This window comes from Cibotium barometz, chromosome 24 (assembly GCF_041138505.1).
Source record: "Cibotium barometz isolate CiBa-2024 chromosome 24, ASM4113850v1, whole genome shotgun sequence".
Lineage (NCBI taxonomy): Eukaryota > Viridiplantae > Streptophyta > Polypodiopsida > Cyatheales > Cibotiaceae > Cibotium > Cibotium barometz.
Window position 1 is genome coordinate 5,503,943 of NC_141069.1, and position 144,179 is coordinate 5,648,121.

The window sequence follows — 144,179 nt, forward strand, 5'->3', positions numbered from 1 at the left end:
AAATTTAAATTTTTCAATGATGTAATCTCTCTTTCTCTCTCAAGTCTCTCTCTCTCTCTCAGCTGTCTTTCTCACCCTCTCATATGCATATACTTATCAAGGACATGCAGTAGCTAGCAAAAACTAGTATGCATGATTCACCATCAATCATGAACAATGAAGTTGGCACAATGCTTGCTCGTGCCTTTGTTGCCATGAAGCATGGCATCGCATCCTGCTCATGTCACAGATGTAGTTGTGAAGATAGATAGGAAAAAATCTTACCAATGACGTATATGTTGCACATAGGTACTTTGTAATATATGATTTCAACAGTAGAATGAAGAAAGTTTGACCATTTTGATGTATGATGTGTATATTTTGTGGACTTCGGTTTAGTAGGGAGACATTGGATGTAGTTATTACTCCATGTCTCCATACCTACCATATGCTGTGTGCAGCAGTTCATTCCTCCAACAGTCTTCATTGTCATGCAAGCACCATTCTGTGGGGGAAGAAGAAAATGTACCTCAAGAATGGGTGGCTAGCATGGGATTCAGTCAAGTGGAAGGTGATCACTTATTTAATTAACACTTAGAAGTAGTACTATTTGTCATATTTTAGTAATACTATGCAACAACTAATTGAGAGAAGTACCAAGATACTACTAAATAGCACATTATGAGTATTATCTACTACTACATGACTGCAATCTATTGAATGGCGTTGCATTAGTACTATTTAGTACTCATAAGATTACATGTCACTATGTAGTACCCTGTAGTCATGTACTATGTATTAGTACTCTATAGTCATGTACTACGTGACTACAGGGTACTACATATAGTACCTTGTAGTCATGTACTACGTGACTACAAGGTACTACATATAGTACCTTGTAGTCATACACTCATAGTATTAAATAAGACTCCATGAGTACTATTATATAGTATATGATTGCAAGGTACTATATGTACTAATTAGTATTATATGAGTACTATCAAGCACTACACGACTATAGGGTCTCAAGGGTACTACTATGTAGTACCTTGTAGTCATATAGTACTGAATATGTCTACTAAATAGTACTATTTAATAGCATGTACTACATTGTAGTCATATACTCATAGTATTAAATAGGACTCTACTGTTACATAGTATATGACTACAAGGTACTATATGTACTATTTAGTACTATATGAGTACAACATAGCTATAGGTTACTACATAGTACTATTCAGAACAACATGACTATAGGGTACTACTATGTAGTACCTTGTAGTCATATAGTATTGAATATGTTTACTAAATAGTATGTACTACTTTGTAGTCATATTACCATAGTATTAAATAGGAATATATGAGTACTATTACATAGTATATGACTATAGGATACGATACATATTAATCAGTATTGTATGAGTACTATTCCACACTATGACTACATGGTACTATGTAGTTCCTTGTAGTTATGTAGTACTGAATATGAGTACTAAATAGTTTTATTTAGTACTATATAGCCATATACTACTGAATAAGTGTACTAATTAGTACTATTGAGACTCCACATAGGTCTCCAAGAATTATGGGTGCTCCACCACCAGACTGTACCTGATGAAGGTGATAGATGATTTCATTTTTTCCATTCATAATAAAACATATGTAAATAGTGTTGTAGGACTGTACTAAGACTTGTTCTTGCTTTTTGGCATAGTAAAAATTGAATCGAAGGAAAAGAAGGTGTGGTCTGCAAAGAAGACCGCTACAAATATGAAGGAACGGGGATCTGCAAAGAAGAGCAATGCTATCCAATTGCTATACTAGAGCAAGAACAAGAAGGAAAAGTACAAGAATAATGAAGAAAAAGAGGACATAGGGTCCAAGAAAGGTATTTTCTTCCACATGCCATGGTGTATTCTTATATAATATGTTGCATGACACATTTTCTATATGCCGAGATACAATACCTGAGCCACGGATGGAAACGGAGAGCAAGGAAGAGATCGACTCGTCTAATGCAAATGGTAATGAAGAAAGGGTACAACTAATTATAGATCATTTTGTGGAAGGTTCTCTGCTCTTGTGCAGGAACATGAGACCAATACTGAAGCTGCTACTACTGAAGATCATGAAATTATACTCAGCACTTAGACAATGAGATGATATAGGAGACCTGTAATACTAATGCTCCTGCTCAGCATCAGGAGACAACATTGCCCTTGGACACTCATATGCCGCAAGGGGCACAAATATTTGAGATGTTTAGTGAAGAAGTAAACAAGAGTGTTGAAGTCAGCAAAAAGGGTGTTGCTGATTCTTGTGTGAAAGAGGGTGATGTATACGAAGAGGAGTAACAAAATGATGCGAGAACAAGGGTGCTGAAGAGACATTCGACAAAGGTGCTAAAGCCCCACCCCGACAAGCTCCACATTATTTGAGGCTTTGTAAAACCCCCACACCTGCACGAAGGACAAGATCCAAAGCAAAATGATTTCTTGCACCTTGTACTTTCTGAAATATCAAACTAGTATATAGAATTTGGTGGCCCTTTTTTGATATTGCATTTTGTAAATTTTTCCCTTCGGCTAGCTCCACATTATTTGAGACTTGTAAAACCTCCACACCTACATGGAGGACAAGATCCAAAGCAAAATGATTTCTTACACCTTGTACTTTCTGAAATATCAGACTGGTATCTCAAAATTAATAGAATTTGATGGCCCTTTTTATGATATTGCATTTTGTTTTTTTTTATGCAAAGGGTTTTAAGGCACCATGTTGCACCCCATACAGGTAGAGCAAATTGTCCCAAGACCATCCCTTGGCTTGAACTCGCAATCTCCCCATACTCATCCACACGTTTAAACAGTTGCTTAACCTGCTACTAGTTCATTTTTTAATTTTGTACAAGTACATTGTTGTGTGCAACCTTGTCTACAGGTCTTGTACAATTAGGGAGGCTGAGGAAAAAGTTGATAATTCTTGACTTAAATGGCGGGTTGTTGAAGCGTTAGTACAAGTTGGTACCACATTGGCATAAAGGAAAAGTGCATCAAGTAGGGTAGCATGTTGTGTCATTAAGACCTGGCCTAATACAGTTTTTGAGTGTTTTGAATTGGCGCTTCGAGTTGGTGATGTGGAGCAATGTCATCGAGAAGAACTTGTGGCATCTTATCAAGTTTATTGAGGATCAAATGGCATGGGTAGGAAAACTGTGTAGATTTCAAATTTTACTTTTCAGATTCTTGGGCTTTTGTTTTCTACAGACTGCCTGTCACATCGATTATGTTGCGTTGCTATAGTTGTTGCTAAATAATCTGTCTCGACTAGTGTTCTACAAGGAGTGGCGAGTCATCTCTCATGGCCACCCTCTTGTTGAGAATGCTAGAACATAGAATCATGCATCAATGTATTGACCATGTATTCAGTTAGAGTGATGAGGTTGTTGAGTCATCTTTGCAAAAGGATGATGCATCAAGTCCCTTAGGATTATTGAGAATGCCAGGACATAAGATTATGCATCAATGAATTGATGATGTATTAGATCAAAGTGATGAGGTTGTTGATTCATCTTCACAAAAGGATGATGCATCATGCAAGAATGACTTTATTGAATCCTCCTTGCTTGGGTTGGACAGTATGAAGGATGTACATGATGGTATGGGGATCATGTAGATGCACACCATGACATGCCGCCCTCTCATGAGGCTTTGCATGATGTAAATCATGATGTATTTGGACATAATCCCTTGCAAGGTGCTCATGTTTCACACATGTATGCAGAGACTATGCAAACTTTTGGATATTGGAAAGGCAATGGACTTTATTCCAATATCCAAAAGTTTGCATAGTCTCTGCATACATGTTTTACACATGTATGCAGAGACTATGCAAACTTTTGGATATTGGAAAGGCAATGGACTTTATTCCAAGGATTATTTCCTCCTTGGTATTATGAGAGGCATGCACAGATATCAACCAAGTGTTTTCTTTGGTCCAAGGTCAAAACCACATCTTTACCATGAGGATTGTATCATGGAATGTGCAAGGCCTTGGGGGCTTCCCATCGGCCCACAATAGGCACCTCGTGAAGGACCAGCTTCATCCTACTATGACAGGTGGAACTATGGATGTGCTCTTATTGTAGGAGCACAAATTGGATAGGCATCAATGTGGTGAAACTAGCAAAGATTCTTTATGGCTACACTTATTGGTCCTCGATAAATGGGACAAAAGGCGGTGTATGCATTTTAGTTGCAAGTAGCGTTACTTATGCCTCATGTTACTTGCTAGACCGCATGAGATTATGGTAATGCATAAGGGTCATAAATTGGGCATCTTGAATATTTATGAGAGGTGAGGTGGTGGACTTTTGGGAAACCATCAGCATCACAAAGCTCCTCCCCTTGATAGTTGGAAGAAATTTCAACATGGTTGAACCAACCTCCAACAAAAAGGGCGGGTGTGAGGGTAGAACACACCCCTTGGAGAGAGGGAGAGATTTACGATCTCCTTCTATGGTAACGATTTTTGGAAAGAGGATGACATCTAGAGGAGGCTTAACTCTTTATCTTACTCTTGGCATAACCACAAAAGCGAGGATGGATGTATCTTTGCACATATTAGATATGTGGTTACTGGGACCAGATAAGGGAGGCACCATTCTTATCATGCCTGGCACCACCAAGTCAAATCATTATCTAGTTGTTTTGTGCTCAAGGAGTGGAGACTGAGATGGCATCCTCCCTGACTCTCTATCTAGGTGTAAAGATTTCACATGAGGTCAAAGAGACCTGGAGGTCATGTGATGATCTCCACCCTCGTCGATAGAGTTACATTGGTCCTGGAGAGGACCAGCCAGTATTATCACAGTGTTGCTTTGACCAAGAAATGACAAGCCTTGAACAATGAGAGAGCTATCAAGCATAGGATTGTTGTGCTTCAAAAGGAACATGAGAAGCATTCACAATCTCCTTGGACCCCATTCCTCTTGTCTACAATTAGAGTAGAGCTTCAAATGGCCATGGATAGGCACATTGAGTTCTCATTTCATGCTAATGAGACCTTTTGGTTACAAATGGGTGGTCGTTGCAATAAACACTTCTCAACACACAAGTCTACCTATAGTAGGGAATGTGTGAAATACTTGCACAGAATCACATGGAGAGATTCAAACTAAGCCAGATAAAGTGAGGAGTATTGCATCTAAATTTTTTTATCATATATTGCTTTCTACAAAGCCCCCCTCTCTGCAGAGAGATGTTGCACAACAAAAAGTTTGGGAAAGCATGCCCATACTTATCACAAACGATAAGTGTTCTTCATTGGAACCCCCCTTCTCGAAGAATGAGTTGAGACATGCATTACATGCTCTTTCAAAAGAAAAATGCCCAAGGATAATGGTTGCTAACGCCTTTCCGTACAACATAGCTTAGCATATCTACCCTCTCCATATGATGGTGCACAAGCACTTCTATATACATATCACTTCGATGCACATATCCTATATTTGCCATAGGATACTTGGGTAACATTGAGCTTCATATATATCTTTTCATGGCAGTTGTGCATATGGAATAGCCCTACATTTTACTGTTTATAGAGAGCATGGGTGAGGGAGATGTCACTTTCCCTCAAGCCCAAGTTGTGGAGTCCATCTTGTGTTCCTTAGATTAGTGAGTTGAGCTTATCTCCTCCTTATTCTCTTAGAAGGATGCGGTGTGTTTCCGCGTTTTCTTTAGCCATTTGGAAACCTTACGTCCGAAGATTGGTTTCCTAATGGCTTCATCCAATTCAGTGCCAGAGTCATCGTCAATTGATATGCAAACATGTTCGTCAAGTGTTGATAACAGTGGACTCGTCATTCTCTTATTGGTGATCTCACTTATTCCTTGAAATACTTCCACAACATATTTCATTGCTACTTTCACCATCACATCTATCATTGCCAATAGATGCATCTAATTCTCACCAAAATCATCCAAGGGAAGAGATGCATATAACTTATCTTCTTCTTTCCTTTCCCCTGTTTTACCAACCTAGAAATGGGACGCATGTGACTTGAAGATTTTGGCAATGACAGAGGATTGAAAGCTCGGATTCAATAGTTTAGTGGGGGGCGTGAGGGATGACTAGCCAGACTTGAAAAACTAGGGTCGAAAGCTTATCCATCGCCGTGTTAAAATTCATGATGTTGCCGCTCCTTTTGAGCATGAGGAAAGCAGGCTTTGACCGAACTTCGCCCACAAAGCATTTCTTTGCCACACTCGTTTTCTAAGTCTACATGTTTGAATGCTGACCTTAAGGAAGAAGTCTACATAGAGCAACCATCATGCTTTAAGGTTAAGGGATGAGCATAAACCGAAAGTTTCTTCATGGTATCCAACAGGCACCATGGTCATGGTATACAAACATACCTTTCGAAAGACCAGAAATTCAACAACAGTGATGTTGATCCAAGTCTTCATGTGCATTCAAAAGATGGCCTTGCAATCATTATGTTGTGTTTTGATGATTCGATTCTCTCTCACAACGATAAACCCCGTATAGATGCTCTCAAATAAGCTCTATCCCCTCACCAATCTAAGAAATCTTACAAATTTTCTTAGCATCAAAGTGTTGCAGATTAAAAATTTGGATTTTCTTCAACCAAAGTATGCAAAAGAGTTGCTTGAGATGTTTCATATGCAGGGCAGTAAGCCCATTTCCACTCCAATGGAAGGGGTAAAGTTGGAGCTTCTAGAGCATGAGCCAAATATAGATTCTGATCCATCTTTTGATGACTGGTCTGCCCACCCTCTGCCGAGTCCAGTTGTAGGTCCCACGAGTGCAAAGAAGCATTAGGGTGGCTCTAGACAGTTTTGGTGCGACCCGATCAAGCAGGGAGATGTGATTGGTGCATTTGCACCCACCTGTCATGTCTCCAGCAATCCCTGCATGTCTATGAATTTGCATGTTAACGGGTGGTGCATGGCAGCCACCTCTCATGGGGTGCAATGGGCCTCTAAAGAAGTGTGTATTTGTTGTGCCCACAGATCCCACAGCACACCACTAGGAATTAACCCTCCACTCCCATGCTGATGGGCGGTAAACCATGTGTGAATCGGCCCTAAATGGTTGTCATTCCCTACACGTCAAAGACTGCATAATCGCATGTGTATCTAAATGACCACACATCTAAACTGATTAAGCCAATGCAGATTTTAGCGAGACTTAAAAGTATTCTCCACATGATTAATTGGCATCCTTGAAGTGGTGAACTTGATTTGCATCAGCTGCTATACCTCCCTGTTTCTTGTTAAGCATATGAGCCTTGTGACCTGGCTACTCTCTTTACATTCATTCATGTTTGATTCCAAATGCAGGATTTCCTGTGGAAATTGTAAGCCGTGGCCAGCTTCTATGAGTGTCCAAACAAGGGCCATTCCTTTGCCTCCTCTACACCAACTCCTCAGCTGTTTGCACCGTAATTTCCTGCCACAACCTAAAGCAAATGCACCTGCGTCCTTCTCATGCTCACTCCAACTCTCACAAAGCGTCCTCTTGCACCATAATTTTTCCACCTTGGCTGCCAACTACTCTAGAACAGCAACAGCATAGATGTTTGACATCATGCAGCACCCTCCTTAGGGTGCAAATTCACTGCATAATCGAATCTGTCGTACTTGTGTCTCACCCAACGTATGCAAACATTCCACTTGTCGCCTCATAGCTGCCTGCATTAAAATCACACAAAGAAATATACATATGTAATTGTGTATTTATTTTTAAAAATGATGATATGATGATTGATAATATTGAACTTAACAATATAAAACATCAATGAGGTGATAGCTCAAGTGGTAGAGATGTTTGTCTAGGACCAAGAGGTCCTACATTCAAAACCCCACATAGTGCTTCCTCGGCGGCATCGGCAAGCAGATAAAAAGTGCCTACCGGCGGCGAAAAAATGGTAACTACAAGAGGATCTTGGCCTAAGGCCAGTCAAAACAAAAAATCAATAAGCTCATGAATTATATACCTACACAGATCCATACGCATTTTCTAAATTTTATATATTCCATGATTTCTTGAATTTTGTTTGTCAAATGTAGCATTTCCTTAATGAAGGTAGCAATGACTAAGAGTCTTTCCTTCTCTCAATCCTTGTGAAAGAAGAGAGTCCATGTTATCTCCGTGCCCAAACATGTGAGAATATTGCACATGAATAGGGGCATATGCAGGGCATTCCAACACAGTATGTTGCTTCGTCTCTCATAAGACCCTAAACCAAAAGCCACAACTGTGCGGATGGCTTATTGTGGTACTGGCTCTACCTCTGTCAGCTCTCAACAAGACACAGATTTTGTGTGTGTGTGTGTGTGTGTGTGAATACGCAACAAGATCTTCAGAGATTAATGGAGGCTTTGGAACTTTTTGGTCTGGCTGCTAGTTTGAAAGTGAATTTCTGTAAGTCTACCTTGCTTGCGCTTAACGTACAGCAATGGCATCATGTATTGTGGCCCGGTGGAATACCTCCTGGTGGACATATCGTTCGTCATTTGGGTTACCCTTTGGGTTGGCAGCTGTCATCTTCACAAATGATTCAATGGGTTATGCTAAAATTGAATCGCAAAATTGATTATTGGCAGCTTTCCACTTGGCCTCTTCATGTACGTCTCAGGATAGTGCAGGCTATTGTAATGGCTTACATACAGTTCTTTCTTCCATTGATTATGTGGAGGAAAGCTGATATAGATCGTTTATGTCTCTGGCAATGGCAATTGTGTGGAAAACTCAACATCGTAAAAAGAGTCTTCGTCTTTTGTCAATGCCAAAGATGTGTTCTCCAAAGATACATGGTGGCTTGAACATATTGAATATTCATTTTCATGTGCTTGCTCGTAAATCCACTTTGCTGTTGGAATTTGTACAACAACGCCAGCCATGGGCTATTATGTTGGGTCATATGTGTATATCTATGTCTTCACCTGCTTTTGGAAAGTGGACTGTTACGTATTGGGATGCAATTTTCAGCCATTTCGATGGAAAAATTGTCGGCTGCCCTCTTTCATCTAAGTTAGTTTTCGCCTGGAAACAGGTTACGCAGTATCTTTTTTGGAATCCGAGGCTTAATGCGCAATCTTCTTCGCTTCGCCTTGAGAGTATTCATTGGTCAAAGGCTTTTGATGTACCCTTGGCTCTACGTGAGCCTAGGAAGGCATATTTCCTTTCAAAGAAAGGAGTTTATCTTATTGATGATGTTTTGGATGCTGGTGGCCATGTGCTTTCTTTTGTGGTTGCCGCCAGAAAATTTGGTCTGGGGATGCATTATAGATCAATCTGGCATTTATTCAAGAGCTTCTTGCTCCTTTTGAACCAATTGCAGATTTGGATCGTTCTGATCGTTTGGTTGATTGGAGCCTTAGAAGAGAACAACCTAAACGAGGCCTTTTACCAATGGCTAAACTTTCGGGTCATTCGATATATCAGCTCTTGTTGCCTGCCTCTTGGGTTCAAGAACATGCGAATCAGATTTGGCATCTTCATAAAAGTCAGGCTTGGTGGAAACAGCGGCTTCATTCTCTTTGGAAATGCAGTCTTCCTTTGAAAAGTAAACTTTTTTTATGGAGATGCTTGATTGGAGTCTTGCCAATCCGCCTTTTCTTGGCTAGGCGACTTTTGGCACCTTCAACTTGTCATAGTTGTGGTGCTTCTCAAGAGACAGTCTTTCATCTTTTGTGGATTTGTCCTCTGACTAGGACTTTATTGGATCGGATTGCTGCACGTTTGAGAGCCCGCTTCCGACAGGCACCCTTTGGGAAATACTTTTGGATCTTCGGTCTTCTCCCTTCACCCCTTAGATCCTATAAAGTCTTCTTTGATTGGGTTCGCTACTGGGCTTTATGGACTACCTGGCAGTCTCGCAACAGGATAGTTTTTGCTGGGCCTCATTTGGATGCTTACTCATTCTTCCGTTCCTCTCTTCAGCAATCTTTATATGACTGTCTCTCTCTTCATGAGATTGACTCATCTCTGTATGCTCTTTTTACAAATTGTTTTTAGATGTTTAACTATGTTCACACTGAACATAGTGAACACTCTAGTAGTCTCCCTTGTATATGGTCTTTTTGGTGGGTTTTCCTCGTTTTGAGGTTTCCCACCTGTAATTAATGACATGAAGCTTTACAAAAAGAAAAAAGAAAAAAGTGTGTGTGTGTGTGTGTGTGTGTGTGTGTGTGTGTGAGAGAGAGAGAGAGAGAGAGAGAGAGAGAAGATATAATGGGGAGTTCTCAATATTTCTTTAATGATACCACAATAGTACTTCCACTAAATATACATTTTTATATATTTTTTAAACCACCAACATTTTTTCTCAGTATTATGTTGTTTTCTAAGCAAATATTACAAACAGCTAAGACTTCTCTCCTTTTACAAAAGCAGCCCAAAAACCAACAGATTGTTTCCTAGCTAAGAAATCGATTCTATCTTATTTATTCACTAGCTATGAGAGCAAACTCTACTTCGGATACACAAGAAGCAAAGGAGAACATCTTGCACCACATATGTACCGGACATATTGAGAGATGTATTCAAAGTCATGAAATGAGCAGACAATCAACATTGAGCTGTTTTCCACTACCTTCCATTGAACAGTTAAGCCTTATTGCAATCAACAACATGTGCAGTTGTGTCCCTTCTCTCATTGGTTTTCAGTTTGACCTCCAAAGATGAAAGCTATCAACAAATAGAGAAAAAAACAAAGCAAGATCAACCAGTCCATGTATGCTTCCACACACGCGCACACCCCTTCACCCCGCAGACTCCCAACTCACCACCTCTTGGGTACGGTCAGGGCATGAGCTACCTATATGCGGTTCTAAAATAGTGAAAATATATCATTATCAAAGTGTTCGAGAATGTGAGATATTGGCACTCTATACCTCTTCCATTACAGAGTCAAAGTCCCAAAGCATGTCAGCTTCAAATACCTGAAATCTCAAATTAATGCTAATAATATTTCTCCATAAGCTTGATTGAGATCACCAGAATACACATGGAAATGAAAAATTTGTTCAAAAATTGAGAATTAATATTGAGAGAAACATAGAACCTCTGAAGCTGGTGAAAGAATAGATGTCAATGGTCTAAGGTCTATGCCACCTTCCTGCCAAAACATCATAATAAGAAAAGACAAGATAGCATGTGATGATAAACGTATCTAAGGTCTATGCCACCTTCCTGCCAAAACGTCATAATAAGAAAAGACAAGATAGCATGTGATGATAAACCTATCTCTTACTTTGTCAAATAACATCTAGCCCTCCAACCTCAGCTCAACCCAAGGGTCTGAAAACTCCAGTCAAATGGCCTCTCACCACCATTCAATGTCCGTTTCTCATCAGTATATCAGCGTCATTTAGTACACAAAAACAAGGTCAAGCAGCCAGCCTCTAAGCCTTGCTTACAAAGTGCATATGCTAAATTTGTCCGGTCCTGGCAATATTATTCAACAAAGTTAACCATGTTGAGAGTGTTCAACTTACAAAAAGGTAAGGGAGCGCTGGACGTTTTTTGCTGTCCAACTCTTCAATTGTTGGACATTTGTGCAAATTATTTTTCTGTGGTGAACTAACCTGCACCATGATGTGGGATTAGTGGCATACTTACTTCACCAACTTTCAAACTAATAGAAGAAACGTTTCTCTTATATGACACCAAGAGTTTCAAAGTATAGTATCAAATATAAATTTTTTGCCTCATCGAGAACAGCATCATGGCGATCTTCCAACACAAGCACACCTCTGCATTCTATATGTGAGATTGGACACATAAGAAACATAATCACAATCATTGTGGATGATGGGCTTACGAAATTCCTTGTACATTGTCTTGTTTTATTGATATGCATGTTAATACATATTATCACATTGTGGTGCCATAACCCATGTTATAGTAGGTGCAAAATCCCATCCTTTTACATGCTAACAAACCATGTTATGATATCATAAGTCAAGGCTAACCTGTCTTTACTGATTTGGTATTTTTGAGTGCCGGCTGTCCTAGTCTGCTTTAATCTCATCAAACACTTTGAAAATCAGGTAGAATGTTTTTTCTTGTTTTTGTGACTACTGAGCTTTTATGTTGGTTTTCTTGTAAGTTGTAGTTAAGATAAGATTTATCAACATCACCTAATACCGCCTTTGTCACATGACATCAACGAGCCGAATCCAAGACTGGATGAAGAACTCCACATTTTCAAAGAATTCTGCAAGTTGTATATCCATCAAAAGTTTACATTATTTCCCAAGCTTGACAAGAACAGAAGTGTGACCTTTGATGTTACTCACAATGCCTCAAACCATCAACTCCATCATGCAGAGCATAGACTATGTGCTATGCCTGATCAAAGGAGTTTGAGATGACCCACTTAGGCTTACTCCACTTCTTCTTGGATTGGACATTTGACAGACCCAGAGGGGGTTCTTTGTCTTTTAGCAACGGTATGTTCATGAGTTGCTTGAGGCCTTTGGGATGAAGAACTGCAAGCCTATTACTTCACCGATGGACCTAAACATGAAGCTTACAGTGAATGATCCTTGTGAGCAGGTTGATGCCTCTTTGTATCGGAAGCTTATTGGTTCATTGATTTGGTTGCTGAACACCAGATTGGACTTGAGCTTTCCTGTGGGGTTGTTGAGCTCATTCATGCAGACACCTTTGAAGACTCATTGGGACGTAGGATTGCGGATCTTGCGGTATCTATAGGGTACGAAGGATCTTGGACTCTTCTATGACACTAGAGGGGGAACGACGGATGGAGTCCGACTCCAAGGCTAGAGTGACTCAGATTGGGGAGGAGATCCAAACACGAGGAGATTTACATAAGGCTATGGTTTTACCCTCGGCTCAGGAGCTATTTCATGGAGCAACAAGAGGCAACCAACTATTGCCTTGTCGTCTACAGAGGCAGAGTACCAGGCTACTTGTGGTGTTGCTTGCAAGGTTGTGTGGCTGCGGAGGTTACTTGACAAGATTGGGTTTCCACAGAAGGAGCCCACGGTCATCCAGTGCGATAACCAGAGTTGTATCACTATTGTTCAAAACCCGGTCTTCCATGCCCACACCAAGCACATAAAGATACAATATCACTTTGTTCGTGAGAAGATTTTGGCTAGTGACATCTTGCTTGTTTATTGTTCGGCGGAGGACAATGCGACAGACCTCTTCACGAAGTCTCTACCTCGGGCTATGCTCAGGCAGCACTCCACCTCGCTAGGGTTGGTTCCACATCCAAGAGCTAAGAGAGGGTGTTGGCAGTCATCTCCTGTCTGTACATTACACACTAGGACCTCTGTTGTGGGTGTGCCCGCCCAGTTAGGTGTATCTCCATTTTTTTCCTATTTTTCATGTATATTTCCCTATTTTTGTGTGGACATGGAGCTGTTGTGCTCCATCAGGATCCTCCTATGTCATTACAGAGGACATGCCACAGGAGGAGGAGACAGGAGCCTCGCCATACACTTGTCTGTCAGAGGAGATTATGCATTATTCTACACTAGGGGAAGTATTTCTTACGGGCGACTTCAATGCCCACACACAGAGCAGACAGTGTGAGGTGTATGACTATGATGACATGGAGATCCTCCACCCTGTGGATCCAGAGGAGAGAGGGGCTAGTCGGGCATCAGAGGACACTGGACCAGACAGAGGACATTATGGGGACCACTTACTAGAGTTGGGAGCCAGGTTTCGTCTCGTTATTTATAACGGGATGCTACAGTGGCCGGGATCAGGAGGGCTGACATGCTTCCCACATGGGGGTCATACACGGACCGGAGGTACGGTGGTAGACTGCATTATGGGGTCTTTGAAGGCATCACAGCTTGTCACCTCATTCTCCATTCCACCTCGTCCTATTGGGGCAGATCATACATACTTGGCATTTTCACTAGCCGGATCACCAGTATCACCAGCCCCCCACATACCGATGCCACACACTACCATCTACTTCACACATGACATGGCAGACATATACACTAGCAGAGTAGAGGATGGGCTCCTACTCATGGATCCCCTCGCACCTATGGATACCATTACAGCCCAGCTGGCATCACTCCTACACACGGCTGCATTACAAAGCTTCCCACATCGTGTACACTCAGGAGAGCCTGCGAGATCTGGGACTATGCCCCAGAACAGATGGTATGATGACGAGTGCAGAGCCCTATACTCACGGCTCCGCATACAAAGAGCCTTGGGAGCCATCACAGAGCAGGAGTCGAGGAGAGAGATGAGGAGACTTACTCGCCGCAAAAGGCGGGCCTTCGCAGAGATACAGGAGCTAGAGATCTTTCATTTCTTCATGAGTAGAGATAGCCCTATCTCATGGCGGCACTTCAAAGAGCCCCGGACACCGACACCTATTGCAGACCCACAGACATGGCACACATATGCAAAGGGCCTATACCACGCCCCACAGTAGCCACCTAAACCTCAGCCACAGGAGCCTCGACCTACCACAGCTAGCTTCTTTACCCACTCGATGGTACAGGAAGCTATCCACCGCCTACAGCATGGATGGGCCGCCGACCATATGGGCTTGTAGGGTGAGCATCTCATATATGCAGTAGATTCTTTGGCTCCTTTTCTTGCACACCTGTTTAACACGGCACTAGCAGAGGGTTTGCCTGCGGAGTGGACGATGCACACCATTGTGTCGATTCACAAAACAGGGGATATGCTCGATCCGAGCAACTACAGGACGGTTATGGTTCCACGTGCTGGCCAAACTCTATGGTGCAGTGTTGGAGCAAGAGCTTAGCTTATATGCTGAGCGAGCAGGTTTACGCTCATCAGGGCAGGCAGGCTTCAGGAGAGCTTTCTCTACCACTGACCATGTATTCACTTTGAGATGTATGATTGATCAGGCCAGAGTGAGGAAGAGAAAGCTCTATTGCTGCTTTGTGGATTTCCGCAAGGCATTTGACACAGTACCACGAGAGAGGCTCTTTCAGCGCCTGCAGTCTCTTGGCATACCAGCAGATATGACATGGGGCATCTATGCATTATATGAGCAGGTTTTTGGGCGAGTCAGATGTCCAGGAGGTATGTCCGAGACTATTGCTAGCACCATTGGTGTGAAGCAAGGATGCCCACTTTCCCCCACGCTATTTGGGTTATACATTGATGAGGTGGCTGACTTCATTACACGGGGAGGCGGAGATGGAGTTGATTTAGCAGGTACCTCAGTACATATTATGCTTTATGCTAATGATATTGTATTACTGTCTGAGTCTCCAGGTGGTCTACAGCAGCATCTACATGCACTCGATGATTTCTGCACACAGAGGGGTCTTACTGTGAACCTTGGAAAAACCAAGGTTATGGTCTTTCATACATCGAGACAGGGCAGGAGTCAGCTGACATTCACTCTCGCACGACGCCAGGTGGAGGTGGTGACATCATACGTGTACCTAGGGGTTACCTTCTCTGCAGCAGCCACACGCTTCACCATGGGTTCAGCAGCCAGAGTGACACGGGGATATGCAGCATTGGCTATGCTAGAGAGACAGTGCCACCAGGCTCATTTTCAGGAGCCTGGGACGAAGGGGTGGCTATTTGACACATTAGTGGAGCAACGGTATGGGCGCCAGGCCTTGCTACCCATTGGTGGACACAGATAGAGAGACCACAGGCCCTCATGATGGCACGCATGATACGCAGCAAACCGTCAGTACCTCATGACATTATCCGGCCTCCTATGATGGTAGAGGGCATATTCCAAACTATATGCCTGCTAGACAGATTCAGAGAGAGGCCACAGGACAGATTGTCATACAGAGCTTTTGAGGCATCTAGACAGCTGGCTGAGGCAGGAGACAGAGGGTCACACAACTCTCACAGCATGGCCTAGACATGGATCATCTACCACCATTCCAGTATGACAGGGATGCACCACATATCCGTCTCTCTCATAGTGAGAGGAACAAAGTATTGAGACAGGATCTATGGCAGCTCTATACACGAGAGACATGGATATCGCCTACACAGCCTCTTCCACCGAAGATGCTATACTACAGAGATCACTTCATGAGTATTACTGATGATGGATTTATAGAGAGGCCTAGATACATGGAGGGTTTTTTACCACACGGCTCCCGAGTGGCTATTGGTCAGCTTAGAGTTTCATCACACCGATTGGAGATTGAGACTGGCAGAGCAGCACGGATCCACCGAGAGGAGAGGGTATGCAGATTGTGCAGAGAGGAGGTGGAGAGTGAGGAGCATTATGTATGCAGATGCAGAGCATATACAGCCATCAGAGAGAAATATCCCATTTTATTCAGAGAGCCACATTCCCTACACCAGATCTTTGAGGCAACAGACCAGTGCATACTGGGGAGATTTATTCTAGACATACAGCGCCACAGAGAGACATCATTACAGGCTCAGACAGCTCCAGAGGGGGGACGACAGACACAGATTACAACATTTTTTCAGAGATCCATCCCACTCCCAGCCCCTTCACGGCAGGGAATTACTCTCCAGAGAGCAGAGACACTCAGAGCCCGCAGGAGACAGAGGACACCTGGCTTTCAGACACCACGCCTATCCCAGAGAGAGATGACAGAGATCAGAGCTCAGTTTCACAAAGAGGGTGCGGAGCGACTGGCTCGCTTCAGAGCACACCCAGGCATGTTCTTCAGGGAGCTGTGGACACCCCCTTCATTGATGTATACCATTTTATACCCCCAGTATGGTACAGGATGGAGCTAGCTAGGTTGCATATCATGATTGTATACTCCATGCATATAGCTTTGCATTCTCCTAGTAGTAGAGCCCCATCCCCTTCACCACTCGTTGTACTTATTGCACACCCAGATTCAGCTTTTTAGTTTAGTACTTTTTCATTTTGTTGGGATGACAGAGGATACCCCATACAGGTACACCGATTTGTCTCATAGGCCGAGTTCGGTCTTTTGGAAGACGTTAATAAAATCTCTCTCTCTCTCTCTCTCTCTCTCTCTCTCTCTCTCTCTCTCTCTCTCTTCTGTGTTTTGCTCTCTACAGCATTTCCATTGTGCATTCTAACAGGATCTTCTCGGTACATCTTCAAATTTGCATCCTTTTCTTGAAGCTCTTGACGAAGCTGCCTCGTCAAAGAGTTATGATGGTCAAGTTGTGCATCGATGATCCTGATGTATTGTTCCACCATGTGCTCGAGAGTTTCAATCCTCTCCTTGTGTTCCTCGCAATTGTGGACCCTGTCCATAGCCATAGGATCGTCTCCCTAGATAGTTTAGGCAAGAGGCTGCGCTTTGATATATACCATCATAAGGTCAGAAAAATATGAACTTACGAATTGAGAGATTTAAGAAAGAAATAATAGTGAAGAAAGACAAAGACAAAACAAAGCATTTGAAAGATAAAAAATAAATAAACTAACAAACCTAGCTACTAAGGAGAGGAAATCAAAAGATAATATCAAACGAAGACTTTTAATTAAGACATTAACAAAAACAAAAAAACAAACAAAACAAACAAACAAAAACAAACAAACAAAAAAATAAATAAATAAACTAAACAAAACAATAAACAAAAGACCCAAAAAAACAAAACAAAAAAACAAAAACAAAAACAAAAACAAGAAAACAAGAAAACAAAACAATAAACAATAAACAAGAGGCTGCGCTTTGATACCAATGAAACCAATCCAGACCTATGTTGACAAACCCTGGAACACTCGGGACACCGACACACAGCACAGTACTGAAATAAATTTCAGGGCGTAGCGGAGCAACACCAAAGAGAACACAACACTGAGCCGGAATGGCCAGCCCCCCGTAGGAATTGTTTTATTCCAATGAGAGCTGCCCGGCCTGCTGTACCACTGTACGGCCAGCGCAAGGGGGAGAGGAGGAGCTGCCTGGCCTGTTGTACCACTGTATGACCAGCTCAAGGGAGAGAAGAGGAGCGGACTGTACGGCCAGCGAACAGAGAAGAGAGAATCAAACTGTTGTCTGCCTGCGCTTAGGAGAGAGAAGGATATCTGTTGCAGCTCGCCAAGTACCCTCAAGCGCATGCCCTCAAATCTACTCTTGTTCCTTATTTATGGAGTCGACCAGCCAAAAATAGCCTCCATGCTTTTCTCTTTTTGGCCAAAAGGGATTGTGCTTTTCCCTTTGTGCCAAAAGTGGCTTGGCTGCAAAAAATATTAATTTTTATGCTTTTTCCCAAGCTTGATGGCCAAGTTTGCTTAAGGTGCATCCTTCTGTCCACATATACATGCCCAATAATAATAAATCCAGCCCGTCTTTAATGATGTGTGAACACACCATCTTGTAACGTCATAAATCATGTTATATGCTAAAAATCACATGCTGCTTTTGCTCAGAAGCCATCTTTTAGGCCAAACTTTGCCAGTAAGTGCTCCAGCTTTCTTCTATGGAAAATCCCCGTTCGCACCTTGGTTCTAGATAGTGTGTGAAACACTGTTCAAGACTGGTGAGGGGACCAAATTGGTGACAGCAAGATTGCCATATTTATGGTAGCCACAAAATTATGGGAGGAAGTAAGAGGGTATATCATATATAGGGTAGATTGATGTGGTGGGCTAACCTGAAAGTTAGCGTCCTTCAAGTGGGAGTCTGGTTGTGTCAAAGTAGGATTGGGAAGGAATTGATCACTCTTAACTTAATCTTATGTCTAAAGGGGGTCTTGTATGGTGTGTATATGGGGGTATGGAATGCTAGGATCCGCTACATGCAGGGTTTCTGGATACATCTATATTCCTATTTGGTGGATTTCTAGACTGAGGGGAAGCGGGAGCTAATTTGAGAAATCAATTATAGGAAGGAAGGAAGAATGAGACGGTGGATTGCAGATGATCGGATGTTATGATGTTGCTTGCATTTGCAACTATGATTGGGTCTATGTGTTTTGGGTAAAGCGGTTATGCTTTGCTAGATGTGAGGTAAAGCTTCTTTGCTTTGCAGAGATGGTTCTGATGGATCTGGCGTGCGCACATATATTTTGTAGAGATCCAAATTCAAACTAGATTTTGCTCATATTGAAATCAATAGGTTTCTCGAATAGATAGATTTCAATTTGTATGCCGAAAGAGATTGCTAGCAACCTTAGAAAATCTGTCGGAAGACTTGCAAGATAAGGAGTAATGGATTGTACAACGTAGATGGGGTATGTTCTAGTGGTATGGGACGCTAGGATGTATCGCATGTGTGGGTTTACAGGGTTCCTTCAACGAGGCAAAGGTTTTAGCTTCTGATAAGATAGTTATCCAGAACTCAGGATTGTTGCATGCCTAGTTCATGGGGTGAGTGCCCTAGCCTCTGACATGACAGATATCCAGATTATTGGTTTTTATTATGGCTGATATCCAGGGCTGTGTAGCAAGGTCTTGATTGGTATGGTTATTCTAGATCGACCTGGTTCTACTAGAGCATAGTTGCATTCCGTACCTCTACTCATCCGATGAGTACCTTCAATACTTTCCGTACCACTCCATACAAAATATGAGATCTTCGTACCAAATATGAGGTTCAATGTACAACACTTATTTGGCCCATTTTTTAACTATTTTAGTCATTGGTCATTGCTCAGTAGTTAATAGATTAGTTTTCATTTCAGTATCACAATTGTCTTTCATGCTATTTTTGTATGGATGCTAGATATCTTCGCAGATATTCCCATTACCCGTAAACCCACGGAAGTGAGAATGGGAAAAGGAAAACGAAATTCTACAACTTGGATGGCTCGTGTGGTGACGGGATAGATCTCATCCGAAACGGATGGTGTGAGTTTGTCAAATGCTTGAGAAGCTGCAACATTAGCAGCGCATAGACCACGTGTGTCAACCAAGTTTGTTCAATGGTCGTAATTGCAGTGTAAGGAGAAGAACTGCCCGCAATCACACACAATATAGTCAAAAACGTGAACTTACTTAAAGTACTTATCTTGATGCATACTTTACGTACACGTACCATACCGCACCGTACCCAAAGTACTCAACCACTATGTAGTAGAGTGTTGATGTTGGCAAATTGCGCATACACCTTAATAACCTTGAAACAGTAACCTGAGTTGGAACTTGAAGTTTCTGGATACTTCAAGGATTAGAGTTCGATTGAGATAGGTTCCTAGTCATGATGATTGTTCTCAACTGTCACGATTGTGACTAACTCTCTTAATCTCTCCTTAATTACTCCTTAATCCCTTATTAACTGAAAGGACACCTATAAAGGGTCACACCCTTACACATGGGTCACTATCAAAGAGCATGTCTATTCATTAAAAGACACACCCCTAAGTCCAAAGGACATAACCATTGATTCAAGAGCCACACCCCTTCCCAGGGACTTTCGGCCTCTATTTAAGAAAGGCCTCTGTCTCAATGCAAACAACTCAGAATTCTTGCAATATTTGTCTTATGTTCATTAATTAAGCCTTAATCATGTTAATAAAGCTATAAAAGCTTTAGAGTGGTATCAGAGCAAACTTTTTCCGCCTTGTGTTATGCCCAAACCCTAACCCTAATCCTAAAATCGGTCCTAATCCTAACCCTAAAATCAGCCCGCCCAAACCCTAAAATTGGGTGTAGCAAGTGTTGAATGGAAGAGCAAGAGAGAATGCCCCATCAAATTCAGCCCCCAACTCCCAATTTTTATTCATTAAGTTTGGGCCAGCCATATACAGGACACTCTTGAATAAAGGCAAGACAAACAAAAACAGCCTTCAATCAGGACTTACCTCTTCAGCAAGCACCCCTTCATGGACAGGCACCCTTCCCATGAAGGGTCGCATCCCTTCGTGGATCCCTCCCTAGTCGGCCTGCAGATGAGAAACGCACCCCTTCGTGGAAGTTTCTGCTGTTGAGAAGCGCCGTTTGACTGCTGATTTTACATTATTACTTACCCGTTGAGAAGCATCGTTTTATTACCAAACGGGTTTTAACTTATGACCCTTAGGCTTTAATGCCACATTTACACACATTACCCCCCCAAAAAAAAAAAAAACTCACCTTACGGATCCCTACGAATCGGCGCCACCTATTGGCCGTTTGCAGCCTGCGATTGCCGTACGTCTCCAGCGCGCCGTGTTGAAGCCGCCTCTCTTCATTGAACTTGGCCTTCTTCATTGTTTGCTACCTGCTATCTACTCCAGTGCCTAGACCAGCCACTTGCAGTTGTGGATTTTTGTCGGCTTGTGGACCACCCTATCCTTGGTGCTTCTTCTCCACCAACAATATTTATTATGGCAACCTCCTTCAGGTGTGATTTTTCCATTTTCTTGGGCATAAAAATTTCACGTAATGTAACATATCAGAAACCCGCCATTTCATTCTTTTGCGGGCTCTCCACTCCTCCGGGGCCAATATCACTTTTTACAGGTTCAAAAGCACCTCTCAGATCACGTGGACACACATTACTCTCTTCTCCAACGGCTTATGGCAGAGGAAACCTATGATTTCAGTTATTTACAGGATACACCCTCTCAGTCCATAGTGCCCTCTCCTACCCGTGTTTCTCCACCAGTCTCGGCCCCTATTCCAGTGAGTGTGCACCCCTTTTTCCAGCCCACTCATTACCGTATTTAGATAGCCACACCGACTTCTCACCTCCGAGAATTCGACGTGTGGGTGATCCGTGTTCGTACTTCTGCACAGGATCTGGATCATTAGTATTTTATACTCAGGCGTCATCCTTATCTGGGCGCTATCCTCCCCGAGTGTAGCATCATTTTTCACGAATATTGCACCTATTCTGAGGACGTTTATCCATCTTCATTCACGGTGCGCCCCTCTACACCAGAATATACACCCTTGACATCAGTAGCTGCCCCTGTACCTTCTTCTCCAGTAGCAGACTCTCGTGCGAGCCCAATCCCAGAGGATCGCCCTTACTATACTGGATGGTCTATAGCCGCTTCACCAGTGCGTAGCCTCTCCTCTCAGGATTTCCAGATGCCGCACCCTCCAGCCAATGGTTCTTACTAGAGCCCAGCGGCATCATCAACAGCGAAAACCCCTAGAGACTCGTCACCCTCAAGCCTCTACATCAACATCTTCTCTCATGGCATAACCTGTTGACATACCAGCCCCTCCGGAATGGCAGCCAGCTTTGCAACAACTTCAGCAGCAGTTCCAACAGCAACTCCAAGAGTCTATGGCATCCTTGGCTTCGCAGATCCAGCAGCTCCACACGGATCACCACTCCTACACGAGTTCTGTACCAGCAGCACATGTTTCAGCAACAGTACCAGCAGATGCAGACGTCATTCCTTCCGAGGTAGAAGGCGACGACCTTAAAACTCTTTATCGTCTTTTACAAGCCAGTAAAACAAAGAAATTGGAAATTAAACCCCCTAACTCTTATGGTGGTCAACGCAATAAGCGCATCTTAGACCAATGGCTCTACAAACTGCGGTTATACTTTGAAACCATGACCCTTTCTGATTCCAAAAAGGTGATTTTTGCGGTATCCCTCCTCAAAGACATTGCTTTTTTGTGGTGGCAACGACGACACCACGCCGGAAAATTGGTTACAACGTGGAAAAAATTCGAGCGGGTCCTCCGTAAGCAATTCATACCTGCCAATGCGGATTTCCAAGCCCGTACTCGCTTACGCCATTTGGACCAAACTGGTTCCTTGGCCTCTTATATCTCCCAGTTCACCAACTTGATACTGGAGATTGACTTTGTCCCCAACTGACGAACTTCATGCCTTCGTTGAAGGTCTTAACCCCACACTGCATGCCGATGTTCAGAAATATAACCCTGTCGATCTTGCCGATGCCATACGATACGCCGAGCGCGTTGCAGACATTAATTCTCGAAATTTGGCTTCTTCCAGTCCAGCTAATGCCTTTCAGAAAGCCAATGGATCTCGTATGAACCGAGATAGTCGCAGAGAATCTTTGGCACTTCTACCTCCTAGCCTAATCCCCAATGGAATAATTCTCAACACCCTCGCCGATCAAAAGGATCGTTCTCTTTTCGGTCCCGACGTTCTCAATCCTTCCAACCATGCAGTTCAGATCGTGGACGGGACCAAGGACGTGGCCAATCTCGCAATCCTCGTCCTTCCACTGTTCCTTCTAGACGAGATCAACAAAAGACAGGATTGTGCACGATTTGTAATGGACCTCATCGTTGGTTTGAGTGTCCCAAAAGACCAACCCATCGACAGAATTCTAATGTTGAACCCTCCACTTCCGAGGAGAAACACCTAGTTGCTGACAAAGGAAAGCGTGCAGTTAATCACCATGCTATTGCACATGCTTCAGTGATTACCGCTTGTCACAAACCCCTATATTCTAGGGACATGCGGATGCGTGTCAGGCCTAGAAACATGCGGATGCATGTATGTATTATACCTGGGCATGTGTATGGATCATATGAGTGGATGCATATGACTCCAAGGACATGGCAGGACATTTGTGGACTTTCGGGCGGTGCCCGTGTGGATTCCGGCCATGCACACATGGTGTGTTATGATGGCAGGCGGAATATTTTCAAGTACAAGAATGATGATAGGTGGTTCTCCAAGTTTACATGTGCACAATGCATAAATGATCCATGCCATAACTTTATTTTACTTTGTGTAACATTGTCTTGCTGCTTGGACAATGCTTGTTATTTTGGCTTGTGAAGCCTGAGGGACCGGGGACGCCCGGGCACCTTGTGGACACGTGTGTGCACTCCTGTTTGGGCCTAAAACTGTGGGCTTATGGGTTTTGCAGGTGGTAAGTGCGTCCACACTCAATTTACAGCTTACTTCATTTACCACTAAGGTTTATTGGTTTGCAGGTCCACACTCATTAATAAGTGGCCGGACAACTTATAATGCGTTCGCATTTGGTTGGACCAAAATTAATGAAGTCCGGACAGCTTATGGCCATTTCCCATTTGGTTGGACCTAAACTTATACAAACAGGACAAATGGAGCACTATGGGCTGGACACCTACCTGGACACCTTATGAGGACACATGTCAGCCAGTATGTGTACCCACCAAGCCCCTTAGGTGACACTGGAAAAAGGCGTCTCCCTCAAGAGGCCCTCTTGGGCTGTTTTATTCATTATTCAACATATTGGAGAGCTGGTTGGAGCTTTGGGAGTTGCTACAGGGCTGGTTGCTTGCTTCCCGGACTCACACAAGCTTGGACAACGATCCCCACACTCTTCTAAAGGGCTGGTTGGTAAATTTCAGACCTGCAATTTCTGGTTATTGCGAGTTTTGGGCTGGTTACAGGTGTCCAAAGTCAACTTGGACAGTACAGGACAGCTCTAGGGACCTCCACAGGGCTGTAGGACCCTTTACAGGTCGATTTCTCGCGACAGAAAGTTGCTGTTTTGGACTGGTTATTGCACAAAACAGGCCGGACAGCAATGGAATATGTGAGCATGGATGTGTCTCAAGGATTCCTGGTATAGCAGGTGCTTAGGGCAAGCATTGGGGACATTTGCTCGTGGAGAACACAGGTTTCTGGATCAGTTTCTCGCGTGGAAACACGGCCTAAAGATCCATTTACATCTGGTGGTGCAGGGCGGAGTACCTGTGAGGATTGTGATACTCTTGTGCAGGGCGGATGTACCTGTGAAGAGGCTTGTGTAGGGCGGATTTACCTACAGATTCTCTTGTTTGAAATGTATTCATTCAAAATGTATTTGGAAGAATCAGGTGCAGGCTGGTGGTGAATCCCCAGGCACCCGTAATCTTGTACTTTGCAGACTCTTTTGGTAATATAACCTAAAGGGGGGGGGTCAGCCTATCACCGGCCCCTTTATGTGGTGTACTGTCATTTTCAGCTTTGTGGTTGTAATGCTCAAGTGTTAAGTGCTCAGAATCTTGTTCACATTTATACGATTCCAATACACGCGTCCGCCTCCCGTTACATTGGTATCAGAGCTCAGTTTTTCCCCTCATTGGAAAACGGTCCGAGGCTTGGAATCATAAGTGGTGACCTGATTTGAGTGTCATGGACAGCCACATTTCTGACAGTGTGGAGAACACACAGGACCGTGAATTTCATGGTACAAGGGATGCAAGAGATGCTGCAGGCAATGATGTCTATGGAGATGCAGGTACTCATGACACTATGCATTCTTATTTGGAATCTTTGAGGCGTCAAGTGCGACGCTATAGGGCTGAAACCGAAGAGCTTAGGTCATTGAAAAATGACCCGGATGTACAAAGGGTGTTGGCTGCGAAGGCAAAGGCCTCGGTCCATGAAGTCACTTTTGAAGCAATTGCAAAGGAAATGGATGTTGAGAAACCCCGAGAGCTTGCACTTGCATACCTAACAGGGCCTAAAGATCCATTTACATCTGGTGGTGCAGGGCGGAGTACCTGTGAGGATTGTGATACTCTTGTGCAGGGCGGATGTACCTGTGAAGAGGCTTGTGTAGGGCGGATGTACCTACAGATTCTCTTGTTTGAAATGTATTCATTCAAAATGTATTTGGAAGAATCAGGTGCAGGCTGGTGGTGAATCCCCAGGCACCCGTAATCTTGTACTTTGCAGACACTTTTGGTAATATAACCTAAAGGGGGGGGGTCAGCCTATCATCGGCCCCTTTATGTGGCGTACTGTCATTTTCAGCTTTGTGGTTGTAATGCTCAAGTGTTATGTGCTGAGAATCTTGTTCACATTTATACAATTCCAATACACGCGTCCGCCTCCCGTTACATTGGTATCAGAGCTCAGTTTTTCCCCTCATTGGAAAACGGTCCGAGGCTTGGAATCATAAGTGGTGACCTAATTTGAGTGTCATGGACAACCACATTTCTGACAGTGTGGAGAACACACAGGACCGTGAATTTCATGGTACAAGGGATGCAAGAGATGCTGCAAGCAATGATGTCTATGGAGATGCAGGTACTCATGACTCTATGCATTCTTATTTGGAATCTTTGAGGCGTCAAGTGCGACGCTATAGGGCTGAAACCGAAGAGCTTAGGTCATTGAAAAATGACCCGGATGTACAAAGGGTGTTGGCTGCGAAGGCAAAGGCCTCGGTCCATGAAGTCACTTTTGAAGCAATTGCAAAGGAAATGGATGTTGAGAAACCCCGAGAGCTTGCACTTGCATACCTAATGGTTAAGGGTGATGTATACACCGAAGCAGATGGTAGATTGGCTTTCAAGAAGCCACCCCTCATGGCTGCCCGTGGTGGTGCACATGATGCACAACAAGCACGAAGAGCACAACAAGTGCCAAATGCTGAAAGGACAAGAGTCCCTGGTGCTAGGCTTGATGCAGGTCAAGAGAAGAGTAAGGATGAGGGATCCTCTACTCATTCCCGCTTTGCTCCAAGAAGACATCCGTTCTCGTGTTGAGCTTTCCACTCATTTGGAGAGTGTGGCTCAAGAGAGAACGAAGAGGGATCGTGAATCTTCATCACGGCATCATCATCATGCAGATGAACAGGATGTACATAGGGATGCATATAGAAGGAAGAAGCCTCGAGAGTTCAAGTCCGGTGACAAGGATGTAAAGTTTGAAAACTTTCAGCGACGGATGGACTCTACCAAAGCACTTGCTTTCATTAGACAGTTTGAGATAGCTTTTTGCAATGAAGACTTTTCGGAAAAGTCTATGCTCAGGCATGTGGGAAATTGGAATGCATCTCAAGGATACGGCAAGTGATTGATGGCTTGTAAAAATACTTGATGGAAGTGCTGCCCCAACTTGGTCTTCTTTCAAAATTCAGTTTTATGATCAATTCTTACCACCAAACTTTGCAAAGGATGTACGCAACGAGTGGGGCTGTCCCAAGATGAGGGAGAGTCCGTTGCTTCATACATAGCAAAGTTTTGGAAGTCCTTCTCAAGGTTACTCCCTTCATGAATATTGGAGAGGACGAGAAGAAGAGAAAGTTTGAATCGGGGCTCCATCACATCATTCAACAAAGCTTGGGAGTGTATCCAAATAAGACCATACAAGAGCTTATACACTCAGCCATGATTGCGGAGAACTTGCACATAAAAGCACCCACAAATAAGCCATTTGCAGGTCAAAACAAGAGCAAATTCAGGGCTGGTTATGACCAGAAAAAGGTTGGAGAGCCACCTAAGAATGCTCCCAAAGATGGCCGAAATGCAAAGGATGACTCCGAAAAGAAGCCGGGGGGTAAACGCCACAATTTTGGGCTCTCAAAACAGCAATTGGAAGAGTACAGGAAGGCTGGAAAATGCTTTAAGTGTGGCAGTAACGATCATATATATCCTAAATGCCCACAGAATCCTAAGAATGCTCAGCCTAATGTGGAAAAGCCTCTTGTGAATGTTGTACCCGATGTGCAGGGTAATACAGGGCATGAGCCCAAGAGTAGAGTCATATGCAAGGCTTGGGGCAAATTGAAGGATCAGCCCGCTTTGTTTCTTTTTGATGATGCTTCCACAGATAACTTTATATCCGTACAGATGGCTGCCGCCATAGATCTCAATGTGGAAGACATGGGAATGCAAATGAATGCAGATGCCGCCTTTGAGAGCAAACAGGTTGATGTAACTCCGGTCATTGGTAAGCTCCGTCTACATATACAGGACTACCTCGACCATGAGAGCTTTTTAGTGGCTCCTCTTACAGGTTGTGATGTTTTGTTGGGGATGCCCTGGCATCACCGTTTAGAGCCTATTAAGGCTTACAAAGACAAGAAAATCAGCTTTGTACATAGAGGCCGTGAGCACTCTATAGATGCTGGTACTACTGGAAGTACCATACCTCTTGTAAGCCATGTACAAATTAATAAGGCAATAAAGAAATCAGCTTGTTCTTACTTGGTTTTTATACGTGATACCATTGAACATTCTAGTGTTGATGTTAGTACATTAGATCAAGACAAGCTTAACTTTTTAATTGAGTTCAAAGATTGTTTTGCGAATGCTTTGCCAGCAAGGTTGCCACCCGAGAGGCCGGAAGATCATTGCATAGATCTAATTCCCAGTAGCTCTCCACCTAATAGGCCACCATACAGGGTGAGTGCTAGTCAACAAGAAGAGATTATGGCACAGGTGAATGAACTTTTCGAAAAGGGTTTGATTCGACCTAGTTCCTCGCCATATTGCTCGCCGGTACTTCTTGTTCAAAAGAAGGATGGTACTTACAGGATGTGTGTTGATTACCGTGCCCTCAATAAGATAACCATCAAGAATCGGTTTCCGATTCCGCGCATCGATGACATCTTGGACAAGCTTGAAGGTTCGGATGTTTCAGCCGAATAGACCTCAAGAGTGGATATCATCAAGTGAGAGTGGCACCTCAAGATGTACACAAGTGTCACGACCCTGTGTTTTTCTCTGGACAGTATGCAGGTGTGCACGGAGACATGGAGGACAATGTGAATGGCATCAGATTGGAGTCAAAAAGTAAACCCATGTGGGGACAACCCCAAGTGTGAAGGGGGGGGCCAAGTGATTAAAGTCTTCTCTCATATCTCATGGGGACAAAGGGGTTTGGAGGGGACAAAGGTTTAAAAGCCCTTAAAAATAAAAGAACCCCTTTTAGGGGATAATCGTGGCCTTATGCTTTTCTTAGAGGGAGTCGAGCTGCAGTTTTCCAGTTGCATGTGCTTTTTGGGAGAAAATAGGGCTGGTCGCCTGAAGATACATGGGCTGGCTTTTTCGCTGGAAAGCAGGCTGCTTGGCTGGGCGCACAGAACTGCACGCTGAACTCTCTCTCATGCTCGTGTGAAGGGCAGGGCAGGAGATACAGAGGCTACAGGTGGCTGGCTGGTTCTCTTCTTGGATACACAACTAGGCTACAGCATCTGTGAGCAGGTACAGCTGCAGGAGAAGGAGGCGGACTGGTCAGCAGGGACTTTCCCTTGCAGGCAGCTGCAGGACAGCAGGCGCACAGAGCTTGGCGTGCTCTCTCTCTCTCCCTTGCCAACAGGTAACAAGGGGGTGAGCTCGTGGTTGTCTCATGAGAGTCACATCAAAAGCTTCAACATGTGGAAAGTGAAAAGGAAGTGCAGGAGACAGTGCAGGGTTGTGTGTCTTTACCTATATGAGGTGAAGAGCAAGAGCTGCAGATGAAGCTAAGGAGAAAAGACACCAAGGACAAGAAGTAGTCGGCCAGGAACAAGAAGCAGTTGAAGTGTTATGGTGCAGGAGATGCGTTGAAGGCTATGGCTTTCGATAGTTTGTCACTGGTGGTATCTTCATAGAGGCTTCATGGGTTCGGAAGACAGTTTCTTTCTATGTTTAGCAGTGGTGATCTACTATGCTTCATCGAGGACTTGTGTTTACCACGTGGGTGGAGTGCAAGCAGGTTTTGGGTGCCTGAGGATGTATCAGATGAGGCTCAGATGGAAGTGGAGGAACTTGACGAGGTTCTTATTCCTAAGCATATACTGGCACATAAGGAAAGAAAGGTACAGGGTAAGGTTTCCCGTCGCTTCCCTGTGAAGTTCAAGAGCTGTTCACTGATGGATACGAAGTGGATGGAGGAGGTTCACTAATGGATGCGAAGTGGATGGAGGAGGGTGACTTAGCAGATTCACCTCAGGAGTTGCAGCTTTATCTTGATGCCTATGAGTTGGAGTCGACTCTTGTTACGGCTCATTCAGGTTCAGCAGAGCATAGGTCTGGAGCATTGCCTGATGCTCAAGAGGGGGGTAGCACCTCCGCTCCCTTGTTACAGACAGGCTCAGTTGTCATCTAGGAGTCGCTTGGTGACATCTTTGTATTCACCCGAAGGTACTGAGGCTGACAGTACATCTGCTTATAGGACTTCTATGATCTTGTGTTCTAGACACATGAGATGGTGGTTGAGTATGGTTCACAGTCGCGCGCACCTTGAACTATAACTGCAACTACGGATAACTCTATGGAGGACATAAGTCTTGCGAGCAGTCCTAGAGTTGGTTTGGTTCATGGATATATGGATTGAACTCTATTTGTGCATGTATGCATACACTTTTTGAGGTAGAGGTATTTTTGTATTCTGGTGCCATTGGATCATTGAGAATACATTGGGAAATACTCTGCATTGTGTCATGTGCTGCATGTATGTTGGTATGATACATCAAGTGCTCTATTATGTTCATGGATGCACCATTGGGTGTAACTCCTGCAGGATAGCCATGAGACATATGTGGGAAAGTACTTAGTGGATGTAGTGTTTGGATGCATTGAGTGCTTTCATATGCTCATGTTGTACCATCAGTCGTGGGTCCTGCGGGATGCCCATGGGCGTAAGGCTTGCGAGCAGCCCTTAGACTGTTACTTTGGAGTAGGTAGAGCATCTTGAGGAGCATATTGTTTCCAAATGCATATGTGTGTCATGCATATGTTTGTCATATGTAGAATGATGCATGGTTTTGTTTTTGGCTAACACAGTTAACGTGTGACTTTTGCTATAGGTTCTAAAGAACAAGCAAGAGGTGTTTGTCACTTTGGTGTGACAGTGTGGCCTATTGTGCAGGATGATTGTTTTCTCACCCAGATGCATTGGAGGGCCATTGTTTTTGTCATATGGGGAGTCTTTGCTCATAAGATGCCTTACTGTGCCATTGAGTGCAATCGAGAACGCTTGCTATTTTTCAAGAGGGGGGTATGTCACGACCCTCTGTTTTTCTCTGGACAGTATGCAGGTGTGCACGGGCACATGGAGGACAGTGTGAATGGCATCAGATTGGAGTCAAAAAGTAAACCCATGTGTGGACAACCCCAAGTGTGAAGAGGGGGGCCAAGTGATTAAAGTCTTCTCTCATATCTCATGGGGACAAAGGGGTTTGGAGGGGACAAAGGTTTAAAAGCCCTTAAAAATAAAAGAACCCCTTTTAGGGGATAATCGTGGCCTTATGCTTTTCTTAGAGGGAGTCGAGCTGCAGTTTTCCAGTTGCATGTGCTTTTTGGGAGAAAATAGGGCTGGTCGCCTGAAGATACATGGGCTGGCTTTTTCGTTGGAAAGCAGGCTGCTTGGCTGGGCGCACAGAACTGCACGCTGAACTCTCTCTCATGCTCGTGTGAAGGGCGGGGCAGGAGATACAGAGGCTACAGGTGGCTGGCTGGTTCTCTTCTTGGATACACAGCTAGGCTACAGCATCTGTGAGCAGGTACAGCTGCAGGAGAAGGAGGCGGACTGGTCAGCAGGGACTTTCCCTTGCAGGCGGCTGCAGGACAGCAGGCGCACAAAGCTGGGCGTGCTCTCTCTCTCTCTCCCTTGCCAACAGGTGGGCTGGACTGCAGACTTTTCCCATGCTTCTCTCTCTGTTTTTCTCTTTCTCGTGGAAGACAGTGAACAGCAGGAGGAGCAAGTGGAAGGCGGTGGACTGTTACTGTGTAGAGACAGCCGGCTACTGTTTATTTTCTCTTCTCTTTGTCTCTCTTTTCACTGGCTTGTGACTGTCTCGGAGTTGTTTCTCTGGCCCTTTGTGAGAGGAAGGGTTTGGCAGTTTGGAGGGTGGAAACAAGGCAAGGTTTTGGACTGTTTTGAAACTGTTTATGGGCAGATTTTGCTTGGCTGCAAATTCAGCTATGCGCTTGGGTTTTTGGCTGCAAGTACAGGTCATTTGGTTATGTTTCTTGGCATGGGAGTGATGCAAGCTCGCATGGCTGCGTGCTCATGGAGCAAATTGTTTTCTTCCTGCTAGAAAGGAACAGTGGGCCCTACAGTTATGGGCATCTTTATGTTGCCAGATGTTTCATGGGGAAACAGGTCGTAAGTTTCTCGACGAGGAAACATATTTTTGGGTTTCTCCAGGATCGTAAGTTTCTCGACGAGGAAACATATTTTTGGGTTTCTCCAGGACATAGGTCACATGCAGGCAGAAGGTACAGGAATGGACACATGTTTGGTACAACTTTGCTACTGATTGGACAGGGGACAGGGAATCCATGACAGAGATGGATAGTACCCTTGGAAGGTAGAGAGGGTTTTTACAGGCGTGTCGACTGTATGGTATGCTGTGCTGTGATACTCTTTTGAGAGACAGTTTGGGAGTCTGTGTTGTGATGTAGAAGCACTGGATGTGTCAAGGTGTGATGCTGTTCATAGTGTGAGAGGCTATGGATGGTTGTGGCAGCCCTGATCATGGGAGAAAGCTTCTGTATGCAGACTCAATGTGAGAGAGTCTCTTGATATGAACAATGGCTGGACTAGTTTGTGGATGCCGTGTGGATTTGAAGCCATGATGCAGGTTCTTTGCAGGCTTCAGGAGTTCTGCTGTGACGGCTAAGTTCCCAGCCTTATATTGTAATCAAAGCTCTGATAATCAATTAAAGAAATACCGCAAGGGGCGCCACTGCGTTTTGGGGCCAATCGGTGTTCGTGTACTGTTTGCAGGAGCACTCTAGCTCCCCCTGTTTGTTTTCCTTTTCTAGGTTCTCAATGGTGTTGAAGTGTTTTATGTGCGAGTGTTTGTTTCACCGCCCGTCAAGGCCGGTTACACAAGACTGCATTTAGGACAGCCTTTGGTCTTTATGAGTTTTTGGTGGTGCCTTTTGGCCTTACAAATGCAGCCGCTACCTTCAACAGGATGATGGACACGGTGTTCAGAAAGCATAGAAAGTTCACGGGTATATTCTTTGATGACATTATTGTATTCTCAAAGAATGAAGCCCAACATCGTTGGCTATTGTGTTTAAAGAGCTTAAGGAAAATCAGCTCTACATAAATGCAAAAAAGAGTGAATTCTTCCTCCCAGAGATTCACTATCTTGGTCACATTGTATCAAAGGATGGTGTGCGCATGGATCCCGCAAAGATACGAGCCATGCAAGAATGGCCAGAGCTGAAATCAGTCCCTGAAGTGAGGAGCTTCCTTGGTTTATGTGCTTACTACAGGAGGTTCGTCAAGCATTTTGCTTTCATTGCCGCTCCGTTACATGAGTTAACGAAGAAGAAAGCAATCTTTAAATGGACACAAGAAGAGAGAGATGCCTTTCAAAAGTTAAAGAGTGCAATCATCTCGGGACCGGTACTCATTATTCCGGATTTGCACAAACCTTTTGTGGTGGAATGTGATGCATGTGGGGACTGCATAGAGGCTGTTTTGAACCAAGAAGGACATGCCATTGCCTATGAGAGCAGACGCTTGCAACATGCAGAGCTTCACTTACAGGTTTATCAGAAGGAGTTGTTGGCTGTAATTCATGACCTTACTATTTGGAAACACTATCTTTTAGGGACAGATTTTATGGTCAAAACTGATCATCAAAGTTTGAGATACTTTTTGACTCAAAGTAAGCTCTCAGAGAAGCATATGAGATGGGCAAATTTCCTCTCAATGTTTCATTTTCAGATTTTACACACTCCAGGGAAAAAGAATGTGGTGGCAGATGCCTTATCTAGACGACCACAGGTTCATGCTATTACAGTTGCATACCATGAGGACTTATCGGATATGCGTAATACTTATCATCTAGATGAGGATTTTGCACATGTATGGGCTGATTTGCAAGAGGGTATTGCTGTCCCATCTTATGTCATAAGAGATGCATATCTCATGATGCAAAATCGTATGTGTGTGGTAAAGAACCTTCGCCATAAGATTATGGATGAGTGCCATGCTCCTCCATACGCAGGTCATAGGGGCATTTTGGCCACAGCACAAGCTTTGGAGAGGTATTTCTTTTGGCCAGATATTCGCAAGGATATTGAAGCATATGTACGTGAATGTATGGTATGTCAAAAGGTCAAGTTCGATCGACATAAAGCACCTGGATTGCTTCAACCTTTGCCTATACCAAATGAACCATGGGAAAGCATTGCTATGGATTTCATTATGGATTTTCCAAGGACGCCACAGGGAAATGATGCTATTTGGACCATCATTGACAGGTTTAGCAAGCACGCACATTTCATTCCCCTGCGCAAGACAATAAAGCCAAATCATATGGCTAGGATGTTTTTGGCACAGATATTCAAACACCATGGCATGCCTAAATCTATTGTGGGGGATAGAGATCCTAGAACCACAAGCTTATTTTGGCGCGCATTGTTTGACAATATGGGTACAAAGCTGACCTTCTCATCAGCTTACCATCCACAGACAGATGAGCAAAGTGAAATAGTAAATTCAGCCGTCCTCGACTTGCTGAAATCTTATGTATCCGACCGCAAATCGGATTGGGAGAAGTATTTACCACTTGTGGAGTTTGCCTACAACAATACGGTACATACTTCTACGAGCAAGCTGCCCTTTGAGATTATCTATGGCAAGGTGGTACTACCACCCATCCTTCGTACAAAGGATGAGATTTTTGCAGCAGATGAGTATGTCAGAGACTTGGATACTGCATTTGCACAGGTACGGACAGCCATAGAGAGGTCTCAAACCAAGAATAAAAAGGCAGCTGATAAGCATAGAAGGGATGTACAATTCAAACAAGGTGATTGGGTCTTGCTGAAATTTTAAAAGGCACGCCTTCGGAAGAGGCCAGGAAAAGAGGGAAAGTACCCTAAACTTTCCAACAGGTACTATGGACCTTTTCAGATCTTGGAGAAGATCAATGATGTTGCATTTCGGCTTGTACTCCCAGATCATTGGAACATGCATAATGCTTTTCTATGAGCCTATTGAGGCCTTATGTGGGACCGACACCGTTTGAGCCGGTTTTGGAAGACCCACCCGAGGTGGATGAGCTCGAAGAGATTCTTCAACCTAAACAGATTGTTTTTCACAAGGAACGAAAGCTTGCGGGAGGCAAACTTGTTCGTAGGTACCTCGTGAAGTTCAAGAATTATTTAGCTTTGGATGCGAAATGGATGGATGAGGCCTACTTGGAGGATTACCCAGATCTTTTGAAGGCCTATCTGGAGGCTTTTCAGTTGCGGTCAACTGACTAGAAGCCGGGGGGATGTCACAAACCCCTATATTCTAGAGACATGCGGATGCGTGTCAGGCCTAGAAACATGCGGATGCATGTATGTATTATACCTGGGCATGTGTATGGATCATATGAGTGGATGCATATGAGTCCAAGGACATGGCAGGACATTTGTGGACTTTCGAGCGGTGCCCGTGTGGATTCCGGCCATGCACACATGGTGTGTTATGATGGCAGGCGGAATATTTTCAAGCACAAGAATGATGATAGGTGGTTCTCCAAGTTTACATGTGCACAATGCATAAATGATGCATGCCATAACTTTATTTTACTTTGCGCGACATTGTCTTGCTGCCTGGACAATGCTTGTTATTTTGGCTTGTGAAGCCCGAGGGACCGGGGACGCCCGGGCACCTTGTGGACACGTGTGTGCACTCCTGTTTGGGCCTAAAACTGTGGGCTTATGGGTTTTGCAGGTGGTAAGTGCGTCCACACTCAATTTACAGCTTACTTCATTTACTACTAAGGTTTATTGGTTTGCAGGTCCACACTCATTAATAAGTGGCCGGACAACTTATAATGCGTTCGCATTTGGTGGGACCAAAATTAATGAAGTCCGGACAGCTTATGGCCATTTCTCATTTGATTGGACCTAAACTTATACAAACAGGACAAATGGAGCACTATGGGCTGGACACCTACCTGGACACCTTATGGGGACACATGTCAGCCAGTATGTGTACCGACCAAGCCCCTTAGGTGGCACTGGAAAAAGGCGCCTCCCTCAAGAGGCCCTCTTGGGCTGTTTTATTCATTATTCAACATATTGGAGAGCTGGTTGGAGCTTTGGGAGTTGCTACAGGGCTGGTTGCTTGCTTCCCGGACTCACACAAGCTTGGACAACGATCCCCACACTCTTCTAAAGGGCTGGTTGGTAAATTTCAGACCTGCAATTTCTGGTTATTGCGAGTTTTGGGCTGGTTACAGGTGTCCAAAGTCAACTTGGACAGTACAGGACAGCTCTAGGGACCTCCATAGGGCTGTAGGACCCTTTACAGGTGGATTTCTCGTGACAGCAAGTTGCTGTTTTGGACTGGTTATTGCACAAAACAGGCCGGACAGCAATGGAATATGTGAGCATGGATGTGTCTCAAGGATTCCTTGTATAGCAGGTGCTTAGGGCAAGCATTGGGGACATTTGCTCGCGGTATTCATGCGCTCATTGACAGTGGGTGTTCTCATAACTTTGTGGGAACCACCTTGACTCAGAGATTGAAGATTCGGACTTCTCCAAGTGTTGTTGTTTATGAAGTAGAGCTTGCCGATGGTTCCACATCCTTGTGTAACACCGTTGCCAAACACCTCTCCTTTCGAATTCAGCACTATCGTAACAAATTGGATTTCCAAGTCATGAATTCGACACATTATGATATGATCCTTGGTCAAGAATGGTTGTATCAATATGATCCCCTGATCACTTTCCGGAACCATTCCGTACAATTTGCTCAAAATGATATGCTTGTGGCACTCGAAGGAATCAGAGACCAACCTTCTACACCAACCCTTTCAGCTCTTCAAGTGAAACGGTGGGTCTGCAAGAGTGGTTGTTCCTCAGCACTTTTAATGGTCTATTCAGCCAACGATCCTCCCGAGGACATAGATACAAAGGTAATGTACCTCAGGCAACCTTTCTTTGCTCCATACTTGGATCTTTTTCCTCAAGAGCTTCCTGCGGTTCTCCCACCTCGGCGACCAATCGACCATGCTATTGATATCCTTCCTGGTAGTGCTCCACCTATTCGTGCTCCATATCGAGTTTCTTTTACGGAATCTCAGGAGATACAGCGACAACTTACTGAACCTTTGGAGAAAGGACATATTCGACCAAGCAAAAGCCCTTTTGGAGCTCCAATACTTTGGGTGAAAAAGAAGGATAAGTCTATGCGTCTTTGCATCGACTATCGTGCCCTTAATAAGTTGACTATCAAGAATAAGTATCCTCTTCCGCGCATCGATGAATTGTTTGATCAATTGCTCCATGCAAAGGTCTTCTCCAAAATTGATCTTAAGTCTGGATATCATCAGATTCGCATTCGCGAAGGTGATGAATATAAGACAGCTTTTCGCACAAAATATGGTCATTACGAGTACCTCGTCATGCCATTCAGGTTAACCAATGCCCCTGCAACATTTATGAGTCTGATGAATGATCTTTTTTGTCCTTTTCTAGACAAGTTCGTCATTATCTATCTTGACGACATCCTGGTGTTCAGTCGTAATATGGAAGAACACAAGACACATCTTAAGATCGTTTTCCACGTGCTTCGTGACAATGCTCTTTATATTAATACAAGCAAAAGTGAATTCTTCAAGAAGTGAATTCTTCAAGACATCCTTGGAGTACCTTGGACATGTTGTTTCAGCAGACGGTATTTCCATGGATCCAAAGAAAATACAGGTTATTGTCAATTGGCCAACTCCCACAAACATCCATGATGTTCGTTCTTTCTTGGGACTTGCCAACTTCTATCACACAAAGGTTCATCGATTTTTTGAAATAGCTGCTCCTCTCACAGAACTTCTAAAGTCCGCTCCTGCATTTAAATGGACTGGAGCCGCAACACAAGCTTTTGAAAATTTAAAGACAGCTCTGACAACAAGTCCTGTCATGGCTATTCCTGACCCTACTCTCCCCTTTGATGTTTACACGGATGCTTCTGATATTGCCACTGGTACCGTCTTGATGCAACAAGGACGTGCTATTGCGTTTGACAGTCATAAGCACTCTGCAATTCAAGTAAGATACCCGGTATATGACAAGGAATTTTTGGCTGTTGTTCATGCCTATCGTGCATGGAAACATTATCTCCTTGATGCGGATTCAGTGGTGAAAACAGATCATCATTCTTTGAAATACATTTTCACACAGCCAGTTATGAATGCTAGGCAAGCGCGTTGGATCGAATTCTTAGCCAATTTTCATATGACAATTGAGTATGTTCCTAGTCTTACCAATGTGGTTGCGGATGTCCTCAGTCGTATGCCGCCAGCTTCGGTCTTGGCTATTTCTACAGTTGAAATATATACCTCAAAGTTTCAAGGACTGTTATTCAAAAGATCGTGATTTTGAAAATGCATTTCGAATTCTCAATTCTCAGAATGCAACTCCTTCCGACTTGAAGATTTATGGAGCATATACAATAGTGGATGGTTTATTATATTATCAAGACCGTATTTGTGTACCTCATGATACTCATGTTCGAAGAGTATTGGTGAAAGAACATCACGAGGTCACTTATGCTGTACACCCAAGCATCAACAAGACATATTGTCTTTTGATAGCTACATACTATGAAGGAGCTAAAGAAGCTCAGCTGAAACAGTTAGGGTTTCATGTGGGAGACACACACAGAGAAGAAGGGAGAGAGAGAGAGAGAGAGAGAGAGAGAGATGTGTGGGGATAAGTCAACTCACAAGTATGAGTGTGTGTCTCCCCTATCACACATGTATATTTGCTCTAGTACACATAGTGCACTTAGTACATTAAAAGTACTAAGTGTACTATGTACTATAAAACTTATGGGCTAGTACACACTATAAGGGTGGGCATAATGCCTTTACCCCAACATACTATTGGCCTCAAATGAAGCAAGATGTTATTAAGTTTGTTACACCATGTCTCTCGTGCCAACATATGAAAGCTAGCAGACAAGTTCCAGCTTGTCTTCTTCAACCACTTCTAGTTCCCAATGAACAAAGTATTAGTTTGGATTTTATCAGTTCATTGCCACGTTCTTCTAAAGGCAATACACAGATTCTTGTGGTGGTTGACAGATTTTCTAAAATGGCACATTTCATTCCGTGCAAGAAAACAGCCCAGGCTTCAGATATTGCAGTACTGTTCATACAGTATATCTTCAAACTTCATGGATTGCCAAAATCTATAGTTTCTGATCGAGATCCTAAGTTTACAGGACTTTTTTGGACTTCAATATTCAAGTCTCTTGGTACAAATTTACTCTTTAGCTCTGCTTATCATCCACAGACAAATGGACAAACTGAACGAGTTAATCAGATTCTGGAAGAAATGCTGCATCATTATGTTCAATCTCGATTAGCTTCATGGGAAGAATATTTAACTTTGGTGGAATTTGCTTATAATAATTCTTATCATTCAGCTATTGGAATGACACCTTTTCAAGCAGCTTATGACCATACTCCCCTTGTTCCTGCCAACTTTGTTCTTCAATATAAAGTGGCTTTAGCAGACCAACTCATTCAGGAAATGCAAGATATTTTATTACAGATTAAGGATAAGATGGTTAGCGTCCAAGAGCAGTATCAGCACACAGCTAATAAGCATCGTCGTCACATTGAATTTCAATAAGAAGACTTGGTATTATTATATATTGCCCCTCATCGATACAAGACAGTGAAATCAGTCTTCCCAAAGCTTCGCCCAAGATATTATGGACTCTTTCGTATTATTAAGAAGAACTCATCTCTCAGTTATAAGTTGGAGTTACCACCTTCTTGGGGTAGAATTCATCCAACTTTCCATATTTCTTGGCTCAAGAAGTTTGTGGATGGTGACTTTTCAATTTTAGATATTTTGGATTATGTTCCAGAAATCGAAGATGAACACATACTCTTAATTCCAGAGACAATTCTTGATGTCAGACAGTTGAGATTGCAGGCCCACACAGGCAGAGAGATGGAATTCGCAAGTTGCGAGGCCAAGATGGATCCATTGTTACAGACCCGCTTCATGTGAGAGCCATTGCCACAGATTTCAACTCTCTTCTCATGGGTGCCCCCATTTCCTCACAGGTGCTGGATGCGCGAGTGGGTTTGGCGGCATATGAGAGGTGGTCCCTCGCGCTCTCGGGACCTTGCTCCTAACCCCCTTCACATCTGAGGAGCTAGCCAAGGCTATGACGGCATTACCTAGGGGCAAATGCCTAGGAAGAGGACAGGCTTCCAGTCTCCTTATTTCTCCATCACTCAGATCTCATGGAAGGCGGCCTCAGAGCTGCCTTCAACGAGATAATGATTACGGGAGCCATGCTAGAGAGGTTGTCTAAGGGATTGATCTACTTGATTCCCCATCACCCTCCTAGGGACTGCTTGTTAAAATATGTGCATCTCGTGTGGGAACAGGTTTTGTATAAAGGGCATGGCCCATTTATTGAGGTCGTATGCCTATAGGCCAGGTCCATGGAGCCAGTCGCCGACCTCTCCTTTGCCTATATAAAGGACTCTCTCCCACTTGTAATCAATCAATCCCAGCGCATGTGTACTTTCCCCCATCTGTTGGCTGCTTCAACCCCTTGTAATCTCATGCTATGATGATAGAACTTGATCATTGCCTACTCTCTCCCTCTTTCTGACTCTCTCTCCTTTGTCTCTTGTGATTGCTTCCGCCTGTGCATACTTTCACATGGTATCAGATGTCTAGGTCCTCACTCTTCACCTCTAGGTGACCCATTCCCTCCCTCATCTGCGTTTTCTTGAAGCAAGAAGTGCTGCTGCGTTTTTTCATCAGTGTCTGTTTTCTTCTCCTGCACCCTCTTCTCATCAGTGTTTTCATCTTGCAGTGCTCCTGCCCCTGCATCATATGCAAGGCGTCAGGGTGCAACCTTGGTGGGCTGCGTTTTTTTTTGCTTCTTCAAGCAGTTTCCCAGCAGCTGGTGGTGTTTGGGCTGTGTTTTTGTGCAGAATCTCCCCTTCTTCATCAGCGTTTTCTCTTCTGGTGCTCTTGCCTTGCGTTTTCCTCGTGGAGTCCAAGTGCAAGGTAACTACCAATCTTTTAGATTCTTATGATCTAAGCTCCCTCCTATTGGAAGAGGAATCAATCCTCATGACACAAATTGTCTGTTGATCCAGATCATGCCTTGGCATCAGTGCAGAAGAAGATTCAGAGTTATTGCTACTCGTGTGGGAAGAAAGGACATTTGTCTAAGGACTACTTGTCCAAGAAGAAGGACAAGGGCAAGGGCAAGGGCAAGTCTTCATCCCAGAAGAAGGGCAAAGACAGGACAACACAAGACAATGATTCAGATGTTTCTAGTGACTCATCTAGGGCTCCCAAGGCGCTTCCAGCCAGGGAGGACCAGGATGGTGTTCTTCTCTAGTTATACAAATAGTTTCCCCCCATGTGCTTCCAGCCAGTGGAGGCTTGTGGGCAGGAAAGGGGGCTGTCAGCAGCTCCTCATTTCTGGTGCATGGGACACGTGTTGTCCAAAGTTCATTGATTCGAGGTTTTGGAACGTGATGTACAGTCCACTGTCGGGGTGAATGGAGTTCACTGCACATTGGTGTGGGAATTCAGAGCCAAGCACATTTTCTTTGCTGTTCAGGTGGCATTGTATTTTGAAGAGATAGGTTGGCATCTTTTGCGGTGTATTCAGACCGGTACTGGGGTGTCCATGGTCACACCTTCTTCATGAATTTTCTTCTTCCAACTTTTGCACACTATGAGCTGCAGAGGGGTTGTTAAAATATGTGCATGTCTTGTGTCAGAACAAGTTTTGTATAAAGGGCATGGCCCAATTATTGAGGTCGTATGCCTGTCAGCCAAGTCCATGAAGCCAGTCGGCCAACTCTCCTTTGCCTATATAAAGGCCTCTCTCCCACTTGTTGTTATCAATCAATCCCAGCACATATGTACTTGCCCCCATCTACTGGCTGCTTCAACCCTTTGTAATCTCATGCTATGATAATAGAGCTTGATCATTGCCTACTCTCTCCCTCTCTCTAACTCTCTCTCCTTTGTCTCTTGTGATGCTTCCGCCTGTGCATACTTTGACATTGCCTACAAAATTCTGGCCAAGGCCATCAACCGGACACTGCAGCCCTTTCTCCCCAACTTGATTCATGGTACACAGAAGGGGTTCGTTAGGATCATAGTATTTTGAACATCTTCACCTTTTGGGAGGCGACCGTGTCACACAACATGTGTCAACACGATCTGACCATTCTCCTTGATTTCGAGAAAGCCTATGACAAAGTAGATTGGGGCTTTCTAGAGGGGACAATGTGCACGATGGGTGCCTCGGAGGAGCGGGTCCAAGGTGTTTCGAGACTCTACTCGGTTTCACAGCCAGGTTCTTAGTCAGGGAGCTAGAGGCGACAAACTTTCACTTTCTTGCTCATCCCGGCAGGGCTGCCCTCTAGCACCTTATCGCTTCCTATTTGTCACCGAGGCCATGAGTAGCTTTCTCTCCGCCCAAGAGACTAGGGTCCAAGGGCTGCGTCTTCCCATCCGCGCGTGGGAGGAGCTGCTTGATTCTGAGTTCACCAATGACACAACTACATACCTGTCGGGGGACAAGGGAAACCTCTAGAGATTCGCCAAGGCGATTGAGATCTTATGTTGTGCATCCAGAGCGCAGATCAACTGGCACAAGTAGTGTGGATTTTGGGTTGGCTCGTCGCCCGCCCCGACTTGGCATAAAGCTTTTCAGTGGGTCCCAAGGGGCACTCCAGTTCGTTATCTTGGATGCCAGGTTAGCATTGACATCTCCCCTGAGCAGCAACTAGCCCCTCTTCTTCAGAGCATTCAAAAGAAGCTGCTATACTGGAGTTTTGCCATGCTTTCCTTAGTTGGCCGGGTTGTGTGATGGGGAGAAACCTGAATTAGGGTTTAGAGTTCATTCATGGGAGACATACACAGAGAAGCAAGGGAGAGAGAGAGAGAGAGTTGTGGGGATAAGTCAACTCATGAAAAGCATGAGTGTGTGACTCCCCTATCACACATGTATATTGCACTAGTACACATAGTGCACTTAGTACATTAAAAGTACTAAGTGTACTATGTACTATAACTTATGGGCTTGTACACACTATAAGGGTGGGCATAACGCCTTTACCCCAACAACCTCCCACTTAAAGGCAAAGTGCCCTTAAGTAAAGGAAAAGAAAAATCAGCATGTACATGATAATATACAAGGCCATATCAAGGCTGAAACTGGCCTCATCCAATGCCCATCAAGTGTCTGCAATGAGCAAACCGCTCCGGAGGCAAACTCTTCGTCAACAGATCAGCCGGGTTGTCATCCGTATGAATCTTAACAAGCTGAATTTGCTTGTTCTCTATCACCTCTCTGATGAAGTGATACTTCACATCTACGTGCTTCGTCTTTGCATGAAAAACAGGGTTCTTTGCCAACTGAATGGCACTCTGACTGTCACAATGCAACAATGGAATATCCCCTGTATATCCCAAATCAACCACTAACCGAGATAGCCATAATGCCTCCTTGCAAGCCTCTGTGGCTGCAATATACTCGGCCTCTGTAGTAGATAAGGCAGTGCACTTCTGCATCCTGGATATCCATGACACAGCACCTCCTGTGAATGTAAACACATAACCGGTAGTAGACTTCCGGTTATCTGGATGACCGGCATAATCCGAATCCGTGTAACCATGCACTAATGCATCCTGTTTGCCAAAGCAAATGCACAAATCCTGTGTGCCCTTCAGGTATCTCATGACACCTTTCACTGCTTCCCAATGCTTCTTGCCAGGGTTGGCCATGTATCTAGAAACCACTCCCACTGCAAATGCAATGTCCGGCCTAGTAGCAACCATGGCATACATGAGACTGCCACAAGCTGAAGCATACGGAATCTTGGCCATATCAGCCCTGTCTCTATCTGACTGTGGGCTGTCCATAGCACTGAGTTTCACATATGGAGGCAAAGGAGTACTAGCTTTCTTCCCCCCGTCCATATTGAACCTCTGCAAGACTTTGCCAATGTATTCCTTCTGAGACAAATACAACACATGCTGATTTCTGTCCCGAAGTATCCGCATACCCAAGATGTGATTAGCATCACCCAAATCCTTCATATCAAAGGTTTGATGCAGCCTCTGCTTCAAAGCATCCATCTCTTTACGAGATTTTCCGGCAATCAACATATCATCAACATACAAAATGAGAATCAATAGACTGCCATCCAAAGCTTTCTTGGTGTACAAGCAGTGATCTATGTCACTTCTCCTGAATTTCTGAGATTTCATGAATGTATCAAATTTATGATACCATTCTCTTGGTGCCTGTTTGAGCCCATAAAGACTCTTTTTCAGCTTGCATACAAGCTTCTCCTTTCCACTTACTGCATAACCCTCTGGCTGCTGCATATATATCTCCTCATGGAGATCACCGTGAAGAAAAGCAGTCTTCACATCCATCTGAATCAAGTCCAGATCATCATGTGCAACCAAAGCCAACACAGCTCTAAGTGTGGTCATTTTGACCACTGGAGAGAAGATCTCATCAAAGTCCACACCATATTCCTGCTTGAAGCCCTTAGCCACTAACCTGGCTTTGTATCTTGGCTTAGCATCTGATGCAACTTTGAGCCTGTATACCCACTTGCATGGCAAAACCTTCTTGCCTGTAGGCAAAGGCACCAACTTCCAAGTTCCATTTTTATGCAGAGAATCCATCTCTGACTTCATGGCACGCTCCCATAGAGCTTTGTCTGCCCTCTGTAAAGCCTCTTTATAACATGAGGGCTCTCCACAGTCAGTAAGCATCAAATAGTCAACCCCTGGAACAAACCTGTCAGGGGCTCTAGAGGGTCTAGTGGACCTCCGTACCCAATGACCATCATTTGCAGGTTGCTGTCCAGCCTGCATATCACCCATTGGTGGCTCCTGTTCCATGCCATAAGGCTGAAAAATCATGCCCGGTATCTCCTCTAACTGTGGTATATCCATAGGGATATCTTCTGCCATATCTGGCTGTCCATTTGGACCATTTTCAGCACCATTTAAGGGCTGGTTTTCCTGCTGTAATGGCTGATTTACAGCCCTTTGTTGTTGTCCATGATGTCCATCATCATCAAAGATGACTCTGCCAGGCTCCTGTTGCCTTGCAGGCTCCTTATACATGCATGTTTCATCAAAAATGACATCATTGCTGCGTATGATCTTTCTATTCATGGGATCCCAAAGTCTATACCCCATTTCACCTCTGTCACCATATCCTAGGAATATGCATTTGTGAGACTTAGGATCAAGTTTGGTGCGCATTTCCCTGCGTATGTGCACGTACGCAACGCAACCAAACACTCTCAAGTGCTTGTATGACGGAGGCTTCCCTGTCCATACTTCTTCTGGCACTTTCCCACCAAGCCTCGTGTTAGGTGACCTGTTTATAAGGTGAACGGCTGTCATAACAGCTTCAGCCCAAAAACCATGAGGTAATGCAGCTAGTACTCCTTTGCCTCCATATGTGAAACTCAGTGCTATGGACAGCCCACAGTCAGATAGAGACAGGGCTGATATGGCCAAGATTCCGTATGCTTCAGCTTGTGGCAGTCTCATGTATGCCATGGTTGCTACTAGGCCGGCCATTGCATTTGCAGTGGGAGTGGTTTCTAGATACATGGCCAACCCTGGCAAGAAGCATTGGGAAGCAGTGAAAGGTGTCATGAGATACCTGAAGGGCACACAGGATTTGTGCATTTGTTTTGACATGGCTGTACACTGTTTTGAGTGATCAAAAGGTTCAAATTCAGCTGCTGAAATTGCCGGTACAGGTTTGGTACATCATTGGTGAGCGCTTAGTACTGCTGTACAGTACTTTGGAAGGGCAAAAGAGCACATTCAAGGTGCTGTCCAAAATCTGCAGCAACCAGATTTTGGTGTTTTCATCACAAAAAGTGGGAGAAAAGTTGCATTCTTGCTTCCGCAGTGGGAGATAAAGCTTGGGAGAACATTTGTGAGCACTTTGTGTGCTTTGGGTGCAGTGTTTGCACATTTTGGGTGCAGTGTTTGCACATTTGCAGGGAGTCAGGCATTGACAGGTTGCATTTTGCTATGGCAACCACAGGTGAGAGCTCTTCATTGCTTCACATCAAGAAGCTTGAAGGCTCACATAATTATGATATTTGGCAAACCCAGTGCTACAATGTGTTGCTTCAGAAAAAGCAGCACAAGCCTATCAAAGAAAGGGGTGTGATGCCCGCTTCTCTTACAGCTGAAGAGTGGGAAGATATGGATGAGCTGGCAAGATCTACTATCATGTTGTCTGTGTCAGACTCATTACTTTTCAGCATTCGTGAAGAGAAGACAGCTTGGGGAATGTGGCAGAGATTGCAGGACTTGTATGCCCAACAAAGTGCCTCAAGCAAAGTGTATTGGTTGAAGAAACTCATAGGTCTTCAGATGAAGGAAGGGGCTTCTATGACAGCCCATCTCAATGAGTTTAATGGTATTGTCAGCCAGGTCATTAATCAAAAGTTGGCGATGGACGATGAGTTCAAAGCCACTTTTTTGTTATGCACTTTGCCAGAGAGTTGGGACACATTCAGGACAGCAACTAGCAATTCGAATGCTATGCTGTCATATGCAGATGTTGAGGGTGCTCTTCTTCAAGAAGAGATGAACAGGAAAAACAACTCTGTTGGAAAGTCCAATGCAATGAATGCACGTGGGAGATCCCAGCAAAGGGGGAAAAGCCAAGAAAGGGGAAGGAGCAAGTCTCGCTCCAAAAAGGATTTGGAATGCCATTATTGTGGCAAGAAGGGACACATCAAAAAACAATGCTACAAATGGAAAAATGATCAAAAGGAAAAGGGAAAAGGCAAAGACAAAGAGAAGGATGAAGCCAAAGATGTAAAGCCAAAGGGCAAAAGTGGAGTCAAGATCGAAGAAATCAATGTGTCACATGCAGGTGGCAGTGAGGATGAGGTTCTATTTACTTCTTCACTTGATGCCCATTCACTTCTTACAGGTGGTCATGGTATGCACTCATGGATCATTGATTCAGGTGCCTCCTTTCATGTCACAGGTTGCAGAGACTTGTTTGTCAGGTACACTGCTGGCAATGAAGGAGTGGTTTATTTGGGTGATAACCATGCATGCAAGATACTTGGCAGAGGTGATGTGAGGCTTGTATTTTCAGATGGCTCACAGCTTATGCTCCATGATGTCAGGCATGTGCCTGAGATCAAAAAGAATCTGCTTTCTACTGGACAGCTTGATGATGCTGATTATGTTACCACATTTGGTAGTGGAAAGTGGAAGATTAGTAAGGGCTCACTGGTTGTTGCCAGAGGCTCTAAGGTGGACACTCTTTACTTTATGCATGCAGGTGTTTGTCACCATGCTAATGTAAATGCAACCGAGCTGCCGGAAATCTCTATGTGGCATAGCCGGTTGGGACACATGAGTGTCAAAGGAATGGAGCAATTGTCTCGTTTGGGTTACTTGCCTTCTCTAAAGTTTTCAAGTTTTCAGTTTTGTGAGCATTGCATATATGGTAGGCAACTACAGTGCCCCCACAAGAAAGCTCTTGGACAAAAAGATGCTCAGTTAGAGCTTGTGCATACAGATGTATGTGAGATGCCTCAGCTTTCTTTGGGAGGGGCAAAATATTTTGTGTCTTTTATAGATGATGCCACACGCAAGGTGTGGGTTTATCCTCTTCGTTTGAAGAGTGATACATTCTCAGTGTTTGAGAAGTTTGTTGCTCTTGTTGAGAATCAAACTGGCAAAACACTGAAGGCTTTGCGTTCCGACAATGGTGGAGAGTATACGTCCAAACAGTTTCAGGACTTTTGTGATGCTAAAGGCATCAAGAGGGAGCTCTCTACTCCTTATGATCCTCCACAAAACGGGACAGCAGAGAGGATGAACAGGACCATACAGGAAAAGGTCCGTTCTATGTTGTCACATGCTGCATTACCTCATGGTTTTTCTGGATTTTTCTCTGATTTGCAGGCGGGTTGATGAATTTGGTGCTGATGCTTGATGCTGATGCTGCTGTTCATGCAAACCTTTGTAGTCGGGCTCAAGAGAGACGCCTTTACACAGGTGACTGTTGCGGGCAATGGCAGAATGCGAAGGAAGGAGGGACCATAGCGAGCCTGACGAGTCTGCAGCAGCAAATGGCCGAGAGCGCAGCGATGAAGATCAAGAAGTGCTGCCCAACGCGTCTTCGCTCCACGCTCAGATGCAAAAAAGTGGCTGCTGCTGCGTTGACTGTCCTTGCGCTTCAGTTGTTGTAGGCGCCTGAAGTCGGAAGTAGGTGCCCCCCGTTGCTCACGCGTGTTCGTTCCACGCTCACACCCTCCAGTTTCGCCTAGCGCTTAACGCCCGCCTGACGTATTCGCCTAGCGCCTTGCTGATTAGAGTCGCTCACGTAGCTGCTTATGCTTTGCTTCGCCGTGCGCCTTCTACACGCTTGCGTTCGCTGCTGAGCCGACTCGCTTCTTTGGCCACCAGCGCCTTGCTTCAGTGTTCGCCTGCGCCGTTTGCCTACGCCGTGTGCTGACCTCCTCGCTCGTGGCTGCTGTGCAGCCCGCCTGGCTGCTGGGCAGTCATCGCTTGGCTGCTGGGCAGCTGGGGCAGCCCACGCTGCTGGCTGGGCAACAGCTGAGCCAGCCCACGCCTACTGGCTGGGCAACGAATGACAGAAATCAGCACTCAAGAAGAATCTGGAGAGACCAACGCTCTGATACCAGTTGTTGATGGAAGAAAACCAAAATTAGGGTTTAGAGTTCATTCATGGGAGACATACACAGAGAAGCAAGGGAGAGAGAGAGAGAGAGTTGTGGGGATAAGTCAACTCATGAAAAGCATGAGTGTGTGACTCCCCTATCACACATGTATATTGCACTAGTACACATAGTGCACTTAGTACATTAAAAGTACTAAGTGTACTATGTACTATAACTTATGGGCTTGTACACACTATAAGGGTGGGCATAACGCCTTTACCCCAACATTGTGGTGGCAAACCAAGTTCTTCTCGCCACCTAGAGAGTGATCATTCAGCCGCAACGTAGAGGGGGCCTGGGCATCATCAACCCCTCCATTCACAGCCGTACCCTTGTTGGGCAAGTTGATTGTTCGAGGTCTTTTTCCGAGTGGTGAGCCTTGGAAGAACTTCCTCTTGGTTAGGATCTCCGCCCGCACCCTGATCCTAGGAGGCCCTTGGCCTCAATGCACGAGATGGATTTTCACAAAGATGCGGACATGTGCCTTTAGCCTGGCATTTGAGGACAGATTTGTAGCCAATCTCTTGCATGCTTGGGATCATCTCAGGTTGGCCCTTCACAGCAACCAGCTCCAGTAGCATCCAAGGAGTGTCTCCGAAAGCCTCTAATCTCGAACCCCATGGTCGAGTTAGGTCACTTGGAGATTGGCTTACATTCAGACACCTGTCCCGAAAGGCCCAAGAGAGGGGCCTTACTACTAGGATCCGGGGCACAGATAGACTTAGCCTCGACATCGACTCTTCCATCCCCCCGGAGAGGCTGGCCCTGATACCAAACCCTCTCCCTTGCAGTGGCTGGGAGTGTTCACCAAGCACGATATACCCCTCGCAGTTCATGGCGTGGATGAGAGCTCCGCCTTACTCACCTTCTCTATTGGGGGCTTCATGGCAAACTCGAGAGACTGGAGACCTCCTTAAAGGATTTCAGGTAATGCACCCTACAGAGGGTGAGGGTGATTGGTTTTCATACACATGAATGACACATCGACCCTCCACCAGCCAAGATGGCCAGAGAGAGACTAGCAGTTATGGATTTGGGAGGGCCGGCCTCTCACGAGTCTCCAGTGGGACCCGGGAGAGTGGACATGGCATGATCCAAACTCCAGAGGACAATGAGGAGATGCCTAGCTCCCCCTTTTTTGCATACACAACACGGCTAGGCCATAGGATTCAGATACCAGAGGTTGAGGGCACTCCAGCAGTATAGCAGGACACTGGCAATCCCAGGGCCTCCCACCGCACTCTCTCTCAAATTTTTGAAAGCGGCTGTGGAATAGTTTTCAGCTGCAGAAGATTGCTCTTTTCATGTGGAAGCTAGCACATACGAGCTTGGCAGTTGACACTTGGTTGGCCATTGGGGGTAGACCAGCATTATGTCCAAGGTGTGGCCACCCCCAAGAGTCTCAACATCATTGTCTTTGGGATTGCCCAAGGCTCAGTAGGTTTGGCAAAGGATCCGACGCATTTTCACAACGGATCAGGCCTCGGCCCGCATTGTTACATGGGGCATAGCTGCTTGGTCCACCGAGGCCACGTTCGTCATGCCATATGAGGAGGGTGGGGGACTAGCCCTTCAAGCATAGTCACAAGGGACGGGGGACGGTGACGGGGGACGGGGACGGGGACGGGACGAGGGACGGCCATAAGTAGGGAATAGGGATGAGGGAGGGAACGGCACTCAAAAAATACTTTTTTTTTAAGTTTTTCTACTCTACACTTATTCTACTTTGAAAGTACATCAAAATGAGCACAAATTTACACTAAAATGGTAAGCTTTTGAGTCATATTAACAAAATACGCCAATCAAAGAGTGAAGGCGTTCACGGTTGATTGTATTAATAATTAAGTAGATACAAAATGAGTCATGACTCAAGAGTCAAGACTAAGCCTTAAGGAGGCAGAATACATGGATAGACTCAAATGAGTCAATGACAAGAAAGTGCTAAAGTCTAGAGGCTAGAGGCTAGAGCTAAGTAGTAAGACCCATGAATCATGATCCATGAATGATCATCCACGTGAAGTGCTCGCCTCATGGTCTTGGGTAGCTTGTGCCAAAGAAGCATCAAGCTCATCCTCAGTCTCATCCTCACAGGCATGCTGCTCCTGCACCTCATCCTCTTGTTGCTCTTCTTGTTTCGCAAGTTCGTGTTGACAAAGACAAGGTCATTGGCACGCTCTACCCCGAGTCGGTTCCTCTTCCTAGAGGCAATCTGGTTGTAGGTACTCCAAAGTTGCTCCAAGCAAGAGGAGCTGACGGCCTAGCTAAGTATGTGGATGGCAAGCTGCTGTAGCTCCGGTCCATCCGACCAAAGTTTCCCACCATAGAGCAACACCAACTTTGGAGCGGTCAACCTATGCATCATGACAGCCATAGGAGCCATGAAATGACCTATACATCGAAAGCTGGTCCCTGATCTTGCGCCTAACCGATGCATCAGGCTGCTTCAGGCACAAGACGATCCAAGATGATCCTCCATCCAGCGCTCACCTCCCGGTCGCTCTCTTGCTTGTTGCCTTGGAATTCTAGGTCCACCACATAAGCTGCTGCATGCAATGGAGAGTAGTAGGAATTCCACCTTCCTAGACCCAAGGCAAGAGAGAGAGAGAGAGAGAGAGAGAGAGAGGGCCAAGCCTCAAGGGCCAAGGCCCAAGGGCCAAGCCATCCCCAAACGGCCAAGCCAACAGCCATAAACGGCTAGAAACGGGTAGAAACGGGCAGAAAATCGCGCAACGGCTCCTTGTCGTCCCCCCACAGAGCCGTCCCCCACCGGCATCCCCGTTCCTCAAGAAGGCGTCCCCGTCCCCTGTGAGTGACGATTCCTAGGGGGACATCCGTCCGTCCCGTTTCGGCGTCCCTCCGTTCCAAGCCCTAGTCCCTTCCGTTCCCTGTGACTATGCCTTCAAGTCTCTCACCTTTGTGTTTCTACAATGCCAGTTCCAACTCCACCTACAGAGTGCTGGACTCCAGGTTCTAGCTAGAGATGGGAGAAGTATAGCTACATGGCACATCTGGAGAGCTTGATGCAATGAAGCCATTGAAGGCACCCTCACCCCGCTAGTAGCGAAGTCCATCTGGAGCATCTGGCTCAATATCATTCATACCCTCCATGGTCAAGTGGAGGCAGCTTCAAGGTGGCCCAAACCGCATGCAGAAGCACAAGGAGGCCTCCCTGACGATCTGGCGTCAAAGTCCCTTTCTTACTAATAGTGGTGGCGAGCCCACTTGGCACTAAAGACCACCTATGTGGTGGTTTCCCCCTCCCCCCATTGTATAAGATAGCCTTCTCCTCCTAGAGCAATCAGCCGGAGGAGAAGAGCATCCTCCCATTTTATGCATCTTGACTCTCGCATAGATGCATAAACATTTTACGCCAATAATTCTTTCTCATAGATGCCCAAACAAAGCTCGGCATCTTGCAAATTATGGCTCTCATATGCTACATCATGTCCTCGATTTAGGACAACCCCAATACAATTCCCACATGCATCACAATCCACACTGAAAGGCTTCTGTAAATATGGAATTAACAATACCGGTCCACTTATGATAGCTCCCTTGAGATGGAAGAATGCATCTCATTCATCCACTGCCCATGTGAACACTACTTTCTTCTTTGTTAGCTCATGCAATGGCGAGGCAATCCAAGGAAAGTGCCTAATGAAACGCCGGTAGTATGAGCATAGACCAAGAAAGCTTCATACTTCATGTACGAATATTAACTCTATGAATGGTGTCTATCTTGGTGGGATCCATTCTCACACCATCTTTAGATACAAAGTGGCCCAAATAGTGTATCTCCGAAAAAGAGCATGGCGTTTATAAAGCGCTTATGTTTACAAATCTCTCTAAAAACTATGGCCAAATGAGCCCTATGTTCCAATTCATTCTTGGAGAATACTAATATACCATCAAAGAACACACCTGTGAATTTATGATGCTCTCGAAAAATGCAATCCATCATTTTGTTGAATGTTGCCAAGGCATTCGTGAGACCAAACAGCATACCCAAATACTCATAAAGTCCAAATGTTGTCTAGAATGCCATCTTATGTATATCCTGTGGTGCCACACGCACCTGGTGATACCCACTCTTCAAATCTATGCAGCTAAAGCATGCCAACCAATCAAACTTATCAAGAATGTCATCTATGCGTGGAATTGGAAAATGACTCTTGATAGTAAGCTTGTTCAATGCCCCGTAATCAACACACATACGGAATGACCTGTCCTCCTTTTGTACGAGGAGTATGGGTGAGCAAAATTACGAAAAGCTTGGATGAACCAAACCTTTCTCTAAAAGATTATTTCCCTGTTTCATAATCTCCTCTTGTTGCACAGCACTCACGCAGTATGCGGGTCTATTAGGTGGTGAACTATCCGGCACTATATCAATGTGATGATCCTTGGGTCTGGCAATGCATTGGCAAAACAATCATTAAACTCAGCAAGTTCGGCCTCTCTTGAGTAAGAGCATCCACGTACACATCATTATGTTCAACATTATCACGAACAAAAACCAAGTACGCGGAAAGACCCTTTTTCATTGCTTTATTGATTTTCATGTGAGATACAATGGGAATAGAGTCTCCCTCCTTGCCAGCATCAATAATATGCATGCGGCCCCTATTTGTCTTGTAATCCTTATGTGGATCAAAACGATTGTGCCATAGCTTGCCTAACAATACATCACAACCATTGAGAAGGGCAACCAAAAAGTTTTCATGGTCCAATAGCCTTGAATATGCACACGCAACTTGCCGATGATAGACGTAACTTGCACCTCTTTCCGCTTCCATTTGGGGTCCCATATCCCCTTCCTGAATGCCCAGTGAGACCAAGCTTGTACCTTTTGTTGGAGTTGTCTTTAGATGGAAGTATTTTCAGCTTCCTCCCTTCCTTTGGCATCTCTAAAGTCTGTTCTCGGTGGTTGTCCACCTTTTTGCAAGTTTTGGACGGCCCTTTTTTGTCCTTTTTTGCATGTGCATCCTTGCTGGAACGCTCTAATTTTTGCTCAAATTGCTCGGTGGCAAGGGCTGAAGCAATAAGCTCTTGTAAAGTTTGGCTCCTCTACATATCTACACCCGATTGGTAGATGGGTAGTAGTCCGAATGTAAATTTTTTTCTTTTCAGGCTCACTAATGTGCTTAAATGGTAAGACTCCAAGTATATCTTCCAAAATTTTGTAGCATGGGAATGCACCATTTCAGTGTCCTTTTGATCGATTTTGTCCCACTTGTGGATGATCTTCTTCACGGCATTTGTTGGGGGCAAAAATTGCACATAGAATATCTCCTAAAACTCTTCCCAAGAGCTGATGGGGCTGGTGGAGTTGTCCAGCTTTGTGGACAAATGAGGCTGTATGAGCAAAAGAAGAATGCCATACAGATTTGTATAGGGCTGCCCATACAGTAGACAGCCCAAAGATGGTCGTACAAGTCCTGAATATTACCATGTAGCAGCCCATGAAGAAGGAATGCTTTGTCTGTGCAACGGTTTTTTTGGCGGGGCGCGAAGGGGGGGGGGGCCGCAAGGGTGGAAGAAATGAAAATGAAATGAAATGAAATGTTATATTAACGTCTTCAAAAGGCCATAATGACCCATGAGACCAAAAAGTTACATCATGGTGGATCTGATACAATGTCTGGATAAAAAACCAGAAAATGAAAAAAATAAAGATGATACTACTGGCACCTAGAAAATGAAACTGGAACTGGAAGGTAAACAGAAACCCTTATAGGGTGTGAAGAGAGAGAGTTACATTGGCCTCTACGAAATACCTCAAGGGTCTATGAGACCAAATGTAGTACAAAGCATCCATAATGAATAATGAACCATGGAAAAGAAAAAAATGTGCAAAAAAAAAGCTACATAAGCTAGGATAGCCATGTGGTGCTACATGATGCCTACGTGTGGTCACACACTGATACCGTACTCCTCTAGAATCTCCTGTAGAGCCGTGACGATGTCAGCGGAAAATAGAGAGAGAGAGAGAGAGAGAGAGAGAGAGAGAGATGCCAAAATGGGTGTGAGGAAAAGGGAGCAATGCAGAAAATGGGGGTGCCTCCTTGGTTAATCGACCTTCTGAACCTTTCCACCTGGCATTCTTGCTGTGTAGTGGGTAGCTCCATATGAATTGTGGGCTGCCTGCCCACTTGGAGCATGGCCCTATGAATGGTATGCACACTTTACTAATGAGAAGGGCACCCAGCCTATAACGTATCCACCCCCTTTTTTTTAATGCCTACACACTACACTGTAATACTATCATAATGATAACTCAATTGAGTTTAGGGTTTGGGTTAACACTTACTACAAACAAACCCCAATTAGCCTCATCAATCACCTGCATCTTTGGGGTTCCTGAGCATCCCTAAATCCTGTGGACATTCACAGGCAATAAAGCCGAGCAATATTCAAACCGGAAAACAGCTTCACACACACAGATCATTTCCCTTTCACATAAGCAAATGGTCACCGGCAAATCCGGTGACCCACAGACGTTCTCAAACATTAAGAGTCGAGCCAGGAGCATTCAAAGGATGATGTCGACTGCAGTAAGGATTCCCAGGTTGAAAGGGAACGAAAAGGTGACATGTCAGATGCCGTGCAAAATGTGACCTGCAGAGGCGATGTGCAGATCGCATTCAGAGACTGATGGCGGACCACGGCAGGCAGGGAACCAATGCCAATCAGTTTCACAGGGATTTCTGCTGACTTGCAGAGCCCGTCTCCCATTGTCTATTCCTAACACAATTTCTACGCTGCTGAGATGCAAGCACCTCTCCAGCGCCTACAGAGCGAGAGACCAGCTTGTTGGGATGCACGACTGCGCTGTCTATGCTCAAGTCAACGTGCCTTCTGCCACACCCGCCCCCGAGTAGACCTAACCGTGACACATCCCCTCTTCTTTCTCCATTAAATCCCCCCCCCTCTCTCTCTCTCTCCCTCTCTTACACACACACACACACACACACACCAAGAGAAGCTACTGGAGCTTTTGGTCTCGATCAGTTACCTTACGCTGCGCTGAACACGTTTCCTCAGGCACGCCGGTCGCTTCGGTAGCGGTTATGTGCAACAGTGCAAATGATGTATCCAAGACTATTTGTTAATCAAAGTATAAGTGAGATAAATTAAAATTGAGTACACGTAAATTGAAACATTGTAGCTAGCCTAATTTGGGGAGAGAGACCAAAATTCGAGAGAGGAGAAAGAAAAAACATGATTTGCTATGAAGCGTGAAGCTACAAGGAGCATGCCAGTAAAAAACAATAGAGCTCTTATTTTAACAGCTCTCATGCCCTTTTCTTGCAAGCTTATCCAATAAGAAACTAGAGAGATGGGGGAAAATCTACCCCATAACCACTAAGAAGATCTTCAGCCTTTATCCGATGATGCTTCCAATTTTCTAATTTGAAATGGACATAGACCGGATAATATCTCAGTATACATCAATTGAAAATCAAATATCACTACAAGTAGAAGCTCATCCATTGGGGATGAAGTAGCTATGCCAAAGTATGGGTAGAAGACATAATCTCAAAGATGAGAAAGATCCAAAGATGTTATGGTTGGGTAGGTGACTACAAATCTAGGTCCAAAGATGGTAATGGTAGGTGACTACAAATCTAGGTTCAAAGATGGTACGGGGGTAAGTACAAAGTTGGATTCAAAATTTAAAACAAAGCTTCATGTTAAGATCCTCTTTGCATGTGTTTTCTTATAGTTATAAAGATATAAAGGGATTTGATCCTCAATTTTATCATCATCCGAACAATTTGAAGGAAGATGTAGTATCGACCAAGCAATAATCTTACTGAATGAATCCCAACTATGCCAAACAAGTGAAGGAGGAAATAGATAAGTTGTTAAAAGTTGGATTCATTTATTTGGTGGATAAATGGCAGCTTCATATGTTAACATGATTTCACCCACCCGTCTTACCATAAGCTAATTTACCATCTTACTTGCTTTGGCACCTATTTTTTGTAAGATGGTGTTGGAACATATAAAGCAGCTTTTGTAGGTTAACATGGTTTCTCCCAAGGAAGATGTAGTATCGACCAAGCAATAATCTTACTGGATGAATCCCAACTATGCCAAACAAGTGAAGGAGGAAATAGATAAGTTGTTAAAAGTTGGATTCATTTATTTGGTGGATAAATGGCAGCTTCATATGTTAACATGATTTCACCCACCCGTCTTACCAATAAGCTAATTTACCATCTTACTTGCTTCAGCACCTATTTTTTGCGAGATGGTGTTGGAACATATAAAGTAGCTTTTGTAGGTTAACATGATTTCACCCAAGGAAGATGTAGTATCGACCAAGCAATAATCTTACTGGATGAATCCCAACTATGCCAAACAAGTGAAGGAGGAAATAGATAAGTTGTTAAAAGTTGGATTCATTTATTTGGTGGATAAATGGTAGCTTCATATGTTAACATGATTTCACCCACCCGTCTTACCACCATAAGCTAATTTACCATCTTACTTGCTTTGGCACTTATTTTTTGTAAGATGGTGTTGGAACATATAAAGCATCTTTAGGTTAACATGGTTTCACCTGCCCATCTTACCATAAGCGGCTTTACCATCTTACTCGCTTTAGCACCTATTTTTTATAAGATGGTGTTGGAACATATAAAGCAGCCTTGTCAAATATGGAAAGTCTAAGGGCTTTGTATACATAGTTGCTTTAAAATGAAAAGTATGATTTATATGTATACTTGCTTTAGACTAGTAAAAGGCCAGACCATTTTTTAGTTTTAGCTAGCTTAGTGTGCCAAGTAGTTACATGTATATAAGTCAATTTTGAATAAGTAAATCTTGTTTTAGCCAGCCTAGTGTGCAAACTAATCACTTGTATATAATTCCATTTTGACAATAAGCAACCCTTGCAATAAAATACTTATGAGTTCTTCTCTTGTCTACTCTTGCTTGCTTATATGCCATAGAATTCTTGCATATATTAAATGGATTGCTTGTATATAAGTCAATTTTGACAATAAGCAACCCTTGCAATAAAATACTTATGAGCTCTTCTCTTGTGTACTCTTGCTTGCTTATATGCCATAGAATTATTGCATACTAGATGGATTACTTGCACGAATAGATTTGCTTGTAGTAGGTTGCTCCTCCCTGCTTCTTCTTCGTTTGTCTTTTGTGAGAGAGAACCACTACGGAGGTTATCTCCTTTTTGCCTCCATCTAGGCAAACACTTGATTTGGCAAGGCTAAGGTAAGCTCTTGTCTTGAACATATTTGGTGCCACGACTAGCCTAGGGCATAGCTCCATTCTTCCATCCATTCCAAGCTATTAGGAGTACCCCAATATCACCCCGTGTTGATTAGAAGGTCACACTCCAAAAAAACTTACAGTTTTGGATCTTTATATGTATTTAGTTTATTGTTTTGGAGCTATGTATGCATTTAGTTTGTTGTGAAATATTTCACTTTGGAACTTGTTTGTATTAGGGCATTCTATTTTCATATTTGGAAGGGAAAAAACCCTAATTTCATTGGAAGTCCACAAGGCTTTGATCTTATTGCATTAAGCCAAGAAATAGCTTAGCAATTTATGATTAGGAGAATTAGGCACGGATTAGAGTGGGAAAGTTTTTTTTTTGGGGTTCATGCACTTTATATTTTTTCATGCATTATTGAAATTAGCAGCTTAGGAGCATGTAAAATCAATTTAAAAACAATAAAAAATACTTAATCACTTATATAACCACCATTGATTAAGAACCATAAAAAACCTTTTAAAAACTCTAAAACCCAGGCCAAACCATCTCTCTTGGGTTAAGAGACGTGAGTTAACACACATGAGCTTAGAGATGTGAGTCGTGATTCTAGAGGTCAAAAAGTAGGACAAACCATTTCTCAAGTTGAGAAACGTGAGTCAAACAGATGAGCGTGGTGATGTGAGTCATGATTTCACAAGAATGAGTTGTGAGTCTAGAGATGTGACTCAATAAACATGAGTCTAGAGGTAGGTAAACCTAATATAGTCACAACATGCAATTAAAACAACCTTGGAGACTTGTAACACAGCCTTTTAAGTTAATAGACATGAGTCAACAAACATGGGTCTAGAGGTAGATAAATCTAATATAGTAACATGTAATTAAAATATGCTTGGAGACTTATATAATGACACACCTACTATCTATACCAACTACAAATTATAAGGAAAATTCTTATCTTTTGTAATTACTAGGACATTAAGTATATTTATTACCTAATAATTACACATTAACACTATCATTTGCCAATTTTTTTACCTTAAGCATGACGTGATTCTAGCTCACTAGACCTATGTGAGCCTATCTCATACAAAAAGGTGTGATCCTATAGTCGTGAGAGCCCACATGACGTGGTTTAGCTCATTAGACGTGCATAAGCCTATTTCATACAAAAAAGGTGTGAGCCTTCAGTCGTAAGTCTAAATGTGTGAGTCTAGAGGCGTGAGTCTACAAATAGAATCTTGAATAGGAGAGATTGAGTTTTATGAGTAGCAAGACCCACAAAGAGTAGGTATGATCCATATAGGCATCCACCATAAGCCCCAACCATAAATTATGCCTCCTTGTTTTGAAACTCTAGTGCAACATAAGCAAGAGGCCTCAATAACATGTCAAGCATGCAACCTCTTCTTCCATTGTAAGGGCATGCACTATGTGACCATGTGTCCTCCAAAAGCGTGTGTCCTCATAAAATGTATGTCCTCCAAAATCATCTTTATGGAGTGTCCACACCAAGTACCCTAACTCCATTACCGAATCTAGTGCTGAGTCATTCCATACGAAGGCACAGGATTCAAGCATGCTTTTAAAGGATTATCGCCAACAGAGGGACAATTTCCCCAATGATAGCATCAGTCATGTTAACAAGCCTTAAGTATAAAAGGAGGAATTATCTCGAACTTATTTATATAGTCTCCCTAAATGCTATCACAAGGCTCTAAGTCAAGGCCACCTTATATATAAGCTAGAACCGTCTTATAAAATCAGTGCCCATTTGAGCGGGTAAGATGGCAAAGCACCTTACAGTAAGTTGGTGGGTAAAACCATGTTAATATATGAGTGGTTATAACAGACATGCTACATGACCTATCACTCATTGATTAGTTTGTGATTGGTTGGTCTTAAGAGCAAGAGGCTTCATGACCAACTCTACTATAAGTCTAGCCATTACATTGTTAAGGAGTGTTGCCACCACGAAGTAGTGGACCTAGACCACGATCTACAATATAAAGTGCTACCCAAACCAAGAGATAAGGTATGCATCATCTTAAGTCTCCATGGCTAAGGGAGCCTAAGAACCACCATAAAGGATTCTAGTCAAGGACACCAGCATGGATGAGTTGGTAGACAATCTACTTAACCAATTAGACCACGTTAATAGCAAGTCCCAAGGGCAACCTCAAGAGCAATCCCATGCAAGTCAGACACCTACATCCATTTCCATGTAAAGATAACACATCATGCATGCAACCGCTTCTTCCATTGCAAGGGGCCGCACTGTGTCATCAATTATTCTCATAAAAGTGTCCTTATAAAGTGTGCATCCTCAAAAGCACCCTTGTAGAGTGTCCACACCAAGTACCCTAACTCCATTATCAAATCCAATAACAAGTCATTCCATATAAAGGCACATGCTACAATTTAAAATTCTAGTATACTTTAAAAAGGATTATCCCAATAGAGTGACAATTGCCCCAGTGCGGCAGCATCATCAACCATGTCACAAGCCTTAAGTGTACAAGGAGGTTATCACAAGGCTCCAACATCATCAACCATGTCAACAAGCATTAAGTATACAAGGAGGTTATCACAAGGCTCCAATCCAAGGTTGCTTTATATGTGCTAGCGCCATCTTATAAAAGATAAGTGCTTGTTTAAGGAAAGATGGCAAAGCACGTTATGGTAGGTCAAGCAAGTGAAACCATGTTAACCTATGGAGTGGTATAACATAAAGGTTGGATGACATATCACTCTTCGATCAATTCATGATTAGTCTTAAGAGAAAGAGGCTTCATGACCACCTCTACTACATGCATAGACACTACATCTTTAGGGAGTGTTGCCCCACCACCACGAGGCAATAGATCTGGTAGTTAATCTACAAGAGCATCCACCCAAACTAAGAGATGGGGGATGCATCATCTAAAGTCTTGAGTCCAAGCACCACTGTTAAAGGGTTCTAGTCAGGAACTTATGCATGCATGACATGGTAGACAATCAGCTCAACCAATTAGGTCATGTTAGCAAGGCCCTGCAACCTCAAGAGCAATCCCATGCGAGTCAGACATCTACGTCCATTTCCATGGAAAGATATGGTATAGTGTACTATTTACCATAAAAAACATACAAGCACGGAGTATCTATTGCTAATGCTAAGACCTCAATAGTTCTGTGCTCATTGCCAACACCACTGGAGACATGAGACATCTCATTATTAGTACCAAAACCTAGTAGGGTTGACTTTGGTATAATAGATGCTCCCAGTGCCAACACAACCATTAGCCTTATTGGGCCCAGTAGTAGATACTCCTCATCTAGTGTAGGCTGTAGTGCTTGCTATCAGAACTCCTTATTGAGAGATGTATATAGTTGGCATACCCATCTCTGGTATTACCACCTCAAGTGGTTCCTCCAAGAATTCCACTAGTATAATAGTAATTGACGACTCTATTGGTAGATTTAGACAATATTAAACATGAGAGCTTGATTTTATGAGTAACAAGAGATTTGAGAGCAGGTATGATCCATATAATTATCCATAATAAGCTCAAACCATACACTATACCTCCTTGTTTGAAGCTGTAGTGTAACACAAGCGAGAGGCCTCAACACCAAGTCATGTAGGCAACCTCTTCTTACGTTTGCAAGGGCCCATATCGTGTTACCAGGTGTAAAAGTGTCCTCTTAAAGTGTGTGTCCTATAAAAGGGACCTCATAGAGTGCCCTCTTTTACCGAATCTAGTGTGCCGAGTCATTCCATATGAAGGCACATCCTACAAGTGTGGATTCAAGCATGTGTTCAAAAGGATTATCCCAATAGACTGACAATTGTCCTAGTGGGTAGTATCAACCATGTTAACAAGCCTTACATGTACAAGAAGGACTTATTCATATATTCCCCCTCAATGCTATCACAAGGTTCCTTAAGCCAAGACAAGGGTAATAGTTAAGGAAACATCCAAGGCTACGAATAAGTAGAAAGCCCAAGCTTCATTATAAAAAAAAAGTAGCTAAGAAGCTAGAGGTGTAAGCTCCAAAGGCTAATGTAAAAAGGACCAAAAGTAGAGGTCCACCAAAAAAAGAAGCCATTGAAAGAACACATAAAAGCATGAAGCACAACAACCATAGGGAAGATGATGACATCATGACCATGGAGAGTGGTTCACAGAACTTAGAAGCTGCCTCCCTAGGGGAAACAACAAGCAATCTCGCACTCAAGCTAGCTCTTCATGTGAGGAGAAGCAATCTTGCACTCAAGCTAGCTCTTCATGAGGAGAAGAAACTCATTAACTACACTAACCTACCCAAGAAATTGAAAGAGTACCCCTTCTTAATGTTGGAGAGAGAGTGGGTGAAACATGCCCAATATCGTAAGGAAGGTGTAAACTAAACTAGAGCCTATCTTTGAGTAATAGGTTGAGTATAAACCATTGATCCTGCCTGAGTGAACCATTCGAGAACCAACCATATAACCTCAGTGTCAGCTAAAGGCCTTGATAAAACCCATGACTATTCTCAAAAGGCTTGAGAAAGAGCTAGTTTTAGAGTCCTTACCTAACTCCAAAACCAATACAATTGCACCCCACCTTGATAGATGCAATGGACGAGGACTCAGAGGAAGGTCAAAGTTTGACTTCAATGGGTTACACACAATATTTTCTCTGAGGTGATTAGCGAGAGACGACTTCATATCATTCTCAAAAGGCTTGAGAAAGAGACAATTTTGGAGTCCCTAGAACCAATCCTACTAGACCCCACCTTGCTAGGTGTAGTGGATGAGGGCTTAGAGGAAGGTCAAAGTTTGTCTCCAATGGGTTAATACATAATATTTTCTCTAAGGCGATTAGCGAGAGATGACTTTGTTTCATCCCTTCTAAGGCCTTCTGAGGCACTGCCTCATGGGAACACAACAATTGCATTGAGTGGGTGCAAATATCACTACGAGACACATAGCAAGCCCCACAATCTTCTTGTCCTCACAAGTTCAAGCCTCGATAAGTTCTCTTTACAAGGAAATTCTCAACTTTGGAAAGACTTATCCGACTATATGAATGGGAATTTAAGATGATCCTCGAAATAAGAGATGCAAGGTTGGTTCATGATTGGGAAACCAATCACATTTGCAACACAAAGGTGACCAATCCTTGAAGATAAACTTGAAATAGGGAAGGCATTCACATTTACATACACAAAGGTGACAAGTCCTTGAAGATAAACTTGAAAAATGACCTATGAGACCAAAAGATTACATCATGTCCATGGAATACATCATCATGGTGGGGGGTACTAAAAGGAACAAGGAAGACAATCACATTGTGTGAACAAGTTAGGGCAGTGTTTTGAAGGAGATGAACTCAACACACACTACCCCTAGCTTTTGATTAGCTTTGTGGGGGCAGCATTGGAGCAGTTGCCTAGTGGAAATATGCATAATGATATTGTTAGAGATAGAGGGTGCACTCCCAAAAGAACAAGTGCTTGATAAGCTTCTTGCTTGGAATGTAGCCTCTTGGAATGTACTAATTGCAAGATATGGCAAGAAAGAAACAAGTTGTCTTAAATGCATGCAAAGAGAAGGCATCTCTATTTGCATGTTGAAAGTATGTGGTGGCAGCATTAAAGTAATTGACAAGGGGAAAAGTACATGCTGAGATTGTGAGATAGAGGTTGTTGGGAAAATATCTTCTGTTTGTTGCCAATGCATTTGTGGATATGTATGCGGAATGTGGTGCACTCACAAGAGCAATACATGCTTAAGGAGCTTCTTGTTTGAGATGTATTTACCTAGTCTACAATAGTAGTAGGATATGCCCTACACAATCATGGTGAAGAAGATTGAGATTTCTTGAACAAATGTAAGATGAGGGTATCTCTCCAACATTTATTTTCACCTTGAAAGTTTGTGGTAAGAGCAGCTAACAAGGGCACATATATACACGATGAGATTGCTAGATAGAGTTTGCTAGGGAATATATTGTGCTTGCCAATGCTTTGGTGGATATGTAGGACAAATATGGTTCACTTGAAGAAGCATAACAAGTGCTTGATGAGCTTTATATCTAGGATGTAGTCTTTAGAAATGCTTCCAATACAAGAACATTGACACAGATTAAGCTATCTTGAACGGATGCAACACAAGTGTGTCTTTCCAAACACAATCACCTCAGTTTATGTGCTTAATGCATGCAATCATTCAATGCATTCATCATAGATTTGAAGAAGCATAACAAGTTCTTGATGAGCTTCAAGTCACCGCCATCCTAGATGGTGGGACAGGAGTAAGTATTATTACCAAGCAAGGCTGGGAAAAACCTCCTATGGATGACACTACATTGATTGTGAAACTAGCTAATGGAGCCACCGCAAAGCCCATAGGTCTTCTGCGGGATTTGAAGATTAAATTTCTAAAGACCAATTTGAACTTTAGCTTCTCATTTGCAAACTTTTGTTTTTCCCCCCTTGGTTGTGATATCATCGACAAGATCTCACCACTCACTTACCTTTTAAACTAGAATTGAAAGTCATGTGCAAATAAATCAACCATGGTAAAAGCATATGAAAGCACATAAAAGCATGAAGAAAATAACGTAAGAGATAAAGCTTTCTCTCTCTCTCTCTCTCTCTCTCTCTCTCTCTCTCTTACGTGAGTGGCTACATTCCCACATGCATGCATTTTTTGAGATTTCTTTCAAAATAGCCCAAGGAGCCATAAAATAGCTTTTCTTACAAAATTAGTCCTGTATTTTACAAAAATAACCACAAGTCTTGCAACTAAGGCTATAACCATTAATAATTACTCTCACATGTGCACAAAATATAACATGGCCCAGCTATACAAAATAGGTGGCATATATAATAATAAAATATCAGCACGTAGCCAAATAAATGAAGTAACTCTGCACGATAAATATGCGCTACACACAACCTTGTACAATGTCCTAGTCGGCTCTGTCATAGTGCTCATCACCTATTACTCAACAATGCCAATTATGTTAGTTATACACAATCAATTAGACTCATCACAATCAATCCCTACATGACAACACATGATAGAGGCATAAACATAAAGACCAATAACACTAGCTTAACATATAACAACATAATCACCCGCAATATTGAAAACACTAGCATGCCCTAAATGTGAATAAACCAATAAGCATCTAATATGGAATCACACAAGATACCAACTACTAACATGGTGCAATGGTATTTCATGCATCCCTAATCTACCATAAAAGGATCTAGTTCACAGTTGGTGAGGCATGTCAGGGAGCCTCTGCTTGTGGTTGTGATGTTAAAGGTGATGGGGTGAGGTTGGGTTACATGTGGTAGAACAGCTTTATGGTAGCTCTTTCCAATGGATCTCATGGGTACATGCTTGGTGCCTCCGGCGGCATGGTAGATGTGGAGGGGATATCCTCCTCTTGTTGGGTTGCTCCGCGGGCATTCATATTTTGGATCTTCATACATGTTCCCTTTACCCTTAGCTGAGATCTATGTGGAGGCTTTTGCTTCCTTGGGCTTCCACCATTGCCAATGTAGTGGAAAGATCTTGTGGTTCCGGACGTAAAGTTTGAAATGGTCCTTAAAGTCCGGTGGTCATCTTGAACTTGTAAGTGTGCAGACAGACGTGGGCTGTGGTGCGTAGCTATGGCGTTCCTGCTCATGCAATGTCAGGCTTCGTCTTGCATCATTGCCAGACATGTCCCGTTTCTTTCAGCCCCTCTTGTTCCTCACGTCCGCTCAGCTTTCTTTACAGCGAGACGCATCTCGCAAGCTGCCGTTTCAAGGGAAGGCAAACGAACTCGCCCTCGCATCGCAGCTTCTGTCGCTGAAGCAGGGGGCATCGCCATCTTAAGAGAAGGTAAGCTCTCCTTGCCCAAGTGACCCTTCTGGCATGGAATTCTAGGGTTTCATCCGCACTGTGCTAGGGTTTCAGAAGATGCCTCATAACACTCGGGGATTTGGATTGCCGTACAGGGTCAACTTATGGAAACATGATCACATGTCCATATGAGAGCACTGCATCAATTTAAAAAATTACATGTGAGACACATCTATATTGATGGCACATGAACATCAGAGGGCCTAAGTTCATTCAAGATGACACACGAACATGACTGAGAGCCTAAAGACATGCAAACAGCAATGAGCGAGGGCGTGCGTTTAAGATGGCATTCACTATGTTCAGATTGTCATGGATTGCCACTTTTGCATGCATCATTTAAACAACAGCGCATAAACATCTTTGAAGAAAAATGCAAGTGAGCTTGAGTTCTGCGAGGTCCAATTGTCACGGGTCACACCTTCTGCATGCATGATGTGAAGAGTGAAACACTTCTTGGTACATGCACATCAGGAATGTGTGTGAGACAACGCATGCAAAATGCTCGTAAGATTGGGTTCAGGGGGTGGTTTGGATTGTTGAATTACCACTTTTGCATGTGTGACATTACAGAAACAAATCATATATAGACATAGACACATGCTTATGAATGGAAAAAATGTTTGTGGTATTGGAATTCGGGATTTGTTGCACACACATTCTTTACAGGAGTGCTTTTCTGATTTTTTACACAGCTAGTCACCTGCAGAGCTAGCAAATAGACATAGACATGTTTGGAAACTAATGTAGATTGCATTTTTCAAACAGAGGTGGTAAAGGAAGATGATCCGACAAACAATGTGCCTGACTCAGTTTTTTCAAAGATAGGGCTCCATTTGCATAGGCGAGATGATCATCCCCTTGGTATCTTGAGGAATGAGATTTACAAGTATTTTGATGAAAAATTCCCGGGGCTGTACCATAAGTTCGATAACCTTAGCCCTATTGTCTCTGTCAAAGCTGTGAGCTCCCGCTTCTATTCAGTCCATACAAAGTGGCATTTGCACATGTTTCTCTTGTTTATGAGGATCTTTTCTGGCAATGTCTGTACATACGTACAAGTAGAGGTTTCTTATTTTTTGATGATATTTCGTGTGTATGTGTGTGTGTGTGACAGAATTTTGATGACGTGTTGGTACCACCTGATCACATAAGCCGAAGCTACAATGACACTTACTATATAAATTCGGAGACAGTTCTAAGGACTCATACTAGTGCACACCAGGCACAGATGTTACGTGATGGATTCGCCCATTTTCTTGTCACCGGGGACGTGTACCGCAGAGATTCCATAGATTCAACACACTATCCAGTTTTTCACCAGGTTGGCTTATCAGGAACATTCGTTGATGTGTTATGTTTGACAAATGATGGCCTGTGTTTTATTGAGCTGAGGGGACTGAAACAGTCATTTACACAATTTTCAACTGTGCCTACTTTTTTGGGCATCACTTTAGATGGAAGGATTTCGCGTGTTTACCCCAGCAGAGTGGGAAGCAGTTGGCACAGATGGCATCGCCTTTGCACTCCAAGATCTTAGGGAGACATTGGAGGGCTTAGCAAAGCGACTGTTTGGTGAGATAGTTGAATACTTTTCTTTCATTTAGTATCCAGGCATACAGAGTGCATGGTTATCTATCTATCTATCTATATGCAGTCAATCTTCATTTTGTTTCTATCTTTATTAAGAAATCAAAGTGACTATTATGAACCAGGTGATGTAGAAACTCGATGGGTAGATACTTACTTTCCTTTCACAAACCCTTCGTTGGAGCTTGAAATTTTTTTCCAGGTACTTTATTTTGCTTTCATGGATTTCCACATTCTTGAGGTTTGTAGGTACTAAGGTCTTTGCGCAAAATAGCTACTGTAACTTTTGAGAAAAAGGTCACTAAAAGTTAGTGCGTGCCTGTATGATAATCGAGACAAACATGACTTTAAAGAGGAGACCAATCAGAAGCTTTTATTGATAGAGTCTTGAGTCTGACAAAAGTCCACCATAAAACATTGTAATCAGGGGTTGTAATAGGACACACCCTAATGGAGGGAATGTTAGAAGTCATCTCCTGTCTATACCTATACACCAGGGCCTTTGTTGTGGGTGTGCCCGCCCTTATTAGGTGTTTTCTCATTTTTCCCCACTCTCCATATTTTTTCCCATTTTCCCTATTTTTCTTGGCTTGGGTGGTTGCCTTGTGTTGGCAGGAGGACACATGGGCTGGCCGACTGACTCCACGACCTCTCACACATGCTGGCTGACAGAGTACAGCTGGCTGACTGGTGGTCTTTGCTGGTCGTGGAGTTTTCAGGCCCTGTCGGCTACCTTTCTACAGGAGGCCGACTGCATGATTGAGGCCATATAAAATGGCGCCATAGCCCCTTGCCATTGTCATCGTTGTATTCGGGATTTTCCTTGTGTATATAGAGTAGAGTTACACGCCTCTCTCTCTCTCTCTCTCTCCATTGCTGTATTTTTTCTACACTTGCTCTTGTGTTCTCAGATTTTGTCTTCATCTCCGTTGCATATTCTGACATGGTATTAGAGCCCTAGGCTCTTGATAGTTCTTGGGATTTGTGTGAGCAAGAGGGGGACTGTTGTGTTGCTGATTGGTGGACTGTTTTGGACTGTTCGGGAAGAGGATAAGCAAGAGGAAGGCGGGCTGATTTGCTGGACAGCCACTTGCAGGTTTAAGTTCTTCTTTGTTTCCACCCACCCACCCTTTTTCAGTTACATCCCCGCAATGGCAGATGTGCGTGAGATGGCTGAGAGACATGTGAAGATCCCGACACTCCCCACGTTTCCAGTGGACCGTCAGTTGGACGGGAATAACTACGGTATCTGGAAGGTAATGATGGAATCTGTTTTGGAGTCTTATGACCTTGCTGATTTCATTGTTGTTGGGGTTCCACGGTTGGAGGTAGAGGAAGGGGAGTTACCCTCGATACGGAAGGAACGTGAGGCACAGGCACAGTTGTGGGATCGTGTCAATGCTAGGGTCCGTTCATTCATCTTTCTCAACTGTACACCGCAGGTAATCAATCATATAAAGCATATGACGCTGGCCAGAGGTATATGGCAGCATTTGGCTTCTCTTTATAACAGGGTATCGTCCATGAAGAGGATTTCCTTGGAAGTACAGATGCGGGTTATGAACCCTGCAAAGTCATCGGACGATGCGGGAGCACATTAACAAGCTGTAGGCTCTTCAGCAGGAAGTTCTTCAGGCTGGGAAGGAGAGATCAGCAGAGGATATGGCCATAACGTTGCTGTCGCATTTGCCCTCTCAGTACTCAGCATTTTACTCGTCTTTGATTACCAGTGGCAGGCTCAGCACCATCACGCGGGAGAAGGTTGTGCCCATGGTCTTAGACCAGGAGAAAAGATTCTCGAACCCTCCACAGGGTGGAGGTTTGGAGGCCTTAACTAGCCAATGGTCGAAAGGCCGTAACAAGGGCAAAGGGAAGGCTTCATCGGAGAAGTCTTCTTAGAAGATGCTCGACGTAGACCGCAAGAAACTAAATGCAGAGAGGTTTTGTAATGATTGTGGCAAGAAAGGCCACTATTGGAGGCAGTGTCTCAAGCGGAACACCGAGAAGGGTGAAGAATCCTCAGTAGCAATCGTGAATGACTCTAGCATTTGTGCACGTGGAGGTGATGGACACCGATGTTTCATTTTCTTCGGGCATGGAGAAGGTTGGAGGACTCGTCGCTACGGATACTTGGGAGTGGATTCTAGACAGTGGTGCTTCCAAGCACATGACTCCTTCCCGTTCAGATTTACAGGATCTCTGCAGGTATTGTGGTCACATTCTTACTGGGGATACATCCACTATCCCAGTTCATAGTGAGGGCAGGTTGGAGATAGCTCCCGATAGCAGAGGGGGGAAGCATTCCTCCAAGGTGTTGTATGTTTCATCCCTTGGTTTTCATCTGTTGTTAGTGCATCAGGTTTGCAAGATTGGCGTACGGGTGGAGTTTGATGAGCATTTTGTTGCTCTTCGGGACAAGGCAACAGGCCAGGTAGTTTGGGAAGGCGGAGTGGAGAATGGAGTTTACAAACTTTCAGCACTCTCTCTTCCAAGTCCTCAGTTTTGTGATGAGTGGCAGTCTGGTAATGGCCACTTAAGTGTGGATACGCTGCAGGTGCAGGCTTTCCGGGACCAGATGGAGGATAGCTTGCCAGTTGATGGCAGCAGTTGGCAGGAACTTTCCAGTATAGATGTTGGTATTTCTTGTGTTCGTCAGTCAGAGCAAACTTTACAAGTAACTAATGCTCTGATGTCTCGTAGTATTCAGGACAAAGGAACTCTTGTAGATTAGGAAGTTCTTTCCACGGGGACCTCTTGGAAGGCCAGGCAGGTGACAGTTGATTACTTGCAGAAGGAGGTGGTCCGGATTCAGAGGGGGTTGGTTATACAGGTTTCTGAAGGCTTTGTGGTTCCGGATTCAAAGGGGGTTGGTTACAGGTTTCTGAAGGCCTTGAGTGGTCTTCAGCAGGTTTCTAGGACTTGGCATCCCGCCGTAACAGTTGTTGATCCTTGTGAGCAGTATGGTGCCTCTCTGACTCGGAAGTAGAATGGTTCATTGATTTGGTTGATGAATACTAGATTGGACGGGAGCTTCTTGATGAGGCTGTTGAGCTCATGTTTGCAGATGACTCTTTGGGAGGCAGGATTGCGTATCTTGTGGTTTTTGCAGCATGTGAAGGATCTTGGACTCTATTACACAGGAGGGGGATTGATGGACGGAGTTCGACTCCACGGTTGGAGTGACTCAGATTGGGGAGGAGATCCAAACACGAGGAGATCTACTTCAGTTGACAATTTTTCCCTTGGCTCAGGAGCAGTAAGAGGTAGCTATCTCTTGCCTTGTCGACAGAGGCATAGTACCGGGCTGCTTGCGAGGTGGTGAAGTTGCAGAGGTTACTTGGCAGGATTGGGTTTCCACTGGTGGAATCCTTGGTCATCCAAAGGTACTTTGTTCGTGAAAAGATTGTTTGTTGATGACATCTTGCTAGAGTTCTGTTCGACGGAGGACAGTGCTGTGGATCTCTTCACGAAGTCGCTATCTCAGGCTTTGCTCTGGCGGCACTCGAGCTCCTTGGGGTTGGTTTCACAGCCAAGAGCTGAGAGGGGGTGTTAGAAGTCATCTCCTGTCTATACCTATACACCAGGGCCTTTGTTGTGGGTGTGCCCGCCCTTATTAGGTGTTTTCTCATTTTCCCCCACTCTCCATATTTTTTTCCCATTTTCCCTATTTTTCTTGGCTTGGGTGGTTGCCTTGTGTTGGCAGGGGACACATGGGCTGGCCGAGTGACTCTTCAGGTCCACGACCTCTCACACATGCCGGCCGATAGAGTACAGCTGGCCGACTGGTGGTCCTTGCTGGTCGTGGAGTTTTCAGGCCCTGTCGGCTGCCTTTCTACAGGCCGACTGCATGATTGGGGCCGTATAAAATGGCCCCATAGCCCCTTGCCATTGTCATCGTTGTATTTGGGATTTTCCTTGTGTATATAGAGTAGAGTTACACGCCTCTCTCTCTCTCTCTCTCTCTCTCTCTCTCTCTCTCTCCATTGCTGTATTTTTTCTGCACTTGCTCTTGTGTTCTCAGATTTTGTCTTCATCTCCGCTGCATATTCTGACAGGGAATTGGCACATATCTATAGAGCAGTGTACAAAGCACTCATTAGCAGAGCATTCACATGTGATTATGTGCATCGCATTCTCTATTGCATCATGTTTGCTTTGATTTAAGTTAATATTTCAAATCTTCAGTGGGATCAAGTAACTGTTTCTCATATACTTTCAAAAATATCCGGTGTAACAAGGGCCACTTCGAAAGAAGAGCTCATCTTCATGGAAAGCGTTCTCCTCAAAGGCTGTCCCCCTGAATCGGCTTTGTGTTGGTCAAACCATGGAATGGAGAAGCCATGTGTGCCGAATGGTGCAGCTAAAGAAAACTCCTTACTTACTACTGCAGGTTTCCACAAAGATTGATTATTACATGTGTAGCGGAACTCTGCAAATTAAGCGTGCTAATTGTGCAGCGTGCTATTAACTCTAAATGAAGATAGAGGAGAGGAGAGACAGAGACTGCACCTATTTGGGTCCCCACCTTGGACTCTTGTGTTACCCGATCATGACGAATACAATGATGGTGACCAAGTTTAGTCCTATGAAGTGTGAACTGACCTCTGAAGGTTCAGTTGGCTGAGTTTTAGGCTGACTGGAGACGTGATTGTGCTCAGTTTAGCAATTACCGTGTTTGGGCGGGCTCTATAAGACTTGGATGCTTTGCTCTTGAGGTTATGGGCACTCCTACTTGTGATCTTTGCTTCTATTACATGCGGCATAGTGGAAGCTTCTTAATTAATGGTTAGGTGTGCATTACTTGCTGATTACAGAAGAGATTAAGGAGAAGATAAAGAGAGAAGCAAGGAGCATACATGGTACACCCGATGGGGCCACTTAAGCGCCCCCCTCCTTGAAGAGAGTATTTGCTTTGATTGCTGGTAGAGAATGAGTACAATGAAATGTTGACTTGCTGTCCCAACAGAGACTGACCTGAATCTGGAGTTTCCCCACAGGGAATTCCCTGTCTGATGACGGCTAGGGCTGCCCGGGGGTTGAGGAGTACAACTCTTACTGATAGGTGGGTGACGATGACCAGTGTTTTCTTCTCCACACGGTGGGCTGAAAATTGCCTATGCCTGCTGACGCGTGTGTTTTGCTTCACTGGCTTGCCGCTAGGGCTGAAGCAGTCGCATATGCTTGTGAGAGATGTAGATGGGAATGATGGGCAGCAAGTTGTCTCTATACAGAGCCTGTGATTGCTGGTTGGCCCAGTTGCTACAGGTCGACTGGGTAAAATTGGACAAAGTAATCAATAATTTGCCTTTTTTCCTCTTTGAGATGGCCCCCCCTTTCTAGATTGGATTGCCCCTTGGAATTGATATTTGGGCACCCAAATAGCCATCTTGTTAACTTGCTAGGGACCTTGGATGGAAAATGTAGATGCACAGGTAGATGCTGCCATTCCCAAATGGCATGACCAGTGTTCCAAGCACCCGATCATGGGTCTAATAAATGCATGGGACACCTGTACATCTTTACAGCTTTCAAGTGTGTTACATATGATCACCATATTTGATGGGCACTCTTGCATGTTGTGAGCCCTTGTCCAAGGATATAGCGCTAGACACCATCTAGATCTAGGATCCGGTCAAGTGTCAGAAGTCGTGCAAGTTCCACACAGATCCTAAGTGTATTCGCTAAGTAGAATGGCGACGCTACACCTTAGTATACCTTACAGTACAACAAATGTGCATGTGACATGAATGAACACAAAATTGCACAGTACCACGTGCATGTAGCACGTGGATGGAGGCCAACAACCGGCCGGGTCCCCCTCCCCACCCGAAGATCCCATGAGACCACCAATAAAGGTGGGAGATAAGGGGAGACCAATGGGCATTTTGCCCTATATAGAAGGGTTAAGATGACCCCAACCCACTATGTGGGATAATAGACTGCCACGTGGTAGTGTGAGAAGCGGAGGGCAAGAACCCATTCCAACACCCTCCTGTGGATGCAAGGCTCTATGAAACTGCAGAGCACCATGTGCATGTAGCACATGGATGGAGGCCAACAACTGGCCGGGTCTCCCTCCCCACCCTTAGATCCCATGAGACCACCAATAAAGGTGGTGCAGGAAATGTTACAAGTTGCGAAGGAATCTATTAGAGTGCTCAAGACCGAGATAGGTTTTATTCTAATAGACATCGTTCACCCAGGGAGTTCTTTGAAGGAACGATGGTGTATTTGCGAGTTCCGAAAGATTCCGAGACTTTACGGACAGGTCGATCTCCGAAATTATCCCCTAGATATTGTAGACCATTTCGTATTACACGACGGATTGGTTCAGTTGCATATGAATTGGATTTGCCTTCTCATGTGAAAGTTCATCCTGTATTTCATGTCAGTAGACTTAAGGAAGTACTGAGTGGAGCAGATCAGTTAGTTCCTCCTCAAGAAATTATAGATGTCGAGGATATGACATTTGTTCCGCACGAACCTGAAAAGATTCTTGGATTTCGTGAACGAAGATTGCGTAATACGCTTATCACGGAATACAAGATCAAGTGAAAGGATCGTGTTGAGGAGGACGCTACATGGGAGACATTGACTACTCTTCAGAGAGATTACCCTGGCTTTTTAGTGAGCTCAGGAGTGAGCTTTTAGAGGAAGGGGAGTATGTCATGTGCACAGTGTGTATCTACTGTGTGCTACATGCATGCAAGACTAGTTTCGAGGCTTGGGGAAGCTTGGAACTAGGCAGGCTGATTGACGAGCTGAGTTAGGGAAATACTAACGGGCGGGCACCCAAGTACGGACGGGCGGGCGCCCAAGTGTGGACGCTCGATGACCGTCCAAGAGCCTATAAAAGGGTGGCTAAGGTTAGTTATTGGGACATAGAGGGTCTCGCGAGTTTGTGAGAGCTCTATGGTCTTGGAGCCTGGATCTAGTGCAGACGTGCACCTGCTTTACGCAGTTGAGGTCGGCAGCAATCTCAAGGCCCGCGAGGGTAGCTTCGTGGTGGTATGGGACGTCGCGAGGAGGAGATTGGTCGGTACGTCAACCTAGTTAGCTCAGCCCGTGGCTCGGTGGGGACAGTCAAGACTGTGGGCTTGCCCACGGCTGTCATGGTTGGGAGGTGAGTCAGGCCTGCACCTCTCAGAATACGCAGCGGAGATGATGACCAGATCTGGGAACACAAGAGCAAAACGCATGCAGAAAAAATACAGCACAAGAGAGAGAGAGAAATAGGTGTGTAACTCTGCTCTATATACACAATAAGATCCCGGGTATGATACACTAATGGTATGGGGGCTGGGGGCCTATTTATATGCCCCCAGATGAGCAGTCGGCCTGCTTGCAAAAGGCTCCACGATTGCATCATTAGTCGGCCAGCTCCATGCAGCCAGTCGGCCAGCACTGAGGGTCCATGATTGCATCAAGTACAGTCGGCCAGCTCCAGTACACACATCTAATGTAGTCGTCCAGCAAATGGATCCTTCTGCCAACTTAGGGCTGCCTCCCAAGCCACAGAAAAAATGGAAAAAATAGGGGAAAAATGCGGAGAGTGGGGAAAAATGATAAAACACCTCATAAGGGCGGGCACACCCACAATAAAGGCCCTGGTGTATAAAACTAGACAGGAGATGACTTCTAACACCCCCTCTCAGCTCCTGGCTGTGACAGGGAGCTGGGGTGCCGCCTGAGCAAATCCTGAGATAGCGACTTCGTGAAGAGGTCCACGGTACTGTTCTCCGTCGAACAGAACTCTAGCAAGATGTCATCAGCAACGATGTGTTCGCGAACAAAGTGCCTCTGGATGACCATGGGTTCCTCCAGTGGAAGCCCAAACCTACAATGCAACCTCTGCATCCTCACCACCTCACAAGCAGCATCACAAGCAGCCCGGTACTCTGCCTCTGTTCGCGACAAGGCAAAAGATGACTGCCTCTTACTGCTCCGTAGAACTTCTCCTGGGCCTGAAGTAGATCTCCTCGTGTCCGGATCTCCTCCCCAAACTGAGTCACTCCAACCGTGGAGTCGGACTCCATCTAATAATCCCCCTCCTGTGTACAAGAGTCCATGATCCTTTGCATGCCGCAGAAACCACAAGAAACGCAATCTTGCCTCCCAAAGAGTCATCCGCAACCATGAGCTCGACTGCCTCATCAGGAAGCTCCCGTCCAATCTGTTGTCCATCAACCAGATCAATGAACCATACAGCTTCTGAGTCAAAGAGGCATCACACTGCTGTTGAAAGCTTGTAAACTCCATTCTCCACTCCGCCTTCCCAAACCACTTGGCCTGTTGCTTTGTCCCGGAGAGCAACAAAATGCTCATCAAACTCCACCCGTACGCCAGTCTTGGAAACCTGATGCACTGACAACAGATGAAAACCAAGTGCCGGAACATACAACACCTTGGAGGAATGCTTCCCCCCTCTGCCATCGGGAACTATCTCCATCCTGCCCTCACTGTGAACTGGGATAGTGGACGTATCCCCTGTAAGTATGTGACCAGAAAGCCTGCAGAGATCCTGTAAACCGGAACGGGAAGGAGTCATGTGCCTGGAAGCACCACTATCGAGAATCCACTCCCGAGTATCCGTTGTGGAGAGTCCTCCAATCTCCTCCTTGCCTGAAGAAAATAAAACATCGGTGTCCATCACCTCCAGGTGCACAAAAGCCGGAGTCTTCATGATTGCTGCTGAGGAATCTTCACCCTTCTCGGTCTTCCGCTTGGGACACTGCCTCCAATAGTGGCCTTTCTCGCCACAATCATTACAGGTCCTCTCTGCCTTCAGTTTCTCGCGGTCAGCATCGGACTTCTTCTTAGAAGACTTCTCCGATGAAGCCTTCCCTTTGCCCGAGTTACGGCCGTTCGACCGTTGGCCAGTTAAGGCCTCCGAACCTCCGTGAATCGTTCCTCCTGGTCCAGGACCATGGGCACAAGCTCCTCCCACGTGATGGTGCTGAGCTTGCCACTGGTAATCAAAGACGAGTAAAATGCTGAGTACGAAGAGGGCAAGGGTGACAGCAACGTTATGGCCATGTCCTCTTACGATATCTCCTTCCCAGCCTGAAGAACTTCCTACTGAAGAGCCTGCAGCTTGTTAATATGCTTCCGCATCGTCGACGACTTTGCAGGGCTCATAACCCGCATCTGTACTTCCAAGGAAATCCTCTTCATGGGCGATACCCTGTTGTAAAGTGAGGCCAAATGCTGCCATATACCTCTGGCCAGCGTCATATGCTTTACATGATTGATTACCTGTGGTGTGCAGTTGAGAAAGATAAACGAACGGACCCTGGCGTTGACACGATCCCACATCTGTGTCTTAGCCTCCCGGTTCTTTCGGATCGACGGTAACTCCCCTTCCTCAACTTCCGGCCGTGGAACACCAATGACGACGAAATCAGCGAGGTCGTAAGACTCCAGAACAGATTCCATCATAACCTTCCATATGCCATAGTTGCTCCCGTCCAACTGACGGGCCACCGGGAACGTGGGGAGTGTCGGGATCTTCACATGTCTCTCGGCCATCTCAAACAGATCTGCCATTGCGGGGATGTACTCTGACAAGGGTGGGTGGGTGGGAACAAAGAAGAACTAATACTTGCAAGTGGCTGTCCAGCAAATCAGCCCGCCGTCCTCTTGCTTCTCCTCTTCCCGAACAGTCCAAAACAGTCCACCAATCAGCCACAAAACAGTCCCCCTCTTGCCCACACAAATCCCAAGAATTATCTAGAGCCAAGGGCTCTGATACCATGTCAGAATACGCAGCGGAGATGATGACCAGATCTGGGAACACAAGAGCAAAACGCATGCAGAAAAAATACAGCACAAGAGAGAGAGAGAAATAGGCGTGTAACTCTGCTCTATATACACAAGAAGATCGCGGGTATGATACACTAATGGTATGGGGGCTGGGGGCCTATTTATATGCCCCCAGATGAGCAGTCGGCCTGCTGAAAAAGGCTCCACGACTGCATCATCAGTTGGCCAGCACTGAGGGTCCACGACTGCATCAAGTACAGTCGGCCAGCTCCAGTACACACATCTGATGTAGTCGGCCAGCAAATGGATCCTCCTGCCAACTCAGGGTTGCCTCCCAAGACACAGAAAAAATGGAAAAATAGGGAAAAAATGCGGAGAGTGGGGAAAAATGATAAAACACCTCATGAGGGCGGGCACACCCACAACAAAGGCCCTGGTGTATAAAACTAGATAGGAGATGACTTCTAACAGCACCCCCTTGTTGTTTGTTTGTTCGTTTGTTTACAGGATTCGAGTCTCGTACCAAGAACGATCACGAGGAGATCCGTGGGGATTTGAAATATGTCATGTGCACAGTGTGTAGTGTGCTACACGCATGCAAGACTAGTTTCGAGGCTTGGGGAAGCTTGGAACTAGGCAGGCTGATTGACGAGTTGAGTTAGGGATATACTAACAAGCGGGCACCCAAGTGTGGACGCCCGATGACCGGCCAAGAGGCTATAAAAGAGTGGCCAAGGTTAGTTATTGGGAAATGGAGAGTCTCGCGAGTTTGTTTATAAACCCCCTTAAGTGGGCTTCTTGCCACACATCTCTCAAGTTTTCAAGCTCTCAAGCTCTCAAGTTCCCTTGCACTTTCATTGTGCAAAGATCGAATTTTCTCTCCACTTATCCTCTTCACGATGTCGAACCAAGAATTGGAGTTGGAGCCCCTCGTGGAACGCGAAGGCTTGCCGGCTACGGAAGGTACCGATGCTGATCTTTTTGACGATTTTGTGTCAAAATCAGATTTCCAAGAGTTCAAAGTAGCTCTCGAAGCTTCTTCGACGGAACGTCAGGCACAAATTGTAGCCTAGATGCAAGCTTTGCAGAACTCCATCGCTCTCTTGACCACTACCCTCTCTACTTTCTCGGGTATGGATACCTTGGCTTCTGCGTTAGGCCCCAATATCACTCCGGAACCGTTTGGGGGCGAGCAAAAGCAGCGCACCAAGGAGATCGTGGACACGTGGCTACATAAGTGGCAAGTTCACTTTCAGTTTCATCCATATGATGATGGAAAGAAGATCCGGTTAGCAGCAGGTTTCCTGTCCGGCAAAGCTTTGCTTTGGTGGAAGGAACTCAACCCTAAGCCAACGACTTGGGCACAATTCGAAGACGTCTTCAAGAAAGAATTCCTCAAGAAAGAGGATGATTATGATGTTGTTGCCTGGTTTTCAGCTTTGACCATGATCTCGCAGCACTTCACTTATGATGTCTACCTCCAGAAGTTTCGTGACTTGCAGATGAAAGCTACAAAGATGGATCCACTACTCTTTTGGAGTTTTTCGTAGCTGGTTTACCAGACTCATACCGTTTACAGGTTAAAAATAACAAATGTAAAACATTGGACGAGGCCATTCATTCAGCTCGTATCTATGATGATACAATGGTCTCTTCCAAGTCGAAACCCGTTACCGAGCAGGGGAACAAGCATAAAAGAAAGTTCTCCGCATCTATGGCTAACATGACAGAAGGCAAGTCTTCGGACCAACCTTCGAAGAATTCCAGCTCGACACCAGCGAAGAAGAAACGACTCCTTAGGGCTTTAAAGCTCAAGAAGGAAGGACGTTGTTTTATCTACGAAGAAAAAGGACACATGCGTAACGAGTGCCCAAAGCAAAAGGGTACCAAGACAAACGCAGGACCCAAGCCAAAGGCAGCTAACCAGGTGTCTTTGACAGGTACGTCCATTACTGTACTTTCTCGCCCTAGTACTTGTTCTGATTGTCTCTTCCATTCTAAAGTATTTGGCTTGCATGATCTTCTCGAGTTTATGGAGAAGTGAATGGCCATAAGATTCACATTCTTCTAGACCCTGGTAGCTCACACAACTTTGTTAACTACAAACTTGTGCAGAAATTGAGTCTTGATACGACACCCAGCGATCATACCTATGAGGTACGCCTACCTGCGGGAAGGCAAGTATGGGATTGAAAGGTGGAGATGCTTCCAATCTAGATTCAGGACTACAAAGACACTCTGGAATGCTATGTAATGCATCTAGAAAATGTAGACTTATTATCAGGGATTGAGTGGTTTAAGACTCTTAAAGTCCAGATATATTGGTCTAGTCATATTTTTTCTTTTCAGCATAAGGATACCAAGTATAGTATTTTAGGTGATTGTATTCATCCCTCTCAGGGACCTCTTGTAAATACAATTGATTTTGGAAATATAATGGATTCTTCTTTGTATACCGCTTTCCATTGTGTATTGATTCCACTTTCTTCCTTTCTCATCCCTTCCATGGATGTAAATGAATTGAGTGTGTTTGAAAGCAAAGAATTACAGAAGATACTTGATTCGTTTCAAGGTGTATTTCCTAAGGAACTGCCATCGGGTTTACCACCTGAACGGGCAGTAGATCATCGTATTGACTTGATCCCTGGTGCTCATCCTGTCAGTATTCCACCTTACAGGATGAGCCAAGCTGAGGAAGATGAGTTGGCTAAACAACTTGAGTTAAGGATAAACTAACGGGCAGGCACCCAAGTATGGACGGGCGGGCGCCCAAGTGTGGACGTCCGATGACCAGCCAAGAGCCTATAAAAGGGTGGCCAAGGTTAGTCATTAGTCATATAGAGTCCCGCGTGATTTGTGAGAGCTCTATGGTCTGGAGCCTGGATCTAGTGCAGACGTGCACCTGCATTATGCAGCCAAGACCGGCAGCAGTCTCGAGGCCCGTGAGGGTAGCTTCGTGGTGGTATGGGACGTCACGAGGTAGAGATTGGTCGGTACGCCCATCTAGTTAGCTCAGCTCGTGGCTCGGTGGGGACAACCAAGTCTGTGGGCTTGCCCATGGCTATCATGGTTGGGTGGTGAGTTAGGCCTGCATCCCCTTCTTGTTTGTTTGGTTTGTTTGCAGGTTTCGAGTCTCGTACCAGGAGCGTTCTACGAGGAGATCCTATGGGGATTTGACAGCAGGGAAAAAACTAGCCATTGGGACCCAACACTGGTGTATGGTGTATGCATTCCCCTTTGTCACCTCTTCCTCTTTGAATGTGGCTGTCTACTTGATCAAGCAAATGCTTCTATACAATGTTTGATGTGAATATGCAAATAGCTGCCTTTCAACGCAACTGGCTTGCAAACCTGATTATGCTCGTTACACTGCTTCATCTCTGCATTTGTCTTTGTCATGTACTCACTTGGGTCTTCTTGCTGTGAAGAAGTTAGAAATGAATCCGCTGGATAGCGTTATTGGTTCTAGTTGGTTAGTAGGGGTGACTTGTGAGGTGTGACAGTTGCTTAAGTACAAGTGTCATGTATCATGTGACAAGACCTTTAGGAACACGTATATACATTGTGGAACTTTGTAGATATGATAGATGAGTGTAAACATATTTCTGGATTTCCTTGTCTCAAATTTAGCCTTCTCTATTACGTAGTTAATTTACTGCTGGTCAGCAAGAAACTCAAATCCCTTCTTTTAGACCATTCAATCAGGGCGAATGGCTGGAGGTTTTAGGCTGTGGAGTTACTCAACCGGCCATATTGGAAAACAATGGGAGAGCTGGAACAGTGGCTTGGGCATTTGGCCTAGGACTTGAGCGGCTTGCTATGGTTTTGTTTGATATTCCTGACATCCGCTTATTTTGGTCTAGTGATCCACGATTCACCTCTCAGGTAGCACTCTATATGTGGACTTGTGTTTATGAAAAGAATCTGGTGTGGGAGCTTGTATGACTTGTCTTTTTGATGTTACCAGTTCAAAGCAGGGCAGCTGGGGCTTAAATTCAAACCCTTTTCTAAGGTAAACCTGCTGGTAATCTCATTTTGTGGAAGTAATTTTTGCACTTTGACCATCAAATGTTTTGAACATCAATGGTGGATTTGGTGTGAGTGAACCTTTCTTATGTTCTATTGCTGTTTTTTACAGTTTCCTCCTTGCTTCAAGGACATCAGTTTTTGGATAAATGAATCCTTTACAGAGAATAATCTCTGTGAAATTGTTCGAGGCATTGCTGGGGACTTGGCAGAAGAGGTATTCTTAAAGTTGTATGAGAGTTTTGATGATATCCATCCATTTTCCCATCCATAGTGAGTTATGAAAAAAAGTAACAATTTTCTGCAATATAATGTTTTCTTTGCAAACGGTAATTTGGGGTCACATCCTTGCCATGTATGGGACTGTATATATTTCCTCTGGCTTCCTAGTTCATGTTCGAATCTTGCAATTGGAGTGTGGGTGTGACAGGAGCGGTACAGCTGGTACACACAGGCTAGTACTGATGTGAACAGCCCAATCTCTAGGCCATAAAAACTTATCCCAAACTCAACATAACATGAGATTCATAGTGTAACATAAAATTATATGACCATATAAGAATTTACTGCACCCCTCCTGAGGGAGCAAAAAAAACCATAGGGTCTTCACAACCATAGATCCTTACACATGAAAGTAAAATCCATAAAAAGTCTGAGCAAAATATGCTTCACCAAGCATACTCTATATATTCCATCTCTTATAATCCTCAGCTCCATATGAAATAAGACAGTGACATCATCCACAATCCTTGGATAAACAAAACATCTTCCCTAGACATGGGGATGCAAAAACCATAAAAGGATTGTAAACCACTAGACAAATCACGTTTTTCAGCCATTACTGGTGCTTACCTGAAAACAACTCAAGGCAGACAAGTACAATATTATGCTTATAGAGTCTTACAATGGTTATTTTGTAAATCACTTATTTACTAGTGTTCACTATTTTCAAAGTGAAGAACAATATAAGCTTAAAGAAACTTGATACGATAGGAATATCCTTTCCCCAAGGAGGTACAAAATGGGGGTCCTTAATTACAATGGGGTAATCATTATGTACAATAGTAATAATATGGTTTTCATAATTTATTTGTAGGGTTCTTATGTTTGGACCAAGATATTTCCAAAATTATATCAACCCGATCTAGGGTCATGAGGTGAAAGTCAAGGTTCTCGTGACAGTTGCCCATGTGCAACTCTAGGTTTGGGAATGTCTTGTCTCAAATCTTTGGCGCCATGCTCAATGTTGTCACGATTGTGACTTAATCTCTCTTAATTATCCTTAATTATTCTTAATTATCCTTAATTTCTCTTAATCATTGAAGGGACACTAGTGAAGGGTCACACCCTGTCACATGGGTCATTACCAAAGGACATGTCTCTTTAAAGGAACACATCTAGTGATCAAAGTACACATCTCTACGTCCAAAGGACATAACTATTCATTCAAGAGTCGCACCCTTTCATTAGGGATGTGCCTCTTCAGGCCCTATTTAACAAGGCCTTGTGTCTCAATGCAAACAACACAGCTTTCCGCTCTTTGCCTCATGTTTACTTAAGTATTTAAGCATTAAGATATTTTAATCATGTTTAATTAAGCTAAAAGCTTAACAATGGTATCAGAGCAAACAAACTCCAACCTGGAGGATGCCCACATCAAAAAGCCCTAACCCTAACTCTAAAAACCAAAAGCCCTAAATCAACAATTTAACCTTAGAATTAGGTATAGGAAGAGTTGTATGAAAGAGCAAGAGAGAATGCCCCATGGAATTCAGCCCTATTTTGCCAAAATTTTTTTATTAATGCCGGTGCAACAACCCATATGCAAAAAAAAGCATAAATAAAGACAGAAGTGATGAGACGCAATAATTGAGGTGTTTACTTGCTATCCTCAGCCCTTCGGGAAGCGTTGCACCCTTTCCATGTGCCTCTCCAAGCCTCATGCCCCCTCAGCTAGGAGTCGCCCCTCTTCAACAAAAAAAATGACGAGTGTCGCAAAAACTTACGTGATGAATTTTTTTAAAATTAAAAAGCCTATCAAAGACTTTACTTATTAAGCCTTAGCCTTTTTTTAAGGCTTTACACCAAGCCCACGGCCTAGCCACACACCACCCCCTTCAGCTTGTAAGCCGGTCATCGCAAAAAAAGGCTAGCATTTACGCAAACAGCCCCCCTTTTGACATTTTTTTTTCTCCTACGCGTTCGACGGATTTCAGCCAGCCCCTCTCCTCGTGGCGATTCCCCCAGCCAGTTCCCTTCGGTGGCTTCTTCCGGGCAACTTTTTGCGGCCAGCCCAGAAAGACAAAGGAATACAACAAAACGGCCAGCCCCTTTGCGCATATCTTGATGGTTTCTTTGGCGGCAAGTTCTTCCCCTTCTGCACATGGTTCCTAGCCTGCATGTGCTCATGGCATTGTTCCAACCTCTCGGCATCGCAACAAGTCTCCACTATTTGCAACTTTTACTTAGTGCTTGACTCCTGCAATACTTGCATTCGACCGGGCTTCTTCAAACCCACATCTCACGTGTGATCAACCTATATACCTTGCTGTTTTCATCATTAAAAAAAAAAACGCAAAATACACAAGACAATGTGGCACTTTAATGTTCAAGAAAGCCACAATTCATCATCATATGGGTAGTACGCACTTCAGGTTTGCAAATCAGGATTTATGGTTTACATAGAAATGAAAATCCCTTCGCTCTCTCTTCATCGGCAACAACGAGTCCTAGTGATCTCGGTTTCAGTTGAACTTTCTACCCATACATACAGGATGGTCTCTAATAGCCTCGTCAGCTTGTAACCTACCTTCTCCAATTCACATAATGTATCTAGTCCCCCTACTTGCTGATGGTTCTCACTAGGGTCCAAAGGTGTCAACAACCACAACCCCCGGAGCCTCTATTGGCAGAGTCTTTATCTCAGTCTACTACTATGGAGGACGAAACCCACCAGCCTGGCGCAACGGACTGGCAACAAGCTTTGCAGCAGAGGCAACAATAATTTCAATAGCATCTTCAAGAGTCCATGGCCACATTGGCTTCTCAGATCCAATTGTTGTAGACGGATCGCCATTCTCATATTAGTTCTGTACCAGCAGCAGTGGACATTACAGCATCAGCACTAGACAATGAAGACAACATTCCCCCTGAGGTGGAAGTTGACGATCTTAAGACTCTTTATCGTCTTTTGCAAGCTAGTAAAGCAAAGGAATTGAAAGTTAAACCCCCTGAGTCCTATGGAGGACAACGCAATAAGCGTACACTTTAACAATGGCTTTACAAACTTCGCGTGTATTTTGACTCGATGATCCTTACCGATGCCAAGAAGATTACATTTGCCGCATCCTTACTTAAGAATATTGCCTTACTTTGGTGGTAACGGCGAAACGGTTATGACGTGGGAAAAATTTGAGCGGGTTATTCGTAAGCAGTTCATTCCTGCCAATGCGTATTTTCAAGGCCGAACTCGTTTACGTCACTTAGACCAAATTGGTTGTTTGGCTTCTAATATCTCGCAGTTCACTAATCTGATACTGGAGATTGATTCTTTGTCCCTAGCGGACGAGCTTCATGCTCATGCCTTCATTGAAGGTTTAAACTCCACACTCCGTACCGATGTGCAAAAGTACAACCCTGTCCACTTTGCTACGGGTCTGAATCCGAATTCTCAAACATCAGCCTCAAAAAGGTTATTATGGCAATGGTCCACGTATGGCTTGTGAAGGTTATCAACAATTCTCATCGGACAACTTTCAATTCCGACCCAACTCTCCTTGGGACTCTGGACGTGACTAATCTCGCACTCCTCGTCCTGCGATAGCTTCGCCTTCTCGTGAACAATAAAAGACTGGATTGTTTACCATTTTTCATGGCAACCATAGATGGTTTGAATGTCCTAAACGACCCAATGCTCCTCAAAACCTTAATGTGGAATCTTCAACTTTAGAAGATTGCTCCGATAATTCAAAAGGAAAACGGGTAGTAGCTTATGCACTTCATGTTAGTCCTAACCTTAATACAGATATGGCAAACTTTATTGAGTCAATTGATGACAACATCAAGGATTCTTCCAGCATGAGTTCAGAAGAACAACAAGATGATGTTGAAAAGACCTTGGATTCTTTATCTCAAGATGATGAGTCACCAACGATGGACTTCTTTGAAGATATAGAATTTACAAAAGCGGATATAACACTTGTTTCAACCTTACCCACATGGGATGACACAATTGAAATCAAGCAAGAGAAAGTTTTCAATACTGTAGAGAATTTCAAGCATATTTCTAACAACTTGGATGCGTACTTCGCTACTATGAAGTGGAATACCTCAACAGATACCATTCAAGTATCATCGAGAGAATTCATGGTTGAACCTTCTGATTCTTCTACATCGCAATATAACCAAGTCAACTTCAAGCTCAACATTTGGAAGCAGTCAAAGAAGAAGACATTAAAGAATGACGCTACAACTTGGGATTTAGCATTTAAAGCATGACAGCAAGACAATAGAGGAAACTTTTTCAATATTTCTCAGTGCAAGCTTCACCACATGCATAAATGGCCTAATGACAAAGATCTTAGCAGAAATCTCTTATTTAGCCGGAGTCTTATTTAAGTAGGAGGGAATGTCACGATTGTGACTTAATCTCTCTTAATTATCCTTAATTACTCTTAATCATTGAAGGGTCACCAATGAAGCATGTGTAAACATTGCCATGGTACGGAAAGGTTCCACTTTAATAAGTATGGAAGTTGTTCAAATATCACTCAGACGGTTTTCCCAACATGCTCAAATCTTGTAGTTTCCAATAGGCAGCTATCGGGTCTATTGCGGTAAACTGCTTGTCCATAAATCCTAACCTCGTCGTGGGCTTGGCTGAAAATCATGCCACTAGATGCCTTGTTATTTAAGAACATATGGGCTTGAGAAATCCTTGGATCATCAGGCGCACTAATCGAGTCAAAGTAAGTCGTCCCCACTGGTCCAACTAGTTTTTGACTATAGCTTCCTTGCACTCCTTTTTCTATCCAGAAAAAGGCACAGCTTGAAATTGTAACTAGTTTCGAGGGCCAACCAGCCGACTCAAAGCTTGTAACATCGTTTCAAGGGCGGGGAGACGAGCGGTGATGGTAGCTTGCACAGTATTAAGACTTCGCTCCACCCATACGTGGTGCCTGAACGTAAAAAGAATCTGCATGGGATCATTACCTTGAGCACTAACTTGTGAGCTTTGCGAGTGGTGGTAGTAGCTGGTTGGTCCTTCATGGTGAGGAAGTGAAAGGGTAAAGAGAAGTGGATGTGAGGGCTGAGGTGAGGTATGCAGCTTCATGAGATTGAGGGCGTACAAATGGTGCGCATCAAGCACGCAGAACTTGCAAACATGAGCAAATAAGAAGAGTAAGGTTAGGGGAAGGGAGTTAAAAAGCTTACTTGCTTTAGTTTTGTGCTTTCCCAAAAAGCTAAGGCTTAAAATAAAAACCTCCCACTATTAGCACAAGAAAAATGCTATTAAAAAAATCCACGCCTCCCACTTAATCTTCTTGCCCTCTCTTTTCTTTTATATGCGCGAACCTGCCCGCTCTCTGCCCGCTGCCCTGTACTGGCCTGTTCAAAGTGCCTTGTGCTGCCCAGTCACCTGCCCAGTTTGCGCAACCTTTTGCTCTGCCTTGCACTGGGGCTTGACATCCCTGCACATGAACCAGGGCTGCCGTATATGCTGTGTACCACCGTGGCTGACGGCTTTTGATGCCGTGTGAACAAGGGCGCCACCTAGCCATATGTGCCACCCACAGCGCTAAGCATGGTTGGCTGGGGTGCGCCACACAGCCAAGTGTGGCTGGCCTTAGCCTGGCCGCCCTTCGTAGCCACCATGGCTGGCTTTGGCCGGCCCATAGGGTAGCCCTAAGGCCTTCCCTTAGCTTTTTGGCTGCCTATTCTAACACATAAAATATAACAACTCTCATGTTGCCGCTGTTGGTAGGTTAGGGTTAGTAGAGCAGCACCTATGGAGGCTTAAACAAATACATGGTGATGAGTGTAGTAAAGAGAGAGTGAGAGATGTGACAAACTGAAAGAGAGGGGCTCTGTGATTGCATGACTCAATGGTACTTTGATTGATGTGTTAAAAGCTTCAAAGAGTACAATGCTTTTATAGGCTTTAGAGCCTCACAACACACATTGGGGCAATGACACATGGCAAGTGCCCATGACACTACTGCTTATCACATAAACACAAGAGGTTGTTCACATGCACTCACACGCATACTCACATAAGTGAGTGTTTACACACATATAGGGCTGTTCACATGACACACAGACACAAGCGAGTACACACACAGGGGTATATGTATACGATGGATACACACAGAGACTCCAAATACCCAACAATCCCCCTTTTGCAAAGCGAAGGTGGTGAGACCCTTGTGCAAAAAAGATGCTGCAACCTACCCCATCCATGTTGCCTCTCAGAGTAGGACTCACCATGTGTCACCTCCCGTGCCATGATCACAGAGTCTATTTGGTCAAGGTTTTGAACTGAGGCAGCGAGATGAGCACTTTGTCACCCCCCCTCAACTCCTAACAGGGATAATAAGAGATAACACGGAGTCCTTTATAAGTGAAGGCAGTTAAAACATATAAAGGAAAGAACACACACATGGATTATTTTACTCAGATTTTTGGGGACTCCCCGGGCATTGAATTCATGATTCACACACAAACACAAAAAGGGAATTTTTGGGAAGTTTTAAAGACTTTCCGAATGTATGCCGGATGAAGAATAGGTCTCGTCCCATGGCGTTTCCAAGATTTTGACACTTGACTGTAATGTGTGGAAGGCGTACTTGCAAGGAAAAGATGCTTCATGATGGTGCTTACAGCACTGACGGTTACAAACTTTTTAGGCATGAGAGCGAGGGAAGAGGACCCGAGGGAAAGGATAAGCTCCTCCTTGATACTTTATCTCAAAATATTAATGATATGAGCATTAAGTATCTTACTGTCATATGCAGGAGGTTTCAGAGGTAGTGGCCAAAGGAGAGTAGCACCAAGTAACAATAAAGGATTTAGGGTTTCGATGTCCTTTTACCTCAGAGGATATGACGCGGTCTTGAAATTGTGACCATGCACAATAGGTCAGCCCCAATCTCTCATAGGCAGCAAAGTGGTGAGAAGGTCCAAGCGGTGACTAGGAGCGAGGTGACGCCGACACTGTTGTGTGCGCAACGGGCAACAGTCAAAGCGGCACATGTAGGCACTTGTGCGCAAGGAGGTGACTGAGTAGCTAGGTGCACAAGAGGAGTTGGGCGCAGCAAGCCAAGCGGCGAGCGGAGCGGTTGGGCGGAGGTGGCGAAACAACCTAGGGGTTGGAGCACTTGGCACTAGTGCTGCTAGTGAAACGGGTGGCGCCGCTAACGGACTGGGTGGTGGTGGTGTGCCTATTGGCACTAGTGCCGCCCGATTTAGGTGGCAGGTTACGGATAGCGAACCCAGTAGGGTGAGCGGGGCTCTGATACCAATTGTTGGTAGAGTAGGGTTAGTAGAGCACCGGCTATGGAATGCTTTTATAGGCTTTAGAGCCTTATCTTTTGATGCAACACACATTGGGGCAATGACACATGGCAAGTGCCTATGACATCACTGCTTATCACATACACATAAATGGCTACGCGAGGTTGTTTGTTGGAGTATGCACAGTCTAAAGCATAGACGAGAGAGAGAGAGAGAGAGAGAGAAGGAGATGGAGAGCTTGTAGACAAGATCACCTTTTATAATAGCATGGAGCTTTACAATGGCAATAGCCAGCAAGAGGTGTTGCACTATGCTTGGATTGGACTACATCAAGTGAATAATGGGAGACCCCTTTTATAGTGATGTGAGGGAGCTGGCTGATTGTTCATAGAGCTGGCCGCTGCTCCACGACTTGCTAAAATAGGAGAAAAAGATAAAATCCATAAATAGGTATTGCCCAAAATACACTGAGATGCACAATTTCTAACACCCCCTATGGAGCTCATAGTGTGCAAGAGTCTTGAAGAAGATAAGTTGATGAAGACGCAACCATGAACCCTCTAGTACTGCAAATACCGGAATCACCTCGGAGAGAGCACCCGCTAACCTGTTTCCTTGAAACAAAATGCCACCACGAACAGTAAGAAACTTTGCTTGGCTCTGAATTCGCAGACAAGTGTGCAGTGAACTCCAAGAATAAGATGATGAGCTGCCGGACACACTGCGCCCATAATCCCCAATAGTGCACTGTGAACACATCACATCCCAAAAGCCTCGAACAATGAACTTGGAACTCAACCTATCCATAATCTCTGCTACACCAAAGATGACCATGTGTAGCCAGATTTTTAATGCTTGGAACTCCGACCCACGGTTCCATTGCACCAGAAAATGGAGCTACCAGCCCCCTCTCCTGCCCACAAGCCTCCTCTGGCTGGAAGCACATAGGTGTAGAAACTTTCTCTATGGGCCCAAGGCCAAACTCGTGTATAAAAGGGGCAATCCATTTTAATAAAAATTATGCTTGTCCATGACTCCTTCCCCTAGTCCATGTTTATCTCCTTAATCCCTTGTTGATCATCATCTTGATAATCTTGATTAAGTATTTGCTGCTCGATGTCCCTGTGTATCTTGCTGTTGTGAACCCTCTCTCCATCTTTGTCTTGGGCTATAATCCAACAAGATTGATGTAGACTGTACCAATGGCCCCTTAGGGCAGGTCTTGGTATATTGGACACCTTGGCTGGCACTGGTGTGAGCCTGTATGGACGGGAGCCTTGACCCTATACTGGGGGGTGATCTGATCTACTGGATCTACGGTTGGGTGGTGAGCTTGAGCTTGTGGAACCTAATTTGAATTAACGTTGCTTATGTCTTGTGTTCAGGGGATCTTTGAGAGGGTTTTATGATATCATTAAAATGATGTAAACACTATGGAATGCCAACTTTTTTTTTTCTTTTTTTTTCCGGGAAGGAATGCTAACTTTTTAGAAAGTGTTCATGCGTGAATTCTTTCCCAGGGCTTCAGGGCTTGCTAGGAGTGCTTCTTGTGCGAACAATTTCACCTGTGTAATCAAGATCTAGTTCTGGGGGCCATGACTAGGTTCAAGGCACCATGGTTCTTGTAATGCCATTTCCAAAGCTTGCACTTTCCAAGTGTGAAACTAGTGGGAAATGTTGGGGATGGTGACACTGGGCATCAAGGTGGTATGTTTTTATAGGGATTTAAATGAGTTCCGAATTGGAGAGTTGACTAGCAAAGTGAGTCATAGGATTGGCTATGTTAAACAAGTGCTTGGTTTAGTCTTAAGAAGAGGGCAAACTCAGGATTAAGTGTGTGCATGGAGTCTGGACCAAGGGGCACCTTCTAAATGCAACCAATGACTCTTAGATCATGTGCATCTGCAAGAAGAGCTTGTGGGGCTAGGGTAGGTTACTGTGCAGTAGCTTGCCTTCCTGGCGTGTCTGGTAGTCATTGAAGGCATTTGTTCCTGGCTGTGGGTCTGGTATTACTAGTGGTTGTTGCAAATTTGGAAGGATGATACCTGTAGGGGAGTCTCCAATATTGGAGCCTAAAAGTAAAACAGCTGCTGTTTTTCCCATGGTATTGCCTGCATAATTACTCAATTGCAGCATCATCCTGCCTAGATGCACCAATGCCATCAATGGTTCCGTTAGATTTTTCATCATTTGACAAACAGAAGTAATCTTTACTTGTCAAACTAATTGATAATTTTCTCTTCACAAAATTTTGCAGGTGAAACTGATTGATAATTTTACAAACAAAAAGGGCTTAACAAGTAACTGCTTCCGAATTGCATATCGGTCTATGGAGCGTTCACTGACTGATGATGAGATCAATCAATTGCAGGTTAGTCTTTAAACAACTTGAAAGGAGAAAAAGGTAAAGTTTCTGTGCATTCTTTGTCTTAGGTAACGATGTCATTTATTGCAGGCGCGAGTTAGGGAAGAGGTGCAAAGCAAGTTGAATGTGACCTTACGGTGACATTTGTCAAGCTATTTGGTCTAAATGGAAACAGCGGAACAGTTGTGTGATTTACTACCCTTAATCCCTACTTTTCCTTCCGAAAAACTGGGAACATCTCACAACAGACGGGCATTTGTGAGAGTAGCCAAAGTCATGTTTACGGCCTTCAAAGCTGGTGGTCTTCTCATCCTTGCGACATGCAAAAGTGAAGCTTACATAGAAAGCTATTTCTCAATATACACGTGCAATTTCTCTCACCAGCTGGACATAATCCCCCATCTGTGCGACTCGTTAATGAGTTAGTATAGTTTTGTGAGGCACTCAGCGGCTTGGTGCCCGTGCCTGAGATGAATGTACAAGATAATGAGAATGGGAGATTGTCCAATTGAACTTGTGCACTACATTCTGTCTTGTTGGTAAAAGGTAATGTTTTGAAATGTGTGCATTAGAGTTTAGTCTGTTTTTAATCACCGGTGTAATGACCAAGGGGTCCATGGATTCGTGGAATCCACCCTGAGGACATGCATTGTGATTGTGAAGGCCGAACATAGTTTGATACATGTGAAAAGCTGGTAAGTTATTTAAAAATGTTTTTTTTTTTGGGAGAACGATGAGTCTGTTCTAAGTGTGTTCATACCACACATCAATAAATGGGTTGGTACTTCAGTCGAGAGGGTGCCAATCTCATTAGTTTGGGTGTGAAAGGGGGTTAAAAGGCCCACATGCAAACCACTCAACACTTGGCACCTATGCCAAGTGTGGGTACCACCTTACACTTGGCACCTCCTACCAAATAGGAGTTGCATGGGCAGCCCCCCACCACTAGAGGGTTTCATTTTCAAGCTTGTAGATACGCATGAAAGAGGTGCCCACTCCATAGCGACACCCTTTTCTGCTGGCTGTAAAGGTTTTCAAGCTTGCAGATACACATGGAAAGGGCACCCACTTCATAGCTACAGGCAGCCAGGGGCAGCTGCTGGTGGGGCTGGGCATCAGAGGGCGGCAGCCAGTTCTGCAGGAAGTAGAGCAGAGAAGGGGGCACTACAGGGTAGCATAGAAGTCCCAAATTCACTGCCTTTTGGGATTGCCCAGCGGCACAGCAACTCTGACCGAGGATCCTGTATCTGCCTGTGGAGGTTAGCACAAGCCTAGCACGTAATTTCATCGGATCAAAGCTCATGAGGCCTGTGCTCCAGCTCTTCCTCCTCTGCAGCTCTTCTTGTAGCTCTGATACCACACTCTTGAAAGAGTGTGCGTGTGTGGTGTGTAGACAAAAGATAGGTTTTCACCCTCAAGCTGCTTCTTCTTCTTCCATTGCTGTGTATTTTCTCATGTAGCTGCCCGCCAAAACGGGTTGCTCTACTCTCTTCTGAAGCTTTGTTCTACCCTGTTTTGGCCCCGTATCAGCTACTTGAGTCCATATCGTCAGCTGGCTGCCATTTTCCTCCATTCTGCCACCTGCTGCTGCCCAGCTTTGCTGGCTGTGGCCACAGAGCCGCCATTGCAGCGTCCATGTTCTGGTTCCAACTTGGTTTCATTGGCTGCTTTCATATAAGACTGTAGATAGCACCTAGTCTACCTATTTGTCTTGGCGATATGCAAGAAGCAACTTCTCTACGCTTAACTCGGGGTGAGGGGCCATTGGAGGTGCTTCATAAGGAGTTTTTTTTTCTTCAACAACCAATATGGAGGCTGCCATTCTGAACACCAGCTTGAAGGTCCCTTTGACAGGAGTTCAACAACAAAGTTGGGGGGAAGGAGTGGCAAATGAAAGCTTTGGAGAACTGTGGTGCTCCCTAATGTGAAAAAGGACACCTTGTGAAAACATACATTGCCTCGTGGATTTAAGCTTGGTTCACTTCCATAGAGATTGGATACTGGTCTTTGGGCCAATAGGAAGTGCATACGGGTGGAGCTCAAGGGAGATCGAAGGTGTGTTCCTAGTTGGGAGAAAACCTGGAGATTTGAAGACCCTGATAACTTGTCTTGGCCAAGATATTTCATGTTAAAACTACAAATAACTTTGTCAGTTGTCTTTTGGAAGTCTGGCAACCGCGTGGGGATTCCTCTAAGCTTGTACAAAATTTTACCTTAATAACTTAAGGTTATCTCAAGGGGGGGAGGGTTCACCCATTCTGCCCCAGTGCTGTCTCCATTTTCAAGTATATGGTTATTGTGGTTTGTGCATGGTTAAGTCTTAATCACATCAATATTTAAGTGATTCTGAGATCTGTGCTCCCTTATTACATGTGCCATCTTTATTTTCATGAAGGAATGCAGTTGGGCGAGGTGCTCATAGTTTAGGCAAGCTTAATTCTTATTCTCTGATGTAAAGAACTATATCATCCCTCATACCCACTGTGTTTGATTCAGTGGAGCTAGTTTTTACAGCTCCAGCTTGGGGCACCTGAATATAGGATTGCTTTTTTGGGCCTCTCCTGGGGTTCTTGCCACTGTGCTGCTGGTGTGCTCTATATTTGCTGAAGGATTTTGAAAGTTTTTTTTTTGTAATTTGAATGTTTCTCCAATGCAAATTTCCTTTAAGATTTGCAAAATACATGACCAAAAGGATATGGGAAACATATTAAAACAAAAAAAGACTAAAAAAGGCATCGTTTTCTCTCTGAATAAATGAAGGTTAAAAGATGCAATTGTCATAGGGTTTTGGAGTGATTTTGTATGGCGTCATGGATGTACATAAAGCAAGGCACGTGATGTGGTGAACTTGATTATTAAAAAGGCAGCCTTTAGCACTGAAGGTGATGAACTTCACTGTTGAAAGGAACATTGATAAACGGTAATAAGCATTTGAAGAGTGAACTCGCTCTCAACAAAACCTTGTTTCACTGTCCCATGTTGTTTCACTATTCTAAATTGAAAATATTCTAGAGAGGATGAATTGGAGAGAGAAAAAGAGAGTCTAATACATAGCATTGGGTCCCAAGAATGTATGTGTAAATAGAATGACTTGTAGGGTTGTAAATCCCTATTTGTACTGACTAAAATGACATGCAAATGTTGAAGTTTGGGTCACCTACTGAATCATGTCTTGATGATGTGCGTTTTCCTTCAGACAGGCTGCGTGACCTACGCTTGTTGTAAATGTTGATTTTGGACAGGTGTTCACCATCTAATTCTTGTGTGAATGGTTGAAGGCTGCACCTAACAGTTGTGTCTATCACGTTTGTGCAAGGGGAAGTTTAGATGAAGTGCAAGGGGTTGGGAGCACCGTTATATAGTGTGCTTGTATGGCTAGCCGATTGCATGAATACAGGTCGACTTGGACCGTAAGCTGGTTGTGGGTGAGAAATCTCTCTTTAGTTCCTTTTTATATAGGTGCCAACCCAATGGGCCTTGGGCCCATGATTGTGGGTTCCCAATCATACACATTGGGCCCATGTCCGACACAACACATTGCAATCATACAAGAGGGTTACAATGGTGTGTGGGATTGGCACGTGTGGGAGACATTGACTTTAAGACCCTTGGTGGTACGATGACGATTTGTCCCCTTTGACGAAGGGCTCAACAAAGGAGATATTAGCATCAAGTCCATACATGAATGCCCCCATTCTTGTAGTCATTAGTTTTTCTTTGTAACTTTTAGGCGTCCCTATTAGCAAACTCTACGATGGTGGGGTACACATTCTAACGCAAGCCTTGAAACTCATTTACAAATCTTTGAAGGTAGTGTGGTGGTTGGTTGACACCCAAGAGGAAGGCCTCATGCTCCACTTGTCTTCGTCTTTCTTCTTCTCTTTTCTAGGTCTCTTTCGCTTATTCTTGATCCCTTCGGTTCTCCTGCTTGGATTTTAGACTCCAAGACCATTCGACAGGTCTCCTCCTCGTCGACACAAGAATAAACCATCCACACGAGAAACTCTTTTCCCTCCTTTGGAGAAGGTTGATCAAACTCAAAGCTCTGATACTGATGCTACATGCCAAATCTTATGGCACCTTTTTTATTTGATTAGTAGAAACTCAAAATATGCAAGAGAGGAGTGGAGTGGAGTGGAGTGGAGTGGAGAGAGAGAGAGAGAGAGAGAGAGAGAGAGAGAGAGAGAGAGAGAGAGAGAGAGGACACAGGATTAGGTCCTATTACCCTAAAAGCCCCCCCTCCCCCCCATGTGTAGGTGTACTTGCTTGCATTGCTATATGTGTAAATAGATTGACTTGGAGGGTTGTATTCCTTGTTTATACTAACCAAAATCGACGTGCAAATGCTAAAGACTTGGGCTGAATGTTGGACTCCTACTATCGCATATGTTGGACAACATAATGACATGCATTTTCTTGTTAATGCTGTTGTGGGATTGGTATGGACCTCATGATTCTTGTGTTAATGGTTGAGAATTGTGGAAGAGGATATGAACCTTGGAATTTTTCACAGGTAGGTTTGGAGCAGCAACTTAAGATTCAATTTGACTCTCTGTTGGCATCCTAAATAAGGAACATAAGAGTTCTGTCACATAGGCTGTAATGCCTGTGAGACCGACGGCAGGGCAGACCGGATGGCCATGTCCGGGGTTCAGTGGGAGAGGACGCCCATGCGGAGTCATGGGCGGCCAGGTTAGTGTGGACGGCAGGCCACACACTATAGCCTGGGGGATGAGGGGCAATCCTCATTCTTCCTCTATGGGGCTGGGTGGTGAGCTGGAGGCCGTCCCCTCCTGTGGTAACGCCCGTAGCGGCGTTACGGATATCTAACACTGGTATCAGAGCATGGTTCGATGGGGTCGTCAGGTCCGCGCGTGACCGGGGGACCGGAGCCCACTCAATGGTTTTCAACCATTCATCTTCTCATCCTTATCTCCACAATGGAGTGTGTGGAGGGGAGCGGCCAAAATTGAAAGGAAGATTTTGAAGGGAAGAATCTCTCTCTCTCTCTCTCTCTCTCTCTCTCTCTCTCTCTCTCTCTCTCTCTCTCTCTCTCTCCGTCACACACAGCAAGCAAATTGGAGGTAAGCATCTCATTTTTTTTTCCGTTGAAGCTTGTCTGCGAAACAATTTTTCGGTCGTTTGAGGAGGGGCGAAGAGCCACCCGTAGATTTGTGTGCGCCGGTTGAGGGGGGGCGAAGAGCAGCCCCACGACCTCTTAACGTAGCATTGCCTGCATCGTTTGAAGAGGATAGTAGACAGCTGTTGTGCAAGGGGGAGGCGACGACCTCACGTAGCAGATACGACCCGTTGTTGTTGAAACGCCATATTGATTCTGTCGAAGACCAGCCAGTGTTGCTGTGCAAAAGGCGGCCAGCCCAGCGGGCGGCCAGGCCAACCAGGCGCGCAGCCACGCCTTAGGCGGCCAGCCAGGGGCGGCGGCGGCCACCAGAGCAGCCGACGGCCAGCCACAGGCAGCCAACCAGTGCAGCGGGCGGCCAGGAGAAGAAAAAAAAAAATAAATAAATCATTTATTTTTTTAATTATATTTTTATTATTCATTTTTAATAAAATTAAAAATGAAAGTAAATTCAAACGAATCCTCTCTCTCGGCTTGGGAGGGATAATCCCTGCAAGGGATAACTGATTGTTTCAGGCATAGCTTCCCGAACAAAAATTTATTTTTGTTATGAGTTGCAGGCATTTTTTTTCTCTCGGATCGGAGCATCCCGGAGAAGCAGCACTGTCTGGAGGCGCGCAGCGCAACACAAATCGACAGGCGACCGTAAAGGGGGGTGACTATTCTATCTCCACCACTGCTCATTTTATTAGCGTTTTTTTAAAGTAATTTTCGAGTTCTCGCATTGTTTTTTGCAAGAATTAAAGATGTCTGCTAGGCATAGTGTGTCCTCACCGCCTTCTACTTCTCTAGGTTTTTCAGGTCTCTTGTCGTCGGTCGCGGGTTTGACCTCGACCGAATTGTCAGGCCGTACACGCCCGACCGTTGTTCTCGGTCCGGAGTGCGCTCGTCGATCACGCGTGATCCGCCCCAGCGCCCTCCTCGTCTATTGACCCCGCCTTAGGACCCAACGAGCCCGCAGTGGTCGCATTAGCAGATGACCCCTTTCTGGCCGACGAGCCAGAGGACATGAACACCGACGTCGCCAAGGGGACCGAGGAGAACCTCTTGGATTATGACGACGACGATTATGACCTATTGGACCCTGCTGATGTCCTGACAGAGACGGAGCTCTCTAGTGGACTGTTTAAATATCTTAATGCCAAACTAAACAATATGGGTAAAGTCCAGGCTGATTTAGTCACGATGCTACAGAGCATCTCCACACGGTTAGATGCACTGACAGCCGCCTCAGCTAGTACTCCGACTCCTCGTGGTAGCCGAGCTCCTGCAACACGGGTGAGCGTAGCCTCGCCAGTGATTGTAGGAGTACAGGCCGATGCGCCTGCGGGGCCGTCCGTAGCAACAGCTTCGTCGTTATTAAAAGACTTAAAGCCGCCTAGTTTTGGTGGCTAGGAGAAGGAGAGAAACAAGGACTCGGTCAATATGTTTCTAGCGAAGTGGTCAGATTTGCACGTGCTGCGCGACAGCAACCTAGCCGGATACAGCCCGTAGAGGCTAGCCTCTCATTAACCGGCAAAGCGTACAAGTGGTGGATGAGTTTGACAACTCGCCCTGCCACTTGGACAAAATTTGAAACGATGTTTCGAAAAGAATTTTTGCCTGTCAATGAGGCAGAGAGAAGCTGGGAGTTATGGGACAAGTGCTCGATGGAGAACAAATCCCTAACTCAGTACATCTCAGACTACAGGGAGATAGTACTCAAGCTAAAGGGAATCGATGCATTCCAGACATTGCGAGGCTTTAAGAGAGGCCTCAAAGATGATTACCTTGAGTACGTAGAGCCCTTACAGCCTAAAGACTTAGCAGAGGCAATTAAATATGCACAGATATTTGATGACATCAAACGTCGTAGTGCGCGTGGTGGTTCTAGCAGGGCCGAGGGTAGTGAAAAGAGGAGGTCAGGACTCAAAAGAAAAGGGTTCCGCAATGATAAACAAGGGGATAGGACGGACCAGGAAGGACAGGGTGGTCATTGGTCTAAAAAACCGTGACCATCCAAGAAGAAAGAGCAGTATATTAAAGCGCGAAAGGAAAATCGCTGCTTTAATTGCAATGAAGTAGGGCACACGAAGGCTGAGTGTCCAAAGCCTAAAGCCAGCACGAGCAGCAACGAGCCCAAAAAAGATGGTAAATCTTCTAGGCCGTTGCATACAGTGCAGAGACTCCCTCTCAGTTCCGTAGAGTTCAGAGAGGTGACAGTGTGTCATTGTGATGAGCATCACGCTTGTTCAGTGACACCAGCAATATGGCAGCCTACTATAGGTCTGCATGACATGGTGCGCATGTATGGCACCATAGGTGGCCGTAGAGTCACAGTTTTTATTGATGATAGAGCTAGCCACAACTTCTTGAACTACTCGTTAGTCAAGAAGTTGGGGTTGACTGAGACCCGGAGTGATCATGAGTATACTGTTGGCCTAGCCAACGGATATGACAAAACGGTATGGAATACCGTAGTATTGGGGGTCCCATTATCTATGCAGGACTACGAGGCTCCGCTTGACTTTCAGGTCATGCACTTAGCCAGAGTAGACGTATATCTAGGCAGGGAGTGGTTGTATGGCTTGGGCCCTAGTCTAGCTCGGAATTACTTACATAATACACTATGTTTTGAGCACGGGGGTAGAGTCATTACCCTATAGGGCGACCGTACTGTCCCTGCCACACCACTTATTTCCTCCATGGAGCTGTGTACAGCGGCCCAGAGACCAAATAGCAGAGGTATATGCTTGTTACCCTCTTTTGAATTCTGTTTCCGTAGATGAAACAATAATTGATGTTTGCATAGACAAACAAGGAAAACAAGATAACCTTGGACGAGACCCACTGTTTGAAAACCCTGTTTGGCATGCATGCGATTCAAACAAGAAAAAATCCAAGGTGAATGAGACATTAAAGAAAAAGTACGTAGATACTTTAATGAATTTATTAGAAGAATTTTAGGATGTTTTTCCTGATGATTCTCCAGATGGTTTACCACCATCTAGAGAAGTAGACCATGGCATCGAAGTTATGCCAGGATCAAAACCTATAAGCAAACCTGCTTATAGATTAAGCCACTCCGAGGCACAGGAAGTGGAAAAACAATTAACAGAATATTTGAACAAAGGCTTCATTCGTCCTAGTTCAAGTCCGTGGGCATCGCCTATTCTTCTGGTAAAGAAGAAAGACGGATCTATGCGGATGTACATAGACTATAGGGCTCTTAATCAGATAACGATTAAGAACAAGTATCCAATGCCACGCATGGATGAGTTGTTTGATCAACTCTATGGATCGAGATACTTTACAAAAATAGACCTGAGATCTGGGTATCATCAGGTTAGAATAAAAGGAGAAGATGTTGCGAAGACAGCATTTAGGACCCGTTTCGGGCATTTTGAGTTTTTGGTTATGCCATTTGGGCTAACCAATGCTCCAGCGACGTTTATGACGCTGATGGACAGCATTTTACATCCATATCTGGGAAAATTCGTAGTAGTTTTCCTAGATGATATTCTTGTGTACAGTAAGACACAGAAAGAACACATAGAGCATTTGCGTCTAGTGTTCGAGTTGTTGCGAGAGTACAAACTATTTGTTTGCAAAGAAGAGCAAATGTGAATTTTTTGAAACAGAAATTCACTACCTTGGCCATATTATATCCGCGTACGCGGATGAAGTAGAGGCTATTCTTAAGTGGCCAGCGCCGAAGAATCTCGAGGAACTGCAGATTTTTCTTGGCATGTCGGGGTTCTACCGACAGTATGTGAAGGACTACGCGAAGATCGCAGTCCCGTTGAGACTGACCAGTTATTACGGTCAAAAACAAAAAACATTAGTTGGGGGGAAGCCCAACAGAAGAGCTTTGATAAGCTCAAGGTGATCGTAGCAGCTGCACCTGTTTTGACTATTGTCGATCCAAATGAGCCGTTTGTTTTGGAAACAGACGCTAGTAATGAGGCCATTGGGGCCGTACTTATGCAAAGGGGACGCCCAATTGCATTTGAGAGCAAAAAGTTAGATCGTGCACAGCGTAACTACTCGGCTTACGAGCGAGAGTTACTAGCGATAGTTCATGCACTGAAAAAGTGGAGACACTATTTGTATGGTGCTACTTTTGAGGTCCGGACGGACCATGAAAGTCTGAAATGGCTTTCAAGTCAAAATGAACTGAAGGGTAGAAAAGCTCGGTGGGCAGAGATTCTACAGGAGTTTGACTTTCAGATACATTACCAGAAAGGTAAGTATAACGTGGTGGCAGATGCACTTAGTCGCATGCCACAGATTAATGAACTTAGTTTCACAGTCTTCAAGAATGATTTCTTGGAGTCCCTGCGTGGTTTATGTGAGCACGATCCATCTTTTACAGAGGTCTGGCACGCTGTACGCGTACGCACTTCTTCACAGACGTGACCACCTTCCTTGTTGGCACGTATTGCTAGTCCGGAGAGACTGGCCGAAGGTGCAACGAGAAGGGAAGCGAGAGTTAGTCCGGAGAGACTAGCCGTGTCTTCTGGGTATAGTTGGGAACCGGAGAGCTCTGACGTTGGCCCTTCATCACCTTTGACTGCCACGACTTCAAAGGGGAGTGATAAACTTCGTCGGGGGGAGAAATATGCTAATTACTCCATTGACGACGGGTACTTACTCTACAAGGGTAGAGTATGTGTACCAACTATTGGTGACTTTCGGGCCCAAATTCTTAAAGAAAGTCATGATAGTCCAAGTGCGGGTCATCCTGGGATTCAGAAGACCTATGCACTAGTAAAAAGACAGTTTTATTGGCCTAGTTTGTTTAAGGACGTCCAAACTTATGTGCTGAAATGCAGTAAGTGCCAGGTCAATAAACATGAACGTCTTAAGGTTGGAGGACTACTCCATCCGCTGGAGATTCCTCAAGGGAAATGGGAAAGCATTTCCATGGATTTCATTACTGGTTTACCCAAGACGAGTCGAGGGAATGACTCGGTGTGGGTGGCAGTGGACAGGTTAACTAAAATGGCAAAGTTTATCGCCACGAAGAAAACTGTTAAAACGACAGAGTTGGCAAAACTCTTTATTGAACATCTCTACAAGCTATATGGCCTGCCCGCAGATATAGTGTCGGATAGAGGTAGAAAGTTCAACAGTCATTTTTGGAGGGAAGTCTTCAAAAAGTTGGATACTACTCTGAGTATGAGTACGGCAGATCATCCGGAGTCTGATGGTCAAACCGAAAGAGTTAACCAAATTCTAGAGGATATGTTGCGTTCTTATGTTAGTAAGAAGTAATCTAATTGGGAAGAGTACTTGCCCTTATTGGAGTTTGCCTATAAAACAGCTCCAAACACTCAACGACTGGATTTACACCATTCATGTTAATGTATGGATTCCAGCCGAGATCTCTGATGGCTGTAGGCCTAGAAAAGGAGAAGATTCAATCTGTCAAGGATTTCCTTGAAGATATGAATGATATGCTCAGAGCCGCATGTGAGAGCATTCGTAGCGCTCAGGATCGCGCTAAAACGTATGCCGATAAAGGACGTAGAAAGGTGACCTTTGCAGAAGGTGACTTTGTATTCCTCAAGGTTCCTGCGCAGTCAGAAACCATGAAAACGGGAAAGTGTGATAAACTTTATCCGAGATATTGTGGTCCTTTTAAAATCCTTAAGAAGATTGGGGACGTAGCATATAAACTTGAGATACCGGAGAGTTCTCAAGTCCATCCTGTCTTCCATGTCAGTAAACTGAAGAAATCAGTTCATAGGTTAGAGAACGCAGTTTCTCCAAAGATTTTGGTGGACTTGATAGAGCCACCAAAGATACCACATGAACTTGAAAAGATTCTAGAGTATCGTGACAGACAAACCCGACATAAAGTGTACCAGGAGTAAATGGACAGATAGGGATGAGGAGGTAGGTACTTGGGAACGCCGTAGTGCAATTTCCAAAAGGTTTCTCCCTTCTTAAGGGGGGGTAATGTCACGTAGGCTGTAACGCTTGTGACCGACGACAGACCGGATGGCCATGTCCGGGGTTCAGTGGGAGAGGACGCCCATGCGGAGTCATGGGCGGCTAGGTTAGTGTGGACGACAGGCCACACACTATATAGCCTGTGGGGGATGAGGGGCAATCCTCATTCTTCCTCTATGGCTGTGTGGTGAGCCAGAGGCCGTCCCCTCTATGGCTGGGTGGTGAGCCAGAGGCCGTCCCCTCCGGTGTGGTAACGCCCGTATAGCGGCGTTACGGATATCTAACAAGTTCGATGTTGAATTGACTTATTTAGGGGTTGAAAAACTAGGAAACTTGATCATCATGGAGAAAATTTACAATTACATATCTATTTAGAATAATTAGTCAATCTCTCTAACAACTCTATCTAGCATTAATTTTGAATCGTATAGGTGGCAACAAGAAAGAGGGGTCATGCTTCACACTTATATAGATTTTTGACAGGGTTTTGGTTGTTGGTGACTGATTGGAAGGAAGAGTTGGAGGCATCCAAATCCAACAGCAAGACCGTGCCATACCAATCATCCATGAAGTGGGAAGGTGACAACTCAGGTGGAGTGACTCCTGTCTAAGAAATTATGTGACACATGCAATTGTGTCACATGAAATTATGTGACACATGCAATTGTGAGTGAGTCCAATTGTTAGCACATGTTAGAATTAATTGTTAAGTGAGTCCAATTGATTAATATCTAACATTTTAGATTTTATTAGTATAGGCTATGAAATGGAAGATGATGGGCAACGGGTATTGAGCGAGAACACCGACTTAGGTGTTTACATTATTGTCACTACTAGCCGTGTGCATGCAAGCTACATTTTGGGCAAAGTATTTATTTACACTTTTGAGCATTGGACTATGGTTAATTTTTGTACCAGCCCAAATTTGGAAGCAACAACTAATTATGCTTATGTGCTTTTTGGTGTCTCCTACTTAACTTATGTTTCGTCCATGTCTATGCTTATCTTGAGTTATATGACTATCTTGTTCATAGTTTATTGATTCAATCCTTATCTTGGAAGAGAGAATAGTTATTGCAGCTCTCCATATATTAAGATCCTTGATAATGGTATCAGAGCATGATCAAATTCAAAGAAAGAATTTGGACATGGGAAATTGTGGGGAAAAATCAAAGATTTGATTTTTAGAAGGTGCCTAATGGAGTAAGGAGTCTTTTATAAATTTTGAAGCAAATTGGTAAAAGGAAAAGGCAAATACGTTAGCTTGAAAAAGCTTGCAAAGCCTACAACAGCAAAGCCTACAACAAAGGACACATCATAAAAAATAGGACAAAGGGAAATGTGCAAGGACCTTGGGACAAAGGGAGAAGGCAATCTTGTGACCCTTGACTTCAAGGGATAAAGAGTAGCCTTGGAAGGCTAAACAAGTGATATATTTCACCAAAAAAACCATACAAAACGGTCGCTCCTGAGGAAGAATGACCCCTTCTCTTGGACACAATGGAATTCGCCATACCACGTCTCTTTAGTTTGCATTAAGCGTGATTAAGTAAGGAGTTAAGTGTTGGGCCCCAAAGTCCATTCACTCCACATTAAAATTTGGCCTTTTATCATAACCCTTTTGGACAAGAATAAGAGGATGATCTTGCGCAAAGCCCGGTCACTCCGAAAAATCTAAAAATTAAGTTGGTTTACATGATATTTACCCCACCTTCGAATTTCAGCAAAAGGGTGAGTTATTCTTATCGAACATCAATTATTTTGTGCCTGACCGACTTGGTTATCACTCGGATCTTGGAGCATGAAGATTTTTAAACTCGTCTCTTCCATGACATAAGGGCTGAATTAACTACTTTAAACAGGAGGGTCGACTCAAGACGAGTTATATATCATCTGCAACATACGAGTGACAAATAAGAAACTTTTATTGCTTACTTTATTTACTACATTTTATATTTACAAAAAATATTTCTTTCCTTTCTCTTTCTTGTTAATATGAGTCATAATCCACAACCTCCTAGTATTCAAGAGCAATTAGATGCTTTACAAGCACAACTTCTAAGTGAGAGGAGACAGTGGGAAGCTTTAGAAAGAAAGATGGATTGTAAAAAGCAAAAAAGAGAATCCTTAGTTTCTAACACAACAGATTCTGAAGATGGCTGTATTTGCAAAACAGTCCAAGATATTTTTTCAAACTCAGAAATCGAAGAAAGGGAGTAAGATTAGCCGTAAAGCTTTACTTTTCAAAATTTTGATGGTAAGAAAGATGCTCACACAATACTTGCATGGGTTAGTCAACTTGATGATTACTTTTCGGGGGAGAAATTCTCTGAGAAGGATAAAATCAAGTTTGCTAGTAATCATTTAGTAGAAAGTCCAACATTATGGTGGAACGTGACTCATAAACGAAAAACAGACCTCACTCATGGAAGGAGTTTCAAAAATTGATCAAAAAGGATTTTCTACCACCAGAATATAAATCTAGAGCTGGACAAGTGTGGGCTATCCTTAGGAAATTGGAGAAAGAAAATGTGCCTGGATATATTGATAGATTTTGGCAAACCTTACTACAACTTCAAGCCATTAAAAAAGTCCATACCAAGGATAAAAAAAAGGAAGGCACAAGCCTCATGTGATCAAATGTTATAGGTGTAGAAAGGAAGGCCATTATACATTTGATTGTTTTGAGAAACCAAAAACTTAGGGGGTGGGCTGCTGCAAACATGATTGATTATGGTGATGATGACAAACGACCAAGATAAGCAAGAGGGTAACTCCGACTCTAAGTCTTATGATGATTATGGAGGTAAGCCTTAAAACTTTTGTTTATACTCTTTTTGAAAATGAAGGAAACTATGATAGGAAACGAAGTCACTATTTTACACTATGATGGGAGCACCCATGACTTCATTTTCGATAAACTAGTGAGACATTTAGGCTTAGAGACCACATCATCATAAGTCAAAGTTGTATTCAGAAGCACAAGATACAACTGTTCAAGACTAGTGAAGAACCTCGGTCTCATAATCAACCCCTACGAAGAAGAAAGGGACTTCTTAGTAACTCCTTTGCAAGGAGTGGATATCATTTTGGGAATGCCTTGGAGACACTAAGACAATCCACAAATTGACTATGATACACATGAAATGTGGATCCTTAATGATGGAAAATCTTTATGTCTCAAAAGTCAAATGGAAAAGGAACTAAAGCCTTTGGTGAGTCATACTCAAGCAAAGAGAAAAAGGGAAAAGGCTTACCTCATGTTTATAAATATAGTCACTGCCTCATAGACAACACCAACTAGTCTATCTCATGCAAAATTTTCTTGAAGAATTACCCCCTAGCCTACCTAAGTCGAGACCAGAAGATCATAAGATATAAATTTTCCTTGGCAATTCAACACCTTGCAAGGCACTGTATAGAGTCAATATCGTTGAACAAAAAGAAATTCAACGGCAAATAGAGGAACTTTTGGCAAGAGGGTTGATTAGACCTAGTAGCTCACCTTATGATGTGCCAGTACTTTTGGCCAAAAAAGAAGAATGGCACTTACCGTATGGGTATTGACTATAGAGCTCTAAATAAAATTACGGTAAAGAATAGATACCCTATCCCTAGAGTAGATGACTTAATGGACAAACTAAGAGGGGCTAAGGTTTTTAGTAGAATTGACCTCAAGTCTGGCTATCATCAAGTGAGAAGGGCTGAAGAACATGTGTACAAAACAACATTTTGAACACAAACCATTCATTACGAATTCTTGGTAATGCCCTTTGGAGGACTAACCAATCTCCAGTGACTTTTAGTCATATGATGAATCGGATTTTCCTCAAACATCAAAACTTTGTGATTTTTGGATAACATACTAGTTTTTAGTAAAAGCATTGAAGAACATGAAAAACGTTTAGCACTAGTATTCACACTCTTGAAAGAGAACCAACTTTACCTCAATCTTGAGAGAAGTAGTTTCTTAAAAGATAAGATTGAATATCTCGGTAGATCCTAAAAAGATCGAGAGTCTTGTTACTTGGCCCCCATGCCTCATGACATACATGATTTACGATCATTTTTCGGACTATGTAGTAACTATAGGAGGTTTGTCAAGAATTTTGCATGTGTTGCACATCCCTTGATTGAACTCGTAAAGAAGACTACACAATTCCATTGGACTGATCAACATGATAAACCTTTTCGAGCTTTAAAAGATGCTCTAACTCACTCACACCCCAGTGTTATAACAACATGATTTCACAAGAACATTCTTCGTAGTTGTGATCGAAGCTAGCCGTTATGGAATTGCATGTTTAGAGGTTTCATGGAATTTTTCATTACTAGAATCGACAGATTACAAAGTTTTGAAATCAATTTGCTTAAACAAAACAATACTTGCAAAATATATCCACAAAAACTCACAAAAAATATACTATCTTTATAAAAACAAAAGTAGTTTTGAAGGAAGGTTGCATTCTGTGTAATTATATTATATACATGTACACATATTGTTGGTAAAGAATTTGCTCAATGCTCCACCCTCATGTTCACTTCAGGTGAGACGGATGTGCTCTATTTTGTAAGGCTCCCTATGTAAGAAGTAGCCATTGTGTGAGCACCCAGGCACCTGATAGTTCACACTTCAGACACTGGATGTTGGTGAAATATGGTTAGATAGTTAGGAGATAGCTTATTTAGATTTGGCACTCTGCTAAGTAGGCTGCATGTTTGTATGGTCTATGAGGTCAAGACACATTTTTTTCAAGTTGGAGGGCTGGAAGAATTAATCTAGAGCTTGTGATTCTTACTTACAGTATAGATACTCACAAGCTCCACCTCAACCATTTTATCTCACATATGCCTTATCTTATTTTTTGATTTTATTGTCTAAAAATTCCTTGATTCTCCTACCATGAGTGAAACTAGTTTATCATGTCTTGCTCCTTGCATGCTATTACCTAGCCCCCTATTTGCTTCCCTCTCATCTTTGCAGCCTTGTCTCTTACCACCTTGCTTGTTAATAGTGAAAGATTGTTGAGGAAAACCAATAGCACTTCTCAAATATCAAGGATAGTGGCCACATCTTCCCTTGGAGATACCCTTAAAGAGAACGTTTTTTTCTTAAATCATTATTGCCTTTCATTTTATTTGAATAAAGAAATCTTAGATGATTTATGACTGCCATATATCTCAAAATTTGGGCCAACTAGCTTGAAACATGTGCAAAGGTCAATTTAAACAATTGTGGTGGTTATGAGTACCAGCTATAGATTGTCCAAACTCTAATATAAAGTCCACATGGTTGGGTACATGACTGCTATGTAGCAATCATAACAATCATATGCATGGTGGTTATGGGTCAAAACTCCATGCCCAATATGACTAATGCAGTCCACATGGTCCAATAAACAGAGTCCTCGAGAATACAAAATGCATGCTGGGGAAGAGTGCTCGAAAAAAATGTTTTTTTCAACCCTTAAAATTAACGGTAATGCTAAAACCTAACCAAGATTTAGACCTTAAAACCTCTAAAAACCTTACTTATTCTAGGATTTACAACCACAACATATAAAATTCATCTCTTAAAATTAAAGATAATGCCGAATTCTAACCGGGATTTTTTAAACTTCAACCGAGAAAATTACACTACAAACTGGGTTATGTGAGCATCGCTGGGGAACTTTAAAGTCCACAAACAAACAAAGTCCTTGAGAATACCACATACATGCTAGGGAAAACAGAGTCAGAGTCTACATGGTCCAACAAACAGAGTCCTCGAGAATACCACATGCATGCTAGGGAAAATAGACAGAGTCTACATGGTCCAACAAACAGAGTCCTCGAGAATACCAAATGCATGATGGGGAAAACAGTGGACTTTAAAGTCCACAAACAAATAGAGTCCTTGAGTATACCAAATAAATGCTAGGGAAAATAGTACAGAATCTAAAGACATTTATCTTCATTGTTAAAGAATTGTTTTGAGGCTCCTATCTTGCAAGTTTTATTTCATTTCTATAATGAGCTGAAGTATGTGTTTCATTTCTAGAACACACGATGAATTTGAATAGGGAATTTCATGTCCTCTAGAGGTGGTCACAATGAAATAGAATACAAAAACATAGCTCATACAAATGTTAAGTTATGTCTACCATCTCTCACCTTACAGCTTGCTAGCGTGCTAGCAGTCTCTTGCTAAGTAAGAAGTGTTTGTAGATGCAATTTCTAGGGTCTCTAATAAAAAAATGTTTTAATTGCATTAGACATGAAAAACATGGGATGTTTATGGAGGTAAGCACCCTAAAGAGAAGGCTTAGTGAGTTGGATTTAACCTTTGATGGTGTTCTTGATGGAACATCACCCGCTATTACTGCTTATATGACATCTACACTGCCACCTTAATCTCTACAACCTTATAGGTTTAATAACAATATCTGCTTATAGAAAAGAGTAAGCTAATGCTTTACATTGATTGCAAAAGTGCAACATGAACAAGTCTCCCAAGCTTTGAATCAGAATCTCCTTCTCACATCACTACTATAAATTGGGAGTTCACATGATGCCTGTGTCATTAGGGAAAAAGGGAGCTCATTTTGGGGCCTTTTACGGTTTGGAAAAATAAGCTCTCAACCAATGAACAGAGGGCCAACGTAACGTTGGAAATTCACAAAAATAAAAGAAAATAGATAAAAGAAACAATATTTTATGTAGGTACAAGCGTGCTACATTAATGTGGAGATTGGTTTTTTATTCTCACAAGATCTTTGGACATGAAGATAGAATCTAGTCTGACATTTTCTCTGACAAGGGCCTTCCCGCTTCCACCTCCCTTTGAACTTTGAATTGTTGTGCTGCCTTTCCTTCGAAAGGTCTACCATTCTACACCACTACCTCATTGTGCAGCAACCTCTTCTTTTCCAAAACTGCTCCCTTGATCCAGTTTGGCTTAGAGTAAGATGTTTCTTGTCAACTATCTGTCTGCCTACTTTCTCTTTCTTGAAACTTCACTTTGTTATCTTGTTTACATTACTTTGCTGTGGTTACAGATTCACAAGGTATCCATGGTGAATAAAAACTATGGTCGTTCTTGTGGAAGACGCTCTGTGGATGATAATGCTATGAAGGCAGAATTATACCACACATCCTTACCCCGTCAACCTGCTTCTTCTATTTCTTCGGTAGAGAATTCAAGTACAGTCAAAACGGAAGGAACTTGGGAAAGGTTTACTGTTTCGAAAGGAGCATGGGTGCTCATGCAACCTAGTAAAAGAAAGAGACCCCAGACAAAAAATATTTTCTTGGCATCATGGAAGGGAAGAGTACGAGATTTTAAAATCACCAGAGGAAAGATATCAGTGAAAGAAGTTTTGATTCAGCATGTGTACATGCATAAAGAACTTGTCTTGCGAGACTATCCAAATGATCTTCCGCAACACAGGCCTAATTGTATATTTTTCTATTGTGGTTTTGTTCTTTATGAGGTGCATGGATTTTTAAGACAAAGCTTTCTTTCTTTGCTTATTGATATTCTTGTGTTATTTTATTTCAGATTTATACCCTTCGTCGTATGAGACATGGCAAAACATCGATTGTATTCTGGGATTTATAAATGTTTTGCATGGATCGATAGGAGAACAACAATACGAAGGTCGATGTGCAACAGAGCTAGCTCAATCCGGTATATTTTTTACTGATCATTTTTATCAGTTGCTGGACAATGCAAACACACATGGTGTGTTAAGAAAACAAGACCTTCCAGCATGGAATTCAGTGGATTGGCCTCTCCCACATTTTAGTGTTACAGAGGCATATAGAGCCAAGCTTTTCAAAGAAGTACAGAAAGCTCTGAGGCCCAATATTGCCACAAGGATAATAAAAATTTCTTTGTGCATGCCTCTCACAGTTTTTGTAGACTTGTTTAATACCTTTCCAGTGAAGGTTTCAAAAACAATGTTCACAGTTAAAGCAACAAGTCTGGCATGCATGCCACAATTTTTGGATAAAGGTTGGGATAAGAAGACATGTAGTTCAATGTTTTGTGAGGTTGTCCAACCTTCTATGCAACTGAAGTACATGGTTGCATCACAAAATTTCATTTTTTCTTTTTATTATAAGCGCAGTCGAATGCTAGGTACAAAACTACTCCCAATGGATCAAGATGAAGATTCTTTTGGTGCAGAAAATAAACTTCTTGATATTGATGTTGTTGAGAATGGTGATGTGCTAGTCAATATCACATTAAGACAATGTTGCTCCCTAGCTCAATTGCGCAATGACATTCTATTTGAGACAGAAGGTTCTATTTCAAAGGACTTTTTATTTATCTACAACAATAAGAAGGTATACCATGTGACTTATCCTAGTCTCATTAAGCACTGCTATTAGTTTACTTTACCCTATTGTTTCATATTGCTTTTTTGCAGGTGCTCAAAAGAAGAGAGAGATCAATAAAATGCAAAGACATTGAAAATTTAAAAATTGAGATAACACAGACTCCATAAACAAAGGTATTATATTCAGAAATGTAAAATTCTGTACAGAAGTGTTTAATTACATATGTAGAACATATTCTTGACAACAATTTTCTATTTATCTACAGGCTGATCTAGAGGCTGCTCTACATGGTCCAAGCTCACCGTATCATCTTTATTTGGAGAATCTACTTTCTGTTGCTCCATCTTGTCGTGTACAGTCTCTTGGTGCTGCTCCATTGTCTCCTCTACTGCCCCTGGAGCATCTGTTTGCTGTTGCTCCATCATTTCCTCAATAACATCAGCAGCAGCAGGTCCTTGTTCTTGTGGCTTCTCCTCATCAGCACTAGGTCCTTGTTCTTGTGGCACCACATCTGCATCATCTGTGTCATCAAGGTGTATGACACCTTCTCGGACTTTAGAGCTCTCACCTAACTCGACAGTAGCTGGTACAATAGGTTTGGGGAAGGCATACTTCAAAAACTTCCAAATTATATCAGCTCTGAAACTATACACATAGCTCGAGTTGAAGCTATCTTCTCTCATCTGCAATGAGATATGATGATTTAGAACACTTTGTACCAATATCAAATTTTTTGAAGCTAAATGAAAATTATTTTTTCTTACAAGCTCTGGCTGTCCTATCTCAAAATAGCTTGAAAGTATATATTTGGCACTAATCAGCACTCTCCAGCCAGCTACTTGAATCATCTTGTTGTGGTGTCTGGATAGTTGGAAAGATATGTTAGAAACTGTTAATGTCTGAACAAAATAAAATTATTCAATAAGTTCAAAGGCATAGCATGAAATAGACATCAGTAGAGGGAACAACTTTCTACCTCTAAATCTATTGGCTCTATTGAATCCAAAAGATTGACATTAGGAGGACACTGATCCAATGCATCTAGAAGTCTTCTAATACAACTGCAATACATATAATTCAGTTAGTGTGCATTAAATCCAAATAATGAAGTTTAAAGTTAAAAATAGCACACAAACCACTTACAATTTAACCTCTCTGTGTGTGTTTCTAAGAGAGTTGAATAAAAAGCATTGCTTCTGCTGGATGTCAATAGAAGCAAAGCTCCAGTGGTCACTGCATAAGGAAAAAAGCATTAAGAAATGAAAGGCTACAAGAGTACTCAATCTTGAAGGAAAATGCCAAAAGAAGCAGCCACACACATACTTGTTATGGTATGGAAGTAGCAAAATATCAACATGATCAAAATCACAGTGTCTGAACCAATTGGAAATATCCATGGGAGTTTCCTTTGGATCTCTTAACTTGAAGGAAATTGCAGGATCAATAATATAAACTGTATGCTGTACAACATGGTTCAGCCAGCTTCTCATCATGCTACATTAGACAAAACAATAATTAAGGTAAGGTGTAAGGGAGGAGGTACAATAAGGATTGTTTTGCAAACAAATGTAAAATAAAAGACACTTACTAGAGCATTGCAAGAATGATAGTATCTGAGCAATACTCATTCTTATGAGCCAATGCTGCCAAGCATGCTTTTGTCAAGTCAAAATTATTCTCTGAAAAATCATCTTCAATATGGACAACTATGTTAGGGCCCAGCTCCTGCAACCTTCTCTGTATCTGTAGCTCCATCTGTACAGTCTCCACATCTATAGCAGATTTGGATTCCTCTATTTGCTGCTTCAGTGACTCCTCATAAGCAGCTTTCCCTCTGGTGCTCATTGAGTGGGTCACTTCAACAACTTTCACCTTGTCTGCCTTCAATTTCCTTGTAGGTGGAATTAATAATATGTCTCTCATTTTAATGTCCTGCCATTCCACAGGATGGACCAGCTTGTCATACCTCCACCTCACTCTAGACAATGTGTTGAAGTCCTTGGCCATCAGAGTTACCCTGTGAGCATGGGCTGCTACAAGCATTGCATCTTCAAAGTACTTCTCCAAGTAATCCTCTGCCATTTCCTGTAAGGAAAGAATGGCAGTCCTGTTCCACCTGAAACCAAGGTGCCAGCTATCACAAATTTCTCTCACTAGCCTCTGAAAAGGTGCCTTGGGGATTGCAAAGCCTATAGCTTTTTGCTGTTTCCTGATCTCCTTTAGCACACCAGCAGAATGCTTTAACCTCTTGGACTTTTGCTGCAGCATGCTCATTGGCTTCCCCTTCCTGCCATGTGCAACTCTTCCTTTTGTAGGCACACTAGATTCCTTGACATCAGCCCCAGCTGCTGCTGCTGCAAGCCCTGGCCCCTTGCTAGACCTCCTTGCAGTTGCCTTGGTTCTTGCCATCACTCTGAAAAGGTCCATACAAAGCAATAGAAAAAGATTAGAAACATGGAGAACATAGAATGATAAAAGAAGGTGATGACAAATTGGATAAAGCAAAATTGAACAATTTGCAACAAAACGCGATTATGATGATTTGAAATTTTTAACAGCTCAAAATCGCGTTTTTCTGCAAATACTTGAAACAACATGCTATTGCATCCCTATGATGAATTCTCTACCTTTTCAACTATAAACAATATGTATTGAGTTTATAGAAGAACTATGCAGCCTTGAATACCCTAGAAAGTTACAAAATCACAATGAAATGGGTGGATGAAGAAGCATTTTAAAATTTGCAACAAAATGCGATTTGGACTATTTTGAGATTTCTAAAATCCTCTCCTCGCGTTTTGCTGCAAATTCTAGAGACACCATACTTCAGCATGCCTTTAGTCATTTCAGTGTGTATACAGCTTGGTGCAACATGGATTGAGCCTATGGACATCAAGGAGTGATCAAACTCTCATTCAACAGGCCCAAATAAAAAGTCTTCCTGCTTCTACATGCAGTGGAGAAAATCTAAAAAATGCATATAATATTTACCATAATATGTAACCTACATCACATCAATCAGTTCCTTACCCTAATATACTATTAAACAAGAAGAAAAGGAAAAAGATTTTCTTACTAACCTGGAAGCTATCTGCAAGTGTGCTGTGCTGATGATGAGTATCCTGTGCTGGGTATGAACCTCTGCTGCTGCTGGTCTGGATGCTGATGGTGTAGAGTAGGGAGGTAGAGATGCAAGAGAACTGAGTTAGGAGAGTAGATTATTACAAAATACAAATAAAGGAGTTATTAAATACCACACGTGTGAAATATAGTCGTTTTTTAACACGTGTGGGTCCCACTAGATCTTTTGGAATTTGAAATTTGTGGGTCACTTTTTGCCTTGGAAATTGTGCCAATTATGATTTCATAATTAGATCCATTAACACTTTTCCCTCCCCGTATTCCATCCCTGCCAGCACCCTCCCATCATCCTTTTCTTTCCCACTTTGATCACTTTCTACCCAACACACTCCATCCACTCTGCAACCTGTCTGAAGACTACTAACATTACCAGATCTCCAGGTTACCAGTGCTACAGCTCAGTTTTGGAAGAGAGCAGGAAAATCTCCAGGGCTATTCCAACAGTATGGAAGAGGAAAAGAAAGGTCAGAGATCTATACCCTTTCCAATGTTTTCTGATATATATTTCTTCCATCTGTAGAATTCTTGAATCTCAGTGCCTAGAAATCTAGCAGATCACCCTAGGATTTGATTAGAGATGGATATGAGTAGGATTTAGAATTTTGCAACAAAATGCGATTATAGTGGTTTACATTTTCCAAATGCTCCAAATCGCGTTTTCTTGCAAATTTTGATATTTGTTCTAGTTTTTATTTTTTCCTCCTTCTTTTAATCTCTTTTGCCCTGGGGAATTCCTCCTGGTATCATTTACTGTCCTGAACATTGTGAGATATCCCTAGCATTTGATTGGAAATGGATGTCAATAGAAATTTAGAATTTGCAACAAAATGCGAGGAGAGCACTTTACATTTTTCAAATGGATCTGCATCGCGTTTTGTTGCAAAGTCTTGTGTCTCTTTTGGTTTTTACTGTTTGCTCATTGTTTTGCTTTCTATGTCCATGGAGATGTCTTTCTTGATGATGAGAAATGTTTTTGCTTTGGAACAGTTGATCCTCAGGCCCCTCCTTTCAAGAGGAAGCTGGACTTTTCTGCTGCTATACTCAGACCACAGCAATCACCAGGTGATTCATGTGTGCTTATGAAGAGTTTTGTTTGGTGATATCCTATACATTATCTGATTGCATATGTGAGCATATAGAATTTATGTTATATAAATTTTGGTTCAGGCAAAAGCAAGAGACTAGAGCAGAAAGGTGAGTCTTCCCTTTCAAAACAAAGGGAACCAGAAGTTCACTATGAGCTCTCTTTTGGACCATCACAGAGATTTCCTTTCAGACCATTGGGATACCTTCAAACAACTGACAGAGGCAGGAAGGATTGTGGAAGGTGAAAAGGTTTTTGTGCATTTAAATCATATTGTCTCCATTGACAAGCGGAGGTACCATGTGAATATAAGGTTTGACAGCCTGCCTGAGGAATATAAATTCAGCTGTAACTTGCACACCAGAAAGTGTAGAGTGCTTGAGGAAAACATGGCATTCGTTATGTACATTGTCTTTCAACAGCAATCTCTAGAAGAGCAAGGGCAGGAGACTGAAGAAGAAGATATATCTGTAGCGGAGGTAAAAGAGGATATTCCTATGGCAACAGATATGGCAGAGCAGGAAGAAGATATCAACCTCGAGGATGAGGGGCTGCAAGTGGCTGCTCTTGACCTTGTTCAACTGAGGACTGAAACTCTTAGGGCAGCACAGCCAGTTGAAGATTTTGATGTTCAGAGCAGCAACTATGCAGTGCCCATGCTTCCAGGTGTCTTGATTGGTGGTAAAGATTATGTTTTCCTCCATGATATAGAGTGTATGTTCAATTTGAGGGAGGACTATGCCATTTCCCTTATTGCCCAGGCTTCAAGGCTTGACAAGGAGGTTGGCATAGAGGATGACCATTCACTGCTAGCTTTGGAAACAACCTTCGATCCTGCAGAGGCCCTTACTATTTGTTTCAAAGAGGCTGAAAGTTTCCAAGAGCTAGATGAAGCTGCCTTCCAGCTCACCCAGGAAGCTATGAATCTCTCATCACTTCATAAGGAAAAACTTAAAGAAGAGGCTGGACTGGAGGGGAGAGGAATAAATCTTTGGAAAGATGAACTTCTTGTTGCTGATGAAAATGAGAGGGTATGATATTATTACTTCAAATCAAATACTTTATGTTGTGTTTAAATGTTTTGTAGTTATGTATCATTGTCTCACTATAATCTTTTGATACATGGCAGCTACAAATTGAGGATGACACATTCCTCCAGAGATCAAGTGGAAGCAGGCCGGCTGGGTTTGGCAAAATGTCAAGCCTAGCTCATCATATTCATGATCTAGGCAGTGCTAAGATCTTGATTTACCATAGGCAGTTGAGCAACAATGGAGAAGCCATTGTTTACTTCTTTAAATGTTTGTCTAGGATTTTAGGTGGACATGATCTTCCATGGCAAAAGGAAAAGATCATTTTAATAGAGAGGTTGTCCGCCATAGATATATTTGGGGATTATGTGAATAAGCAGGCCTCTAGGGCCTCTTACTTTTTGTCTTACACTTCTTATGCATTAGCATGTGGTGTTAAGGAGCCCAAATGTCTAGAGGGCTATGGAAAACACAAGCTCATAAGGTTTCGAGAGCCACCCATGATTGCATCAGGCCACACAATCCAAGAAGAAGAACACGTGGAGATAGCTAAAGACAAGGATACCCCTCTCAGACAAGCAACAGAGGCAAGCATTGATAAACAAAAAGTCGACATCAAGCCAATAAGGAAGAAAAAGAGTCCAATCAAGTTCAAAAAGAGAGTTCCGACTCGCAAACCTTGGGAGTAATAGGATTTAGTCATCAAATATAGCACAAACATTATGTTGAAGTTGAACTGATTTGTACAAAGTCTTTGATCCTCATCAGTTCCTTGTCCGTACGGACGATCAGTACCCTTTTGTATTTGTCCCATCACCGTACGACACTTCAGTACTCTTCCCACACTCAAAAGCTTCTAAAAGTGTTTGACACTCAGTACTTTATTGGTAAGGATCAACAGTATGTCTAGCATAATTAAGTAGTATTGATTGAATTTTTTGTGTGTTAATATATGGATGTATTGATGCTTGTTAGTATAGATCATTAATATAGATCACATGTTTCACAAAAGAAATACTTTTGATGGAGTCTCAAAACATATAGGCATTACACCAAGAGTCACTTGTTCCACAGAATAAAAATCTATTGATTGAGTTTGAAAACATGTGGACATAACACCAATAAGTTACAAACTGCTATTCATGTTTACTTGTCCATTTATGGTTTCTAAATATCTTCGAATCCCTCCACTGTCTATGTCTCTCTGCTGCCATTGAATTGTCCAAAGTTTGTCTTCGTCTTTGCTTTTGGGCTAGAATAAAAGCAAGCTTGACTTTGGAGCTAGCAACTTTTCTTTTAGCATGCAGCCTTTGTAGAATGCCTCGGTAAAACCATTGGAAGACTTCCTTCAGACTATTTGCCTTTTGACTCCCTCCATAGTGTTGTGTGTGTCTGAAAAATGCATTACGTGCCATGTAGTGAGACTTCTCCATGCCTTGGGTAGACCAAATTGCTGGGCATCCATACTTTTTGACAAAATAGGGAAGGTGGTTGTAGATGATATGCTGTTTTCACAAAGACATAAGAATGCATAGTAAGTTATAAAAGAAAAGAGGATCACACTTAAGTAAAAGAAGAAGACATCACTTTACCATGTAATGAGTTATATTGCAGGCTGTCCATGCGTCTTTCATTGACTTCCCAAAATGTTTTATTGCCTCTTCAAAGTTCTTGTAATCACTCTTTGTCCATGTTACATTGTCACAGAACATGAAGAGTTGATTAAGAGACCTCCACACCTCTGCCTTCACATTTCGTGCTTCCCCATCTGCCTCATGATCTTTCACGGCATTATGGACTTGCTTCCACAATCCATAACTAATCCTTGAAACTGTTCTACCTTGCCTTACTTGCTTACTATTGTGTTTGGGTCGAGACAAGAATCTTCTTGCCTTAACACCACCAATAGAGGGCTTGATTGGTACCTCCTTGCCATTGGTAGACTTTTTAAAATCCTTTGTGATATGAACATCACCTCCAAGCAGACCTATATCGGATAACACTTTTTCCAATGCATGAAGAGCATCCTTTCTATTTCTTTCGGGACGGAGTTTCCAAGCAAATCCAATATACAAAAATACCAATTTCTCAATAATTCGACATAGAGCATGCAATGTGCATATGTGAACATTACATAGTGGAATGTCAAGAATGGCCTTGAAGTCAGGGTCAACTTTATCTCTATTAGGTGCTGTCTTCCACCATTTAGAATCCATTACTTGCGCTGATTCTTTGCAGTAAAGACAATGAGACTTTGAGTTACCTCCTTTACTAACGTTATACATGCACTTAAGTGTTTTAAGATCCCCCGCCATGTGCCACTCTACTTGAAAATCACCTTTTCCTGCAACATGGAGATTCTCTCCTTGCACCTGTCTTTTAATTATTCTTGGTATTTTCGTGTGGTGAAACACCCAATCTAGTGTTTCATGGTCTTTTGTCTTTACCTGTGATTATACAAAACAAAAGTCTTACTATAAAAGATTTGAAAACATTGACTAAAATCAAGTACGAAATAAAAAATGATCATACCTGGAATGAACCCAACCACCATATGTGTTTCTCCGACTACACACTAAAATACTTCGAACTCGCTTCATTCAATGATGTATCAAGTGCTCCATTCATCAATGTGATAGTAATCCTTTCCATTTTCTTTTCCTTTACAACCTCACACTCATCCAGTTTGATAACAAATTTCAAAATGCCTTTGCACTCTTCAAATGTTATTCCATAAAACTCGACCATTCTTCTTTGAAGTTGTTGTAGATCTACAAATATATTGTTCCAAGGGTCATACACAGTGGTTCCTTTAGCACCATGAAATATTTCTTCAATATGGATATATGGTCCAATAAACTCATCTATACTTTCATTCAAATGACCTCTTTTCTTCCACACTGTTGCTGGATTTGACAGTAAAACTCGTTTAATCCTTTGATCCCTCAAAGTTGAGGATATCGCATGGAAAATCGAACTATATCCCTTCCTGCTAACTCCACTAACATCAAGAGCCTCTTGGATTGTAGTACCATCAACTTGATTATTGGATATAAAGTCCTCTACAACATTGCGTTTGATTGTTTTGTATTTTTTTTCTTCAATCAAACCTTTTGCTACACCACAAGAAAGCAATCCTTTCATTTGTTTAACTGGAAGAAGGTTGGGATCCATATTTTCTTTTGTAGGCTCCAATAATTTCCTATAGTAACAATATAGTAACAACACAATATGCCTATATTATTCAACACTTCCAATCCTGTTTTGCATTAATGGACAAAATACATATAGTCATTTGAGAGCATTTTTGAGTTTAAAAAATAAAAAATTGCAAACTAACCTTGCTTCCTGAATTCTTCGCTTGCATCCACCAGTCCCAGCCTTCAAATTTGTAATGTTTTTAATCTTCCTACTTCGTTGTCTGTCTCCAAGCATGGTTCTCTTCCTTCTTGATCTTGTTAACTCTTTTTTACTCTTTGAATGCTCCTCAATTTCATTCTGCAACTGCTGCTCCAATTTTGCACGAATAGCTATCTCTTGAATCCTGGCTCCCTTTTCTTGTAGGTACATTGTTTTATATGTTTCTGCAAATGCAGACTGTGCTGAAATATAACCAAGAAGTCCATTTTGTCCATCGCCCGCAAACCTCAATAGTGTGGTTGGATTGACAAATGGAGGTGTAGAGTTTTGTACTAGACATTTTGGATATATACTTCCATCACACCATAAGTCAATATGTTGGAGCCCTTCTCTTCTCATATTTTCCCGTTGTTGAGCATTTAGCACCGTATCCTTTCGTCTTTTTTGTGCTGGAGCATATTGTTCTTCTAAGTCGATGTGAAGATGATATAATCGCTTCTTCTGAGATTGTACTTCACTAGTATCGGCCATTTTTGTGCTTCTGAGGTTGCAAAGTTGGCTTGTCAATCTCATAGTCTTTTTGTAACATGAATTGTGGAAGTGTGGCGGTATCCATACAATCATTAAGTTCAGTGATGGATTCTTTATGAGAGGCCTGCACACGTCGTCAAAAGAGATGCGAAATCTTCGAGAAACAAAAAAAATTAAGGAGATATTTAATGCAAAATCGTGTTAGTTAGACAAAAGATTATCTTATTCTTTTCTGAACTGACAGTTCAGTGGTCCTTACTGACAGTTCTGAGCCACGTTTCCATATTTTATTATTTTTGAGATCTTTTAGGAGAGAAATAAATCGAAAAATAGTGAATTTCTTACAGGGCCCCAAAATGAGCTCCGTTTTTCCCTAATGACTAGAGATGAGAGGGTTGGTGAGAGGCTAACATGATAGAGCAAGAAGATTTGCTACAACAAAAGATAGAGAATAGAAAAAGTAGCAATGAGAAAGAGGACGATGTGCCTCTTGGATCTAAGGTGTCAAAGATGATAAGGGGCACAAAATGCAAATTTGATACAACTAATATATTTGATAGAATGGACCATTTTTACATACCAAAAGGTAGCTATACTACCAGCTACAAAGTCCAAAGTGTTTTGGAGATGAAAATTTACACCCTAACAAGTTTCATGAAGAAAAACTCAAGACTAGTACTGCTGGACATTGGATAGTGATGTTTGTTGGACATCTTCTGTGCAAACATATTGCCAAAATTGGTGAGTTAGCACAACCTTCATGCACACCTCTCCATTCACTTGGCCAAAGAATAGAAAGGGGGAGAAAGGAAATGGCAAATCCACCAAATCCAAGATATGCAAGAAATTATGAAGTAGCTTTTAGAGTTAGGTAGTGGCTTTTAGTCGACAATGTCTATTTAATATGTGTAATGCAAGGGGGGGAAAGGAAATGGTACATCTACCAAATCCAAGATGTGCAAGAAATTACGAAGTAGCTTTTAGAGTTAGATAGTGGCTTTTAGTCCACATTGTCTATTTACTATGTGTAATGCCTTTTTGCTCCATTGTAATTTTATGAAAACGAGAATTTTTTAAAATGAAGATTTTGTTTCTTCGATGATACTTTGGAGGACATGTCCTAGTTGGCCAATTAATGCTAATTCAAATTAATTCATAATTCATATTTTTTCATGTTGATGTAAAGAGCCTTAAAAAATGGAGCTGCCCCTTGAAGAGCATGCAATTGTAGGCCCTAGAAATGAACCTATAAACATGAATACAAAGCCAACAAATATGGAGTCACCCCCTTGCAAGAATGCAAAGATAGAGCCTAAAAATGCAGAGTCATCAAATGTAGAGCCTCCATCCATCAAATGGAGAGCATGCAACTGTAGACCCAAAAATATGGAGTCTTCAAATCTAGATCTCGCAATCGTAGATTCGGATTGGAAATGTAGATGTAGGGGTCAAATTTTTTTAACATGTAAACGTAGAGCCTGGAAATAAAAAACCACGGAATGAAGAGCATGAAAAGGCAAATGTTATTAACATTTGAGATGATGATGGGAGTTCAAAGGTGGAAAAGTGATTATGCATAATTAATTGATTATGGGAAAAGAGTAAATTTTGGTAAATTTATTTTTATACAAAAAGAGGAATTCCCATGATATTTGAGATCCAAGTAATTAAATGGTAAAAGAGAAATTTTTAGTAAATTTATTTTTATGCAAAAAAAGAGGATTTTTGGTAAATTTATTTTTATGCAAAAAAAGAAATTTTTGGTAAATTTATTTTATGCAAAAAAAGAAATTTTTGCTAAATTTATTTCTATGCAAAAAGAGGAATTCCCATGATATTTGAGATCCAAATAATTAAATGGTAAAAGAGGAATTTTTGGCATAGTTCAAATTAAGTAAAATTTTGAGCATTATTAATTTTATTGAGAAATATGGGTAGAATTGATTTTTGTAAATCCAATGAATGTTTTACTCAATGAAGAATATTGAATATATTTCACTTGAGAAATTTGAGAAACAATATGAAAATATCCATCGAGAAAAAGTACCTTTAACTAGGCCAAGCAATTGGCAAAAACTTAGAAAAGTCCCATCGAGATGTGATAAGATGTGAATGCGATGTGATAAGATGTGAGTGGATGTGATGAGATGTGATGTGATGTAAATAGATGTGATGAGATGTGAATAAGATGTGATGATATGTGAAAGGATGTGATGTGATGTAAATGGATGAGAATTAGATGTGATGTGATGATATGTGAAAGGATGTGATGTAATGTGATGTAAATGGATGAGAATTAGATGTGATAATATGTGAAAGGATGTGATGTGATGTAAATATATGAGAATGAGATGTGATGTGATAGATATGCATGTGAATGAATGAATGGATGTGGATAGATGTGAATGTAAATGAACGAATGGATGTGGATGAATGTGATGAGCTATGAATGGATGTGGCGTGATATGGATAGATGTGGATGTGGCGTGATATGGATAGATGTGGATGTGATGTAATGTGGATGGAATGAATGAGATGTGATGTGGATGGATGTGAACGAGATGTGTTAAGATGAGGATGGATGTGTTGAGATGTGAATGAGTGTGATGAGATGTGAATGGATGTGATGAGATGTAAATGGATGTGATGAGATGTGAGTGGATGTGGTGAGATATGAATGTGATGTAATGAGATGTGAATGGATGTGATGTGATGTGTATTAAGAGACTAAGGTTATGTAGAAGGGTGAGAGAAGGGTGTGAGTGTGAATGGACTGGAGGTCCACTTGTTCACCTATTTAAAGGTGAGGCCATGAGGCATTTTGTATGAGAGCAAGGCCTAGTTGTATGTATAAACAACTTAATAAGCAAGATATTATTCTTTTACTTTTTGAGTCTCTCCTCTCCACACACTTGATCTAGCATGAGCGCCATGTTTTCTCATCATGGTATCTAGAGCCTAGGTGATTTGAACCACTTGTGGTGTAGATTAGGTAAAAAATATCCACTTTTTCCTCATCTTTCTTGTGTGGAGCTCAATCCTCTTCCATTGAGGGCCTTCCAGCAGCCTGTAGAAGCCTTAACTCGCCGAGATTTCTTCAAGAAACTTGTAGAAGAGTCGTGGGCGTTCACATTTGTACTGCTAATTGCTGAAAATCTCCTCTCAACTCGGCGGCATTCCGACTGTAGCAAACCGGCGCAGTTCTGAGCTGCAGGCGTGGTTGTACATCGATTCGCCCTCTACAGTGCATTATAGCATGTACAAGCTTAGGGCTTGTGTAGGCCCATGAGAGGAGGACCTACAGCTCTGATTTGAGCTCCAACAATGCAGCAACGCGACGGCTACACGAAAAAAACCAGGCGCCACTTTCATCTTCACCTTCAAGCTTCCACATTAAAGCTTGATTTTTGGTGATTTTTCTTGCTCATATCATCACCCCCTTGCTTTAATGACTCATGAGAACTTGTGAATGCTTGTAGCTGATATTCCACTTGATTTTGAAGAGCTTCCATCCACATGAGGTAGCCATAAGCCTCATGCTCAACAAGCTTCAACATCAACATCAAGTTTTTTAGCTTTCAAAGTGATTCAAAGTGTGCTTTTAAGCACTAATTGTGTTGTTTAACACTAATTAAGCTGTGAATCCAGCAAAGGGAGGTTATTTTTAAAGTGTTCTTAAATACTAATAGTGTTATTAAACACTAATGGTGAGTTAATCACCAGAATATGTGTCATTTGATACTAAAAATGTACTTTTTAGCACTAATTATGTTTTATACACACTAATGGTGATATTAATCATCAACTAAAGTGTTGCTTAACACTAAGATGGTCTTAACCATCAAAGGAGGAGGTCATTTACATTAAGAAGGCTCTTCTTCATCAACATGGAGGCCGGGCACACACCATAAGTGCCACATTCAAGTCTTCATCAACAAACCGCTTCTTCCAAAGAAATGGTGCAACCATGAACCAATAGTCTTCATCTCATAAGCTAAAGAGGTTGAAGAATTCTGGTTTTTTATCATAAAACTCAGTTTTTGAGTGGTTTTAAAGTTGAACACATTTACACTAAGTGTTCATCTTCAATGTTTATGTATATTACCCTTGAGGCCCTTGTTTGTAAGAGACATAGGCAAGTCATAAGCCATATGTTCTCGTTTCCCAAGCCCAAGGCACTTCATTCCGCTGCATATTCTGCATTTTCATCATCTAAGATGAGTCGTAAGGTGGCATTACTTTTGTAAGAGGCATTGGCAACATTATGAGCCATGTCCTCTCCTTCTTGAGCCAAAGATGATTAACCTTATTTGTTTGAGTATTTACCTTAACCAATTACTCATTAAGCTTGTAACTAACAAACCCTAAAGGGTTGTTGGAATTAGGGTTGCAAGAAAGCACACAAAGCTTGGAGAAGAAGAAGCAAGAATGCACAACACACAATGTATTAGATTGTGTCAATGTACAAAAGATAAGTTAGCCCTAGAATGATGGGCGTATATACAAGCCTGGGGGAAAAAACCTCCTAAAGAGAGAAAAAGTGCCCCGGCGGTCCTAAGTGTGTTCACACACATCACTGCCTATATATATGGCAACAAATCCCTCCTGGGAGTGATGGTGTGAACGAGAGCTGGCACTCATGTATAGGGGAGTGCCATGCCCGAAGTAGATCAATCCACAAAGGGGAGCAAGCCCAAAGCTTTGCGGAAAGCTTTGAACTTCTCACGAGGAAGCGCCTTTGTGAAAAGATCGGCGAGGTTGTCCTGTGTTGGCACATAGGTCAAGTTGATCTCTTCTGCTGAGAGTCTCTCCCTGACATAGTGATAATGCACCTCAATGTGCTTTGTGTGAGCATGAAAAATTGGGTTTTCCGCAACTGCCAATGCGCTCTGACTGTCAGTGAAGATAGAGGTGGTAGACTCCTGTCCAACACCCAAGTCAGCCATAAGCCGTCTGAGCCACACACACTCAACTGTAGCTATGAAAGCTGCCCTGTACTCAGCTTCACAACTAGAAGTGGCCACAGTAGGTTGCTTCTTGCTCAACCAAGATATGCATGAGCTACCGAGCATGAAACAAAAACCACTTGTGGACACTCTTGTGTCATAGCAACCAGCCCAATCTGAGTCCGAAAAAGCATGTAAATCTGGCGGCAATGATCCCCCCCTTGGGATAAAACAACCCAAGATGTATGGTGCCACTCAAGTAGCGAAAGATGCGTTTAACTGCCTTCCAATGCTGAGACCCTGGGCTATGCATTAACCTGCTCACTTGTGAGACTACAAACTGAATGTCTGGCCTCGTAATGCATACATAAATGAGGCAACCAACAGCTGTCTGATAGAGTGTGACATCAAAGTGATCTCCAGCATCATGAAGACTCAACTTCAAATCTGTCTCCTCTGGAGTAGCAATAGGCTTGCAGTCTTCAAGGCCAAATCTCCGCAACACTGTCTCAATATACTTTGTCTGACACAAAGCAATACCTCCATCACACTGCTTAAATTGTATCCCCAAATAATGATGCAAATGCCCCAAATCTGACATCTCAAAAGAGGCATTCAAATCACCCTTAAAATCAGCAATATGACTCTCATTTGGTCATGTAAGCAGCATGTCATCGACATAGAGAGCAATGATTAGATGTACACCATCCACACGTTTAACATACAAAGTGCTTTCTGTTGGACTATTCTGAAACCCATGTGCAGTCAAATATGCATGTATCTTTTCATACCAAGCTCGTGGAGCTTGCTTTAAACCATATAAAGTCTTTTTCAACTTGCACACTTTGTTTTCCTGCCCTCTTTGAACAAAACCACGAGGCTGCGATACATACACCTCCTCATGCAAATCTCCATTCAAGAACGCAGTCTTTATGTCCAGCTGATGTACATTCCAACCATTATGAGCTGCCAATGCACAAATGCTACGAATGGTAGTCATACGACAAGTGGGAGCAAAGGTCTCATCAAAATCAATGCCCTTTTCTTGAGCATAACCCTTTGCAACAAGTCTAGCCTTATAGCGATCAACACTGCCATCTGGCATTCGTTTCAACTTAAAAACCCACTTACATCCAATGGCCTTTTTACCAATAGGCAAATCACACAAAGACCATGTACCATTCTTCATTATAGCATCATATTCACTTTGCATTGCAGCCAACCAATTTTCTGAATTTTGTGCCTCATCAAATGAAAGAGATTCTTCCTCCACACATACTAGACACAGCCAAAGCATAACAATCTGATGCATAAGAGGTGAAAACCTGAACGAGTACGACTAGGCATAGGTGCATCAATCTTACTATCACGTAAGGTTTGCACTAGCCATTTAGGCATACCTCTAGCCTGCTCATTTTCAGCCCTATCCTCATAAATTACATCTTGTAAATATGCATCAGAAATAGGCTGATCTATGATGTCGTTTGAAATCTGCATAGGCTGAATATTTGCCTCATTAGGACTTACATTTGAATTCCCACCTGTAAAGAGAGGCAACAACGTATCAAATACATCCCGTGAGCTCACACCTGTCTCTTTGGTACATGATAACAAGGGTTGCACAGCATCTTCCACAAAAACAACATCTCGACTAATCAAGATACGCTTTGACTGTGGATGATACAATCTGTAAACCTTGCTTTCAGCACTGTAACCAACAAAAATGCAATTGACAGCCTTATCATCCAATTTTCTGTGTTGTTGCACAGGCACTAAAGCATAGGCCAAGCAACCAAAGACACGTAAGTGACCAATAGAAGGCTTCCTGCCATGCCAAGCTTCGTATGGAGTAATAGACTGCAAGGCCTTAGTGGGATACCTATTGAGTACATATGCAGCACATATGACAGCCTCAAGCCAAAACGCATGTGGCAAAGCTTGGCTCTTGACCATACATCGTGCCATCTCCATAAGTGACCCGTTCTTTCTCTCAGCAACACCATTTTGCTGAGGGGTATACGGCACTGTACATTGGTGTTTTATCCCACGACTAGCTAGAAATGCATCAAACTCTTCAGACATGTACTCCCCCCCTCAATCAGAACGGAGGGTACCCACAGTACAATTGGATACATTTTCAACCATAAGCATAAACTGTTTGAAGCACAAAAACACTTCGGACTTTGCCTTCAGTGGATATACCCATGCATGCCTTGAGTAATCATCAATGAAAGTCACGAAGTACAAGTGTTTACCAAATGACGGAGTTTGCATAGGCCCACATACATCACTATGTACAAGCTGCAATTTGCAAGTGGCCCGCACAGAACCATCCTTTGGAAACGCAGAACGCTGCATTTTGCCCAAAATACAGCCTTCACAAACATGTTTCAATGGTGCCTCAAGAGGGGGCAATGAAGCAACCATATCAAATTTCTGCAAACGCAGCAAACTAGCAAAGTTTAGATGGCCAAAATGAGCATGCCATAGTTTTGCATCTGAAATTGCCTTTTCATCAAAAACTGCATTTGCTGAATCTTCCACACACTTGTCATAAGAATTGAGCCTATACAGCCCACGAAACAAGGTGCCAGATACAATAATCGTATCACCTGAAGTCAAATCATGAACAATACATCTGTCATCCACAAATTTGACGACAAGTCCAAGTCTAGTAAGCGCAGAGACAGACAATATATTCTTCTTTATCCCTGGCACATACAAAGCATCTGAAAGTGTGAAAGCACTGCCATTTGCAGCAGTAAGTATAATTTTACCAATGCCCTTCATTGGGTAAGAAGCATTATTGGCACATGTGACAGTATTCCCATTAAGGATAGCCTCAAGAGAAGTGAACATATCACGATGCGAGGTAATGTGCTTTGTAGCACCACTGTCAAAATACCATACATGAGAGTCAACAGAAACTGCCAAACATGTATCATGTACAGATGGGTCATACTCGCAATACACGCTAAATGCCCATTCTGTATCCTGCACAACATTTGCAGAATCTGCATTTGTAGAAGCATCCGCTATTGTGGCTACATTTGACTCTTTCTTCTTTGCCTCTTTAGCCTTCAGCTTAGGGCAATTCTTAATGACATGATCATTTGCCTTACAATAGTTGCACCTGGTCTTTTTCTTGCCTTTATCAAGAGCCTTCTCAGACTTATTGTTGCTACCTGTGGAAGGAGAAGAAGTTGCAGACCTACTAATAGGAGAAGAAACAGTGGAAGGGGCTGCCTTACCACTTCTTCTCTGCTAACTACTGGGCAGCAATAAATGCTTGATCAACTGCACGCTGCCTGGCCCTGTTTTGCCTGGACTGCGCTTCTTGCAAGAGCTTGTTGACTAAAGTATCATACTTGACAGCATTCAGTCCTCATTAAGAAGTCTCCATGTGGAAGCAAAAGTCTGATATGGTAAAGCATCAAGAACAGTCTGCACAAGAGAATGATCAGGAATAATCTCACTTGCAGAAATCAATTGTTCTTTGAGATCTTTAATCTCAGCAAGAAAAACATTCATGTAATCATCTTCTTGCATAATCTTCAATTCTAGCTCTTTACGCAGGTAAGCGATTTTTGCCTCGTTACGACTTGCATACAAACCAGCTGGAATATCCCAAGCCTGTTTTGCTGTTTTAGCTGAACGAATATGTGGGGTGATGTTACGTTTGACAGAAAGTGCAATCAAGGCATGAGCCTGTGCATCTTTACCATCCCAACGAGCTTGTTCAGCAGTGGGTAAAACATTAGCAATAGTAGAGCTGCTAGAACCTGCAACATCCTCAACAGATCCTACATCCACAGAACCTGGACGTACATCCATACCCTGCACAATGTTCCACACTCCTTTTGCAACCAAAACATGCTGCATCATGTATGCCCAAAGTGGATAGTTGCCGTCTCCATCCAGTTTGTCTTCAGCAGACAACATGCGAAATACATCATTGCTATTATCAGCCATGGTCACTGACTGAAACTGATGCAAAAGCTACCTGTAATGAAGCAAAGACTGAACAGAGAACAACTCGTGCTATGTAGCACGGTCCACAATAGAATACATATGCCTGTTTTGCAGAAAACTGCACTGTCAAAATTTCTGCAGAAAATGACGAAAACACATGTGCAGAACTCAATCGGAGAACGTGAGTCGGAGGGTGCTGGCGACGTAGCCCTGGGAGCCGATGCCTGCTCTGATACCAATTGTTGGAATTAGGGTTACAGGAAAGCACACAAAGCTTGGAGAAGAAGAAGCAAGAATGCACACAACACACAATGTATTAGATTGTGTCAATATACAAAAGATAAGTTAGTCCTAGAATGATGGGCGTATATACAAGCCGGGGGAAAAAACCTCCTAAAGAGGGAAAAAGTGCCCCGGTGGTCCTAAGTGTGTTCACACACATCACTGCCTATATATATGGCAACAAGGGTATCATTTAACCAACATGCATAAAAGCTATTGTAATTGTGGAGTAGACACTGCCCTTGACCAATCCATAAGGCAAGTGGTAAGACCCTCCCTTTCCCTTCCCCATTTAAATCTACCTCATTATCCATGGAGGAGATATATTATTCAAGGAAGCATAAAGCATGTTGGAGTACCATCTAAAAGCAAACCACTTAAGCAAGGGTGGTAGCCTTGTCATGATCATTGTGTGAGAATGGTCAAGGTGGAAAGCATGTGGTGGAAGCAATGGCATGTATCTCCTAAGCAGCATGTCATCTACAAGAAGCCAAGCAAACACAAAGAGTGGGGTGCACCATCATTGAGGTGTACATCTTCATCGACAAACAAATAAAGACTTAGATGGCATCAATGTAATAGCCTCTAAGGCTCTAGGAACACTTTTGTAAATCCTAGATAGCCACACCTATATTCAAGCCTTGTACGCCTAATGTTATAAAGGCATCTTATGTCCAATACCACCTATTCCATTCTTTCATAGTTGGTATTGAGGGGGGGTATTAAGAGACTAAGGTTATGTAGAAGGGTGAGAGAAGGGTGTGAGTGTGAATGGACTGGAGGTCCACTTGTTCACCTATTTAAAGGTGAGGCCATGAGGCATTTTGTATGAGAGCAAGGCCTAGTTGTATGTATAAACAACTTAATAAGCAAGATATTATTCTTGTACTTTTTGAGTCTCTCCTCTCCACACACTTGATCTAGCATGAGCACCACGTTTTCTCAACAATGTGGATCTAGTTAGATATGAATGGATGAGATATGATGTGGATAGATGAGATGTGATGTGATGTGGACTTGGGTAATCATCATGAATGGATGTGAAGTGATGTAAATAGATGTGAACGTGATGTGATGATATGTGGATGTGATGTGGATCTAAACGAATGTAGATGGATGTGATGTGATATGAATGGATGAGATGTGATGTGGATATGTTTTGATGTGATGGGATGAGGATAGATGTGGATAGATGTGATGAGATATAATATGGTGTGATTGGATGAGAATGGATGAAGGACGATGGGAATACATATGACTGGATGTGGAATAAGCCATGTGAATTGATGTAGAAGAATGTGGAAAGACGAGAGCTCATTAGAAACTATATTTATGAAACCTGTTTTTAAATAATTGTTTTATGTCAAGAATGCTGGGGAAGCATTTTGACCATCTTGTGAATGAGATTGTGGAGACCTAAGTGATAAAGTTGCAACAACTGACGGAGAGTCAATGGAGGACGTCTCGCATAGCAAGGTCGGCCGAGGTCTTGATAGCCTCGGTTCGATTTAAATGGTGAGCTTCCAGTAAGGGTGGATGAGGGACCAAGGAAGCGGCCTATGAGTGAAGCGCTAGGTGACCTGCGAAGGAGCCTAGAGGGTGTTGACCATACGGTGCTCAGGCTTTGGGTCGTCGAAGATACCCACGCATGTGTCGGGGAAGAAAACAGAACAAGGTGTTAGAGTTGTTTTCTAAACTCCGGCATGGATCTGGTTGATTGGCCTTGATGGTCCTCAACAGATGAGTCCATGGCTCTTTTATATATGGATCTGTTGGTTGATCTTGCTGATCTTCAACGGAGAGTCCATATGGATTTTCTTAAGTGAATATATTTCTGGATACTATGAGCTAGGAACTATTGAAAAGACACCTGAGTGGACGGAACAAGGTATTAGAGTTGTTTTCTGAACTCCGGCATGGATCTGGTTGATTGGCCTTGCTGGTCCTCAACGGATGAGTCCATGGCTCTTTTATATATGGATCTGTTGGTTGGTCTTGCTGATCTTCAATGGAGAGTCCATATATTTTCGGGTACTATGAGCTAGGAACTATTGAAAAGACCCCTGAGTGGACAGGTGGTGAGTGTTCTAGTTACCAATGATGCCATAGGTACACCGATGAAGGAATGATTGCAAATTGGAACTCAAGCTAGATATTTTGGAGGATTATGATCAGTGATACTATGGTTTCATTAAAGGATTGTTTTAAAAACAGATGAATCTGTGAAACGGGCAATTTCATATTGGGTGTGTAAGTGGTGTGACTATCTTGAAGTTTGCTTGAAGCGCCAGCCTAGGGGGCCTGGGAACTCTTTTCCCTGGTACCCGGGGCAAAACATAACCAAATTCCTAAATGGATCCTATCACTATAGTGGTTGTGGGCGGTTGGCTAACCCATGGGATTGGATGGGGTTAGGCTGGACTGATGGATTCCTAAAATGAGACTCAATTCTGTTATGTTACGATAGATGAAGTAAATCCCGGATAGTCTTTGTTCTATGGAAAAGAATCAATGGTTGTGCCTCTTGGACGAGGAAAAAAGCATTGGTCTCTATGATCCAAGTGCAAGTCTCTTCCTTCATTTGACCATGAGATTTACGGGTTCGATCGGATCAGTTTGGTTAGTTAAGGCTCTTGACTACGTTAGAATAAAAATATCGTGGAGGAATCACCCGTGCTTTTTGGTCAAGGGAAGTTTTTTCGGGTTCGATTTTGGAAGAACTGGGTAGGGGGCCTAGGAACTCTTTTCCTCGCTACCCGGGCAAAACACAACCAAATTTCTATAAAGGAATCCCACCAATACAGTGGTCGGGTGGTTGGCTAACCCATGGACCGGTTGGGGTTAGGCTGGATCGGAGGATTCCTATGAAACAATTAAGATGCAATTAATTACGTTAGTTAGATTAAGTCCTGAGAAGACCTTGTTCTATGGGAGGGGATCAGCGGGGCGGACTGTGCCTCGTTAAAGGAGGAAAAAAGCGATGATTCCATGGACCAAGTGCAAGTCTCTTCTTGATCTGACCATGTGACTTTAGGTTCAGTCAGATCAGTTTAACTAGTTAAGACTTTGACTCGTTAGAGTAATTCCTCTATTAGAAGATTTTCCCCAGGCAGAATCACCCATGCCTTCCGGGCGAGGGGAGTTTTTGCGGGCTCAGTTTCGGAGGAACCGCCTGGCTAGTCTCTCGTTCGGACATCGGCGGGTGAGGCCCCGAGTGTGGATCCCCGCCCCGCGCAGGAGGCCGACACTGCTTCCGTTGTGCTGGTGCCCCTGGAGGGGGATCTCACACATTCCATATACAATGCACTACCAGAATGCAAAGGCAATGATGAAACTTGTGTAATGGGAGCTGAAACTCAAAGAGGATGGAAGAAACAAAGGTATTTCCCTAGCAACGATGCCAAAAATGTTATGGGCTACACACTTCCAAGAAGGAACTCTATGCATTCACCTTTGAAAGAAGCAATAGAACACAACTATCATTAGGGAACTTACCAATGATTCGACTTTGTTTCCCTTGAGGTCTCCAAGCTCACTTGAGAAGCTCCAATCCTCCAAGCTTCACCTCCACACGCTGTAACTGTAGAGTCGCTCACATCACCACATAAGGCAATTGCTCTCTCTCTCTCCCTTCTCCACACAAGCATACAAGCATACAAGTATAGAGAAGAAACATGTGCTAGAGTATTCTCTCTCACTCTCTCTCAAAACAAAAGCAAGAACTCTCATACAAGTATAGAGAAGGAACATGTGCTAGAGTATTCTCTCTCACTCTCTCTCAAAACAAAAGCAAGAACTCTCATAGCACAAAGGGAGATTTCATCCATTTATTGGAGAAAATACCTTATATTCAATCTTTTGCTGGTACTGTCAAAGACAAGCACCGTTTGACTCCGTGCGGTATTGACGATGGGTCCGACCTTATAAGCGAGGGAGCTTTAGAAGAGTTTTCTTCATTGAAAAGGGGCTATTTTTCACCAATATAGAACCCCTGTGGATGACTCCGCCAGTCCTTGTTTGCTATGGAACTGGAGGAATACCATCGAAAACTGGAGGAATACCGACACAAACACTAGGAATACCATCGGTCCTTATTGCTAGGAAACTGGAGGAATACCATCGGTCCTTATTGCTAGGAAACTGGAGGAATACCGACACAAACACTAGGGTTGGGGAAAAGGGAGCGTGGATCCTCTCAGGGAAGTATAGCCGCTAAGGATGAGTCGACCTCACTAGCTAGACATGCAAGGCCTGTGCTTTACACTATCTACCATGCTCTCCAACCACCACCACCTAGCACCACAGTATCCCTACAGGCCTCTCACTCATGCCACACCCCCCACTAACCACTCACTCACCTCACTCACACAGAGAGATAGACAAAACACCACAAGAGTGCATCCCTATATACCAAACTGTAGACAAGAATGATACTCCAACACAGAGAATGTCATACACCAGAGAATGTGCTCTCCGCTGAATGTGCTAGAGTGAATGTGACATAAGAGAGAGTCCCTCTGCCCCAGCATGTGCTACAATGAATGTCCTCCATTGCCAAGAGAGTCGTCCCCTTATCTCTTCCTTGGGTGTCTTCCTCCTCGAAGTCCCAACCCTCATCATGTAGTGTAGAGGGAAGATCTTCCGTCAAAAAAAGGAAGATGGTGCTCAAGAGAATCTTGCCATCCCTCGGGAAAGGGTGAAAGATCCTTGCCCCCTCCGCGCAACAAATTTGGGGTTACTAGCAGCGGAAGTAGCACTTCTTGTGCGCAGGGCAGAGCCTCTCACTCGGGGCCTCACCCACGGATATCTGGACAAGAGACTAATCCCTTTTCAAGCAAAAATTAAGGTAGGCATACCACGTACACACCCAATATGAAATTGCCATTTATAACAGAATCGGCTAGCTTTAAAACAATCCTTCAATGAAAATCATAATATTACTAATCATCATTCGGCTGGCTTTATAACAGATTCGGCTGGCTTTAAAACAATCCTTCAATGAAAATCATAATATTACACACCCAATATTACTGATCATCATTCGGCTGGCTTTATAACAGATTCGGTTGGCTTTAAAACAATCCTTCAATGAAAATCATTATTCGGCTGGCTTTAAAACAGATTCGGCTGGCTTTAAAATAGATTCGGCTGGCTTTAAAACAATCCTTCAATGAAAATCATAGTATTACACACCCAATATTACTGATCATCATTCAGCTGGCTTTATAACAAATTCGGCTGGCTTTATACAGATTCGGTTGGCTTTAAAACAATCCTTCAACAAAAATTATCATTCAGTTGGCTTTAAAACAGATTCGGCTGGCTTTAAAACAATCCTTCAATGAAAATCTTGATATTACACACCCAATATTATTGATCATCATTCGGCTGGCTTTATAACAGATTCGACTGGCTTTAAAACAATCCTTCAATAAAAATCATCATTTGGCTGGCTTTAAAACAGATTCGGCTGGCTTTAAAACAATCCTTCAATGAAAATCATAATATTACACACCCAATATGAAATTGCCATTTATAACAGATTCGGCTGGCTTTAAAACAATCATTCAATGAAAATCATAATATTACTGATCGTCATCCTTCAAAATTCCGAGTCCATTGTATTATAAAATGTGTCCTTTGGACTCTCCGTTGAAGACCAGCTGGCCAACCAACGAGATCCAGTATCAAAATTCGATTCACAAAAATCTTTCCTTTTAGTCCATCCGAATCTTCCTCGACGCACGCATGGGTGTCCTAGTAACCGCGACCCCGTGCATCACCTGGTCAGAACCCTCTAGGATCCTCCTTAGGTGTCCTAGCACTTCACTTAGGGACCGCTTCGTTGGTCCTTGCCCCTCGTACTGGAAGCGCACCATTTTAACCATACCGAGGCTGGTCAAAACCTCGGCAGGCTTTGCCGCACGAGCGACGTCCCTCGACGACTCCCCGCCAGCTATTGCAACAATGAACCTCCTCTTCGTAAAACACATGCCAAATGCTTCCTCCAGCATTCTGGCATAAATTAGTCCTTAAAATAAAAAACAGAGGTTTCAATGCAAGTAAAATTCCTAGTTTGAGATTGGTTCCACAAAACCCCTTTTTCCATAATTCCTAGTTTCATAATGAGAATCCTTGATCTCTCATCATGGTAATCTACCCATCATTTGACTGATTGTCCAACTAGATTCTTGGTGACTTCGGTCCTCACAAGAAAACTAGTTTAGTTCAACGGTAGTCTATTCTTTGTATTTAGGAACTAGAATAGGTCACGAAGTTTTGCTTGATTCAGATCGAGAGATGGACAAGTAGGTTTACTGTCTGTCCCTCTCGTGTCTAACCAAATTCATTTGGTTTAGTTTTAACAAGGATCTCCTTCAGATAAACATCTAGTTTTGGGTAAATACCAATTTAGTGATTTAACCACAAAATATCTAAAGATATTCTTTCTACCATTCAATTTCTCAACCTTAATTCCATAGGTAGAATTATGGTGGAAATTCTTCTTTTGACACTAAATATTAATTTAAATCCTTCTTTTCTTAAATATCATAAAAAATCTTCTAAATACCAATATCTATTTTTTTGAATAAACTTGAAATACCTGCTTTTTCCATTTAATGGAGTGCAATCCAAATGTCATGGCAATTCCTCTTTTATCATAAATTAAATCTATCTAAAATTTCTCTTTAAATTAAATAAAAATATTCAATATTCTAAATATACCAAGAATTCTCTTTTTCCATTTAAAGGATTGAATTCCAATTATGATGGAAAATCCTCTTTCATCATTTAAATTTATACATGCATAGAATAATTTTAACTAAAAGTTCTCTTAAAAATTACATAAGAATATCTATTAATCCTAATATGATAAGAATTCCATTTTTTCCATTTAAATGATTGAATTCCAAATATGGTGGGGGAATTCCTCTTTCATCATTTAAATTTATTCATGCATAAAAATAAATTTAACTAAATTTTCTCTTAAAAATAAAATAAAAATAACCATTACAGTATACTACGAATTTCACTTTTCTCATTTAAATGGTTGAACTCCAATTATGGTGGGAATTTTCCTTTCATCATTTAAATTTATTTATGCATAAAAATAAATTTAACTAAAAATTCTCTTAAAATTAAATAAAAATGTCCATTAATTCCATTATACTAAGAATTCCACTTTTCTCATTTAAATGGTTGAATTCCAATTATGGTGGGAATTCCTCTTTCATCATTTAAATTTATTTATGCATAAAATAAATTTAACTAAAATTAAATATCCATTATTTTGATATTATAATTTTTCTCTTTCTCCATTGGAATACATGGATCTTCAGTATCATGGAAATTCCTCGTTTATCATAAAAATAAAATTACTAGAAGTTTTTCTTTTTCTCTAATTAATTATTTATGCATAAATATTAAAAATTAATTTTCCTTGGATATGATGAGAATTATTCATTTAACCTAGGATGAATAATCCTAGAATATGGTAGAAAGTCCTCTTTTCACATTATGCATTAATATGATTTATGTGTTAATTTTTCTAAAAATTTTACCATAGCTCCGCTACTATTACTGATAATTTTTAATAAATTTAAAAAGCATAAAGTTTAGTACAATATGATAGAATAACTATTATTTGGACCAATATCCAATTTAGGGATTTAATCCCTAAGTTTATCATAATTTAAGTAACATAAAAACATTAAAAAGCTATTTCTTTGGCCTCTAATTTGACTAGCATAGAGTTTACTTTTAGAATTAAGAATTGCTCCATGAGAAGCATCATTTGAATATAGAATTGGTCATAGGAATGACCAGTCTTTGGGGGACAGAGAGATATGCTTTAAAAAATATTTTAATTTAAATATAAATATAAACTTTATGTGATTATACATTAAAATTCATTAGAGAGCTTCATTTACATTCAAGAACCATTCAATTGAATACTTCTCAAGCATGAGAGGGGTTGAGAAGTGAAAAACATTTAGAAGATTAAGAAAAAAGACCATAAGTCACACTTTACCTCTTGTTTTGCTTGATTCTCTAGTCTTAGGAGAGGCCCCCAACCAATCAATTGGTTAGTATGTTGAGGAAAGCTCCAAAGAAGGTTGAAGAGAGAGAGAGAGAAGCTCAAATCTCTCTAAATTGTAGAGGATTTTTAGAGGATAATAAAAAATATGCTTATTTTAGAGTAATACTCGCATGGTCTAGTTCACAAATGAGAATACAAAAGAATGAGGGTCTATTGTGAGCGAGGCCACTCACTGAGTCCAACTACGTTCTAGAATTTTCCAGCTTCAGTTTGGCTGAATTTGGATAAGATTTGGACCAGTTTGGTTCCCTTTTTGATTTGGTTTGATCTAGGAGAGAGAAGACATAAAAATATCTTAACATTTTTGAGTTTAAAACTCCTTCACATGTGTGAAATAGGCGCCTCCTTGAAGGCTCCCCTTTTCCTTACCAAGGTGTCAAAATGGTATGATTACTCCAAAATATCTCATTTTTTTAGTAATATTTCATAATTTTTAACTAATAAATCTTGTACTCCGTCAACTCTTCATCTTATGTGGGCATTTACTCATTTTTTGGTATTTTCTTTTATTCATTGGATTTATCTCCTCCCAAAACTTGGATTAATCTTATTGGTCCATAGGAACCTTAATTGGACCATAATCCAAAATTTTCAAAAAATCTTGACCCTTAGGCTAAGGTCTTTTAAATCATTTTTAATTGATTCCTAATGCACCTTGGAATATTTATTTTGATTTTCTGTTTAGGAAAATATATTTTTGATATTTGTAGAATTTGTATAACCAAAAATATCTCAATATTGAATTACCACTCTCTAGAAATTTTTATCTCACTAGGCAAAAATAGGAAAAAATAATATTTTCTTGTATTCAGAAATAAGAAATGATTACAGGGGATTGAAGTAAAGGCTTATTTATTATTCAGGATGAGGAGGAGTCTTACATCCTCTCCCACTTGAAAAACGCGAGATATCCTCATCTCACAAAGTGGGGGTAATCTTTCGCCAACTCTTCTTCTTTCTCCCAGGTGGCATCTTCTAGAGGGAAGAACTTCCACTTTACTAAAAAATCTCTGAGAACTCTGCTCCTGAGAATCTTCTCCCAAACGTCAAGGATTTCTTCAGGTTGGAGTACCATCTGGCCTTGAGTCGAAGAAATCAATTGCTCATCATCAAGCATGTGACTCGGACTAGGTACATATTTCTTAAGCAAACTGACATGGAATACATTATGTACCTTGAGATGGGGAGGCAGAAGAAGTTTGTAAGCTAGATCGCCCACTTTCTTTATAATAGCATATGGCCCACAGTATCTGGGAGAGAGCTTCTTATACTTCCCTAATAAGGATAAGGAACTTCTTTTTGGTCGTACTCGAATGAAGACCATATCTGATTCTCCAAACTCTCTCTGATCTCTTTTTATCTGCATACTACTTTTGTATGTCTTGGGCTGCCTTTATGTTATATGCACATTATGTGTGCATATACTAGGAGGCTAACCCACATTAGGCTTGTGAGCATGGGAGCATGGGAACAAGCTCTAGTGGAGCATGGGTTAGGACTAACCTTAAGGGTTAAGGTTAGGGTCAGGCATCCAAGGGTCACACATGGAAAATGGAGAGTCAAGAGTCACTTGAGGGCCCTCCTATATATAATAGGGACATGGGGCACACTCAAGGGAAGCTTGGAGGCCTGGGCTTATGAGGCCAAGGCTATGTTATGCTCTCTTGTGTAGAGGATCATATCTACTCACCTATCATTTCACCCTTAGGGGGCTAAGGTGTTTTAAATCATTTTTAATTGATTCCTAATGTGCATTGAAAATTTTATTTTGATTTTCTGTTTCAGGGAAACATATTTTTGGTATTTGTAGAATTTATATATCCAAAAATATCTCAATATTAAATTACCACTCTCTAAAATTTTTTATCTCACTAGGTAAAAACAAGGAAAAATAATATTTTCTTGTATTCAGAAACAGGGAATGATTACAAGGGATTGAAGTAAAGGCTTATTTATTATTCAGGCTGAGGAGGAATCTTATAGAATGAATGGATAAGGTTTGAGAGTGGAAGTGAAGGTTAGTGAGAAATTGGTCATTTTTATTGTGTGGGTGTGTACTGGAGTGACCTTAGAGGAAAGCTCCACTATTTCTTCCTTTTAATTTTGTGTGGGTGTGTACTGGAGTGACCTTAGAGGAAAGCTCCACTATTTCTTCCTTTTAATTTTGTGTGGGTGCATTTTTATTGTGTGGGTGTGTACTGGAGTGACCTTAGAGGAAAGCTCCACTATTTCTTCCTTTTAATTTTGATGTTTGTGTCACCAAATTCGTGAAAATGAACTAGCAAGGTGATACTCTGTTTTTGTTTCCATTGGTTGTGTTTTGAACTCGCATTACACTCCTTATGTCTAGCACAATCGTTTTGGAGCAGCTGGATAGGTAATTTGTACCCAAACTCCTCTCTGTCAACGTAGGGACTTCACTGTGAAACTGCAGAAATAGTTCACGCGACGTGAACTACTTCCTGCTATCTCACAGAGTAAATCGCTCCTGTAATCAGCGCCACAAATCATGAGATTATCTTGCTAAAAAAAGGTCGTCTTATCTTGACATCTCTGACACAACAGGTCCCACAAAATTATAATTCATGAACTAGCAAAAAATGCTTCTCGCCGTGAAACACTATATAGTTCATGATGTGAACGATTTAGATCTCATGACATGAACCGTTCTTGGAAATCTCACGACGTGGAAATCTCATGACATGTCCTTATCCTCACAATGTCGGGGTAATCTTTCGCCAACTCTTCTTCTTTCTCCCAAGTGGCGTCTTCTAGAGGGCAGAACTTCCACTTTACTGAAAATTCTCTGAGAACTCTGCTCCTGAGAATATTCTCCCGAGAACGTCAAGGATTTCTTCAAGTTGGAGTACCATCTGGCCTTGAGTCGGAGAAATCAATTGTTCATCATCAAGCATGTGACTCGGACTAGGTACATATTTCTTAAGCAAACTAACATGGAATACATTATGTACCTTGAGATGGGGAGGTAGAAGAAGTTTGTAAGCTAGATCGCCCACTTTCTTTATAACAGTATATGGCCCACAATATCTTGTAGAGAGCTTCTTGTACTTCCCTAAAGATAAGAAACTTCTTTTTGGTCGTACTTGAATGAAGACCATATCTGATTCTTCAAACTCTCTCTCTCTATGATTTCTTTTTATCTGCATACTGCTTTTGTATGTCTTGGGCTGCCTTTATGTTATATGCACATTATGTGTGCATATACTAGGAGGCTAACCCACATTAGGCTTGGGAGCATGGGAGCATGGGAACAAGCTCTAGTGGAGTATGGGTTAGGACTAACCTTAAGGGTTAAGGTTAGGGTCAGGCATCCAAGGGTCACACATGGGAAATGGAGAGTCAAGAGTCACTTGAGGGCCCTCCTATATAATAGGGGCATGGGGCACACTCAAGGAAAGCTTGGAGGCTTGGGCTTGTGAGGCCAAGGATATGTTATGCTCTCTTGTGTAGAGGATCATATCTACTCACCTATCATTTCACACAATAGCTACATGCTATTGGATTGGAGTTATACCTCTTGATGATATGGGACATCAAGGTAGAGGTATGATGTATTCATTATATTTCATGTGTGTATCCCTTGCGCTCGGGGGTGGTTGGGTGGATGAGTTTATGCCTGATTTATGCATGGTTATGCATAACAATTATCTAGAGAGATCTTAGGGTTTTAACAGTGGTATCATAGCAATCTCTAGTTAATTGTTGTTGTTGATTTTTCTTTGCAATTTTTGGCATTTTTGAAGTAAATTTTAATATTTACTAATAAAAATATTATTTTATTGATTTGTGTTGATGATTTGCACGTGGATCATTGATATGGCGATTGGAACGTGTGTTACTACTATTCAATGGACAAATCGATGTTACAGGGGAATTCCGTGAGTTTAATGCTATATTTTCTTATATTTTATGGTTTAAAATAAGTACTAATGGAAATTTTTACAAAAATACCACATATTTTTTTATGGATATTTTTGGTTGAATGGATTCCCTAAATTTCTAAAAATTTTAGGAATTTTTTTCTAATTTTTTAGAAATTTTTAAAGCATTTTATGGTTGAAAATGTATTTTTTATACATTTTTGCGGGTTTTTCCGCGGGTATGTGATCAAATTTCTGCAGATTTTCTACTAAAATTCAGTAGGGGACAGCATGTTGATGCATGGAATGCTCTCTCGTGTGCGTGGGATCCTCTTCATCTCTCAATCGCGTGTATAAACCTCTCTTTAAAAAATATATTTTTTATTAATATTAATCATAATTATGATTTAATTATATTAATTAAAAGTTAATCCTTCTTCTTGATTAAGATTAACAAAGAAGGAGAGTTTGACCTTCCGTATTTTGGAAACTTTTGACCTTTCACATTCCAATTTTTTTTATCTTTTCATTTTCTCGAAACTTTTGGCTTTCCGTATTCCAGGAAAACCATTGGAATTCCGAAATTTTTTGACCATTCATATTCTAAAAGCGTTCGGGGTAAATTAAAAATTTCAAAACATTCTTGAAAATTAGTGGAAAATTAGACAAAGGTTATTTTAAATTTCCATTGTGGCGTTGGTGTTTGGCATCTGGTGTGTCCATTCGGGCGCTCGTGACCATTCAAATTCCTTTAAAAATATATTTTTTGACCCAAAAAATTAAAAAATCCATTAAAATTATAAATTTTCATTGGATTTGAGAATTGTCTGGCGGAATTAGAAATTTTGTGAACGATGGGATTCTTAGGAAAAAATTAGGAATATTCAAGAAATTATTTTTAGAAATCCTAAAAATTGGTATTTTTAAAATATCAATAGTATTTTGGCAAAATTAATTGCTAAAAATTTTCTAGAAAAATATAGGTTTGGAATGCCATAAGATAGGTTTGGTGGAATTCAAAATTATCATATTTTGAGGCCCTATAAAATTAGGAAAAATTTAAAAAAAATTATGATAATTTTTTTTTCTTGAGAATTTAATATTTTCAAGGGTTATTTAATATTGAAGTACGTTTTCTCGTGCTGACATTAGATAGATGCGGGTTATTCGCATATTATTAATATGATAGTATCTCGTATATTAGTAGTTATTTTTGTTTGGATTAATTCTAAACGACATTTTCATGATTTTTTACCATTGTTTAGCCATTTTCTTTGGGACATGTAACCATTGTTTAGTCTTTTTTTTTGGGACATGTTTCTTACTTTCACACTTTTTCTTGATAATTGATTTTTCACTTATTTAAGTGTGGTCTGTGCTTAATTTCTTAAGCCTAAGTCAAGTTCTATCATAGGTTAGTTGACCGGTTTGTTTTGGTGGATTTTATTGGATGTTTTCCAAGTTTTATTTAGACTCATCAGGTTTTGCCTAGATCACTTGTGTCTAGGGGTTTTTTAATGAGTGCTACACACATGTGTTTCACTTGCTTACTTTGGAGTTTTGTTTGAACGACACTACGTTCATATTCTCTGGATTGATGAGTTAGCCACCAATTTTAATGCTTCTTTTGGCATGATTAATGTCCATTAGATGGTATATGCATTGATTTTTCTGATCAACTATGGTTTTTTATGGATTCGAGGAGCTTCTATGCTTTTATCCATGGTTTTATAAGGATCTTTTGATCTTTTGGATAATATCATGTGCTTTGAAGGTAGCATTTGCCTTCCTTTTTTGCACATAATTTTGGAGTATATTGCTTGTACTCTTGTACATATTCCAACTTGGATACCTAGTTGCTTATGTATCTAGGTGAGTTATTTTTCTACCCTAACTTTATTGTGTATTGGGTAGTTATCATTAGAAAGGCGCCAATAATTCAAAATTCTTTTCTAATGATATATTCGTTATGGGTTATTCCTTGATGTAGTTTCAGGTATATAGAGACAGGTTTTAGTATGTGAAAGTCTGGGATAAGGCCATTTTATTCCTTTTATACAGGATTTTATTCATATTTTCCTAGATGGCATACTAGGGAGTTTCAAATTGTTAAGGTATGTATGGGTGGTATCATGGTGGTATGGAACGCTAGTGATCCCTCACATATATTATCTTATAGGATAATTTGGGCTCAAGATTGTTGCTTTGGTTACATCACTTAGCATGTTGACCTCAACATTCAAAGACAATTTCATTTTCTAAATTTACTAGAAGTTATAGTGTGGGCGTTTTCTAGATAAACTTCTTTTATCTATAGCGTGCATGTTTTGATGATTGTAATCTCGTCGGTATTTCATTTGTTAAAATCTTTTTCTTTAGAGTTCAACAAGTTTATCATGTTGTGTTCGGATTAAGGAAATTTGGATTTTTCCTTTATTGGCATTTCTTTCTCTAGTTCCGTATTTTAGGTGATTTATACAGTCAACCTGATGGTTTACGGATGGACATATGTGACTTATCAAGATGCTGATGACTTTCTATGTTGATATGGGTAACTCGGGATGTCAATTATTCCATGTACAGATGTGGGTATGTCGGGGCACCGATGAATCCCTGGTTCCTGCTGTTATAATGCCATGTTTTCCTACTTCCGAATGGTTTACAACGAGGAAATTACTTTGAGTATGAATTCCACTGATCATCCACTGTCTCATGGGCAAACAGAGTGTATGAATCAGATTGTAGAGAATATGCTTCATGCATATGTCTATGGAAAATCATCATATTGGAAAAAATATCTTCCAATGATGGAATTTGCCTATAACAAGTTTTAAATATACGGCTATTGGTTTTAGTCCGTTCATGCTTATGTATGGGTATTAACCCAGGGCACCTATTGATGTCGGTCACAAGGACATCGAACTTGATGCATCGAGGGATTTCTTGCGTGATATGCAGGAAATGCTGACGGAAGCTCGGGATTCTATCAGGAGTGCTCAGGATAGAGCACAATTCTATGCTGATAGAGGAGGCTCAATTTGGTCTTTTGAACAAGGAGCGTTGGTTTATTTAAAAGTTCCTAAAGATTTTCAGACTTTGTCAAAAGGAAAATGCTCGAATTTATCTCCTAGATATTGTGGTCCATTTCGATTTATACATCGGATTGGCACGGTTGCGTTTGAACTTGAACTACCTCCACATGTTAGAGTTCATCCAGTCTTTCATATCAATAGATTGAAAGGGAAACTGGGAGGTGAGGATAACATACTTACTCCTCAAGAACTCGTCGAAGTCAAAAACTTATCCTATGTTCCACATGCACCTGATAAGGTACTTGAATTCAGGGAAAGGAAACTTTGTAGTTGACTAATCCCTGGGGTTAAAATTAGGTAGAAAGATAGGGAAATAGAGGATTCAACTTGGGAGTCAGTTGATATTGTTCAGTGCAGTTCTTCTTCTTTTCATTGCAAGAGTGCAATGTTTTGAGAGAGAGGAAGTATGTTATATGCACATTATGTGTGCATATACTAGGAGGCTAGGCTTGTGAGCATGGGAGCATGGGAACAAGCTTTAGTGGAGCATGGGTTAGGACTAACCTTAAGGGTTAAGGTTAGGGTTAGGCATCCAAGGGTCACACATGGGAAATGGAGAGTCAAGAGTCACTTGAGGATCCTCCTATATAATAGGGGCATGGGGCACACTCAAGGGAATATTGGAGGCTTGGGCTTGTGAGGCCAAGGCTATGTTATTCTCTCTTGTGTAGAGGATCATATCTACTACTCACCTAT

At 42.6% G+C, this 144,179-nt stretch overlaps 2 protein-coding genes across 4 annotated transcripts; one reads left to right on the top strand and one right to left on the bottom strand.

Annotated features, from left to right (window-relative positions):
* Positions 1–6,338: 6,338 nt before the first annotated feature.
* Positions 6,339–55,336, bottom strand: LOC147624833 (uncharacterized). The gene is made up of 9 exons (XM_086818062.1): positions 55,286–55,336; positions 12,150–12,226; positions 11,982–12,025; positions 11,717–11,769; positions 11,505–11,594; positions 11,072–11,125; positions 10,902–10,949; positions 10,601–10,695; positions 6,339–7,694 (listed from the first exon to the last, which is right to left on the bottom strand). Exons 2-8 carry the CDS (start codon positions 12,212–12,214, stop codon positions 10,615–10,617), a joined length of 435 nt encoding a protein of 144 aa, XP_086674188.1. The 5' UTR covers positions 12,215–12,226; positions 55,286–55,336; the 3' UTR covers positions 6,339–7,694; positions 10,601–10,614.
* Positions 55,337–64,999: 9,663 nt separating this feature from the next.
* Positions 65,000–91,168, top strand: LOC147624834 (phenylalanyl-tRNA synthetase class IIc family protein). Of its 3 annotated transcripts, none has more exons than XM_086818063.1 (10): positions 65,000–65,384; positions 66,174–66,367; positions 66,523–66,729; positions 66,863–66,980; positions 67,121–67,197; positions 80,463–80,642; positions 80,725–80,769; positions 80,896–81,000; positions 90,553–90,666; positions 90,751–91,168. In XM_086818063.1, the coding sequence occupies exons 1-10, from the start codon at positions 65,171–65,173 to the stop codon at positions 90,799–90,801; spliced, it is 1,305 nt and encodes a 434-aa protein (XP_086674189.1). In that variant the 5' UTR covers positions 65,000–65,170; the 3' UTR covers positions 90,802–91,168. The 3 variants fall into 3 exon arrangements, 2 of the variants coding, with proteins under 2 accessions (XP_086674189.1, XP_086674190.1); XR_015268859.1 differs by having other exon boundaries at positions 65,006–65,384; positions 80,896–81,056; XM_086818064.1 differs by lacking the exons at positions 90,553–90,666; positions 90,751–91,168 and adding an exon at positions 89,816–89,831 and having other exon boundaries at positions 65,006–65,384; positions 80,896–81,056.
* The last annotated feature ends 53,011 nt before the right edge of the window (positions 91,169–144,179 follow it).

Coding starts and splice junctions, on each gene's coding strand:
- LOC147624834 (XM_086818063.1), top strand. CDS start 65,171: ATGGCGTTCCTGCTCATGCAATGTCAGGCTTCGTCTTGCATCATTGCC. Junction 66,368..66,522: donor CTATTGTCTCTGTCAAAGCT/GTGAGCTCCCGC, acceptor TGTGTGTGACAG/AATTTTGATGACGTGTTGGT. Junction 66,730..66,862: donor ACTATCCAGTTTTTCACCAG/GTTGGCTTATCA, acceptor GCATCACTTTAG/ATGGAAGGATTTCGCGTGTT.
- LOC147624833 (XM_086818062.1), bottom strand. CDS start 12,214: ATGTGGAGTTCTTCATCCAGTCTTGGATTCGGCTCGTTGATGTCATGT. Junction 10,950..11,071: donor TTCTTTCACCAGCTTCAGAG/GTTCTATGTTTC, acceptor TTGAGATTTCAG/GTATTTGAAGCTGACATGCT. Junction 10,696..10,901: donor TTGACTCTGTAATGGAAGAG/GTATAGAGTGCC, acceptor ATTTGTTGATAG/CTTTCATCTTTGGAGGTCAA.